Below are 144,179 nucleotides of genomic sequence, written 5' to 3' on the forward strand. Positions count from 1 at the left end.
TCTTCACCTCCCTGTTAGCTGGCCACGGTAAGTCCAACAAACCAGGAGGTAGGAGTTGCAACTCTGCTGAGGCTCAGGGCCCAGCTGGCTCATGGACAGCCCAGAGATTCAAGTCAGCAGTGCGCGTGGGCCAGCTGCACACGGGTCAAGGAGGCCCGGGGTTTGAACCTTGGACCTCCCGTGTGGTAGACGGACGCCCCAACCACTGGGCCAAGTCCCCTTCCCCCTCTCTTCTTCACCCTAAGGCCTGTTAGAGATGCACAGCGCGTGGTGAGCTCATCCGGATGGTTCACCCAGCACAGGAGCCCTCCAGGCCCGAGCAGGGGGCGCTGAGGTCTGAGGCTCCGGGGAAAGCAACGGGCGCAGCTGGTGGAGGCAGGAAGCCTCAGGCACCCAGCCCCCCTCTGGCACCCTGCAGGGAGGGGGCTGCTTTTCGGTCCTTCCAGGCACCTTGTGCCCCCTTGTTCTGGGCCAAGCAGCCTTCAGCTCCCGGAAGTGAGGAAACGCCACCCCCGGTTCACCGCAGTTCTGCCCGGCTGGATTTCTACAGAATCAAAAGCAAAGACCATGCGGCGGCTTCACCCGGGAGAGGACGCGCTGAGCTCTGGCTCCCCTGTCCTTGCGGGGAGCCTCGTCTCTCATTTGTCTGAGGTCCCGGGGCCGGGGACTGAACCCGGGACCCGGCGTGTGGGAGGCGGGCGCTCAACCACGGGCCACGTGGGCTGCCCTTTGCTCGCTCTGCGCAGCCACCGGGCGGACGTCCTCGGCCCCGGGGGAAGCCCGGAGGGGCAGCTGCGGATGCCGCCCCGTCTGCCGCCGTCTCGTCCCCAGGTCCGGCGAAGCCCTCGGCCTCGGTGCTTCGTGGACCCTCCGAGCCCTGACACCGGGAGCTTGTGGGACGGGCCCCGGGAAGAGGAGCCAGAGCTGGGGACGGGCTCGTTCCAGCCCCCCCACCCCATCGCCAGCCCCAAGTGGGCCCCGCCTCCCCCCCCCCATCTTTTAATGTGACTTTTAAACAGTGCAAAGGAAGAGATTTGTCCTTGCTCCTGCCGGGACCCATTTGAGCCACGGCCAAACAAACGAGCCCCGCGGGGTCCCCGTTTCCTCACCCATTTACGCCGGGGTCCCTGCAAACCCTCGGGGGTCCCGTGGGCCCAGGGGTGCTTGTGGGGGGCTCGCGGTCCTTTCTGGGCCCCCGGTGCCCTTCCCCTACAACTGAGCAGCCTGGGACCCGCCCCCCGCAAGGCCAGCTTCTCTCCCCCACCTCCCCCTGTGCCGCTCCCCAAGACGGCAAGGCCTCTAGGCCCCCCAAGTCTACCGGAAGTTGGGTATTGGGGTGAGAAGGCGACTCCACTGATGGCGGGGCCCCTCCCCCGGGCCCCAGGAAAATGGGGCGGGGAGGGGGGCCGTCTGCGGGACCCTTCTGCTGAGCGGCCCGAAACTGCCATCGTGCTGAGCTCATGTCCAGGCTCGATTTCCAAAGACAAAAGCAGAGAAAGTTCACGCTGAGCTGTACCTCGAAGAGGCCCCATCCAGCTACAGGTGCATTTCTGATCACATTTCACTTCGTTTTTGTAATAGGGACATTTTTTTAAAAACCAAAAAACACTTGTAACCTCCTACTGACACCGAAAAAAGAAAAATTCAGGGAGCAAAGGGGGCTTTAGCTGTCGAGCACCCGCCTCCCACACGGGAGGCCCTGGGTTCCGTTCCCGGTGCCTCCTGAAACCAAAACAAGCAAAACAAATGAAAAATCAACTCAGGGGAGCCGATGTGGCTCTGGTAGAGGGCTGCCTTCCCGTATACGAGGTCCCAGGTTCAATCCCTGGCCCCTGGTACCTAAAAAAAAAACAAGAAAAATTCATATACAATGTCAATTTGTAAATTTATGTTTCAGAGAAGTCAATACAGCAGGGGTTCTTAACAAGGGGTCTGTGAGCTTGAATTGAAATTCTAGAAGACCGGTATTCTTGTGGGGACATGCTGGTGCAGGTAATCTATTTATAAAATAATACACAGTGGAGTGGGGGCTTAGTAAGGGGCCCGTAGTTTTCACCTGACTGACAGCGGGGTCCGTGGAACAAAAAACGGTGAAGAGGGAAGTGGATGTGGCTCAACTAATAGGGCATCCGCCTACCACACGGGAGGTCCGCGGTTCAAACCCCGGGCCTCCTTGACCCATGTGGAGCTGGCCCATGCGCAGTGCTGATGCGCACAAGGAGTGCCCTGCCACGCAGGGGTGTCCCCCGCGTAGGGGAGCCCCACGCGCAAGGAGTGCACCCCGTAAGGAGAGCCGCCCAGCGCAAAAGAAAGTGCAGCCTGCCCAGGAATGGCGCCGCACACACGAGAGCTGACACAGCAAGGTGACGCAACAAAATGGAGACTCAGTTTCCCAGCGCCACCTGATAATACAAAGTGGATGCGGAAGAACACACAGCGAATGGACGGAGAGCAGACAAAGCGGGGAGAACTAAATAAAATAAATCTTTAAAAAAACCCACAATCCTGATGGGGAAGTAGGTTGGGGATACGGTTTCGAGGACAGACATTAATTTGCGTATTTTTTTTTTTAAACGGATGAATACGGTAACGGGATAGCCGCGACGTTTAGTCCATTGGACACATTTTAAAGAAGGAAGCAAAGGAAAGTCTGATGCCCTTTTGCAAATTTGAGAACATTTCGGGGGACACAGAAATGCACAGGGCCCCATGTCTCGAAGACCCCCGCCCTCTCCAGGGACCCCCGACCCTCTGCTGTGCCCGGAGAATCGGGGAGCTGCCCAAAGTGCAGATCCGACCCCGTGGGTCCGCGACGGGGCCGGCTCCAGGATTTCCCCCCAACTCCCCAGCGTGGGGGTGCCCCTGGCCGGGGGACCCCTTTAGCAAGCAGGAGCAGAGGACGGAGTGGGCTCTGCCTGCCCCAGCCTCCCCTTGGGCCCCAGACCCCTCCCTCCACCACCAGAGGGGCCCCCTCACGTGCACCGGCCCCCAGCGCTCCCCCCACTCTCCCAGCCCCTCTGGAGTCCAGGCAGCGCTTGGCACAGCCCAGCCCAGACCCCGTCCTCTCCGGGCCCCCTGCCTCGCTCCTTCTCACTCCCCTGTGCTCCCCGGGCAGTGACCTTGGAGGCGGTCAGGTTCGACCTTGGCCTACCAGCACGTGATCTCGACGGGATGCCGGGGCCCCTGGGCTGTCTCTACGAGGCCCCTTCCCCAGCTACCTCTCTCGGCCGAGACCCCTGGCCTGTAGCTCAGGTCCATCTGCCAAACGCCCGTCCAGTGCCTCCCGCCGGCCTCGCTCGCCTGTCAGCAGCCCCTGGCCTCCCTGACTTCCATCTCTCCTGCCCCCTGCTGCCCCAGCCTCACTTCTCAGCTGTTCTCTGAACCACACAGGTGTATCCCTGGCCCCAGGACCCTTGAACCTGCCCTCCCCACTGCCCAGGGCTCTTTCCTAGGGTCCCCGACTCCCTCCCTGCCTCAGGGGACACTTCCAGGAAGACGACTCTGTTCAAAATTGACACCCCCTCCTCAACTTCACCCCCTTCCTCCCCACACGATCTGATCCATCAGTTATCTCCACTCTGATGCAGTTTCCTTTCTCCTTGATAAGGATATAAAATCCAAGAGGCGAGGATTCTGTCTCTTCTGTCCCCCGATGTCCTGCTATTTGTGGCACTAAATAGGCCCCTGATATTTTTCAATGTAGCAGAAATTCTTTAAGTTTCCACCTTAGTAAACATTTATGTACCTGTCAAAAAAAGAATATACCAACCCCAGCGCCAACCACAGGTTCAGTAAAAGTGACAGAAGGGGCCTGTGTAGGAAGGTCACATCTGAGTCCAGCTCCATCACACTCAAACACAAATTCCAAAGTAGGGCCACTGACAAGGCACTGAACTCCAGAGCCATGTGCCATGACTGTAGAATCTGTGTGTCCCGTAGCCCTCAGGAGAACCAGTACCTGGAGTTGTATCTACATTGGCCGTCTCTGGGATCCTGCTGAGGCCTGCGTAAGCACAACCCCTCTGATGATCTCCCGACTCTTTTTTGATGTCTCTTCGCCATATAAACTCATTTGTCTTTGCCATTTCCCCCTTTTATTCAAGGTCACAAAGCAGTTTTTAACACATGATCCTACATGTAAGCTGTGATATTCTGCTGGTCTGAGTCCCTCGGTGCCAGGGAGGCTCATCCCCGGGAGTCATGTCCCATGCTGGGGGGAAGGTAATGCATTTACATGCTGAGTTTGGCTTAGAAAGTGGTCACATTTGAACAACAAGGAGCCTCTCAGGAGGTAACTCTTAGGCACCCTCCAGCTCCAGGCCTAGTTCATATTTCAGGCACACAGGCTCCTAAGCGTAGTCCTCAGTATCAAAGGCTCATCATTGGACCATCCTTTTTCATTCATCTTTGCCAGTGCACAATGATGAAAGAGGTTGTTGACGTGGGAGGAATGGGATGTGGGATGTGGGGGTGGGGAGTATATGGGAACCTCTTACGTATTTTAATGTAACATTTTTTGTGATCTATCTATGTCTGTTCAAAAAAAGCAATTAAAAAATGATGGGGCGGGGAGTGGGATATGGGAACCTCTTATGTTTTTTAACGTAACGTTTTGTGTGACCTATTAACTTAAAAAATGAAATAATTAAAAATAAAAATGAATAAATAACAAGTTGAACAAAATAATTTTGAACCACTCATCCACAAGGGTGGCCATAAAAAACAACAACAGACAATAACAAGTGTTGGCAGGCGGTGGAGAAATAGGAAGCCTCCTATCTCGTTGGAGGGAACAAAAAGTGGTGCAGCTGCTAAGGAAAGCAGTTTGGTGGTTTATCAAAAAGCTAAAGAGAATTTCCCTGTGACCCTGCCATCCCACTCCTGGGTGTATACCCCAAATTATTGAAAACAGGGGCTTGACGAGGTATTGGCACACCGATGTTTGTGGTGTGCTCGATTGCCAAAAGGCATCCCACTGATGCCGGGATAAACGGATTGCAGTCGAGACCCATGATGGGATATCATTCCTCCATAAACAGGAAGAAAGCCCTGGAATATTATTTCTCCCTAAAAAGCAAGGAAGCCCTGGTGAATGCCACAGCACAGAGGGTCCTTGAAAACATTATGGGTGGAAGAAGCCAGGCAGAAAAGGGCAAAATGTATGAAATGTCCAGAACAGGCAAATCTACCGAAACAGATCAGTGGATCCCAGGGGTTGGCGAGGGGAACTCGGGGTTACTGCTAATGGGTAGAGCTTTATTTTGGGGTGATGGAATGTTCTGGACTTAGTGGCGGTGACCGCCCAACATTGTATCACAAAGCCAGTGAATCACGCGCTTTGAAAGGGCTAAGATGGGGCCGTTTCTTTATGTGTGTTTTACCACACCTACAAAACTGTGTTTGGGCTTTTTCTTCACTTTGGACCGCTGGGTTCTCGGCGTCCCTTGGTCTGGTTTGGCATTTAATCAACCCTGAGCTGTGGACGGAGCCGAAGCCCCGCCTCCGCGCTCCATCCCTTCTCCTCTCCCAGGTAAGGGAGCGTCTCACCTGCCAGGTGGGGCTGTCCTCTCCTCCAGCCGGCCTCTCTGCCTACCGAATTACCGTATTTCCCTGTGGGGAGGCGGCCCTGTGAGTTTCCTGGGCTGCTGAAACAAAGCGCTGGGCTTTGTTTAAAACCTCGGGGGCTCATTCTCTGCCACGTCTGAAGGTCAGAAGGGTTAAATCCAGCTGAGGGCAGGACTGTGCTCCTTCCAGCTCTGGCATCCCATGCCTTGCGGCTCCCGCGCTTGGGTAGCTTCCTCCATTTTCACGCCGCCCTCCCCTTGCCTCTTTGTCCCTGTCTGAATTCCAGTCTTATAAGCGGCCACCTGGTCATCTTAACTGACCACATCGTCGAAGACCCCATTTCCAATCATTTGGGGTCTCTACTTAGAAGTGGGCTTGCAGGGTGGTACGGTAATTCTATATTTAATTCGCATAGACCGCCAAACCGTACTTCCTCTGGAATCAGATGAAATTAAACCCTGGGATGGGGGCGGGGACACTGTCTTTTGGGGAGACAGTCCACCCCACAACGTGCCCTTGAGCCATCTGAAAATTCACGCCAAAGCATCCGGGTTCAGTTTGTTACAACAGGAGCGGCGCACGTGTTCCGGCTGATGAACTGTTAGAGCTTACCCTCATCAAGTGGATTTCCTCCCGCTTCATGCAGGATTCTCAATCTTGAGGGTGTCGAGAGGCCCCTGGGAGCGCCTAAAAACTACGCAACTCAGGGACGGGCTAGAAACAGCCTGGTCCTGTAAGGTCCCTCTCCAAGAGAACCCAGCTTGCAGTCAAGGTGGACAACCTGGCCAGGCTGCGTTCTTCCCCGCCCCCAGCTCACCTTAGCCCTCGTGAGACCCAGAGTCCTTTCTTTCTCGTATTTCCAGGGTTTTGGGGGGTGGGGTGGGTCAGGATAGAAGCTCGAGCTCTTGCCTGCCTCTCAAGAGGCAAAGGCGTCTTCCTGCTTGGCAGGAGTTCCCTGCACCCCAGGGAGCACATTTGCCGGCAAGGAGCCAGCTCTTTTTTTTTAAAGATCTTTAAAAAAATTATCCCCCCCACCCTTGTTGTTTGCACTTGCTCTGTCTGTAAATCTTCTTTGTTTTTCTAGGAGGCACCAGGAACCGAACCTGGGACCTCTGATGTGGGAGGGAGGTGCCTAATCGCTTGAGCCACCTCCGCTCCCTGCTTTGTTGTGTCCCTCATTATGTTTTCCCTCTTGTGTCTCTTGTTGCATCAGACTGCCCATCACACCAGCTCGCTGTCCTTTTAGGAGGCACTGGGAACTGAACCCAGGACCTCCCGTGTGGTAGGCGGGAGCTCAATTGCTCGAGCCACGTCTGATTCTCAGCTCTTTATTCTTTCTAAAACTTCCTTGTCGTTAAGTGAACTAGACACTTTGATGACCAGCTGATCAAAGGCACACTCCAGAGTCCTCGAGTCTTCTCATGCAAAATGAAATATACATTTATAGGCCCGACATGCTCACCGAGTGGACGGTTGTCAATTGCAGTTTGACGTTTTCCAGGAGCTGAGACTTCTCTCTATGAAGTGAACTCTCTTTCGCGTTCTTTGCTCAGGGGTGGGATCGTCCTTCCTGGAGATTTCACACATTGACATTCGAGTTTATTTTCGAGCGTCATGTGACATTGATGGCTGAGTGTTAACTGTGCTATTATGAGCTAAATATAGCGTGTAATCTCAGAGTTAACTTGAATATGGGTCACCAGAAAATAGAAGGAGGTAAGAGAATGGAAAACTGAGGGCTAACCTGTGCAGAATTGGTAAAAAGGATGTGTGTTATTCTTTGGAAATGAATAGAAAAGGCAAAAGCACAACATAATGCAATATATTGTTTTACCTTTTCTATATAATGCTATTATATGGGTATAAAAGTGGTTTAAAGGGAAAGTCTAAGGTCATGTATATTACCAAGAGGAGAGCTAGAAAATGTAACTTGGGACTGTACAGCATAGTAAAACCTCATGTGAAATATGAATATGGGTAAAATAAAGTCTGTTTTTCTCTGAAACTGAACAAATGCATGTTTTTTAAAAAGATTTATTTTGTTTCTCCCCACCCCCTTGTTGTTTGCACTTGCTGTGTCTGTTCGTTGTCTGCTCATCTTCCTGTTTTTTTTATTAGGAGGCACCAGGAACCAAACCTGTGACCTCCCATATGGGATGGAGGCACCTAATCACTGGCTCCACCTCCGCTCCCTGCTTTGTTTTGTTTTCATTTTGTTTTCCTCCTTGTGTCTCTTTTTGTGTCATCTTGTTGTGTCAGCTTACCACACCTGCCATTGTGTCGGTTCGCTGTGTTGTTGGTCTTTAGGAGGAATCAGGATCCGAACCCAGGACCTCCCATGTGGTAGGTAAGAGCTCAATTGCTTGAGCCACATCCACTTCAGTTTTGGTGTGTTTTTCACTATGTTTTCCTCCTTGTGCCTCTTTTTTGTGTCATCTTGTTGCATCAGCTTACCGCACCTGCCATTGTGTCAGTTCGCTGTCTTGCTGGTCTTTAGGAGGCCCCAGGAACCAAACCCGGGACCTCCCATGTGGTAGGCAGGAGCTCAATTGCTGAGCCACATCCAGTTCACCAAATGTATGTTAATATTACCAGTTGTTACTATCAGGCAAAAACAAAAACACGTTACGCTAAGTGAAAGAAACCAGACACAGAGTACTACATATTGTATATAAAATGTACATGTAAATCCATGGATAAAATGGAATTCGATTTGGGGTTTTGTAGGGCTGGGATAGGCTAGAGGGGCTTGAGAGGTGACTCTGAGAGGTGTGGAATTTTTCTTTATGGAGTAAGGAAACTTTTAAAGTTTTTGGTAGTGATGAATGCACAACATTGTGATTATACTAAAAGCCATGGATTATACACTTTAGAGAGATTGTCTAGTATGTGAATCTATCGCGACAAAATTGCTTTAAAAATAAAGCCCCATAAGCTGCTGTCCCCAGCACCTGGCTCACAGATGTGGGGGAGATTGGGGTCCCGTGTGCTCCCACATGTGTGCTTAAGTCTACGATGAATGTGGGGACCCCGGAAAACAAAAGCAGTGGCTTCAGCTGCAAGGAGCCCCAGGTGGGACCGATTAAGCTGTGGGCACCGTGATTTTGAGGTTTTTGTCATTTCGTTGTTCACAGAATTGGGCAATCATCAACCATAATCCGATTTTAGACCTTTTCACATTTTTGCCACCCCAAAGAGAAACTCCCCTGTCATGAGTTAGGTTCATTTTTTTTTATTGTGGGTTTTTTTTTAAAAAGCAAATAATTTTATCGATACCTATTGATAAAGCGTAAAACCATCCTAAGTGTATGTTCAGTGATATTCAGTATAATCACATCGTTGTGCATTCATCACTTCAATCATTTTTAGAGCATTTTCATTATTCCAATAATAATGATTTTAAAAACCAAACGAACAAATAAACAAAATATCCTCGTGACCTCTTAATCTCTCTCTGCTTCCCCTGCCCTACATAACTGCTATTCTGTTTCCTTCTCTCTAGGTTAGTTGTATTTAGATTTTGTAAAGACAGTCTTCTATATGCAATTTCACCCCTATTTGTATTATCCATGAGGTTTCACTAGGTTTTACAGTTTCATGTTACATTTTTTAGCTTTCCTTCTAGTTATATGCACATCCTTAGACTTTCCCTTTCAACTGTTGTCCTACCCATATATGACCACTGCTAGTTACAAACACTATGATGTGCTCTCACCATTTCCATTCATTTCCAAAGATTTACAAACAACCTTTTTACAAATTCTGCACAGATCAACCCTCAGCTCTCCGTTTTTTACCCTCGTTCTACTTTCTGGTGACCTGTATTCTATTAACTCATTTGTTATGGTTTTAAATGGTAAAATTTTCCATTTTAACCATTTTTAATGTGCACACTCCAGTGGAATTAATTATATTCACAATGTTATGCTCCCATCCTCACCATCCATTACCAAGACTTTTCCATCATCCCAAACAGAAATTTTGAACCCATTAAGCGATCTCCATTTCCCAATCCCTAGTCCCTGGATCTTCTTTCTGTTTCTATGAATTTGCCCCTTCTAGATATTTCATAAAAGTGGAATCACAATATTTGACTGGTTTCTTTTCCTCAGCATCGTTTTTTTTTTAAATTTATTTATTTTTTAAATTTCTCTCCCCCCCCCCCCCCAGTTGTCTGCTTTCTGTGTCCATTCGCTGTGTTCTTCTGTATTTGCTTCTATCCTTATCAGAGGCACCAGGAATCTGTGTCTCTTTTGGTCGCGTCATCTTGCTGTGTCCGCTCTCCATGTGCGCGGCACCATTCCTGGGCAGGCTGCACTTTTTTTGCCCTAGGTGGCTCTCCTTACGGGGCGCACTCCTTGCATATGGGGCTCCCGTACATGGGGGACACCCCTGCGTGGCAGGGCACTCCTTGTGTGCATGAGCACTGGGCATCGGCCAGCTCACCACACAGGTCAGGAGGCCCTGAGTTTGAACCCTGGACCTTCCATGTGGTAAGTGGACGGTGTATCAGTTGAGCCAAACCCACTTCCCTCAGCATCGATTTTTAAATTTCATGCCTGTTGAGGGATGGTTCAGAGCTTCGTTCCTTTTCATGGCTGAATAATATTCCATTATATGGATTTTTAAAGAACTTTTGTCCACATAAATTACGTTCCGTTCTAACCCCACCGGATGGAAATTTTCTCAGTCCATATGGCACCTTACTTTGGTGTGGCAGGAAATGAGAATCGTTCAGGGGTGGACGTCGTTGACACTTTCGCCATTCCACTGACCAGCTCTGTGTGGCCGGATGGACCCGTGTCTCCCCCAAAGTTTAAATTCTGTGGACTCGTCCTCAAGACTGTGCTTCTGAGGGGCTGAATCCCAGCGTTGACCTTGAGTTTCCTACTTTTGGATATTCCCAGCCCTTCTCGACACTCGATCTCTTTGCTGAAATGATTTAACCGGGGACCCCAGAGCAGCTGGGGATTTGGGTGGCTTGAGGATGATGGCTCTGGACTTTAACCAAGCTAGTGTGTTCAAAGTTCCAGCCCCTTCTGTGTCCTCTTAAACTGCCCCCAAAAACCTCTGTTTTAGTCAGCTGAAGGGGTGCTGATGCAAAGGACCAGAACTCTGTTGGCTTGTATAAAGGGTATTTATTTGGGGTAGAAGCTTACAGTCACAAGTCCATAAGGAGTCCGACTCAAAGTACCATAAGAGGTACTTGCTCACCAAAGTCATCGGCCACGTGTTGGAGCAAGACGGCGGGCGACGTCTGCGAGGGCCCAGCCTTCCTCCTTCCTCTTAAGGCTCCGTGGTCCAGCTTCTTCTGGTCTCAGCTGTAGGCTGGAGGGTTCATTTCTTTCTGGGCTCAGCTGCCCCGCTCCCTTCCCAAGGTCAGCTGTAGACTATCAGCTCATCTCCCTGGGGCCCATCTCCCAGTGTGATGTTCAGATTAGTTCTTCAGATGATGATGCAAGAGCATGTAGCTCTTTTAAAGCTCTGTTCAAAGTACACTGATGCCTTCGTGGTCTTCCAAGGAAGGATGGCCATGGCATACAGACATCCCCATCCCCGGAGCTGACTCCCTCATCTGTCTGTTTGTTGTTTCCACTCATTGTCTGCTTGTTGTGCCCGCTCGTTGCCTGCTTATTGTCTTTCAGAGGCACTGGGAACTGAACCTGGGGCCTCCCTTATGGGAGGCGTGTGCCCAACCACTTGAACCATATCCGCTCCCTGCTCATTGCGTCTGCTCATTGCATCTGTTTTTTGCATCTGCTCATTGTGTCTGCTTGTCTTCTTTAGGAGGCACTGCAAACTGACCCCAGGACCTCCCGTGTGGGAGGTGGGTACCCAACTGCTTGAACCACTTCTGCTCCCTGCTCATTGTGTCTGCCTGCTGTGCCTGCTCATTGCGTCAGCTTGTTGCATCAGTTTGTCTTCTTTAGGAGGCACTGGGAACCAAACTTGGGACCTCCCGTGTGGGAGGCAGGCACCCAACTGCTTGAGCCACACCCACTCTGTAGGTACTGGCTTTTTAATGCACAAAATAACAAGAAAATGCATTTAAAATCAGTACAACTTTTCAGGGTCCAACCACGTTGAATCATGTATCGTACTTCATTCCTTTTTCACTCTATTTTTTTTTAAATGTTACATTAAAAAAATATGAGGTCCCCATATACCTCCTCATTCCCCCTTCATTCCTTTTTATGCCTGGATATAGCTGAGTGAAAGAAGCCAGACACATTTATATGAAATATCTAGACTAGGTAAATCCATAGAGACACGAAGCAGCCTGGCGATGGTCAGAGGCTACGTGGAGGGGGAATGGGGCAGGACTGGGTGAGGGGGGGTCTCCTTTGGGGCGAGGAAAATAAGTGGGTGGTGCCATTCCTGGGCAGGCTGCACTTTCTTTCGCGCTGGGCGGCTCTCCTTGTGGGGTGCACTCCTTGCGCGTGGGGCTCCCCTACATGGGGGACACCCCTGCGTGGCAGGGCACTCCTTGTGCGCATCAGCACTGCGCATGGGCCAGCTCCACACAGGTCAGGGAGGCCCGGGGTTTGAACTGCGGACCTCCCATGTGGTAGGCGGACGCCCGAACCACTGGGCCATGTCCACCACACTGTTTTTGTTTTTTTTAAGGATTTATTTACTTCCTGCCCCTGCCCCCACCCCCACCCTGCTGTTTTTGCTGTCTGTATCCATTCTCTGTATGATGTTCTGTGTCTATTTCTCTTTTTTTGTCTTCTCATCTTTCTCCTCTAGAATTCATGGGAATTCGATGCTGGGGATCTCCAATGGGGAGAGAGGTTCCCTGTCAATTGCCCCACCTCCGTTCCTGGTCTCTGCTGTGCTTCACGTTGACTCTCCCTTCGTTTCTCTTTTGTTGTGTCATCGTCTTGCTGCCTGACTCACTTGCGTGGGTCCTTGCTCACTGCATGGGCACTCAGCTCACCACTCAGGCACGCTTTCTCTTCTTCTTCTTCACCAGGAGATCCCAGGGATCGAACCCGGGTCCTCCCCTATGGTAGGCGGAAGCTCTACCCCTTGAGCCACATCCGCTCTCTTTCCAATGGGTTTTGGTTTCCATTCCTATCAGGTCCGAGTGTTGAACTTCTCCGTTTGCAAAGACGTGTGGATGTGAACGGAGTCGGAGCATCCCCAGTTGGCTTCGCAAGGGGGGGGGGCGTCCCCTGGAAGAGCAGAATTTCCTGAGGCTTTTCGGAAAGAAACGCCGATTTGGGGAAGAGACAACGTCAGGCTTTGGAGGCTGAGCCCCTCGTTGGCAAAGAGTTGCTGCAAGGTGGGGGTGTCCAAGGTGGGAGATGGTGTCGACGGGGAGCTGGCGCTGTCTTGAACTGCCAGCGTTTTGGGCTGGCACCGTGTGTCCGTGGTATTTGGAGGTATCTGGGCAGTTGTCAGGAGCCCTGGAAACAGAGGTGATTTCTCTTTTTTTTTTTTTTAAGATTTTTTATTTATTTACTTCTCTCCCATCCTCTCCCCACACCATTGTCTGCTCTCTCTGACCATTTGTTATGTGTTCTTCTTCTTTTTTTTTTTTTTTGAAATAAGCAATTCATTTTATTTTATTTTTTTTAGGAGATACTGGAGATCGAACCCAGGACCTCGTACATGGGAGGCAGGTGCTCAAACCACGGAGCTACACCCACTCCCCTGTTGTGTGTTCTTCTGTGTCCACTTGCATTCTTGTCAGCAGCACTGGGAATCTGTGTTTCTTTTTGTTGCGCCATCTTGCTGTGTCAGCTCCCCGTGTGTGTGGCGCCATTCCTGGGCAGGCCGCACTTTCTTTCGCGCTGGGCGGCTCTCCTTATGGGGCGCACTCCTTGCACGTGGGGCTCCCCTACTCGGGGGATACCCCTGCGTGACAGGGCACTCCTTGCATGCATCAGCACTGCGCATGGGCCAGCTCCACACGGGTCAAGGAGGCCTGGGGTTTGAACCGTGGACCTCCTATGTGGTAGGCGGATGCCCTATCCATTGGGCCAAGTCCGCTTTCCAGAGATGATTTCTGTTATCCGTGGGCTGTGATTTGTGTCCAGGTGCAGAGGTTAGTGGAAATTCAAGTCGGTTCCTTTCTCATCCAAGCTCCTGGGCCCTCTGAATGCTACCCACGCGTCCCTAAGGGGGTGCAGCAGCTGTTTGAGAGGTGGACGAGGCCCCTTCCTCTCCAGAAAAGAGACAAGCTTCCCTCCCCGTTTTTGAAAAGGCGACTTCACCCTTCTTGGATAATTTATGCAGTCTGCAGGGACAGCTTTCTCCGTGTCCAGTTCACAAAGATGTTCAGAGTGGCGGGGAGTGGTTCAAAGTCACAAGCTAACAGAACAAGGGGCTAACAGATTAACCTTAAGAGAACAGGAGCGAACACAACTGTAACAGGACAAGTATTAATTCAACGTTCGTAACAGCTAAGCTGAGGGTTAGCCTGTGCAGAATTGGTAAAAAAAGGGTGTGTGTAAATCTATGGACATGAATGGAAAAGGTGAAAGCACGATATAATGTTTGCAACTAGCAGTGCTATTGTGTGCGTATGAGAGTGGTTTAAAGGTCATGCATGTTGCTAAAAGGAAAGCTAAAAAACGTAACATGGGACTAAAACAAGAATATGGGTAAAATAATAGTTAATACAGCCTGAATAAAGTAAGAGTTAAGACAACTCCACCAGAGAAAGAGCAAACACCACTATAATAGAGCAAGAGTTCATTCAACCTTAGCAATCGTTAATAAGCCGGAAGAAGAGTTTAGACACCTTCAGAAGGGAAAGAGCAAATACAAACAGAACAAGAATGAATACCATAGGGAAGTCGATGTGGCTCAACTTATAGAAGGTCCATCTACCATATGGAGGGTCCATGGTTCAAACCGAGGGCCTCCTGGCCCGTGTGGAGCTGGCCCATACGCAGTGCTGATGCGCGCAAGGAGTGCTGAGCCATGCAGGGGTGTCCACTGTGTGGGGGAGCCCCACGTGCAAGGAGTGCACCCCATAAGGAGAGCCACCCCATGTGAAAAAAGCACAGCCTGCCCAGGAGTGGCGCCGCACCCACAGAGAGCTGACGCAGCAAGATGTAACACAACAAAAAGAGACACAGATTCCTGGTGCTACTGGCAAGAATGCAAGCGGACACAGAAGAACACACAGCCAATGGACAGAGAGCAGATGACAGGGGGGATGGGGAGAGAAATAAATAAAATAAATCTTAAAAAAAAAAAAGAATCAATACCATAGCTTAATAGTGTAAGGATTACTAGAGCTTAAATGCAGGTACTCTCACTAGGAGTGCTTCCACTCCCAGGGGACACGTGGCGATACCTGGAGTCATTACTGGTTGTCCTAGCTGGGAAGGGGATGCCCTGGCATGGAGCGGGTGGAGGCCAGAGATGCTGGAGGCCACCTGCAGTGCCCAGGATGACACCCCGTCTCCGAGATTCAATAGTGCCGCAGTGAGGAATCTAGCAGAGCCTCGCTGGAGTACGAGGGAATGCATCGTCACTACCTGCCTCCCTCGCTATCAAAGAGACAGCTCGTAAGTGCCTTTATCTCGACATGCTGTTGAAATGTAGACAAGGGGTCCTGGGGATTGGGGGTGGTCTCTGATAGCTACAGAGACAGACAGATGGATAGATAGATGTTAGATAGATGATATAGATAAATAGAGGATAGAGAGATGATAGCTAGATAGAGAGACAGATGGGTAGATAGATGATAGGTAAATAGATGATAGATCAATAGATGAGTAGATAGAGAGATGATGGATAGATAGATGGATACATAGTAGATAATAGATGAATAGATGGATAGATGATAGATATAGATGATAGATGATGGATGGGTAGATGGGTGGATACGTAGACAGCTAGATGATAGACACATAGATAGATGATAGATAATAAATAGATCTATGGTATATGATGGACGGGGGGATAGATGATGGATGGCTAAATGCATGGGTGCATAGAGAGCTACATGATAGATCCATAGATAGATGATCAATAATAGATATATATGATGGTTGGATGGATGGATGGATAGATAGAGCTAGATGGATGATAGATATAGATAGATATAATTAGATAGATAAATGGATGGATGGTAGATGATGGCTGGATGGATGGGTAGATGGGTGGATACGTAGACAGCTAGATGATAGACACGTAGATAGATGATAGATAATAAATAGATCTATGGTATATGATGGACGGGGGGATAGATGATGGATGGCTAAATGCATGGGTGCATAGAGAGCTACATGATAGATGCATGGATAGAAGATAGATAATAAATAGATCTATGGTGGCTGGCTGGATAGCTGGATGGTCAGACAGAGTCTCGCATGCCAAGTTGGGGTTCCCCACCTCAGCACTGCTGGCATTTGGGGCTGGAGGGTCCTCTGGGGCAGGGTCCCTTCTGGGCACTGTAGTGTGTGGAGCACCATCCCTGGTCTCCACCCACTTGGTGCCAGGAGCAGCCCCACAAAATACTTTCAGACATGGCCAAAGATCCCCTGGTGATAAAGTCTACCCCGGGTGCAAACCACTGCCGTAGACAGACATGTAGACAGACAAATAGATGATAGTTTAGAAAGAGAGATAGACAGAGAAATAGAGAGATAGATGATAGATAAATAGATGAAAGCTACATAGACAGATAGATGGATAGCTAGATGATAGATGATATAGCTAGATAGATGATAGATAAATAGATGATAGACAAATAGATGGATAGATAGATACATAGATGATAGATATAGATAGATGGATAGAATAGGTAGATACTAGATGAATAGTTGCATAGATAGATGATAGACATAGATATGGATAGATACATGATGGATGATGGATGATGGGTGGATGGATGGATAGATACATAGATAGCTATATGATAGATCCATAGATGATAGATAATGATATACGATATATGATGGTTGGATGGATGGATAGATAGATGGCTAGAGCTAGAGAGATGATAGATGATAATATAATAGATAGATATAGATTAGATAGGTAAATGGATGGATGGTAGATGATGGTTCATGGGTGGATAGATAGCTACATAGATAGCTACATGATAGATCCATAGATAGATGATCGATAATACATATATGATATATGATGGTTGGATGGATGGATGGATAGATAGAGCTAGATGGATGATAGATATAGATAGATATAGTTTAGATAGAAAAATGGATGGATGGTAGACGATGGTTGGATGGATGGGTAGATGGGTGGATATGTAGACAGCTAGATGATAGACACGTAGATAGATGATAGATAATAAATAGATCTATGGTATATGATGGATGGGGGGATAGATGATGGATGGCTAAATTCATGGGTGCGTAGAGAGCTACATGATAGATGCATAGATAGAAGATAGATAGTAAATAATCTATGCTGGCTGGCTGGATCGATAGGCAGAGTCTCGCATGCTAAGTTGGGGTTCCCCACCTCAGCACTGCCGGCATTTGGGGCTGGGGGATCCTCTGGGGCAGGGTCCCTTCTGGGTACTGTAGTGTGTGAAGCACCATTCCTGGCCTCCACCCACCAGATGCAACGAGCACCCCACAGCCGTCACAACCCAAATGTCTCCAGACATGGCCAACTTAGCATGCGAGACTCTGTCTGCCTAGCCATCCATCATCTATCCCCCCGCCCATGGACCACCCTTCCTTATTGGGTCCGCTTCTGGACTCCTTATTGGACTTAACGTGTGTATTCCCAGATTGCATACAGGTGAGATTCACCTGAAACGTAGCACCGGAAGGCTGTTTCGAGTGCCCACAGGTAGCCAGGGGTGAAGGGATGAGAAGGGGTGATGGAACATTCCCCAGATGGGATGCTAAGGATGGAGCCACGGGCTTTGGAGATCTCCTGTGACCACCTTAGACATTTTCCTGCTAAAAAACCCCTCTTTCCTTCCCTTGGATTCTGTAGTGTTCCCTTTCTCTTCCCCCTTCTGGCCCATCCACACATCTCACTGAGTCTTCACCCCCGGCATTGCATGTGCTGCGGGCTAAAACACCAGCGGGGATGCCTTGGTAAACCAGGGCTGCATGGCAGAGCAGTAGGGAGCAGTGGGGACTGTGGCAAACCAGGGGGTGTGCCTGTCAGAAGAGGCAGGCTCCTCCGTCAGCTCGGGCTGGCGTGTTCGTGTGGTGACCAAGCTGCTGTGGCTGCAGCATCACTTAATTCTGATTTTTGGTTTTTTACAATAAGCAGTTCATCCCAGTTTTAGTGCCAATGCTCCTGATTCCGGGACGTTGGAATTCGTTCTGTTAAAAAGGGGTCACGCTTACGCATGCCTCAGCAGGATCCTAGAGACAGCCAAAGTAGATACAACCCCAGGTAGTGGTGCTCCTGAGGGCTACAGAGACACCCAGGTCCTGTGGTCATGGCAGGTGGCTCTGGAGTTCAGTGCCTTGCCAGTGGGTCCTACTTTGGAATTTGTGTCCTGAGTGTGATGGAGCTGGACTCAGATGTGACCTTTCTACACAGGCCTCTTCTGTCACTTTTACTGAACCTGTGGTTGGCACTGGGGTTGGTGTATAGTCAGGAGACCTGAATCTCTGAACTGTCCATGTGAGAGCCAAGCCCGGAGCCTGAGCAGACTTGCAACTCCTGCCCTCTGGTTTGTTGGACTTCACCTGGCCAGCTAACAGGGAGGTGAAGAAGGTCAACCACCACACCAGGGAGCCAAGAGTGCCTACAACTGCAAGCAGGAGAATGGCATCCATCATCCAGGTGGAATCTAAACCCCCTCTTGATGTAGAGGGGGAGTGGACATCACCATCCCAGGGTCCACAGGATGGAGGAATAGAGTATGGATTAGAGTGGACTTACTGATATTCTACTATGGAACTATTGTGATTAGCAATGAAGAAATTGTAGCATTGCTGTGGAGAAAGTGGCCATGGTAGCTGCTGGGGGCAGGGAGAGGGAAGAAGAGATGTGATGTGGGGGCATTTCCAGGACTTGGAGTTGTCCCCGGTGTTACTGCAGAAACAGATGCTGGATGTTGTGTGTCCTGCCGTGGCCCCCTGGGTGGACTGGGGGAGAGAGTAAACTACAATGTAAACTATAATCCATGTGGTGCAGCAGTGCTCCAAGATGTATTCACCAAATGCAATGAATGTGCCACAGTGATGAAAGAGGTGGTTGATGTGGAAGGAGTGGGGTGGGCAGGGTGGGAGGTACATGGGGACCTCATGTTTTTTTAATGTAGCATTTTAAAAAAATAAAGAAAAAAAACACACATACAAAAGGAAAATAAAATATAATCTAAAATAAAATAAATGGAGAGGACTGATGCAAGCATATCCACGGGCTGGACCCAGCCTTGGGGGTGCCCGTTTGCTCTCTTCCCCAAATCTTCCCCAGGGTGCATACAACGGGTGAGCCCTTAGCCTGAAATCCTGCTGGACCCCCAATGTCCACCCCCGTCACTTGACCCCTCACAATGCCTCACATGGTTTGGCTGCACCTGCTGAGTTCAGGTGCCACAGGTGGCTGCAGATCCTCCCTTCCTGATGCTTCATGCCATGGCTGCTTGGTGTCCAGAGGGTTAGGGAATGAGAATCTCGGACTGCGAATGGTGGAAGGGGGAGCTGTAGGAAGGACGTTAGCCTCCTTGCGTCTGGGAGCTTGGGGGGCCAAGACAGAGGTGAATAGACAAGGTGGGCGTGGATTAATTATCGTAATTCAAACTGGATGGTGAGCCTTCAGTAGCTTAGCTGTCCAAAAACCTGGGCCTGAGTTTTGACATTTAGTCTGGAAGGTGTACTCCCCTTCCTTGTCATGTTTCACTTCTAGACTCCTTTGGGGAAAAAGGAAGGAGAGGGCAGTGCAGTGGCAGCTACCTTGCACCCACGAGGCACCGTCTGTGCCCAGATGGTGAATGTGCGCCATTTCTACACTAGATTGTCTTTGAACTTCCTTCCTTCCTGGCCTGGGTCAGAGAAGGGGCAGCGGCCGAGAGGCCCGCAGTTTGGTGACTTAATTACATCCCCATGTGTTCGTTGAGGACACAATGCAGGGCGAGTGCCTGCGGCTGCCCATATATGCTCACTGATGTTCAACAAATACATGCAGAAATGAGCGAAACACGTTTTCCGTTTCCAGAGACGAGAAGAACCAGTATGAAAGGCATTTAGCGTTGTCAGCTGTGTACAGGGGGGCACTCTCAGAATGTGCTGAATCCTATGGGGTCGGGGTCGTGTATTTTTTTTTTAAATTGAGGTGAGACTCACACAACCTAAAATTACTCTTTTCAAGTCAACAATCCAGCGACATGTAGTACACTCCCAAAGCTGTGCAACCACCACCTCGACGTCCAGAATGTTTTCATCAGCCCCCAAGGGCTTAATTCAACAGTAAGCGAAAGAAGTTAGACCCAAAAGGTCATATATTAGAGGACTCCATTTGTGTTTATTTAAATAGAGCATGGGAAAAATAAATAAAGAGAACCACGGGGAGGGAAGTAGATGTTTAGGTTTTAAAATGACCAGATTGGGCTCTTGGAATGCTTTGCCTTGCTCTGTTTCCTGGGTGGACACACTTCTCTTCAAGTGGTCGCATGTAATCCCATCGTTTCAGTGGACAACGGAGGCGCTTTTGTTTTTCTAAATCCAGTATCCAATTAGAAAGCGGAGGCACAGCTGCTGCCGGTTTGGCTGCAGGGAGCTGAGGAAGGGGCTGAGTGCTTTGCGCTCCTTGGTGTGGGTAAAAGCACAGCCTTGCAGTCTGCCTGAAGCTCTGCTACCAAATTCTGGGATGCCGATGGCTTGATGGCGGTTTCGAGTGTCTCCACGAGGTAGCCACGGGTGGAGGAGGTAGAGAGGAAAGGGTGGGGTGGGTGGTAAGAAGTTCCTGAACTGGGGGTCTGTGCCCCCCAAGCCTCCCTCCCCTGCCACCCTCCCCCATCCCTCCTCCCGCCCATCCCCTCCCCTCCTCTCTCTTTCTTTTCCTGCTCTGAGAGCAAACCCAGTGAGCAGGCTCTGGACTGGGGACAAGATGAAGAGGTCTGCAGGAGGAGGGGAGAGAAAGCTCCTCCCGTTCTATCCTGCTCCTCCCCTGCGTTGGTCTCCTCGTCCCTGCTCAGAGCTCTTTTCCCACAGCCTCGTACCTGCACCCTGAATTCCCGCCTTTTGGGGCTCACCACGGGGGCGTCTTGCCCTCTTGAGTGCGGGTAAGGGAATGCATTTTTTTTGGAACATAATCTTACTTTTATCTCCATGACAAAATTTGAAACTCTCCAGGAAAGGCACCCATTTTTTGGGGGAAAATATTTGTGTCCAAAGTCAATTTGGGGTGGAGAATAACAGATAAATCACTAAGGAAAGAATTCAGTAAATGACAACTTGAATGGTCAAAATACCACTGAGTTGCAAATTTCATAAAGGCTACTGAACTTTACAGCTCTGCTGGATATCAGCTAAGGTCCTATAATCTTACTAAAAATAGGGGATGCAGAGGAGCGGACTTGGCCCAGTGGTTAGGGCGTCCGTCTGCCACATGGGAGGTCCGTGGTTCAAACCCCGGGCCTCCTTGACCCGTGTGGAGCTGGCCCACGTGCAGTGCTGATGCGCGCAAGGAGTGCCCTGCCACGCAGGGGTGTCCCCCGCGTAGGGGAGCCCCACGTGCAAGGAGTGCGCCCTGTAAGGAGAGCCGCCCAGTGCGAAAGAGAGTGCAGCCTGCCCAGGAATGGTGCCACACACATGGAGAGCTGACACAGCAAGATGATGCAACAAAAAGAAACGCAGATTCCCATGCCACTGACAATAACAGAAGCGGACAAAAAGAACACACAGCAAAATGAACACAGAGAACAGACAACAGGGGATTGGGGGTGAAGGGGAGAGAAATAAAAAACAAAAAAGAACAAAAAAAAATAAGGGATGTATATCATTCGTTTCTGGCTCTCTGAGGCAGCTTGGTTTACTTATTTCATATCATTGAGGTCATGTAGTATCTGTCCTTCAATGTCTGGGTTGCTTCACTCAACATAAGGTTCTCAAGACTCATCCATGTTATCATGTGCGATTGTAGTGTATTTGTTCTTACAGCTGAGTAGTATTCCATTGTGTGTAAATACCACATTTTATTGATCCACTCATCTGTTGATGGGCATTTGGGTTGATTCCAACGTTTGGCAATAGTGAACAATGCTGCTATGAACATTGGTGTCCATATGTCAGTTTGTGTCCTTGTTTTCAGTTCTACTGGGTATATTCCCAGCAGTGGAATTGTTGGGTCATAAGGCAAATCTACAGCTAGTTTTTTGAGAAGCTGTCAAACTGTCCTCCAGAATGGCTGGATCCTTCTGCATTCCCACCAGCAGTGGAGGACTGATATTCTAGTATGGAACTATTGTGATTAGTAATAAACCAGAGGGTAGGAATTGCAAGTCTGCTGAGGCCCAGGGCCTAGCCATCACTTGGACAGTCCAGAGATTCAGGTCTCCTGAGTATACACCAACCCCAGCACCAACCACAGGTCCAGTAAAAGTGACAGAAGGGGCATGTGTAGAAAGGTCATATCTGAGTTCAACTCCATCACACTCAGGAACACAAACTCCAAAGTAGGGCCAACTGACATGGCCCTGAACTCCAGAGCCATCTGCCATGACCACAGCAGGGAGCCAAGAGACCCTGCAACTGCAAGCAGGAGAATCGCATCCATCATCCATGTGGGATCTAAGCCCCCTCTCGATATAGAGGTGGAGTGGGCATCACCATCCCAGGGTCCACAGGATGGAGGAATAGAGTATGGACTAGAGTGAACTTACTGATATTCTACTATGGAACTATTGTGATAAGTAATGGAAGAAACTGTAGCACTGATGTGGAGAAAGTGGTCACAGTAGCTGCTGAGGGTGGGGAGAGAGAAGAAGAGATATGATGTGGGGGCATTTTCAGGACTTGGAGTTGTCCTGGGTGGTGCTGCAGGGACAGATGCTGGACATCCTGCCATGGCCCACTGGGTGGACTGGGGGAGAGTGTAAACTACAGGGTAAACTATAATCCATGTGGTGCAGCAGTGCTCCAAGATGTATTCACCAAATGCAATGAACGTGCCACGATGATGAAGGAGGTTGTTGATGCGGGAGGAGTGGGGTGAGGGGGGTGGGGGGTATATGGGGTCCTCATATTTTTTGAATGTAACATTTAAAAGAAAATAAAGAAGGAAAAAATAATAAAGTCCATTACAAAAAAAAAATGATTGAAGTGATGAAGGCAAAAGTGTGTGATTATAGCAAATACCATTGATTGTACACCTTGGAGGAAATGTGTGCTTTATTAATATGTATCAATAAAATTGATTTTAAAAAGAAAAAAAAAAAAGGAGGTCCCGGGAGTTTATGAGAGTGGGTCCATGCCAGGCGGGAGGCAGAGGGGCCGCAGGTCTTGCGTGGCCGCAGGAGGTGTGGGGGGGTCAGCGGGAGAGCCGTGAGCCTGCCGTTGGCCCGTTTGTTTTTCATTTATTATTATTATTGGAATAACAAAGGTGCTCTAGGAATGATTGAAGGGATGAGTGCATGAATGCGAGAGTACCCCGCATGCCATCGGTGGCACACTTTGCACGGATCTGCGCTTTGTTAATATGTATCGATAAAGTGGATCTGTTGACAGAATTAAAGAGTGAAAACATGGCGACCTCGGTGGTGAGCCTTCACCCCAGATTTGGGGGGACGCCTTCAGAAATTTCACATGGGGAGCCGTGCACGTTCGTAGGAGAAAGCCAAGAGGATCTGGAGAGCGGGTTGGCTCGTTAGCAGCCTGGGGGATGGTCCTGGCACAAACTCTCCCGCCTACGTGGTCGGCGAGATTTGAGGGACTTCGCCGTGGGGCTGAGCCGTTTCCCAGGTGTTTTGGGTGGACAGGGGTCCCCTGAAATAGACAGGTTGGAGAACTCACTGGTGGCAGCTCAGAATACGACCTTATTCGGAAATAGGAGGCACAGAGGGAAATTTGCAAGTAGCATTAAGATGTACTTACGTTGGGAAGCAGATGTGGCTCAACTGACAGAGCATCTGCCTACCATATGGAGGGTCCAGGGTTCAAACCCAGGGCCTCCTGGCCCCTGTCATGAGCTGGTCCACACGCAGTGCCGATGTGCATAGGGAGTGTCGTGCCTCGCAGGGGAGTACCCCACATATGGGAACCTCATGTGCAAGGAGTGCGCCCCACAAGGAGAGCCGCCCTGTGTGAGAAACATGCAGCCTGCCCAGGAGTGGTGCCACACACACGGAGAGCTGATGCAGCAAGATGATGCAACAAAAAGAGACACAGGGAAGCGGACTTGGCCCAGCGGTTACGGCGTCTGTCTCCCACATGGGAGGTCCGTGGTTCAAATTCCGGCCCTCCTTGACCTGTGAGGAGCTGGCCCATGTGCAGTCCTGATGCACGCAAGGAGTGCTGTGCCATGCCAGGGTGTCTTCGTGTAGAGGAGCCCCACACACAAGGAGTGCGCCCCATAAGGAGAGTCACCCAGCATGAAAGAAAGTGCAGCCTGCCCAGGAGTGGTGCCTCACACACGGAGAGCTGACACAGCAAGATGACGCAACAAAAAGAGACACAGATTCCAGTGCCGCTGACAACAGAAGTGGACAAAGAAGAACACACAGCAAATGGACACAGAGAACAGATAACTGGGATGGGAGAGGGTGAAGGAGAGAGAAATAAAAAAAAAAAGAGAGACACAGATTCCTGGTGCCACTCACAAGAATGCAAGCGGACCCAGAAGAACACACGGCAAATGGACACAGAGATCAGGCAATGGGGAGGGAGGAGGGGAGAGAGATAAATAAAGCAAATCTTTAAAAAATAAAAAAGAAATAATTAAGTTAAAGAGTTTGAGATCATCCTGGATTCAGGCTGACCCCAAATCAAATGATTGGAGGCCTTAAAAGAAGAGAGGAAAGAGACAGAGAGAAGAGGTGTGTATTAGTCAGCCAAAGGGGTGCTGATGCAAAATACCAGAAATCTGCTGGGCATTATAAAGGGTATTTATTTGGGGTAGGAGCTCACAGATCCCAGGCCATAAAGCATAAGTTCCTTCCCTCACCAAAGTCTATTTGGAGCAAGATGGCTGCCGACGTCTGCGCGGGTTCAGGCTTCCTGGGTTCCTACGTTTCTGGGGCTTTTCTCTGGCTTCAAGGTTCCTTCCTTCCTGGGACTGGCTTCTCTTTCCCCTGCGTGCTGACTTCCCAGGGCTCCAGCTTAAGTCTTCAGAATTAAACTCCAACATCAAAACTCCAGCATCAGAAACCCTCCACTCTGTCCTTTGCCATGCCTTTAATCATAATTCAATCATGCCCAGGTACAGATCAAATTCAAGCATAATCCAGTGATTCTTGATGGAATTTATCAATAATATTAAAGTGCTACAAGGGGATTCGCCTGAAGGTGGAGGCAGAGCTTGAGCCACAGCCGCGAGCCACGGGATGCCGGAGCTGAAGAGGCAGGAAGATTTCTCTGGAGCCTTGGGGAGCGCAGCTGTGTCCACACCTTGATTTTGGACTTTGGGTCCCCAGAGCGGTGGGAGAATGAACTTGGGTGGTCTCAAGCCTCCTGATTTCTGGAAATTTGTCCCATCAGCCCCAACCAGCTCATGCACAATGTGGAGCCACCGAGCACCTGCTCGTAAACCCCTTGGGGACCTCTGGGTTTGTGATTTCCTGCACGCCACCGGAGGAAGAAAATGGAAATCCCAGTTAGAACGATGGAGAGAATTTTCTGTTCCCACCCCAAAGACTGGCTGCAGTTGCCCCGGCTGTTAGCTGTTGCCGAAGAGTGATGGCTAAAAGGAGGAGGGGGCCGGCGGTTCGGTGGTCCTGAAACCCCCTCCCCGCTTCATTTCCAGCAAGGACCAGGAGCCCCGCTTTGAAAAAGCACGGCTGTCGACGGTGACAATCCTCAGCCCACAAGTCGACGTTTCCGTCAACCTGCGTCCCCTGGGAACCAAACAGTGGAAGCTTCCAGCTGAAAATCGCTGCTTTTCGCACTGCTTTCCAAAACGCAAGCCTGAAGGTGCAGGTGCATTTCCTGGGGCTCTAGGGAACAGATGTCCCCTTCACTTTAAGAACCTCCTACCCGGATGGTGTTTGAGCAGGAGACCTGGACATCTTCTTGGAGTTGGGTGCTGGACATGGCAGGCTCCAGCGAGGTGCATTGCCACGGGAGCGGGTGTTGATTAGCCTTGCCTTAGAGTTAGGCATGTGGCCATCAGGGGAGGTAGAAATGGCCGGACTGGGGTCTGTCTGTGTTAGGCACGTCGTGTCCCTCCCTATATCCCCCCATGCTGCCTTATCGACGGGGCAGCCGCAAAAAGCACGAGGCTTTTGTGCATCTGAAAATGCCATCTCTTGCTGATTTCTCTCTTCCAAGCCAGAGGTGGGTGGGTGGATGGATGGATGGAGGGATGGCTGGCTGGCTGGCTGGCTGGATGGATGGATGGATGGTTGGATGGGTGGGTGGATAGGTGGATGGCTGGCTGGCTGGATAGCTGGATGGATGGCTGGATAGCTGGATGGCTGGAGAGCTGCCTGAATGGATGGATGGATGGGTGGATGGATTGATGGCTGGCTGGATGGGTGGATGGATGGGTGGATGGATGGATGGGTGGATGGATGGCTGTCTGGATGGCTGTCTGGATGGATGGCTGGATGGATAGCTGGCTGGCTGGCTGGCTGGCTGGATGACTGGATGGATGGCTGCCCAAATGGATGGATGGCTGGATGGCTGGATGGCTGGGTGGATGGATGGGTGGATGGATAGATGGGTGGATGGATGGCTGGATGGCTGGATAGCTGGATGGCTGGAGAGCTGCCTGAATGGCTGGATGGATGGGTGGATGGCTGGATGGCTGGCTGGATGGGTGGATGGATGGGTGGATGGCTGGATGGCTGGATGGATGGGTGGATGGCTGGATGGCTGGATGGATGGGTGGATGGATGGATGGGTGGGTGGATGGCTGTCTGGATGGCTGTCTGGATGGCTGTCTGGATGGATGGCTGTCTGGATGGATGGCTGGATGGATAGCTGGATGGATGGGTGGATGGATGGATGGGTGGGTGGATGGCTGTCTGGATGGCTGTCTGGATGGCTGTCTGGATGGATGGCTGGATGGATAGCTGGATGGCTGGATGGCTGACTGGATGGATGGATGGATGGATGGATGGATGACTGGATGGATGGCTGCCCAAATGGATGGATGGCTGGATGGCTGGATGGCTGGATGGCTGGGTGGATGGATGGGTGGATGGATGGATGGGTGGATGGATGGCTGGATGGCTGGATAGCTGGATGGCTGGAGAGCTGCCTGAATGGCTGGATGGATGGGTGGATGGGTGGATGGCTGGATGGATGGGTGGATGGATGGGTGGATGGCTGGATGGATGGGTGGATGGATAGCTGGCTGGCTGGCTGGCTGGCTGGATGACTGGATGGATGGCTGCCCAAATGGATGGATGGCTGGATGGCTGGATGGCTGGATGGCTGGGTGGATGGCTGGGTGGATGGATGGATGGGTGGATGGATGGCTGGATGGCTGGATAGCTGGATGGCTGGAGAGCTGCCTGAATGGCTGGATGGATGGGTGGATGGGTGGATGGCTGGATGGATGGGTGGATGGATGGGTGGATGGCTGGATGGATGGGTGGATGGATGGATGGGTGGATGGATGGCTGTCTGGATGGCTGGATGAATGGATGGCTGTCTGGATGGCTGTCTGGATGGATGGCTGGATGGATAGCTGGATGGCTGGCTGGCTGGATGGATGGATGGCTGGCTGACTGGATGGCTGGATGAATGGATGGATGGCTGCCCAAAGAGATGGATGGGTGGCTGGCTGGCTGGCTGGGTGGCTGGGTGGCTGGCTGGCTGGCTGGCTGGCTGGCTGGATGGGGCAGCCACAGAAAGCACGAGCCTTTGATGACCCAGGGATTGCACCTCAAAATGCCATCTCTTGCTGATTTCCCTCTTCCAAGCTGGAAGAGGAAAAAGCCTTCACATACAGGAGGAAAAAGCCTTCGAACGAAGCTGTGGCTTGGGGACTTTGGCTGGGCAGCTCTGAATGAAATCGGGGAGCACGGTCAATCTCTTCTGGATCCAAGGTCTGCGGGACAGCTTCGGGGAACGGTTGGCAAGAGTTTCCTTGAGTGAGAGCCTCTGGAATCCACGCCAGAGCAGCCTAAAAACGTCTGAGTTTCTGTCACCCGGGAGCAGGGAAGGTGCCGCTTCTGGAGAGCCGAGTCCAGACGAGAAGCTGCCTGCGTTTAAAGCACCCGCCCGTGCATCTCCCTGAGCCTCGGTTTCTCCCGATGTAAGATGAGGACGACGGGGCTGATGGAGTCGCTCAGAGCAGCACCTGGTTCGTGGAGCTTACCCTGCACTCATGGAGGTTCTCCACGTTGGGTGACGCCATCGGTTACAGCCAGGGGTCTCTGCCTGCAGCTTCCTGGGATGAAAACTGGGCACAGGGACCACCGGGGCCCCCAGGGCCCGGGATGTGCCCGTGTAAGGAATCTGGAAGGGTCTTCCCTGGAAATGTGCTTCACAAGCGACGCAGCTGCCTCTTGTCTACAGAGTCGACCTGGGACTGCCCGGCTCCTCTTCGGCTGATGTCTTCCCTCCCTGGGCAGAAGAGGTCAAGTCCAGGCTTTGGGGAGGGGTCACCTGGGCCAGGAAGAGGACCTGGGACTCGTAAACAATGGTGCGGTCCAAAAGGCTGAGCAGGGGGAGCCCCCAGCCCGGCATGCCGAGGGCAGGGGCAGCTCCCAGGGTCCACGTTGCAGCCACCTCCAGGCGGCTCAGGACAACTGGCCGCGGAGAACGTCCCGCTGTGCCCGGGCTCAGGGTCACCACTATCGCTCTGTCGGGAGAGATGCGGGCAGCTGTGCAACAAGTGGGATTGGGTTCAAAGGCGAGGTGAGAAGGTGTCCCCTCATCACCTTAATTCGGAAGATTAAGGAGCATTTCGGTCTTTCCAGGGTCAGGAAACCACAGAACGGGGCTGAGTGCTGCAGTGATGACCTGCTACTCGTTGGTTGTGCCTCCCAGAAATCTCTTGGGAATCCCAGCCCTCTTTTTGAGGAAGGAATCGACCTTCCAACGACTTTTTCTCTTTCCTCCATCCGAATGGAAACGCCGGGGAAGAGAGCAGCCACGTGTCTTCCTAGTTGTACTGTGAATTGTATGTTGCTGTTTTTTGTCTGTTTGAACCATCTCCATTTTTAAACTTCCTGTGGGACACGGGCCACCACAATTGAATCTTGGGGCCCGGGAAAGCACTGGATACGGAGTAGGTATTCCTTAAATGTGTATTTACCGAGCCAGTGATTCATCTCCTTTTGAATGAGTATGACTCCAGCAGGCTAGGATTTAGGGTGAGGCGAGCACAGCCACACATACATTTTCAAAGTTGATTACTGTCTCTAAAGTTCTGATGTTTGGTCTGTCAAGCATTTTTCTGGCGTTAATTTTTTTTTTAATGTATTGCATTAATATGTAATTTACCTATTGACCAAGTCTTTTCGGCCCCCTAAATCTTGAGCGCAACATGAGTGCCTCACTTGCCTCACCCTAATTCTGGCGCCATGACTCTTTGTCCCACTTCTTGGAGAGAAATGCTCAGTGTTGATGTCTGTTCGTTCGTCTGAAAAGCAGAGTCATGAAACTTTCCTCGCAGGGTCATGAAATTAAGTGAAATGATAAATTAGAGCAACAAGCCACAGCCTGTCCGGTTGAGGTGGGCCTTTTGAGCCTTGGGGGTTAGTGAAGAAGAGATAACTATAAATGGTGGCATATTATTCAACCATAAAGAGAAACAAAGCTGTGATGTGGATGGACCTTGGAAACCTCATGCTGAGTGAAAGAAGAGAGACACAAAGGGCCAATATTGTAGGATTCGATTTAAGATGAAATAGCCACAGAGACACGTCAGTGAGAGGCTACCAGGACTGGGGAAGGGCAAATGGGCAGTGATGGATTTTGACTGGTCATGGGTACAGGGTTTTCTTTAGGGGAGATGAGAATGTTCTGGAACTCGATAGAAGTGGGCATTGCACAATATCGCAAATGTACAAAATGCAACCAAATTGTTTGCTTTAAGGTGGTTAATTTTATGTTATATGAAATTTCACCTCAATTTAAATAATAAAAAAAAAACCACAAGAAAATTAAAGGAAAACTAGTGGAAGCTGCAGGCTCAAGCAGGAATTCTCTCTGGACTCTGCTCTGTACCCCACCTGGTCCCAGACTGCTAAATGGAATTCTCCATTGTCCAGGCAGGTTCTTAAAGGAGCCATGCCTGTTCTTTTCCTGCTGGATATTTTAAAACTGTCCAACGATCTGTCTAATGAAATGACAGACAAATAGTTGGGACCTCATGCCCCTAAATCACAAAGAGCCAGCTACTTAGATTCCCAGAAGAAATATCATCCTTTCTCTCTGGGGTTTGCCAACCTTTTCTGTAAAGGGTAAATATTTTAAGCTGAAGATCTTAAAGAGGGGCTTTGAGAACACAGAGAAAACACATTTCCACACATGTTGTAAGTTGATAAATGCTGGCATAGGAATTTCACGTCATTGTCATGGGTCACGAAATTATATTCTTTTGTTTTTTTCCAAACTTTTTTTTCATTTTTTCATTGTATTTTTTTGAAAATATATAGATCACAAAAAAATGTTACATTAAAGAATATAAGAGGTTCCCACATACCCCACACCCCCCCCCCCCCACTCCTCCCACATCAACAACCTCTTTCATCGTTGTGGCACATTCATTGCATTTGGTGAATACATTCTGGAGCACTGCTGCACCACATGGATTATAGTTTACATTGTAGATTACACTCTTCACCAGTCCATTCAGTGGGTTAAGGCAGGATATATAATGTCCAGCATTTGTCCCTGCAATATCATTGAGGACAACTCCAAGTCCCAAAAATGCCCCCTCATCACATCTCTTCTTCCCTCTCCTTGCCCTCAGCAGCTACCGTGGCCACTGTTTCCACATCAATGAGACAATTTCTTCCATTGCTATAGTCACAATAGTTCTATTGTAGAATACCAGTAAGTCCACTCTAATCCATATTTTATTCCTCCACCCTGTGGACCCTGGGATGGTTGTGTCCACTCCACCTCTAAATCAAGAGGGTACTTAGATCCCACATGGTTGATGGATGCATTTCTCCTGCTTGCCATTCTAGGCACTCTTGGTTCCCTGTTGTAGTGGTTGACCTTCTTCACCTCCTTGTTAGCTGACCTGGGTAAGTTCAAAGAACCGAAGAGTAGGAATTGAAACTCTGCTGAGGCTCAGGGCCCAGCTGGCATGTGGCCAGTCCAGAGATTCAAGTCTCCTGAGCATACACCAACCCCAGCACCAACCACAGGTTCAGTAAAAGTGACAGAAGAGGCATGTGTGGAGAGGTCACATCTGAGTTTATCTCCATCACATTTAGGAGCACAAATTCCAAAGTGGGACCCACTGATAAGACACTGAACTCTAGAGCCAACTACCCTGACTGTGGAACCTGTGGGTCTCCATAGCCCTCAGGAACACCAGTACCTGGAATTGTATCTACTTTAGCTGTCTCTGGGATCCTGCTGAGGTGCCCATAAGTGTGACACCTCTGATGACCTCTTAGCCATATAAACTCATTTGTATTTACCATTTCCCCCTTTTATTTAAGGTCTTTTTCTAGTTGCATCACCAGTTAGTGATTGGTAGTAATCCCTCAGTGCCAGGGAGGCTCATTCCTGGGAGTCATGTCCCATGCTGGGGGGAAGGTAATGCATTTACATGTTGAATTTGGCTTAGAAAGTGGTCGCATTTGAGCAACATGGAGGCTCTCAGTAGGTAATTCTTAGGCACTCTGCAGCTCTAGGCCAAGCTGAAATTACAAGTACACAGGGTCATAAGCATAATCATCAGTATCAAAGGTCCATCATTGGACCATCTGTCTTCACTGGTCTTTGCCCTTGCACTTGGGGGATGGTTGCTATTCCACTGAGGAATGTGACAGAGCTGCCCTGGCTAGGAACTCAGCACTTGCTCAGTTGTCATTTGTAAGTGTAACTACTATGAAAATACCCAATAAGTATCTGAACATTTTTATATACCCTATATACACGCCATGGAGAACTCCCTCCCAACCCTGTCCAAATGTTTTAAGTGGCAAAAGCCATGCTTTGCTGGGCAGGTGACAGTTGGCTGAATTCGATTCTTGGCTGTCGTTTGCCAAGTCCTGCCTTTCCTCACTGGATGGATGACCGTCTGCTTGGAAGGTTCTGTCTCTTTCCCTGTCCTTCCACTGGAAGAATGTTTATAGACCGTGATTTGCCAGGAGACTTGGCACAGCGGGGAGATGTCTGCGATCCTTCCCCAGTTCCTCTGTGAATTTAGACATTCATTGAACTGATGTCTTTCTGGAAAGGAAGACAATGAATCAGCTACAGAGTAGAAGGCATGAGAAGTATCTAACAGAGAAGAGAAAGGATAAGGATGGGTGTCTGTCTCTCCTTAAATCTCAGGAACACGCTGAGGGTGAGCAAGCCACACTTGGCCATTGTGTGCCCACAGTATGGGATCCCTGCAGAATCTCCTTGGATTCCAGTAGCTTCATCCCATGCACCAAACGGTGGGATGGGAGCTGGACTGGGAATTTACATTACGGAAGGGGAGATGACAAAGCAAGAGCAAATGAAGAGTATTGTAGGGAAATAATGAAGGACTGAGATGGGAAAACAGGGCAATACCTAATTTAAAAGCTTGTTCAGAGAAGGCTTCTCCGAGGAGAGGGTGTGTGAGCCGAGAATGGAAAGACGAGTAGAAACCTGTTGCAGGCAGGAGAGGGCTTGCAGAAGGAGCTGATGGCACATGCAAAGGTCCTGGGGTGGAGAAGGCTGCAAGGTTTTGCTGTTATGTACCATCCCAGGAGGATGCTGATTTCTTTGAAGACTAAGAGCTTGCAGGGAGGTTTGCTCCTTCAGAAGGATATCAACAGACTGCTTCTACTAGCTGACTTAGTGACGGGACACCCCGTGCTGTAGGGATGTGTCCAGGTCGAGGGTCCAGCTACGTGCTGGTGAGCCTTGGCTCTGCACTCACCGAGAGATCCCAGGTCAAATGCATCGCTTGTGTGAGAGACGTGCCAGTGGGGACTGGGTGGGCTCTCCAAGACCTCCTTCATCTCAATGGTAAAGCCATTTGTCTGGTGAACATTCCAGGGGCCTAGAGGTGGCCTCCCAGGAGTCAGGCAAAGGCTGCAATTAGCCTTTGGAATGTGCAGCCTCTGGATAAAGCAGGGCTGGCAAGCTAACCCTTTACTGCCCAAGGTTTTGCCTGATCGCTTCCAAAACGGGTGCCCTTTTTTTTTTGCTTTAGAAGAAAGAATACGAGGTCAGGTGCTTGACCTCGTGCATGCACAAACGGTCTGTCTCGGGGATTTTTTTTCTCTCTTTGTTTTTTTTTTAATGTTACATTAAAAAATATAAGAGGTCCCTATATAACCCCCACCCCCCTCGTCCCATTCCTCTCACATCAACAACTGCTTTCCTCATTGTGGCACGTTCTTTGTATTTGGTGAACACATTCTGGAGCACTGCTGTACCCCATGGATAGTGGTTTACACTGTAGTCTACACTCTCCCCCAGGCCACCCAGTGGGCCATGGCAGGACATACGATGTCCAGCATCTGTCCCTGCAGCACCACCCAGGACAACTCCAAGTCCTGGAAATGCCCCCACATCACATCTCTTCTTCCCTCTCCCTGCCCTCAGCAACTACTGTGCCCACTGTCTCCACATCTGTGTTACAGTTTCTTCCATTACTAGTCCCAATAGTTCCATAGTAGAATACCAGTAAGTCCACTCTAATCCATACTCTATTCCTCCATCCTGTGGACCCTGGGATGGTGATGTCCACTCCACCTCTAGATCAAGAGGGGGCTTAGATTCCACATGGATGCTGGATGCAATTCCCCTGCTTGCAGTTGTAGGCACTCTTGGCTCCCTGGTGTGGTGGTTGACTTTCTTCACCTCCCTGTTAGCTGGCAGAGGTAAGTCCAATAAATCAGAGGGTAGGAGTTGAAAGTCTGCTGAGACTCAGGGCGCAGCTGGCACATGGACAGTCCAGAGATTCAGGTCTCCTGAGTATACACAGAAAATATGAAATGACAATTGGGCCGGCTGAGTGCACACACAATGCACTGCCCCGGGCACCTGGAATCTGCAGTTTCAGGCTATGTTAGGGTTGCAGGTTTGCAGAGGACGTTAGGAAATGAAAATGCTTTCAAGAGCACAGAGAGGACAAGTCGTTCCACTCCTCTTCAGGATTTTCTGTCTTTATGCTGTGCCACGACATTGTTCAGCAAAAAGCTGGCACAGCTTTAGGGAGAGAACGCAGTTTACAGCTGGCCCGTGCACCTGCCCTGCCTTTCAGGAGATTTCCTTAAAGACCCCCTTCTGGAGGCGTGTCTGTATGTCCTGGTGAAGGTCCTGCGAGACTGGATGGCTAAGAGGTGCTCACACCTGCTGGCGAGGATCCACTATACCTGAAAGCCAGGTAGGGTGGAGGTTTGTTTGTGGGCTGAGCTTGTGAGCCACTTAGGGAAGAATTCCTGGGGTTTCCTTTCAATGTCAAGTCATCGATGAGGGAACAAGTAAGGAATTCCTGGGGCCTCCAGTGGTATGAACTTGGTGTTTTCTTAACTGACCAGTGGAGTTAGAAAACCACCCCATATCGACATAAAGAGGTTGCTCACCTTTTTCACTGCTGCATAGTATTCCACTGGTGTGTGTCCCAGCATTTATTCTACCAGTCTCCTATTCGTGGGCCCTAAATCAATTCTAAATCATTACAAATTCCTAGAAATTATGTACGCATGTTGTTTTGATCTCCAGAGTAGAGTCCTGTAAATATTATTTATTGGGTCAAAGGATAAATGAAATGATAATTGTTCAACAAAGCAATTTCTATATGTCATTTTATCACGGTTTGTTTGAGGGTTGAGTACATAACAAAAATGGTTGAAAGGCATAAGGAACACTTGTTTTCATAACTTATCGGAATTCTTTCCTTTTGAACTTTTGGAAGAAACAAGAATTTTTAATAACATTGTCCTTAAAATAATGCAATCAGAAATAAGAGAGAAAATACCACCCTGCTATTTTCCTGCTCTGTTCTTTGATAATACATTATGCGTAGAGTTGATTCTTCTTTTTTGAGTTTTAAAAAGGACACTTTATCAAGTTTATTTACATAGATGTAATTAACTTATGCTCTAAAATTCCTATTAAGATATTTAAAATTATTTTTTTTTAATTTTTTTTATTTTTTATTGACTTTGTAATAATATTACATTAAAAATATATATGTGAGGTCCCATTCAACCCCACCCCCCCCACCCCCCCTCTCTCCCCCTCCAACAACACTCGTTCCCATCATCATGACACATCCATTGGATTTGGTAAGTACATCTTTGGGCACCTCTGCACCTCATATACATTGGTTCACATCATGGCCCATACTCTCCTCTATTCCATCAAGTGGGCCCTGTGAGGATTTACAATGTCCGGTGATTACCTCTGAAGCACCATCCAGGGCAGCTCCATGTCCCGAAGACGCCTCCACCTCTCATCTCTTCCTTCCTTTCCCCATACCCTTTGTCCATTATGTCCACTTTTCCCAATCCAATGCCACCTCTTCTATGTGGACATTGGATTGGTTGTGTCCATTGCACCTCTATGTCAAGAGGAGGCTCAGATTCCACCTGGATGCTGGATGCAATCCTCCCATTTTCAGTTGTAATTACTCTAGGCTCCATGGTGTGGTGGTTGTCCTTCTTCAACTCCATCTTAGCTGAGTGTGGTAAGTCCAATAAATCAGATTGTAGGTGCTGGAGTCTGTTGAGGCTCAGGATCTGGCTATCACATTGTCAGTCCAGAGATTCAAATCCCCTAACTATATCTTAAACCCCAACATTAACTGCACCTCCAGCACATTAGCATGAAAGTCTTATGAAGGGAGATCCCATCTGAGTCCAGATTCATCACACATAAACACCATTTCCAAAGAGGGGCCTTCTGCCCTGGTAGTTAACCCCATCGGCCATGACCATAACTCCCATGGGTCTCTTTAGCCCTCAAAGGAACCAATATCTGGGGGTTGTATCTGCTTTATCTGTCTCTCTGACTCTGCTCAGTTGTGCATGAGGGCAAACCTTCTGCCAGCCTCCAGACTCTTTTTTAGAAACTCGTAGCCATATAAACTCATTTCTCCTTTCCATTTCCCCCTTACTTTAGGTCAAACAGCATTTTAAAGTCATGGTATTTTATGTAGACATGGATATTCTGCTGATCCGCATTGAACCTTCCGTATAAGGTCATTTTCCAGTTGCATCATCAGTTGGTAGTTGATAGTGGTCCCTCGTTGCCAGGGAGGCTCATCCCCGGGTGTCATGTCCCACGCTGGGGGGAAGGCATTGCATTTACATGCTGAGTTTGGCTTCGAGACTGGCCACATTTGAGTAACATGAAGGCTGACAGAAGGAAATTCCCAGGCACAAAGTTGCTCTAGGCCTTGTTCTTATTTTGGGTTTATCAGCTCACAAGCATAGTCATTAGCATCAGGGGCTCACTGTTGAACCCTCACTCCCTCCCGGTCCCCACCACTGTACCTGGGAGACTGTCGCTGCTCCCCTAGGGACCACGACAGAGCACCACTGGCCAGGAACCCAGTACCCCCCCTACTGTGGTTTTTAATTGTTGCCACTATGAGTATATCCAAACATTACCATGCACCCTGGACATATGTTCTGTACAGCTCCCTGTCAGTCATATATCACCTGTCATTGGTATCCCATACCAGTATCCCTCCATTGTCATTGTTGAAACACTCTGTGATCCAGAACTCCCCGAAATTTGAAGCCCAATATAATGTCATGGTCCCTTACTAGGGAATGGCATATAGCGATGAGTTTAAAGGATAGATAAAGAACTTGGATAAAATTAGATAAAGAACTTAGATAAAGAATGTTGACTTGAAAAAATTCCACATCCTATTTTTTTCTTTTTCCCCCCCCCCCCCCCCTAATATTCAGCTTTTCTTCACAGGAGTCCTAGACCACAGCAATGTATATATATAATATACAGCGCTCCCACACATCCACCAGAAAACCTTTTCCCTTCCACAGTGATACTCTTACGCCCTATTCATATCATATTTACTTAAAGTGATGTACAGAGTCTGAGACATTAGCTTTCTAACAAGGTGACATCTGTGCTTACATTATGGTGCATACTTTAGGATACACAGTTCTTTACATTTTTAGTTATCCTATGTTTTACATTATGGTTTACATTATCAGTCTGTCATCTCCTATATGTTATGGTGTAATATTACATGTTTTATATCCATCCTTGTGTACTCTCAAGAAACTCCTCTCTTACCCTCCATTTACTTTGGTTCCACACATTTAACGTCCATTTTCCCTTCCACCTTGGTGCCCTCAGTGATAGCCAACCTCCTTTTCCTGAGGAGCCACTTCCAGAGATAGATGGAATAGTGTTCAAGGCCTAACTTGCTCAACTGCCCCAATGCCCTGGGAGCCACCCTTTCTCTCGAGGGATACAGTTCCCTCTATTGGATGGCATTATAAAATTATTTTTAATTTCCGTCCCCCATCCTGCAGTTGTCTGCTCTCTGTGTCTTCTTCTTTGTCTGCTTTGTCCGCCTCTGTTGTCAGCGGCACAGGAATCTGTGTTTCTTTTGGTTGCGTCATCTTGTTGTGTCAGCTCTCCGTGTGTGTGGCGCCATTCCTGGGCAGGCTGCACTTTCTTTCGCGCTGGGTGACTCTCCTTATGGGGCTCACTCCTTGTGCGTGGGGCTCCCCTACTCAGGGGACACCCCTGCGTGGCAGGACACTCCTTGTGCGCATCAGCACTGTGCATGGGCCAGTTCCACACCGGTCAAGGAGGCCCAGGGTTTGAACTGCGGTTCTCCCATGTTGTAGATGGATGCCCTATCCATTGGGCCAAGTCCGCTTCCCCCATATGTTTTTTTAAAGATTTATTTTGATTTACTAATCCCCCCTGTTGTTTGCACTCGGTGTCAGCTCTCTGTGTCTGTTGCATGCTCATTTTCTCTTTTTTAGGAGGCACAGGAAACTGAACCCAGGACCTCCCCTGCCCAAAGACTTGAGCCAACTCCACTCCCTGCTTGTTGTGTCTCTCATTGTGTGTCTGTCTTGTGTCTCTTTGTTGCATCTGCTTGTCATGTCAACTCGCTGCCTTGCTCGCCTTCTTTAGGAGGCATGAGAAACTGAACCTGGGACCTCCCATGTGGTAGGTGGGTGCTCAGCTACTTCAGTCACATCCTCTTCCTTCCCCTATATATTTAAAAATTTTTAATTTAATTGCCTTTTTGTGAAGATACATAGATCACAAAAAATATTTCACTAAAAAAAAAATAGATTCCTGTATACTATCCCCCACTCCTCCCACATCAACAACCTCTTTCATCATCATGACACATTCATTGCATTTGGTGAATATATCTTGGAGCACTGCTGTACCACATGGATTATAGTTTACATTGTAGTTTACACTCTCCCCCAGTCCATTCAGCGGGTTACGGCAGGATATAGAATGTCCAGCATCTGTCCCTGCAGTACCACCCAGGACAACTCCAAGTCCTGAAAATGCCCCCACATCACATCTCTTCTTCCCTCTCCCTGCCCTCAGCAGCTACCATGGCCACTTTCTCCACATCAATGCTACAGTTTCTTCCATTACTAGTTACAATAGTTCTATAGTAGAATAGCAGTTAAGTCTACACTAAGCCATATTTTATCCCTCCATCCTGAGGACCCTGGAATGGTGATGTCCACTCCACCTCTATATTGAGAGGGGGCTTAGATCCCACATGGCTGATGGATGTGATTCTCCTGCTTGTAGGAACTCTTGGTTCCCTGGTGTGGTGATTGACCATCCTCACCTCCCTGTTAGCTGACCTGGGTAAGTCCAATGAACTGGAGAGTAGGAGTTGCAACTCTGCTGAGGCTCAGGGCCCAGCTGGCATGTGGCCAGTCCAGATATTCAAGTTTCCTGGGTATACACCAACCCCAGCACCCAGCATAGGTTCAATAAAAGTGACAGAAGAGACATGTGTAGAAAGATCACATCTGAGTCCAACTCCGTCACACTCAGGAACACAAATTCCAAAGTGGGACCCACTGACAAGGCCCTGAACTCCAGAGCCATCTCCCATGACCATAGAACCTGTGGGTCTCCATAGCCCTCAGAAGCACCAGTACCTGGTGTTGTATCCACTTTGGTTGTCTCTGGGATTCTGCTGAGGTGTGCGTAAGTGTGACCCCTCTGATGACTTCTCTTTTTTAAGACTCTTAGCCATATAAACTCCTTTGTTTTTACCATTTCCCCCTTTTATTCAAGGTCTTTTTCTAGACGCATCACCAGCTGGTAAGTGGTAGTAATCCCTTGGTGCCAGGGAGGCTCATCCCCAGGAGTCATGTCCCATGCTGGGGGGAAGGTAATGCATTTACATGCTGAGTTTGGCTTAGAGAGTGGCCACATTTGAGCAACATGGAATCTCTCAGGAGGTAACTCTTAGGCACCCTGCAGCTCTCGGTCTTTGTTCAAATTTCAGGCACACAGGCTCATAAGTATAGTCATCAGTATCAAGGGCTCATCTTTGGACCATCCTTCTTCACTGGTCTTGCACTTGGGGGATTTTTGCTGTTCCATTGGGGAATGTGACAGAGCTCCCCTGGTTAGGAACTCAGCACTCCCTCAGCTGTCGTTTGTAACTGTACCTACCATGACAATACCCAACTAATATCCAAACATTTTTACATCCCCTATATACACGCCCTGGAGATCTCCCTCCCAACCATGTGCCCCCATCAATAACACCCCACACCAGTGTTCCTGCCCTGCCATAGCTGTACTCCTCTGTGGTCCAAAACGCCTTCAAAAGTGAAACCTAATATATTGCCAAATCCAATTGATACAAAAATGAAATAGTAATGGATAGGTTTAAAGAGTAGAAATAGAATATATACTAATTAAGAAAAACTAAAATAAATTAAAAATAAATTGGGGTATTAAAAATGAAAAGTGCCATTAAATTTTGTTTTTAACGATTTGCCTTTTGCAACGGCTTGCTCGGTCAGTAGAGGTGAGGTCTGGCTGCGGATGAGGGTTTGGTCCAGCTCAGGACGAGGGGTCGGTCCCGCTTGGGACGAGGGTTTGGTCCGGCAGCAGACGAGGGGTCGGTCTCACAGGGGTTGCACGGTTCGGCTGACGGGGTCGCCCGGCGAAGCCGGCGACAAAGGGGTCGCCCGGAGAAGCAGGAGACAAACTGGGGACAAGGGAGGCCAGGCCCTTGTCAGGGGCTCTCAGGACTGGAGGGCACATGGCAGAAGAACTACCGCGGAGACGAGGTAAACACGCAAGTCCACTTTATTGAGGGAGAGGCAACAGTTTTATAGGGGCTGGGGGAGGCTGATTGGTCGAAGCCAAACCCTGTTCTGATTGGTTGCCGGTGAAAGGTCAGTGGGTGGTACTGGACGGGGGAGGGGTGGTGATTAGGGATTGGCTGTCACTGTTGCTGGGGGAAGGGGCAGGGTTTAGGGATTGGTGGCTGCTGTTGCTGGGGTGGAGGGCAGACTTGAGTTTCCCGCCCACGCCTGGCTGTTGCTGCTGTCGGGGGGAGGGAAAAGGGCAGACTGGATTTTTCCGCCCACGCCTGGCTGTTGCTGCTGTCGGGGGAGGGGAAAAGGGCAGATTGGAATTTTCCACCCTGCGCCTGCGCAGGGAGAAAGAAGAAGAAGGGTGCTGCCCCCCGAGACATCATGTGGCACCATCCAGGAGGAGGGGCGGCCACGGAAGCATGGCTGCCGAGAAGGGGAGACCCGAGGGCACTCTGCGCCCATGCTGAGCTCCCTTCAGGGGTGGCGGTGAGTCCGACCAGCCACCCTATTATGGGGGCAGCGGCTTGGCCTGCCGCGGCTGCTCCCCCGCCAGGCCAGCAAACCACACTTCAGCCCGAGGGGTGACCGCATTTCCCCCTTCTTTTCAAATAAGGGGCAGGATGGCAGCAGCAACAAGTAGCCAAGTCCCAAGAGGCAGTAAGCAATGAGGGAAGCGGGGCTGAAGAGGGAGGTGAGTATGACGGGGATATAAATGTACAATTTAGGGGGTGGTATCTTGCCGTTGCAAGCAAGGGTGACCAATGTCCAATTCTTGTTGATCTCGGTGGCTATAAGATCCATCTGTTGTTAAAAGTCCAGGATGGCAGCGCGTTACAGGTAGTTGATCTCTTCTTGGTGGCGAAGAGCGGCAGAGGCAGACTGTGTGATGGTCTGGAGGATCGCAGCTGTGAGGACAAGTCACGTCAGGGCACCAGCGACGGTGGTGGCGGCAGTGTCGAGAGTGGTGGAGACGTAGGCGAGGACAACAGGAAGGCCAAAGTCTCCACGGGCGCAAGGGAGGCCGATGTTAACGGGGCGGGCCGACATGGGGCGGCCCAATCTGCAACGCAATGGGGGTTCAAGCAAAAAAAAGGAGGGGGGCGGGGGACGAGAAAGGACGCTTTGGATGGCTGAGAAGAGGAGTGAGGTCGAGACAGGAGGAAGCTCTGCAGAAGTATGGGGAGGCAAAAGCAGAAACGTGATTAGATGCTAGAAAGCAGGCCGCGGGCCGGGGAAAGCGGGTTGCGGGCCGTTTAGTGGGGCTGGAGCTGCTTGAGAGTGATGGCGGCATGGGGGGCCACGGTTACAGAAGACTTGGGGCTGTTTCAAAGAGATCTTACACCGGTGAGTGTCTAGGAGACCGGCGAGGGCCCGAACTTGCGGGGCCTGCTTAGCAGATAGGATGTTACCCATTGCTAATGGCCTTTTGGAGCCGATAAGAAAAGGGGCCCTTACCTTGAGAGTGCGGCGATGGGAGCCGAGGTGCGCGGTGAGACGAGGGGTCGGAGCTGGTGGGGTTCCGATGGTGGTCGCGGGCCAAGAGAAGGCCCCGACAAGGGGAGGGCGGAACGACGAGCAGTGGAGCAAGACAAAGGGGAGCAAGCGCGGAGGGGAGGAGGCAGAGGTGAAGGCAGGGGTGGAGGTGCTCAGGCACGCGCTCCTGAGAGTTTTATTGGCGCCTCTTAATCATAGCGGGTCGGTATAAGCCCCCGACATGGAAGGAGAAAGCCATCCAGCGATTCTCCCAGACCGCCGTGGATCGTATGAGGTCACCAAGGTTCAGGAGCAGCAATGCAGAGCGAAAAGATAGGGGTGAGAAGAGAGGAGGGCGTAGGGCTATGGTAGGGTTACTTCAGACGTGCAAGCGCGCGCTCCCGAGAAATCCAAGGCTCCTGTTAATCAAAGCGGGTCGGTATAAGTCCCCGACATGGAAGGAGAAAACCATCCAGCGATTCTCCCAGACCGCCGTGGATCGTATGAGGTAGCCAAGGCTCAGGTAGCAGCAATGTTGCACTAGAGAAGTCCCAAGGTGAGAAGAGAGGAGGGGGGGGCCCGCCAGGTTATGGAGTGAGGCTGTGGTGGGGTTTCCTTGCCCCACGTTGGGCGCCAACTGTGACGGCTTGCTCGGTCGGTAGAGGTGGGGTCTGGCTGCGGACGAGGGGTTGGTCCAGCTCAGGACGAGGGGTTGGTCCCGCTTGGGACGAGGGATCGGTCCCGCTTGGGACGAGGGGTCGGTCCGGCAGCAGACGAGGGGTCGGTCTCACAGGGGTTGCGCGGTTTGGCTGACGGGGTCGCCTGGCGAAGCCGGCGACGAAGGGGTCGCCCAGAGAAGCAGGCGACAAACTGGGGACAAGGGAGGCCAGGCCCTTGTCGGGGGCTCTCAGGACTGGAGGGCGCATGGCAGAAGAACTACCGCGGAGACGAGGTAAACACGCAAGTCCACTTTATTGAGGGAGAGGCAACAGTTTTATAGGGGCTGGGGAAGGCTGATTGGTCGAAGCCACGCCCTGTTCTGATTGGTTGCCGGTGAAAGGTCAGTGGGCGGTACTGGACGGGGGAGGGGTGGTGATTAGGGATTGGCTGTTGCTGTTGCTGGGGGAAGTGGCAGGGTTTAGTGATTGGTGGCTGGCTGCTATTGCTGGGGTAGAGGGCAGACTGGAGTTTCCCGCCCACGCCTGGCTGTTGCTGCTGTCGGGGGGAGGGAAAAGGGCAGACTGGATTTTTCCGCCCACGCCTGGCTGTTGCTGCTGTCGGGTGGAGGGAAAAGAGCAGACTGGATTTTTCCGCCCTGCGCCTGCGCAGGGAGAAAGAAGAAGAAGGGTGCCGCCCCCCAAGGCATCGTGTGGCGCCATCCGGGAGGAGGGGCGGCCGTGGAAGCATGGCTGCCGAGAAGGGGAGACCTGAGGGCACTCTGCGCCCATGCTGAGCTCCCTTCAGGGGTGGCGGTGAGTCCGACCAGCCACCCTACTATGGGGGCAGCGGCTTGGAATAGGCCTACCGCGGCCACCGCCCCTCGCCAGGCCAGCAAACCACACTTCAGCCCCAGGGGTGACCGCAGTCTTTCATCATTGTAATAGGTGTTGCCCGGTATGTACAGTGGCAAGGCAATTTCTTTCATTTCTTCCTCAGTGTCTATATCTCTTTTTTCATTCTCGTTTTTAATTTTGTCTTCAAAAAAATTTTAGATCACAGTGAAGTCACATATACAATATAAGGGACTTCCATACATCCAACATCAAACCCTTTTCCCTTTTCCCCAGCAATGATCTTTTTATATGTTCATGTTATGTTGGCTGCAGCTGATGTATAGATATTGAAACAAAGCTACCATACATGGTTCCATTTTGGTTTACATTATGGTTTATATTTTAGGCTGTACAATTTTCTAAATTTTTAGTTACATTATGGTTTGCATTATAGTTTACATTTTAGCCTATAGTCTTTTATGAATTTTTGGTGAAATTGAACATGTCCTCCATCCATCATTGCATGATCTTGTGGAGCACTTCCATTGCCCCCCAGTTACCCTGATTCCATTTATTCTATTCCTCTCTCCCCCTCCTCTCAGGACCCACAGTGACAACCAAGCTTCACTGCTTGAAGGACCAGATTCATAGACACTTGAAACAATGCTGAGGGCTTGGCATGCTAGACTGTCCTCCCCAATTGGGAGCCACCCATGCTCTCAAGAGACACTCCCTCCTCTGAGACCATCAGGTGGCCCCAGGATGTGGGTACACCTTCTCTCTCATTCCACCCACTGATATACCCACTATGACAAGATGAGCACTCACATACTCCCTAGAAGCCTGCCCCTGTGCCAGATGCCCCCCACTGAGCATCTTAAATAAGTAACCCTTCCTTATTATATTTTCTGAAGTGTTTTCTCAACATTATTGTTTCAGCCACATACCCAACAGTCTCCTATGTTCACCTGCTCCCCCCAACCCTCCTCCCAATTCCTTGGACCATTTGACCCATCCTGCCAACTCTAGCCCTCTCAAGCCTGCAAAGCCCCACCCAATAGTATCCCTGTGCCCCCCTCTTCTCCCTTCCCTGTATGACTACTTACCTCCACTTTATCATAGATTTCACCCATGTAGGCATCAGATCACAACCTTCCTCTCCCTCCCTCCCCGATTTCCTGTAAGCCTATCGTGCAGCCTCTAGCTCTCTGAGACAGCTTGGTTTGCTTAGTTCATATCAGAGAGGCCATGTAGTATTTGTCCTTCAATGCCTGGCTTGCTTCACTCAACACAAAATCCTCAAGATTGTTGATCTTCTTTAGGAGGCACCAGGAACTGAGCCGGGGACCTCCTGTGTGGGAGGCAGGTGCTCAACTGCTTTAGCCACATCCATTCCCCTAATACATATTTTAATTCATAAATTATATCAGCAATTGCAGTGGGATGTTTATTTCTCTCTCTCTCTCTCTCATTTTTGACACACTTGAATAGCCTTATTGTAACATTCAGGATTACATTGCCCTTTTTTTAGGAGGTACCAAGCACTGAACCTGGGACCTCATCCATGGACCTCAACCATTTGAGCTATGGCGGCTCCCAAATTGCCATATTTCAATCATGGTTCTTTTGTGTGTGCGTGTGTATATATATATATATTTATCTGTACATGTATATATTTTTTATATCCTTATTTATATGCATTTCCCTGAATCATATGATCTCTACAGTCATCCCTAATGGTGGCTCCAGCTGAGAGATGTAGCTTCCCTGAACTCAAGAAGTCTTTTTTAAAAATTTAAATTAAATTTAATTTGATTTTTCCTCTATTTAAAAAAAAGTTACATTCAAAATATATAAGAGGTCCTCATATACCCCCCACCCCTCCTCACCCACTGCTCCCACATCAACACCCTCTTTCATCATTGTGGCACATTCACTGCACCTGGTGAATACATTTTGGAGCACTGCTGCACCCCATGGACAGTGGTCTACATTGTAGATTACACTCTCCCCCAGTCCATTCAGTGGGTTATGGCAGGATATATAATGTCCAGCATCTGTCCCTGCAATATCACTGAGCACAACTCCAAGTCCTGAAAATACCCGCACATCTCATCTCTTCTTCCCTCTCCCTGCCCTCAGCAGCTACCGTGGCCATTGTCTCCACATCAATGCTACAATCTTTTCCATTACTAATCAAAATAGTTCCATAGTAGAATATCATTAAGAAGCCCTTTTGAGCATCTGACGGCAGGAATTTCCACCCTGACTCTAAGCCCTGGGTGGCCCAGAAAAGAGCACGCAGAGGAGGTTTGAACCTGGGGGTCCCGCGTTGCGTCTAGGAATTCCAGCTCGGGAGCTCCGTGCATGGTGGAAGGAGACCCTGGTGGTCCACGAAGCCACTAAGTCCCCTGTGCCTTGGGGAATCAGCCCTGACACCCCCGACCTTACGGGGGCCCTTTAGAGAGCATCCCACGTGGAGGGGGGACAGCCTGCTGTAAGCTCACATCGCCCCTGGGTGCAGCTGCCCTGGAGAAGGGAGTACAGAAGAGCCGGGGGCTGGGGTACCGGTTCCAGTGGCTGCAGGCTCCCCTAATAGCTGAGGGCTTCTCTCCTGGATCCCTGCCTGGATGTTCTCTTTCCAGATGAGCTTGGAGATGATGCTGCGCCCACAGGCAGCCTTTGGAAGCAAGAGAGCAAGATGCTGGGAGTTGGCCACCATGCCTCCTAGTTAGAATGTCTACCAAATGGGCATGTCTAGTTAGAATGTCTACTAATCGGGCAGGTCCTTCAACTTCCCTGGTCTTGTAATTAAGGGGAGGGACTGGATAAAGCATTCTCTTGATTTCTGTCCATCCTGTACCCTCTAGGACAGGATTCCGTGGAGGCGTCTCAACCAGGGGGTCTCACCGATGACAACTTTGACCTCTGGGGACACTGGTCATGTATGGAGAAGGTTTTGGTTTTCACAGCTGAGGTGAGGGGGTCTCCTGATGTGGAGTGGATGGAGACAGGGACGCTACTCAGCACCCTGCAGTGCACAGGGCGGACCCCACCAAGATTCATGCGGCCCCAGTGCCAGCGGGGCTGGGGTGAGAGACAGCTGTAGAGGGAGCTCCAGCTCCTTCTCCATCTTTCAGTTATCATCTGTCTACATATCTATCTATCTATCTATCTATCTATCTATCTATCTATCTTCATCATCATCATCTATTAGTCTATCCATCCATCTATATGTCACCTATCCATCTATATCCATCTACCTATCATCTATTTATCTATCATCTATCTATATCTATCAATCTATATCTATCTCTATCATCTATGTCTCTATCATCATCATCATCTATCAATCCATCAATCTATCCATCCATCACCTATCTATCATCTCTCTCTCATCTATCATCATCGATCTATCATCTAGCTATATCACCTATATCTATCTATCCATCTATCATTTATCTATGTATCCATCATCATCATCTATCAATCAGTCTATCCATCCATCTATATGCCATCTATCCATCTATATGCCATCTATCCATCTATCTCTATCTATCTATCTATCTATCATCTATCTATCTATCTATCATCTATCTATCTATCTAAGTCAGACAAAGGGATGCTGATATAAAATACCAGAAACTGGTTGATTTTATAAAGGGTATTTATTTGGGGTAGGAGCTTACAGTTACCAGGCCATAAGGCATAAGTTACTTCCCTCACCAAAGTCTATTTCCACGTGTTGGAGCAAGATGGTGGCCGACGTCTGTGAGGGTTCAGGCTTCCTGGGTTCCTCTGGGCTCAGCTCCTCTGTTTTCCCCACAAGGTCAGCTGTAGACTATGAGGCTCTCTAGGCTTTGCCTCTCTCCACAGGGTCAGCTGGAGACTATCAGGGGAACAGCTCTGTCTCTCTCCCTGAGGCTCCAGCTTAAGACTTCAGCATTAAACTCCAACATCAGAAACCCTCAACTCTGTTCTTTGCCATGTCTTTTATCTGTGAGTCCCCACTCACTAAGGGGTGTGGACTCAACACACTACTGGCACACTCTGAATCCAATATAATCTCATATGCCCAGTTTACAAACATAATCCAATATTTCTTTTTGGAATTCATTAATAATATCAAACTGCTACCCTATCTATCTATCTATATCTATCTATCTATCTATCTATCTATCTATCTATCTATCTATAATTATCTATCCATCAAGCTATCCATCCATCATCTATCATCTATCATCTACAATTGATCCATCATCTATCATCTCTCTCTCATCTATCATCTATCTATATCATCTTTATCCATCTATTTATCTATCTCATCTATCATTCATCAATCAGTCTATCCAACCATCTATATGCCACCCATCCATCATCTATCTATCTATCTATCTATCTATCTATCTATCTATCTATCTATCTATCTATCCATCTATATGTCATCTATCCATCTATATCCATCTATCCATCCATCCATCTATCTATGTATCTATCTATGTATCTATGTATCTATGTATCTATCTATGTATCTATGTATCTATCTATCTATCTATCTATCAATCATCTATCTATCCTTCAAGCTATCCATCCATCATCTATCATCTGTCTATTATCTATCAATCCATCCATCAACTGTCTATCCTCTCTCTCATCTATGTATCATGTATCTATATCATCTATATCCATCTATTTATCTATCCCATCTATCATCTATCAATCAGTCTATCCATCCATCTACATGTCATCTATCTGTCTGTCTATCTATGTATCTATCTGTCTATCATCTATCAGCCTATCTGTCCATCTATATATCATCTATCTGTCCATCTATAGTCAACTATCTATCTATCTATCTATCTATCTATCTATCTATCTATCTATCTATCTATCTATCTATCTATCTATCTATGTATCTATCATCTATTTATCCATCAAGCTATCCATCCATCATCTATCATCTGTCTATTATCTATCAATCCATCCATTAACTATCTATCCTTTCTCTTTCATCTATGTATCATCTATCTATATCATCTATATCCATCTATCTCATCTATCATCCATCAGTCTATCCATCCACGTGTCATCTATCTATCTATCTATCTATCTATCTATCTATCTATCTATCTATCATCTGTCTATCCATCCATCTCTATGTCATCTATCCATCTATATCCATCTATCTATCTGTCATTTCTGTCTCTCTCTCTCTCTATCTCTCTGTCACCTGTTTGTCCAGAGCAGTGGTTCTCAGCTCAGGTGATTTTGTCCTTGGGGACATCTGGCCATGCCTGGAGATGCTTTTGGTTTTCCTGCGTGGGGAGGGGCTGCTCCGGCCACCTGGAGGGTGGAGCCCAGGGAGGCTGCTCAAGACGCTTCCATCCACGGGGCAGCCCCACCCCCAGAATTGCCCCTCCCCAAGTGTCAACAGCTGGCGGGGGCTCGGCTGCCTCGGCACTTCATCGATCTTGGGATAGAGACAGACACCTGGGAAGGTGTTGCCTGGTACCGCTGGGCTGTGTGGGTGGGGATCAGGTCAACGGGTAGCAGGAGAGCTGGGACATTGGCCCCCGAAGGGGCTGGTCCTCTCCCAAGGGGAGGGGGACGCAAAGGCCTCCTTTAGAGGGCTCCGGGGAAGGAGGTGTTGGGAGCCCAGCTGCTGGACGTGATGATGACCTCTGTCCTTTCTTCCCAAGAGCTTGGGGACCTCGAGTTGCCACGGCGACCTCTGGAGCACCTGAGGAAGGTGTGGACGCACGTTTGCCCGTAGATGGGATCAGCTCCTCCTGCTTCTTCAACAGTTGAGTCACCCCCGGGAAGCCAGCAAAGGCTGAGGCGAACCTGACCGACAAATCCCCGTTCTGTCACTTTACCCCTTTGCACGTTAGGTCTGATGGGAAGATGTCGACGTCCAAAAAATACCGCTTCCACCTTTTCCCCGAGCCCGCGTGGTGGGGGCGGTTTACCTCTCTGCAACCATCAGGGTCTTAGGGTTTTTTGCGTTTAATTTTAATTTTTTTTAAAGATTTATTTTTATTTATTTCTCTCCCCTTCCCGCCCCCCCCCTGCCAGTTGTCTGTTCTCTGTGTCCACTTGCTGTGTGTTCTTCTGTGTCTGCTTCTATTCTTATCAGCAGCACCTGGAATCTGTGTTTCTTTTTGTTGCATCATCTTGCTGCGTCAGCTCTCTGTGTGTGCAGCGCCATTCCTGGGCAGGCTGCACTTTCTTTTGCACTGGGCGGCTCTCCTTATGGGGTGCACTCTTGAGCATGGGGCTCCCTGATGTGAGGGACACCCCTGTGTGGCAGGGCACTCCTTGCGTGCATCAGCACTGCGCATGGGCCAGCTCCACACGGGTCAAAGAGGCCTGGGGTTTGAACCGCAGACCTCCCATGTGGTAGATGGACGCCCTAACCACTGGGCCAAGTCTGCTTCCCTACTGTGTGTTCTTCTGTGTCCACTTGCATTCTCAGCGGCACCGGGAATCTGTGTCTCTTTTTGTTGCGTCATCTTGCTGCGTCAGCTCTCCATGTGTGCAGTGCCACTCCTGGGCAGGCTGTGCTTTTTTTGCATGGGGCGGCTCCCCTTGCAGGGTGCACTCCTTGCGCGTGGGGCTCCCCTATGCGGGGGACACCCCTGCGTGGCATGGCACTCCTTGCGCGCATCAGCACTGTGCATGGGCCAGCTCCACATGGGTCAGGAGGCCCTGGGTTTGAACCCTGGACCTCCCATGTGGTAGGCGGACGCTCTATCCGTTGAGCCAAATCCACTTCCCAGAGTCTTAGGCTTTTGACTGAAGTGACCAACAATTACCCCAGAGAGGCTCTGCAGCCTCCGTGTGAGTTCATTCCACCGTTTAGCCGTGAAGTTTAAAATCGGAAGTCTCCAGTCCTAGTTCAGCATGGGGTCTAGACCCTGCCGGCTACCATCGTGAAGACATTTCCTGCGAACGCGAGCGATGATCTCCATTGCCACTCGAGGTGGCTGGCACGATTTTCTCTCCTCATGGGGCCGCTGGATATCAGGGTACATAATGCACCCCATGAACTTCACTGGGCCAGGACTCAGAAAGACGGAGTGGCGGAGCCTGCGCTTCCCAAGTCCACGGAGAGCAGACGTTTCCCGCTGGCTGGCTGGAGGCTCTGAGCTGGCCTCAGATGTGAGGCGTGAACTGGCCCCTGGGAACGGGCTCCAGACCCCTGAGCTTTCCATTTGCCCCGGACTTCGTGCAGCCCCTGGAATAAGTCCGGCAGCTCAACGAGCAGGTGGACAGTCTCCCCGGGGTGTTTTCAGAGCGAGCTTCGCACGTTGACCACCCCGGCCAGGGCGCCTGCCCCTTGTGCCAGAGGTGCAGGGGAAGACGGTGGGGTACGGGGTGCAGCTGGGGTTTCCACGTCCTGGCTCCCACTCGGCTGGAGGGGCTACTCCGTCCCATGCAGCAGACTGGCCTGTCCACCTGCTCCTGCGCCCCTCGTGCGCATCACTCCTGGGAGGCCACCCCACGGGCCTCTGCTTCCGGGCATCTGGTGCCCTAAGGCGGTGGGTTCCCTCTCTCAGGGGCATGTCCTGGGGGATGACCGTCTCCTCTCCCAGTGGGGTGGGGCTGCAGGATTGGGGAGAGAGACGGAAGCACGTGCCCCTGCGGCTCAACAGTCGCCCCTCTGCAGCCCGGCACCCTCCCAGCTCTGGGGGTGCCCCAGCAAGGGGGAACCTGCTCCAGGCTCCAACACCGCCAGGCACGGAGGGTCCCTCACGCCCCTGCCACGCTCCCTGCCCCAGGTGAGAAGCTGCACGTCTCTGGCACACACGGTGGGAGCCCAGGCTGCGTGCCTGGGCCAGAAGCTTCCGGGGGGGCGGTGCACCACAGCGCTCGCCCGTCAGGCTGTGATTCCCGTGGGGAGGGGCTCGGGGTCACTGCAGAGAGCACTGTTCTCTGAGCAGCGGCCTTCAAGACCACCACCTCTCCCCAGTCGAGGACGAGTGAAAAACCAGAGGTCCTTGGCCACAGCCCCTGAGGTCTATCTTTTCACAGAAAGAAATCAAGGGAGAATGTGTTTAATATTCTTAGAGAAAAGGAGGTCCTTTGATCTCAAAACCCGTAAACAATGGACAAATAACCACATAATACATGCTTGTCAAAACTATTCATAAAATATTAGAGATAAGCAAAATTTAAAAAATATACACTTGCAACTCCCACTACAAAGTTTTATATTCCTAATAAAAAGACTTATAAATCCATAAGCAAACAAGCTATCAGAAAAAAACAGAAAGAATAGTAACAGAAAATGCACAGTTAAGAAAGATTGTTTTAAGTATTAAAATATGTTTAATCTCATTCACAGTAAAAGAAACAAAGTAAAACTACACCAAGATACAATTTTTAAAAATCTTTTGAAGGGGCAAAGATCAAATGGATTGATATATACAGTGTAGATGTGGCTATGGGGGAAGTAAGTACTTTTTTTTGTTTGTTTGAAAGGTGATTTTTAATAGTTGGTTAATATTTCATTGTACAGATGCAGCAAAATATATTCAATCATTTCTATAAAGCATTCTTTTCTGTGTTAATCCTTTAAATACTGTTGCAAATACTCTTATACATAGGTAAACAGATTAATTTCCTGCATAGGTATTCAGATTTACTTCCTAGAAATTTATACTTTGGAACAAACTCTTTTTATTTTCACTTCATTTTTAAATTTTTTTGTCTTTGTTTTTTTAATGTTAAATAAAAAAATATGAGGTCCCCATACACCCCCCACCCTCCTCCCCCCACTCCTCCCCCCATAACCACAACCTCCTCCGTCATCATGAGACATTCATTGCACTTGGTGAGTACATCTCTGAGCACCGCTGCACCTTGTGGTCCATGGTCCACACCATAGCCCACACTCTCCCATAATCCACCCAGTTGGAGCCCTAATCTTAATATAAGTTAAGCAAAGATATCTCAGTGGAATCTAATACACTCAAAGGATATCACATCCAGAGGAACAGACCAGTTTACAAACAATATCTCTATGGGAATTCATCAATAATATCAAACTGCCACAGCAAGCCAGACCCCTGCGGGGTAGGTGGAAGCTTCCAGACCTAGCTGTCCCACTGTATCGGTCTCTTGTTGCAGCTATAACACGCTACTCCACATTTATTGGCTTAAAACAACCCAAATGTACTTGGGGAGAGTGAAAAGTGCAATGTAAACCACTATCCATGCAGTGCAGCAGTGCTCCAAGATGTATTCACCAAATGCAATGAATGTGCCACGACGATGACAGAGGTGGTTGATGTGGGAGGAGTGGGGTGGGATGGGGTGTGGGGTATGTGGGAACCTCCTATATTTTTTAATGTAGCATCTTTTGTGGTTTATGTATCTTTAAAAAGATACATGTATATCTTTATGATACTTTATGTATCTTTAAAAAAGACAATTTAATAAAAAATTAAAATAAATAGATAAATAAAAGAAGTGCTAATGAGGTGTGAAAATCAGGCCCCCCCCCAAAAAACAAAACAAAACAAAACAAAGCACACACACAAATGCATTCCCTTATTGTTCTAGAGGTCAAAAGCCCAAATGCATTTCCCTGGCTAAAGTCAAATTGTGGGATGGATGGTCCCTTCTAGAAGCTGCAGGGGAGAATCCGTTTTCTGGCCTTTGCCAACATCTAGAGTCACCTGCATTCCTTGGTTTGTGGACCCTGCCTCCAAACCCTTTCTCCCATTGTCACAGGTTCTCATCCATCTGACCTCTTGCCTCCCTCTTGCCCATTTAAGGACATTTGTGATAACATCGGGTCCACACAATTAATCAGGAATAATCTCCCATCTCAAGACTCTTTTTTTTTTTTTTGAGGTACTGGGAGTAGGGATTGAACCCTGGACCTTGTACATGGAAAGCTGTCACTCAACTGCTGAGCTACGTCAACTCTCCTGAGCTGGTTTTTTGGTTTGTTTTCTCCTTTTTCTTTTTAAGGAGGCACCGAGCACTGATGTTTAGCACCTGCTTCCCACATGGGAGGTCCCTGGTTCTGTTGTTTTAAAATTTACTTGACAGTTACTGGGCATTGTATGTCCTCCCATGGCCCACTGGGTGGACTGGGGGAGAGTGCGAACTATAATGTGGACCATTTGACCATGAGGTGCAGCAGTGCTCAGAGATGCATTCACCAAGTGCAAGGAATGTCTCATGATGATGGAGGAGGCTGTTGTTATGGGGGGAGGAGTGGGGCGAGGGGGGTGGGGGGTGTATGGGGACCTCATATTTTTAAAATGTAACATTAAAAAAATAAAGACAAAAAATTTCCTTGATTTATTAATTTCTTCCCCCCAGTTGTTTGTGTTCACTGTCTGCTCTTTCTGTTTATTGTGTGTTTTCTATGCTTGCTTGTCTTCTCTTTCTGGAGGCACCAAGAAGCAAACCCAGGACCTCCCATGTTGAAGGGAGGTGCCCAGTCGCTTGAACCACATCTGTTCCCTGCTTGATGTGTCTTTCATTGTGGTTTCTCATTGTGTCACCTTGTTGCTTCAGCTCACTGTGCCAGCTCATTTTGTCTGCTTGTTGTCTTGCTCGTCTTCTTTAGGAGGCACTGGGAACCAAACCCGGGACCTCCCATGTGGTAGGCAGGTGCCCAACTGCTTGAGCCACATCTACTTCCCAAGATTCTTAACTTAATCCTACCGGTGAAGTCCTCTTGCCATGGAAGGCAGCATATTCACAGATTCTTCAGGCAACTTTGGGAGGTTTTCTGTCCTCAAAACTCACTCTGAGAGAAGCGGACTTGGCCCAGTGGTTAGGGCGTCCGTCTACCACATGGGAGGTCCACGGTTCAAACCCCGGGCCTCCTTGACCCATGTGGAGCTGTCCCATGAGCAGTGCTGATGCGCGCAAGGAGTGCCGTGCCACGCAGGGGTGTCCCCCGCATAGGGGAGCCCCACACACAAGGAGTGCACCCATAAGGAGAGCCACCCAGCGTGAAAGAAAGTGCAGCCTGCCCAGGAATGGCGCCGCACACACGGAGAGCTGACACAGCAAGATGACGCAACAAAAAGAAACACAGATTCCCATGCTGCTGACAACAACAGAAGCGGACAAAGAAGACGCAGCAAATAGACACAGAGAACAGACAACCTGGGGTGGGGGTGGGGAGAGAAATAAATAAATCTTTAAAAAAAAAAAGAAGACTCACTCTGAGAAAAATGTTCTGGAGCAGGATACGATTCTATGGATCTACCAGCTCGGTTCGCATGTGAATTCCTGAACTTCATGGGAGCAAGACCTGTGTTGACTTCTTGACGAACTCTGCAAAGAGGAGAGCTTGGAGAGGGGCGCCTGAAGGTGGAGAAGAAAGTGCGATTTTACCTTCAAAGTTGTCCCCTGTGGGGCTGCCAGTTCTCAGCCGCCTGCTGTTCAAGGCAACTTTGCCTCAGTCCGTGGCTGGAGTACAACGAGCAGGAGATGTGGTCCCACGACAGCTCCACCATGCCCACCATTGGAGCATCCGGTATGGGCTGGGTTTGGGGCTGTTTCCTTACCTTTTCCCATGGAATCCCCTGCACGATCCTATAAGGCCAGGGAAGGTCCCTCTTATACCTCTTGGAAATGGGAGCTGGGGGAAAGGAGCTGTGGTGGAGCAAATGTCAGGGCTCAGTTCCACACTCCGTCTAGTGTTACCTTGCGTTCATATCTCTGACATGGGGGGAGGAGTCGGTTGGTGTGCCCATATCTTCCACTGGCTTTGGCCAACAGGATGTGGTGCTATGGAATCGACTTGGGTGCTGGATTTCCCATCATGGTGAGAAGAGCTTTCCCCAAGTAAGCAGCTGGTCCAAAGTGCAGGGCGAGGCTGTGTAAAGCAGACCAGGCTCACCGTAGAGCTTGGAGGCAAAGCCAGCTGAAGCCCCCACAAAGCACAGATACAAGGGTAAAACACCAGTGCTCCTGGTGGGCCAGCCCCTGCATTGGGGCTGTTTGTTACGCAGCGCTCTTGTGGCAAAAGCTGACTGATGCAGCAAGTAACTTGTCTGAGCTCACTGACTTGCCAGAGCTGGAGAAGGCTCAGGTCCATCTGGTTCCAAAACTTGCACCCGTAGCTGCCACACACAATACCTTCTTATCTTCTAATGAGTCCCATGGTCTTTGGCAAGCAAAAGGCCCTGGATTAATTCATGAATGGTCAAAAAATGGATTTTCTTATAAGGTCAAGAGAGGGAGTGGTTTAAAATTTTAGGACCTCACAATTTCACGTAAGTCAGAAGGGTTTTTCAGGAATGCCCTTTTCTGTTCTTTATAAATGGTTTCCAAGAGGTTTGAAGAGCCTTATAGGTGGGGTCCAGCTCCCTGGAAAGGTGTCTTTTTCTTCTTTCTCTTCTTGGGTCCCCAAAATGCTGGACAATGGGACATCCAGCATGAGGGCTGAATTCCATGCTTCAGAAGTGTAGACCTTTCTTTAGATAGATATTTGTGGGGAAAAAAGTCTCTCTATAAAGAACCGCAGGAGTTCAACTGTTTAAGCAGTGTATTTTTTTGCATTGAAGTACAGAAATAAACTCTTTTTTTCTCTCTATTTTTTTAAAAAAATTACGTTCAAAAATATGAATGTAACCTCACCCCCTCACCCCACTCCTCCCACATCAACAACCTCTTTCATCATCGTGGCACATTCACTGCATTTGGTGAATACTTTTTGGAGCACTGCTGCACCACATGGACAGTGGTCTACATTGTAGTTCACACTCTCCCCCAGTCCACCCAGTGGGCCATGGCAACATACAACGTACAGCATCTGTCCCTGCAGCACCACCCAGGACAACTCCAAGTCCTGAAAACGCCCCATATCTCATCTCTTCTTCCCTCTCCCTGCCCTCATCAACTACCGTGGCCACTGTCTCCACATCCATGCTACAGTTTCTTCCATTACTAATCTCAGTAGTTCCATAGTAGAATACCAGTAAGTCCACTCTAATCCATACTCTATTCCTCCATCCTGTGGACCTGGGATGGTGATGTCCACTCCACCTCTATATCAAGAGAGGGTTTAGATTCCACATGGAGGATGGATGCAGTTCTCCTGCATACTCTAAAGCTTCTTTTAAAACAATACATTTTTTTAAAAAACTCCAAAGAGTTCTTTATGGGGCAGAAAGCCTCTTGAGAGAGATGGAGATGCTCCAGTTCTGAAGTCAGAGCCCTGCAGTTAAAAGCCAGAAACGGTCTTTCCGTTTTTAGGAACCAAGTCCTTGGGAGACGCCCCAGCAGGTCTCCGGAGGCCACCGGTTATCTGCTAACAGTATGTCACTCTTGGGGTGGACAGTAAGCCTTCTTAATCTAAAGAGGGGTCGTGGCTTGAGAAGGGACAAATGGCAGCCTGTAGCAGATAGCGAGCTCTCATGCGACCAAAATACTGAACGACCAGGGAGCTCTGGTTTAAAACGGAGACACACTCTCTTGGGGTTTCCCGGCAGGTGTCTGCAGGGTGCTGACAACTTGTCCCTGCCTCCCACTTGGTCCTGAAAAACATTGCAAATGCACCTCCTGCCCATCAAAGCAGACTTTTTTTTCTTTAAAATTTTAATTACCTTTTTTTTTGAAGATACATTGATCACACAAAGTGTTACATTAAAAAATGTAAGAGGTTCCCACATATCCCACCCCCCACCCCACTCCTCCCACATCAACAACCTCTTTCATCATTGTGGCACATTCAGTGCATTTGGTGAATATATTTTGGAGCACTGCTGCGCCACATGGATGATAGTGTACATTGTGATTTACACTCTCCCCCAGTCCATTCAGCGGGTTATGGCAGGAAATATAATGTCCATCATCTGTCCCTGCAATATCATTCAGGACAACTCCAAGTCCTGAAAATGCCCCCACATCACACCTCTTCTTCCCTCTCCCTGCCCTCAGCAAGTCCCGTGGCCACTGTCTCCACATCCCTGCTACAGTCTTTTCCATCACAGCAGGCTTTAAATGCATGGAAGGAGCTTAGCATGTGGAACAATCCTAGATCAAAGGGATTGATGGGGAAAGCTGTCTGCTTGTGAGTTAGGTTCCCCGAAGAGCCATCCCCTGCCTGTCCAGCTGGACGGGCCCCGACATTTCTAGGCTGGACTTTTCCAGAAGCCCCTGCAGCCCTAGTGGCTGCGTGATAATTTTCTTCATGGTTTGCAAATGGTAAGACCGTCTGTCTGCTTGCAAACTGCTGGCAAGATGGAGAGAGGAAAGAGGGGGGAGATGGATGGAGGAAAGCAGAGGGGCACCCCAGTTTCCCCACTGAGCCGGAGACAACCACCCATCCGCTCTCTGCTTTTATGGGTGTGCCTGTTTCCCAGCATTTCCTATCAATGGGATTAAACACTGTGTGACTCTTTGTGTCAGTTTCTTTCACCGAACATGGTATTTCTGAGATTCGTTCACATTTTCGCATGTATCAGTGCTTCCTTCTTTTGTGTGTGTGATCATAAACTTTATTTTTAGAGGAGTTTTAAATTTGCAGAAAAATTACAGGGAAAGTATAGAGAATTCCCATACCCCGCCCCCACACACCCATATACATAGTATCCTCTATTATTAACATCTTACCCTAGTGTGATACATTTGTTATAATTGATGGACCAATTTTGAATCTAGCTCTAAAGTCTATAGTTTGCATTATAGCTTGCACTTTGTGCTGTCCAGTTTTATATAGGCTTTGGCAAATGCATAATATCCTATGTCTATTGTTGCAGCATCATATGGAAAAATTTCACTGTCCAAAAAATGCCCCGTGTTTCACCTTTTCATCCCTTCCCTTCCCCTTTGAACCCCTGGTGACCTCTCTCTTTATATCAACATTACAAGTTGTTCTGTTAACACAAGAAGATAATAACTACAATAATAATAAATGTACTTTGGCTCTCTCCAGGCAAAAATTAAATCAGATGATTGATACGTACGTTGATTTCACAGTCTTGCTAGATTTCAAGTGGTATGTCTTTGAAATTAAACCAGAAGATTGTCAGGTAGGAGCTTTGTTTTTTCTTTTTTTAAGGAGGTACCAGGGATTGAACCCAGGATCTCGTACATGGGAAGCAGGCACTCAACCACGGAGCTACAGCCACTTGCCAGGAGTTGTTTTTTTTAAAAAATGATTTATGTTTAAAGACATTATGTGATTAGCTTCATGAACGCATACTAAAAATTTTAAGGCTTTTATATTTATAGGTGTATTAATAAATATAGGAGTTGATTTTAGGTGTCACAGAGGACACAAGAAAGCTTTTATTTTGTTGCTATTTGCTAAAGCAAAATATCAGAAAATTTTGTATATGCGAAACTGTTGAGAGGCCGTGAAGAAATCTATAGTGATGAGTGTACAGAACTCAAGGTATTGCTTGATTTGACACTCCTGAACGTTTGCCAATAAAGTCTTTTATTTTACAAATTACCTAGGGAAAAATAAAATGGCTTTTCATTAAAAAAAATAAATCTACTTTGGCCCGTGGTTACACTCCCCCTTTATGTTTGTTCCTTCCTCAGTGCTGAGGAATTTGGAATGATGTCTGCTCTGATGGTTGGAGCTGAGAAGGGACGTACATATTGTGGGGGCAGCGGGAAGTGACCGCTCTGCTTGCAGTTGTAGCTACTCCTTGTTTTTGGGATGGCGCTGGCCGGTCATCACTGTTTTGTTGGTTTCCTGGGCAAGCCCGAAGAACTGGGAAGTGGGAGCTGGCCCCTGCTGGGATTCAGGGGTCAACCAGCAAGTGGACAAAATGAAGATTTAAGTCTCTGAGGCATATATGGAAGGGGTATATCTGTTTTGTTTTAATTTTTTTTTTACACTTTTTAAATTAAAGTTAATAGATCACAAAGAACGTGACATTAAGAAACATAAAAAACACATTAAAAACAAGAGGTTCCCATATACCCCACCCATCTTTTTTTTTTTTTTTTGGGAATTTAATATTCTTTGGTTTATTATGTGGCTCTCCACCCACCAGCATAATGAGCCATAACCACTTGAACATATTCATATGCCATAGAGGTATGTACCAGGTGCACCTCTCCCTAAACATTTCCCATCACCGAACCCCACACCAGTGATCCTCCCCAGTCACAGTAGTAACACATCAGCAATCCAAGTCACCCAAAAACAAAGCAAAAAATAAACAAGTAAAAATAAGAAAAGAAAATAATAAAAATAAATAAAATACAAAAGTAAAACACTTTAAAAAATATATTAAAAATAAAATAAAGGAAAAAATTAGTGTCTTTCATCACTGTAAGATCTGTTATCCTTTCTGTACAGTGACAATTTCTTCTGTATGTTCCCCTAGTGTCTTATTTTTTTTTCCCTTATCTTCAAAGAAGTCTTAGGTTACAGAAAAGTAGCACAGGAAATGTAGGTGATTGTACATTGTATTTTTTTTTGAAGATACATACATCACAAAAAAATTACATTAAAAAATATGAGGTTCCCATATACTCACCACCCCCCACCCCACTCCTCCCACATCAACAACCCCTCTGACCCTTGTGGCACATTCCTTGCATTTGGTGAATACATTTTGTTTTTTTTTAATTTTAATTTAATTTTTTTTTTTACTTTTTTCTCCAATATATTCTTTTTTTTTAAATTCATTTTTTAAAAAGTATTACATTAAAAAAATATGAGGTCCCCATTCGTTTTGGAGCACTGCTGCCCCACGTGAATAACAGTTTACCCTGTAGTTCACACTCTCCCCCAGTCCATTCGGTGGGTTATGGCAGGACATACAAAGCCCATCGTTTCCCACAAATGGGGAAACTTGGAGTACGCAGGTGAGAGAGTCAGGGGCTGCTTAGCAGGCCAGCCCCCTCCCCACCGGATGCGGTTTGTCTTGGTGGGTGCTGGAGGCTCACTCGGCTGCACCCAGCCCCCACCCCGTACTGAACGCTGGGCCGCCCAGCTCCCACCCACCCCGACTCCACCTCTGGCGGACCCCGTGGCCTTGGGAATTCGGGCAGGGCCAGACCAAAGCGGTGGAGAGTCAGGGGCACACAGCAGCGGGGCCAAAACGGGAACAAGCTGTCCAGGTGTGGCACGCACAGCGCCTGGATGACGGGAAAGGTGGGGAGGGGGCATCTTGGGTTTTGGAAACGAGGGGCCTGGGTTGTCAGGCGGCTGGCGGTGCTTTCCGAGACCCGGGTCTGTGCGGGCGACAGGCGCCCACAGGTGAGCACCCAGGTAGCTGGGCGGGGAGGGGGCTCCCAGGTTGGGACTGTAACTGAAGAAACGTGATATTGATGCTTTTTAAATTAGCCCGAAGCATCAATATCTGAAAGGACGGAAACTGGCCAGGCTGATCCCCCTTCGGATGCGGCCGTCTCCAGCTAAACACCTGCCATGGACATGATGAGTGCAGGTGGATCTCCCGTTTGGACGCGGGCATTTCTATGGAAAGGAGACCCCTCTGCCTTCCTCTCTCTGATAGCCTGTGAAAAACCTTGCAGCTGCCCTGGTTCTCCCTCTCCCCGTCTCCTGGATGCCTGATCTCTGGACACCCCAACCTGTTTCAGCCCCTTCAAGGTTATCAACGAAAGCCCCACGCAACCTTCGCCCCAATCACTCGTTAGCATCCTGACCTTATAAAATACTGTGTTTCTGCAGCTTCAGGAGGGGGTTTTGAGCCCTGAGGCCTCTGTGCTCCGTTGCTTGTGCAGCAAAATAAACTCTCACTCTGAAACCCCGGTGACTCGGGAATTGGCCTTAACCGTGCATTGAGAGAAACGGACCCGCTTTTGCTTGGTATCAGGGCTTGGACAGTGACCCAGCTCGGAGATGCTGGAAGTGCTTTGTCAAGGCCCGTTGGAGACGAGGCATCCACGGGACATTCTGGGCAAAGCAAGGCGGCTGTCACCTCTCCCCTGCCTGACCAGAGCCCCTTCCTCTAACTCCCTCCTTGTATCCCAGCCACGCACTCGCCCACTCTGATAGAGGAGCTACTTTTTTGCAAACATACGGGTTTGCACAATGTCCAGATGTGTAGTAATTTACAGAGGGACTTTATGTTTTTAACTTAATATTTCATTAATGAATCTTTAGTATACTGTCATAATTTCTTTTTTTAAAACATTTTTATCTTTTTTTTTAAAGATCTACAGATCACACGCAGGGCTTTTAGAAGCCAAAATATATTGAGTCAACAAAGGAAGGGAGCCCTCATTCTATCCTTTGGAGGACAAGAAGCCGTAATTGTTATCAGTTGCTTGAATAGTAAGTGGTGGCATCAGGTTTGTTATTTTTTTTTAATAGTGTGTTAACATGATGTCTTTTTTTTTAAGATTTATATTTTATTTATTTCTGTCCCCTTACCCCTTTTGTCTGCTCTTTGTGTCCATTCACTCTGTGTTCTTCTGCATCTGCTTGCATTATCCAGCAACACCGGGAATCTGTCTCTCTTTGTTGCGTCATCTCGCTGCATCAGCTCTCCGTGTGTGCGTCGCCACTCCTGGCAGGCTGCGCTTTTTTCACATGGGGCGGCTCTCTTTGCGGGGGCGCACTCCTTGTGCGTGGGGATCCCCTATGCGGGGACACCCCTGCGTGGCACGGCACTCCTTGCACACGGGCAGCACTGCAGGTGGGCCAGCTCACCACATGGGTCAGGAGGCCCTGAATTTGAACCCTGGACCCTCCATATGGTAGGCAGATGCTCTATCAGTTGAGCCACAGCTGCTTCCCAGTGGCATCAGTTTTAAAGACTCAAAGGACCATGTCTCTAAATCAGGGGTCTGCAAACTTATATCTGTAAAGGCCCAGATGCTAAATAATATTCTAGGTTTGTGGCTCATTCGGCATCGGTCCGGAATCAGTAGTTTTAGTGAAAAAATACACAGTGACTGCATAAGGCTGTGTTCTAATAAAGCTTTATTTACAAAAACCATTAGGCTGGATTTGGTCATGGGCTGAGGTTTTCCAACATCTGTGTTAATCCAGCACAAATACTGTTCAGCCCTCTTTGTACCATCCCTACGAAATACATTTATTAATCCGAATTACAGGTAGGGAAACTGAGGCAGGCCCTGGGGAAGGAGCTAAGCAGGCTGACCCAGCTGGGAGGCTCTGAGACACCTTTTCCCTGGCTCGGCAGTATCCCTCTCTCTCCCTCTGCTTTTCCTCTGACCCACGGGAGCCCCCTGCCACACCTTGATGCAGGTGTGTGCAGGTGTAGGAGGGGCCAGCTGGGAGTGACAGCAGGAGGCAGCAGGCTGGGGTCAAGACCCCAGATGAGTGACACAGGGAGGAGATGGGATGCGAGCACCTGGCTAAGGTGATGCTTGGCCTTCAGCACCTGGAAGCACAGGTGTGTCCAGCCTCAGGTGGAAATCTAAGGTGGGCTTAGCGGAAGGCACGTGTCAGGGCGTGGAGAAGCCTCTGCCACCAGGTACCACCAGGATGGAAAGGAGGTCCTCCCGATTGCAGATGCCGCCCAGGTACCGTCCTGCCCCAGTGCCAGGTACTGGGCCCATCCCCGTGCAATCACGAGGCTCCAGCTCAGAGAATTCCTGCGATCAGCACAGCTGCTTCGGTTTGCCAGGGCTGCTCCGGCAAAGATCATGCTCCATCTTAGACAACGGCAATTTATCCTCTCGTGGTCTGGGAGGCTGGAGTTCCACCTCAAGGCACTCCCCAGCCGTGCTTTCTCCTCGGGCCTCGGCTTGCACCTCTGCCTCGGCTGCGGGGCCCTCCACGTCGTTCTCTGGCATCTTCTGGCTCCAGCAGGCAACTTCTGCGCCCCAATTTCCTGTGGAAAAGATCATTCTCATGCAACGTGGCCTCAGCCAAAGAGACTCTCCCAAGAGGCGCCTCGCAACTGAGTCCACCCCAAAACGAATGGAAACCTTGTCAAAACTCCTATTCACAAATGTGTTCCGAGCCACAGACTTGAGCATGTCTTTATGGGGCGGGTGCCTCAGCCCCCCAAAACTCAACTGGAGATGGCTCCTGCCTCACCTGACCTTCATTCTATCCAGGTGCCCCAGAGGCTCCTGTGTCTTCTCCAACTCCCTCTTTATATAAAAAAAGATTAAATTGTCTTTTTTAAAATTGCTTTTCTGAAGATATACAGATCACAAAAAATATTACATAAAAAGAAAGAGGTTCCCATATACCCCACACCCCACCCGTCCCCACTCCTCCCACATCAACAACCTCTTTCATTATTGTGGCACATTCATTGCATTTGGTGAATACATTTTGGAGCACTGCTGCACTGCATGGATTAGAGTTTACATTGTAGTTTCCACTCTCCCCCAGTCCATTCAGTGGGTTATGGCGGGGCATACAATGTCCAGCATCCGTCCCTGCAGCACCACCCAGGACAACTCCAAGTCCTGAAAATGCCCCCACATCACATCTCTTCTTCCCTCTCCTGACCATCAGCAGCTACCGTGGCCATTTTCTCCACCTCAGTGCTACAGTTTCTTCCATTACTAAACACAATAGTTCCATAGTAGAATATGAGTAAATCCACTCTTATCCATACTCTATTCCTCCATCCTGTGGACCCTGGGATGCTGATGTCCACTCCACCTCTATATCAAGAGGGGGCTTAGATCCCACATGGATGATGATGCGATTCTCCTGCTTGCAGTTGTAGGCACTCTTGGCACCTTTTGATCTTGACCCCACCCCAAGTCCATTTCCAGATGGGAAATGAAGCCTGGACAGGGGACCTGGTGCCATAGCCTGGTAACCCAGAGTGAATCCCAAGGCTGACCGTGCACTTGAGCAGTGTGGCTCCACAGGTGCCAGCATCTTTAGGACTTTGCAATCCACTGACAGTTCAGAAACGTGCATGTTCTTTTCTTTGACATCCACAATCTTTAGGAGCACAAACTCGGTGTCAACCGAGGGCCCTCCCTGAGATGGCTCCCTTGTCTGTCTGCTCATTGTCTGCCCATTGTCTGCTCGTTGTGTCTGCTCATTGTGTCTGCTCATTGTCTGCTCATCTTCTTTAGGAGGGAGGCACCAGGAACCAGACGTGGAACCTCCCACATGGAATGTGAATGCCCAGCCACTTGAACCACATCTGTTCCCTGCTTGTTGCATCAGCTCATTGCATCTGCTCATTGCATCAGCTCCTTATGTCTGTCTGCTCATCTTCTTTAGGAGGCACCAGGAACTGAACCTGGGACCTCTCATGTGGGAGGCAGGCGCCCAATTGCTTGAGCCACATCTGCTCCCCGAAGCACATTTTTTTCTTGTGCTTAATGATAATAATGAATAAAATTATCAATAACCAATGCATCAGTATAAACAAAGCAGGCTAATGCAGGCAGAAGAGGCAGCCAGGCTGAAGCGTTCTCCACCTTCAGCCCCTGAGCCCATTGGAACCCCCCTGGGGCTTGTGGATTTCCAGGGTACAGAGCAAGTCAGAACCTCTGGGTGGAGCTGGACACCTGTATTCTGGAAAGTTCCTCTGAGGAAAATTAGAGAGGGCTCAGCTGTTTTTGCATTGTGAGGACCAACTCCCCAGATCTTTCTTCTGTTGTTTTAATCTTTTTAAAGGAGGTACTGGGGACTGAACCGGGGACCTCGTACACGCAAAGCAGGTGCTCAGCCACCGAGCTCCACCTGCTCTGCGTGTTTTAATTTTTACACACACTTCTGTAAAGGCCGAACGAGGTCAACGATATTGTATATTTACAAGAGGAGCTGCTGGCAAGCCAACTGGATCTTGCTCTTTCCTTTCCCGTCGTCACTGTTAACTCACATAGCAAAATAAGAAAGGGGAAAAAAAAGGCTTTTTCTTCGTTTCTGTTGAGCAGAAGAGCAGGACTTTGTGTCTTTGAGACGTCAGCTCTCCTGGCCCCAGGGCACCAAGAATAGGGCTGTGACTGATAAGACCCACTTTGCACTGGTTGGAAATGCATATTTTTTTTCCTGTTTTTTTTTTTTGTCTTTATTCATTTTTAAAAAAATATTACATTAAAAAAATATGAGATCCCCATATACCCCCAACCTCCTCCCCCCACTCCTCCCCCCATAGCAACGACCTCCTCAATCATCACAAGACATTCATTGCACTTGGTGAATACATCTCTGAGCACCGCTGCACCTCATAGTCAATGGTCCACACCATAGCCCACACTCTCCCCCAGTCCACCCAGTGAGCCATGGGAGGACATACAATGTCCGGTAACTGTCCCTGCAGCACCACCCAGGACAACTCCAAGTCCCAAAAACACCCCCACATCTCATCTCTTCCTCCCACTCCCTACCCCCAGCAGCCACCATGGCCACTTTCTCCACACCAAGGCCACATTTTCTTCAATTACTAATCACAATAGTTCATGAATAGAATATCAGTAAGTCCACTCTAATCCATACTCTATTCCTCCATCCTGTGGACCTTGGATTGGTTGTGTCCACTCCACATCTCTATCAAGAGGGGGCTTAGATTCCACATGGATGCTGGATGCAATCCTCCTGCTTACAGTTGTAGGCACTCTTGGCTCCCTGGTGTGGTGGTTGACCTTCTTCACCTCCATGTTAGCTGAGTGGGGTAAGTCCAATAAACCAGAGGGTAGGAGTTGCAAGTCTGTTGAGGCGCAGGGCCTGGCTATCACATGGTCAGTCCAGAGATTCAGGTCCCCTGAGTATATCTTAAACCCTAGCACCAATTACAATTCCAGTAGAGTAACAGGAAAGGCTTGTGAAAAGAGATCCCATCTGAGTCCAGCTTCATCACGCAGAAACACCAGCTCCAAAGAAGGGCCAACTGAGATGGCAGTGAACTCCATCTGCCATGACCAGAGAACCTGTGGGTCTCTGTAGCCCTCAGAAGAACAATACCTGGGGTTGTATCTACTTTATCTGTCTCTGGGACTCTGCTCAGGTGTGCATAAGGGCAACCCCTCTGACGACCTCCCGGCTCTTTTTTAGAGACTCAGAGCCATATAAACTCATTCGTCCTTTCCATTTCCCCCTTGATTCAGGTCAAAAAGCAGGAAATGCATATTATCAGCCTCACCCGGGACCTGATGAAATCCGAAACTTGAGGCTGGGCCGCGCACACAGCATGTTTTGGCTTGTTCTCCAGGTGGTTGGGATGATGCAGTTTCAGGCTCGAGAACTGCTGTGCCTGGGGGCAGGGGGTGGGACTGATGGGGGACATCTCCAGGTCTCCGTCTCAGGGGCGGGTTCCCTGTGGCTGGAACGGGGAGGTGGTCCTTTAAGGGAAGCTGCGGGCACCTGCCCTCCAAGGTGAGGGGACAGAAGGGGCAGCCCTGGGGCTGTGTCAGGTATTTGGGGCAGAGGCTGCCTCCATGGTGTGATAGAGAAGAGAAGGGTGGAGGGCAGACCCCCGCCCCTCCCCTAGTTTCCTGGGCCCACTCTGGGCCTGCGGTTCTGGAAGCATCCATCCTGGCACTTGGGGAGACGCTCATCGCCAGTTGGAGAAAGGCTCCTGGCTGGGGCACTAGAGACGTTGGGGGCTGGTGGGGGGTACAGGTGGGGTGTGGAGAAGCATCCGGGGCCCCACCCCCTCGATGCCAGGAGCAGCCCCTCCCAGGGGGTGGCAACCTGAAGTGTCTCCAGACACGGCCCGGTGTTCCCTCGGCAGGACACTGCTCCTGTCCCAAGCACCAGAACTGATACAGGATAAACAGAGATAGAGAGAAAGGAGAGATGATAATGGACAGAGAGACAGAGCTAGACAGATGGTGGATACATAAAGAGGATAGAAGATGGGAAGCGGACTTGGCCCAGTGGTTAGGGCGTCCATCTACCACATGGGAGGTCCACGGTTCAAACCCCGGGCCTCCTTGACCCGTGTGGAGCTGGCCCATGTGCAGTGCTGATGCGCGCAAGGAGTGCCGTGCCACGCAGGGGTGTCCCCCATGTAGGGGAGCCCCACACGCAAGGAGTGCACCCTGTAAGGAGAGCCGCCCAGCGTGAAAGAAAGTGCAGCCTGCCCAGGAAAGGCACCACACACACGGAGAGCTGATGCAGCAAGATGACGCAACAAAAAGAAACACAGATTCCCAGGCCACTGACAACAACAGAAGCAGACAAAGAAGATGCAGCAAATAGACACAGAGAACAGACAACGGGGGGAGTGGGGGAGAAATAAAATAAAATAAATCTTTAAAAAAAAGAGGCTAGAAGATGGATGGTTCTATAGATGGACACACAGGTAAGTAGACAGACAGATACATAGGTCTATAGCTAGAGAGAAGATAGATATATGATAGATAGAAGATGATAATGATAGCTATAGATATTTGATAGAAATGATACCTGATAGATGATAGAGAGGTAGAAATGATAAATGATAGGTGATATATAGATGATAGAAGATGATGATAGCTATAGATAGATGATAGATAATTGATTAGATAGAGGTAGATTGATACACAGGTAGACAGACAGAAGTGATAGTTGACAAAGAGAGAGATAGATGACAGATACGATAGTGAGATTATGAGATCAATAGGTGATAGATAAAGATAGATGAAAGAATAAATAGATATAGATAATGATGATAGATGATAGACGGTAGATAATAGATAAATGATTTATGAAATATAAATACTTGGTAGTGATAGATAAGTGATAAGTGAAATATAGGTAGATGATAGAAGATAAATAGATGGTGGAGAGATAAATGATATATGAAATATAAATGGATAGATGATGATAGATATAGATAGATGAAAGAATAGATAAATAGATATAGATGATGATAGATGATAGATAGCAGATGATAGATGATGGATAGATAAATGTTTTATGAAATATAGATAGATGGTAGTGAAAGATAAATGATTAATGAAATAGAGGTAGATGATGATGATAAGTAGACGATGGAGAGATAAATGATATATGAAATACAGATGGATAGATAGATGATGATACATAGATGATAGATAGTGGAAGATGATAGATAAATGATATGTGAAATATAGATAAATGATAGATGAATAGACATAGATGATGATAGATGATAGCTAGAAGATAGATGATAAACGAATATGTGGAATATAGATGAATAGAGAGCTGACAAATGATCGATCAACTGATAAATGGACAGACATACATATAGAAGGGCCCCGGGTCTCTCCTCCCGAGGCAGGGTTTCTCCTCCTGGCACAGCTGGTGCCTGGGGCTGAGTAGTTCTCAGGGGCGGGGCTGCCCGGGCAGTGCAGGGCGTCTCTCAGCCTCCCTGCCCCTCACCCCCTCGTCGCCTGGAGCAGTGCCCCCCCCCCCAGCTGTGACAACCGAAATGTCTCCAGACGTCTCCCAGTGATCCCTGGGGGACAAAGTCGCCCTCAGCTGAGAATTAGAAAAATAACGATGTGCCAAAACCCTCGTGCAGGAGACAAGAGCAGCCCCTGCCTGCCTCAGGCACTCGTTGGCCTCCACCGCCCATCGTCCAAGGACGTACACGCACGTGGCCCCCAGACCCACCCGTGAAAACCACAGGTGTCAAACCTGACCACCAAGCTCGACGCAAACGCGTCCCACTTCGTGCTGGACACCGTGAACTTGGCTGATGCACTCTCGTTGTCGGCTGAAGACCCCGGCTTCCACCGAATTACATCACACCAGATTCGTCTCGCCTGCTCTTTCTACACATGCCTCTTCTGTGACTCTTACTGGACCTGTGGTTGGCGCTGGGGTTGGTGTACACTCAGGAGATCTGAATCTCTGGACTGTCCATGTGACAGCCAGGCCCTGAGCCTCAGCAGACTTGCAACTCCTACCCTCTGGTTTATTGGACTTACCCCGGACCAGCTAACAGGGAGGTGAAGAAGATCAACCACCACACCAGAGAGCCAAGAGTGCCTACAACTGCAAGCAGGAGGATTGCATCCAGCATCCATGTGGAATCTAAGCCCCCTCTTGATCTAGAGGTGGAGTGGATATCACCATCCTAGGGTCCACAGGATGGAGGAATAGAGTATGGACTAGAATGGACTTACTGATATTCTACTATGAAACTATTGTGATAAGTAATGGAAGAAACTGTAGCACTGATGTGGAGACAGTGGCCATGGTAGTTGCTGAGGGTAGGGAGAAGGAAGAAGAGATGTGATGTGGGGGCATTTTCAGGACTTGGAGTTGTTCTGAATGATACTGCAGGGGCACATGCTGGACATTCTATATCCTGCCATAACCCTCTGGATGGACTGGGGGAGAGTGTGGACTACAATGTAAACTACAATCCATGCGGTACAGCAGTGCTCCAAAATGTATTCACCAAATGCAATGAATGTGCCACAACGATGAAAGAGGTGGTTGATGTGGGAGGAGTGGGGTGAGGGGGGTGGGGGTATATGGGGACCTCTTATATTTTTTGCATGTAACATTTAAAAAGAAATAGAGAAAAAAAAATTCCAGGAGCGACTTCTGAAATGAAGAATCTGAGAAATTAGCCACAACTCGCTGTGGGGAACAGAACCCCTGGAGCTTGTGCCAATCTCCTGCTGTGACTGGGACGCTTGCTCGGTGCTGCAGACTTCTCCTGCTAGTTCCGATTGATGTCCTGGGTCCTTCCCGCCAGCTGGCTTCCTGAGGATTTGTTAAGGGAACACCGGAGGGGAGATGCTGGCACTGGTGTGAGTATAACGACGTGCCTTGGTTTCCCTGGGGCTGTGCCACAAAAATGGGACCTGACAGCAAGAGAGCGTTGTTCTTTTTTTTTTTTTTTTAAGAGATAAAAATGCCTTTTTATTTCTATCTTTTTCTGTTTGGGTGAACAGTTACTTTCAGCTCTCCTTCTTTATTTCAAATATGTCTCCAAAAGCATAATCGTTGGAAGAGGATTGCTTTTAGTAGTTCAAACTGCTTTGTTTTTTAAAGGAATGTATGTTGCATTTTATAATGATTGTCCACATAAGATGCATTGATTTGTAGCAAGATTTTATTAAGCTCGTGCTTTTTAACTAAGCAACAGGTGTCCCAGCTCTTATCCTCCTCGAAGACAAAAGGATGGAGAAAGAAGTAACACCATTCTAAGCACAGTCATGTAAAGATTCTGATTGGTTTTATTTCTTAGGATAAATTTCTAAGGGTGAATTGTATTGCTCAGAACAAATTCATTTATAAAGAAAATGCGCCCCAAACACAGCAAGACATGGCCCTTTTGGGTTTTAAAGAAAAACGCTCTTCTTTGAAAAGATTGTCACAGCAAACTAAAGCCTCAACATTATGTTGCTGTGACAGCATAAACTTCCATAAGGGGACTACAAAGGGAGCCAAACAGAAAGTTATAAATTTCGAGAGGAAATCCTTCAGCTGCCTGGGCCATTTAAATTCCTGGTACAGGGTTCCCTTGGCGCTTGTGTTTCTGCAAAGCAGAACCTGCTTGTGTTCATGGGATAAATACATAAATGCCCCACCTCTGATGATTAAAAACGTTTTGACGGTCCTGACTGTGATAAAATGCATTTCTCTCTCTCTCTCTTTTCTCCTCAATAACTCTGCTCTCTATAGGAAAACAGTGTGGAAATTGCGGCGGCTTGCTCGGTCGGTAGAGTTGGGGTCTGGCTGCGGACGAGGGGTCGGTCCGGCAGCAGACGAGGGGTCGGTCTCACAGGGGTTGCCCGGCGAAGCCGGTGACGAGGGGGTCACCCGGAGAAGCCAGCGACGAACTGGGGACAAGGGAGGCCAGGCCCTTGTCGGGGGCTCTCAGGACTGGAGGGCGCACGGCAGAAGAACTACCGCGGAGACAAGGTAAACACGCAAGTCCACTTTATTGAGGGAGAGGCAACAGTTTTATAGGGGCTGGGGAAGGCTGATTGGTCGAAGCCACGCCCTGTTCTGATTGGTTGCCGGAGAAAGGTCAGTGGGCGGTACTGGACGGGGGAGGGGTGGTGGTTAGGGATTGGCTGTCGCTGTTGCTGGGGGAAGGGGCAGGGTTTAGGGATTGGTGGCTGCTGTTGCTGGGGTGGAGGGCAGACTTGAGTTTCCCGCCCACGCCTGGCTGTTGCTGCTGCCGGGGGAGGGGAAAAGGGCAGACTGGATTTCTCCGCCCACGCCTGGCTGTTGCTGCTGTCGGGGGAGGGAAAAGGGCAGACTGGAATTTTCCGCCCTGCGCCTGCGCAGGGAGAAAGAAGAAGAAGGGTGCCGCCCCACAGGCATCGTGTGGCGCCATCCGGGAGGAGGGGCGGCCGCGGAAGCATGGCTGCCGAGAAGGGGAGACCCGAGGGCACTCTGCGCCCATGCCGAGCTCCCTTCAGGGGTGGCGGTGAGTCCGACCAGCCACCCTGTTATGGGGGCAGCGGCTTGGCCTGCCGCGGCTGCTCCCCCGCCAGGCCAGCAAACCACACTTCAGCCCGAGGGGTGACCGCAGAAATATATATTTTTTGAAGAGAACAGCAGTATATCTCACTGAAGGCGCTCTATTGTTTTTGCAAAGCTTTGGAGGTGGGGGTGCAAAAGTGGACTTGGGGTGTCCGTGCAAAATGCACACGGAGATGAGCCCGTGGGGGAGCCTGGACTTGTTCGGGTGCTTCCTCCTTCAGCACTGCTGCGGTTTTGTGTTACGGGTGAACTGTGCCCCCCAAAATACAGTTTGGAGCTAGGGTCTTTGAAGATGGGATTTTGTCAAGATGTGGCCAAGCAGGATTGGAGCGGTGCTGGGAAAGGCGGGGAAGAATCTTCCCCTAGAGCCTCCAGAGGAGCAGAGCTCTGCAGATACCTTGACTTTCTGGCCTCTACAACTGGGAGAGAATAGATTTCTACTGTTTTAAGCCACCCTGTTTGTGATACTCTGTTACACAGCAGGGAGCTGAGACACTTTGTAGCAACGTGCCAGGGCAGACCTGGGAGCTCCGCGCAGATACTTTGTTGCAACTGCACTGGAGATGATTTGTGGGGTCTTCTCCAATCTACCTGGCTCTGAAATCCTGTCTTCTCTGGGCCAGGCCGGTGAGAGGCAAGTGCAGGAACTAAGAGGGAGGGGAAGGCAGGGCGCAAGCTGCTTCCTCCCCCAGCTCTCTCCCCGCAGCTGGCCGCCGGGGGCTTGGCAGTGGCTCTTTTTTCCAAAAACCAAAGATCTCAAGACAGCTCCGTCCCCAGCCCCTGCAGCCCTGGAGGTGCATCCCCAACCTGGTGCTTCTCTTTAGCCAGGCCCGCCTCATCTTTGTACCGTCCCACCTGTCCTTTCCAGGACCTTGACTCACATGGAAAGGAATTAAGTGGTCTCCAAACACAAAGCTGCAAAGGTAGATATTTTAATTTTTTTGGCAGATACTATTTTGAATTTTTCAGAACTTCAAAGCGCTGTCATCAGCCGGACAGTTTCTTGGCAATTATTTTTTTAAATTTCTCGACCTGTTTCCTCTGTTCAACAAATAGAAAGCCATAGGGTGGTTTTTAAAAATAAGTCATGTTCCTGAGAAGTTAATAGAGGAAAATGGGCACAAACATGGCTAGCTCTGGCAAAGCAGAGACTACAAGTGCTTTTTTAAACATTGTCATTCAGAGTAAAACCATTCACTAGATTTCTGATCCCTCCCATGTGAAGCAGAAGTTGTAATTCCCGTTACTTGTATCCAAAGGAGCCGACAAATGGTGTTTTGCAGAAGGGGGGGAATGTCAGAGGATATGAATGTAGACTCCACAGTTTCCCGTCTTCTTACCAAGCATGAGAAAAGCGGATTTGGCTCAACGGATAGAGCGTCCAGCTACCACATGGGAAGTCCAGTGTTCAAACCCAAGACCTCCTGACCCGTGTGGAGCTGGCCCACGTGCACTGCTGATGTGCGCAAGGAGTGCCTTGCCACGCAGGGGTGTCCCCGCGTAGGGGAGCCCCACGTGCAAGGAGTGCACCCCGTAAGGAGAGCCGCCCAGCGCGAAAGAAAGTGCAGCCTGCCCAGGAAAGGCACCACACACACGGAGAGCTGACCCAACAAGATGACGCAACAAAGAGAAACACAGATTCCCGATGCTGCTGATAAGGATAGAAGCGGTTACAGAAGAACACACAGCACATGGACACAGAGAGCAGACAACTAGGGGGTGGGGGGGAAGGGGGGAGAAATAAATAAAAAATAAATCTTAAAAAAGAAGCTAAGGAGGAGCAGGGTGGGAAGCAGGGTGGGGGTGATTGCAGGCTCACATGGCGACCCCATCTCCCGGACATAGAGTGCCCTTGGGGCGAATGTGCACCTGGCACAAGGAGATGCCTCAAGGCTGCAGGAAGTTTTGGAAGTGGGGGTCAGTTTTGCATGCCCCTCGCGGCCTCTGTCCCCACCAAGGGCCCTGCGGCCTTCAGGTGATGAAATGACTTCCTGTGGGTCTAGAAGGCTCCGAGACCAGCAGTGATTATTCCCCAGCAGGGTAAGATGCGAGTTTCCCTCCAACCTGGCGGGCAAGGATTTCCTGGCAGAGGTATGCGTGCAGGCGGTGGACTATGGGCAGACTTGGGTGGCAAGCTCGACTTTGCCATTTTCAACTCAACTCTGTCCCCCACATCCTGCTGGTCCGCGGCTGGCTCCTGGGAAGGGACCCTTGAAGATTTGGAATGTCGTGCCTCAGAAGGGAATCTTTGGGCTAGAGAGCCTTTTCTCACTACGCAAAACCACCCGTTCTTGGTAATGCTATTTAATCTGTGTACAGAGCCAGTGTCTTCAGATATTGCCAGCTGCTCTTCGAAGCTGAGCTTCTGGAAATACGGAGTCCAGCTTTCTCTGTACCATGCGTGATCTTCATCAGAAAAGCCTGGCTTTCTAGAGGAGATGACCTTCCTGTTACTTATTGCTGCATAAAGCAGCCCCCAAGCTCAATGGCTTTGAAAGCAGTCATTTATTTTGCTCAAGACTCTGCAGTTTTTGGACTTACCCCACTCAGCTAACAGGGAGGTGAAGAAGGTCAACCACCACACCAGGGAGCCAAGAGTGCCTACAACTGAAAGCAGGAGGACTGCATCCAGCATCCATGTGGGATCTAAGCCCCCTCTTGATATAGATGTGGAGTGGACACAACCGTTCCAGGGTCCACAGGATGGAGGAATAGAGTATGGATTAGAGTGGACTTACTGATATTCTGTTCATGAACTATTGTGATTAGTAGTTGAAGAAAATGTGGCCTTGGTGTGGAGAAAGTGGCCATGGTGGCTGCTGGGGGTAGGGAGTAGGAGGAAGAGATGAGATGTGGAGGCATTTTCAGGACTTGGAGTTGTCCTGGGTGGTGCTTCAGGGACAGATGCTGGGCATTGTATGTCCTGCCATGGCCCACTGGGTGGACTGGGGGAGAGTGTGGGCTATGGTGTGGACCATTGACCATGAGGTGCAGCGGTGCTCAGAGATGTATTCACCAAGTGCAATGAATGCCTCATGATGATGGAGGAGGTTGTTGTGATGGGGGGAGGAGTGGGGTGAGGGGGGTGGGGGGATATATGGGAACCTCATATTTTTTAATGTAACATTAAAAAAATAAATAAAGACCAAAAAAAGAAGACTGCAGTTTGGGCAGGGCTTGGGTTTGTCCTTGTCCCCATGGTGATAGTTGAGGCAGATGCACAGGGGCTGAGGGGTCCAATGCCACGGGACCAGTCTGAGAAGCGGGGCCAGATGATTTGAGTTTCGGGGCAACATGGCAACTGGCTGCTGAGAGAGAGGAAAGCAAGAGAATAAGGCAGCAGCGGTATCACTTTGGGAGGCCTATTTCGATAGCTGGCTTGGGGGGTCAGATGATTTTCTGGGTGTGGAGAGCCCTAGGAGTGCTTTGGGAGGCTAGAGGATCGAATGCTCGAGGTAGGCATTTCAGGTTGCCGTAGTATGTGGTTTGCAATGTTCTGTGTTTGCACCGATATTTAGACCCAACACATTCAAAGTAGTTTCATATTTCATGTAAAATAAGCTTTTTGAAAGAGGTATGTTTATATATTTGAAGACTTGGGCATGAAATCCTCAAGGTTCAATTCAAGTCAGGGGTGGCAAACAGTTTTTTTGCACTCCGCTGCAATCAATGGGGAGAACCTTCCTGCGCTTGTGGTAAGAAGGATGCTGAGGAAGATTTCCTGGCTTAGAGCCCTCTTGCATGCTCATTACCGTACAGAATCATCATGAGATAATGACTCAATGGCAAAATCCTATTTTGACTGATCAGGGTGCCTCTAAATATAAGTTAGTGATGAAATTTGAAGTGCCCAAATGTCTTGTAATATGCAGGGAGAATTAATTGCTGTGTTTGAGCCACTCAGATCATTAAAGCAGGGGTCAGCAAACTTCAGCCCTCAGGGCAAATGCAGCCTCCAGCCTTTATGTTAGAATTTCATTGGAACACAGCCACACCCTTTCACCGTCCACATCAGGGAAGATTCCACAATACAACGGCCAGGATCTTGCCACAGAGACCCTACTTCCCACAAAGCCAAAAATATTTACTTTCTGACCCATTAAAGAAAAAGTGTGTCAACCCTGCATGAAATGCTAAATCTGCTCATTTCTACCATGAGGGACAAACTAATTTTAATATAATCCTTTTCCACACTTTAAAAATCAGCAAGAGTGTTTTGTATTTATAGGCAGCTTTTAACAATCCTGTCATATTTGTACTAACAAATGATTCACAGTGACAAAACATTTTAATAACTTGATCACAAAACTATCCGGACAAATATGAATTTTAATATTATAAATACTATTTTAAAAAATTAGAATCTTCTGCGCAAGGTGAAAAAATGAAATATTTCGTTCTCAACTTTGAATTATCAGTATGTTATTACCATTTTGTATATAGAATCTAAGTGTTACAGGTACAAAAAGAATATTATTCCTAGCCAAATGAACAAAGTTTAGCTGAATCTTTGTACCATGCAAATCAAATGAATTTAAAATCTTTTTTCTCTGTTATTGCTTTATCTGTATGGTATTAAATATTAAAAGCTCAGGACTGAACTAAATATTTAATCAGGTTATATTCTGAACATTTTTCTGTTCTAATTTGTCTTGTTTGTAAAAGTAAGCAAATACATCACAGATTAACTTTGGTTTCTGCACTTTCCATGTGTTTGTAGATGGAAAAAATTCAGTGGGTTTTTTTTTTTAAACAAAGATACATATTGCCTGAAAAAAAAGAAATGCTGACTACAAATGTGTTTTGCTTGCATTTTCAGGGGAAGATTCTTGAACCATTATTGTAAAGCTCTCCTCATCCAAGTGCAGCGACACCAAATTAATTGCTTTGAAGTGATTATGAGCCCAAGAAGTAACAGAACACATTTAAAATATTATTCTTAAAAAATCGTTATAATGAACTAAAGAAAACAAAACGGAACCTTGCATTTGGGGAGAAGTTTTGTTTGACTCGGCCATGAACAGCAGTCTGTGCAGGAGTTGGGAAGGGTGGCTAGACGTAGAGAATGGACATCGGAGTTGAGGGAGGTTCGCCAAGCAGGTGGGAATCGGGGTGGGGGCGAGGAGCCGGGATGGGGGTTATGAATGAGGGCGAGGTCTCCGGAAGCGGAGGAGAGAGCCATGTAAAGCTTCCTTCGTTGCACTGGGAAATGCAGAGGTTCTCTGAAAACATCCTGAAAGTCTCAGCCAGGTAAAAACAGTGAAAGGAAGCTGAGCCTGGTCCTGACACTCGAGATCCGTCCTGTCAAGCACACAGGATGCAGGGGTTGGAGACGGAACATCTCCTGTACACAGATGTCAAGTGCCCTAGAAATGGAGCCAGGTGAGATGGATGGAGACAGGTGGTATGGATGCAAGTGAGATGGATGGAGCCAGGTGAGATGGATGGAAACAGGTGGTATGGAGCCAGGTGAGCTAGATGGATCTAGGTGGGATGGAGTCAGGCTGGATGGAGCCAGGTGAGTTAGATGGATGCAGGTAGGATGGAGTCAGGTGAGATGGAGCCAGGTGAGATGGAGCCAGGTGAGCTAGATGGATCTAGGTGGGATGGAGTCAGGCTGGATGGAGCCAAGTGAGTTAGATGGATCCAGGTAGGATGGAGTCAGGTGAGATGGATGGAGACAGGTGGAATGGATACAGGTGAGATGGATGGAGCCAGGTGAGATGGAGCCAGGTGAGCTAGATGGATCTAGGTGGGATGGAGTCAGGTGAGATGGAGCCAGGTGGGGTGGAGTCAGGCTGGATGGAGCCAGGTGAGTTAGATGAATGCAGGTAGGATGGAGTCAGGTGAGATGATGGAGCCAGGTGAGATGGAGCCAGGTGAGCTAGATGGATCTAGGTGAGATGGAGCCAGGTGGGGTGGAGTCAGGCTGGATGGAGCCAGGTGAGTTAGATGAATGCAGGTAGGATGGAGTCAGGTGAGATGATGGAGCCAGGTGAGATGGAGCCAGGTGAGCTAGATGGATCTAGGTGAGATGGAGCCAGGTGGGATGGAGCCAGGTGGGCTAGATGGATCCAGGTAGGATGGAGTCAGGTGAGATGGAGCCAGGTGAGATGGAGCCAGGTGAGCTAGATGGATCTAGGTGAGATGGAGCCAGGTGGGATGGAGCCAGGTGGGCTAGATGGATCCAGGTAGGATGGAGTCAGGTGAGATGGAGCCAGGTGGGATGGAGTCAGGTGAGCTAGATGGATCTAGGTGGGATGGAGTCAGGTGAGATGGATCCAGGTGGGATGGAGTCAGGTGAGATGGATGGAGACAGGTGGTATGGATACAGGTGTGATGGATGGAGCCAGGTTGGATGGAGTCAGATGAGAGAGATATCCAGGTGGAATGGAGCCAGGTGAGATGGAGCCAGGTGGGACGGAGCCTTGTGGGATGGAGTCAGGCTGGATGGAGCCAGGTGAGCTAGATGGATCCAGGTGGGATGGAGTCAGGTAAGATAGATGGAGCCCAGTGGTATGGATCTGGTAGGATGGAGTCAGGCTGGATGGAGCCAGGTGAGATTTCTCTGGGCTTGTGAGCAGTTGTCACACATCCCAGCAGGGGGAGCTCGTGCCCTACCGTCTCTTCAACCTGCGCCCTGTGCGTCAAAGTTTCCTCTAAAAATGTATCATGCAACGAGGACTTCGACTGTGTGGCTTTTGCTTTTTATTTTTAAACAGACATTGCTTTAATGAGACCGTTTTATTAGTTCTTGACGCTCCCTTTTAAAAAGCCGATCCATTTACTGTGAAAAACTTACAACCCAGGGGAGTGGGTGTAGCTCAGTGGTTGAGCATCTCCTTCCCATGTACGAGGTCCTGGGTTCATTCCCTGCTACCTCCTAAAAAAAACTCCAAAAAACAAAAATCAAGCCAAGTCCCTTACAACTCAAATTAACAAAGAGGGCATTCCTACCCCCTGAATCTAGTTTCCTCATCACTGAGTTTTTGCTGTTTCCACTGATTTGTCATATGTGACAATTTCCAGAGAATTCAGGCTGAGTCTTGGCGATAGGAATTTGTATGAACGAATCTTTGCTCCAACAATTCTGAGCAACTCCAGGTTAAGCAGGAACCCCAGGCACACCCCACCTTTATCGTTTTCCAGATTCACTGGCCTTTTGCACAGAACACCTGGAAATGATTATTTTCCACGTGCTACTTTGGAAAGCATGACACATGCCAACGAAGAGGGTTAACTTAAGGTCACATATTCCTTATGTTCCATGGAAGAGTTCCTGCTCATGGAAATGGCTAAATTATTAGCGTTTCAGCATTTGAAGTGTTAAATTTCAGGTAATGGAAAAATTCAATGATGCCACAGGCCTGTGTTCTGATAAGGATGGATAAACGAGGACTTACTGAGCAACACATATTTGGGATTCCAGAGGGAAGTTTGCAGAGTGAAATGTAATAGTTTGGGTGTAAATCTAAGTTTTCCTTATCTGACTGGGAATAACATTCATTCCATAGTCATAGACTTCAGAGTTTCAACTCTTTTTTTTTTTTTAAAATATTTATTTATTTATTTCTCTCCCCTTCTGTCCCCACCCCAGTTGTCTATTCTCTGTGTCTATTTGCTGTGTCTTCTTCGTCCACTTCTGTTGTTTTCAGCGGCACGGGAATCTGTGTTTCTTTTTGTTGCGTCATCTTGCTGTTTCAGCTCTCCATGTGGGTGGCACCATTCCTGGGCAGGCTGCACTTTCTTTCGCGCTGGGCGGCTCTCCTTACGGGGTGCACTCCTTGCGCGTGGGGCTCCCCTACACAGGAGACATCCCTGCGTGGCACGGCACTCCTTGCGCACATCAGCACTGCGCATGGGCCAGCTCCACACCGGTCAGGAGGCCCGGGGTTTGAACCGTGGACCTCCCATGTGGTAGATGGATGCCCTAACCACAAGGCCAAGTCCGCCCCCGGGTTTCAACTCTTACCTGCCCCAAATACTGGCAGCTAACTGTATCCCCAAACAGCCAGGGTTAATTAACTACTTCTTCCACAATGGTGTGAAAAGTAATGGCTGTCCTTAAACCATTGTTTTTCTAAAAAGCAAGGATGGCTAACCACACACCATTATCCCAGACGGTGAAACAAGATAGAAGTGACTGGTGATGGACAGGACACAGAGGGTCTTTTGTATTCTATATTCTGTACAACCCAAGGATTGCCATTTTTAGCTTTATCTAATTCAATCACAATTTTACTTGACTGGTGTTTGTCCTGGGTATCGAAAAGTTCAGTTTATAGGGAGTGCTTTTTAAACCTGAAAAGGGAGGTAAACGAACCTACTTAATTTTTTAATCTTTTCATTGCAGTAACATATACACAACTCAAAATTTCCCATGTTAGTGAGTTTCAAGTGTACAATTCAGTGGTATTGATGACATTTGCTTTATTGTGCTCATATCGCAAATACCCGTTATCTAAAATTTTTCGACACCCCAAACAGTGGTTCTCACCTTGGATGTGAATTGGAATCACCTGGGTGGCTTTCCAATGTCCTACAGGCCAGACAACATCCCAGAACTTTAGAGACCCCCAAAATGTCCTCGCCTTAATTCCTGCAGCTGTTGAATGTGATGCCACACGGCCAAGGGGGCATTGCAGGAGGGATTAACTGGAGGACACTGAGGTGCCGATGGCGCTGGACTGAGCAGGTGGGTCCAGTGTAATCCAAAGGGGCCTAATTGTATCACAAGAGCTGGGGGGCGGAAGGTGGGCCCAGGGTAATCCTAAGGGGCCTAATTGTATCACAGGAGCTAGGGATGGGGACAAGGTAGACATGGTGTAATCCTAAGGGGCCTAATTGTATCACAAGAGCTAGGGGTGGGGACAAGGTAGACACAGTGTAATCATAAGGGGCCTAATTGTATCACAGGAGCTAGGGGTGGGGACAAGGTAGACATGGTGTAATCCTAAGGGGCCTAATTGTATCACAGGAGCTAGGGGTGGGGACAAGGTGGGCCCAGGGTAATCCTGAGGGGCCTAATTGTATCACAGGAGCTAGGGGTGGGGACAAGGTAGACAGTGTAGTCATAAGGGGCCTAATTGTATCACAGGAACTAGGGGTGGGGACAAGGTGGGCCCAGGGTAATCCTGAGGGGCCTAATTGTATCACAGGAGCTAGGGGTGGGGACAAGGTAGACAGTGTAGTCATAAGGGGCCTAATTGTATCACAGGAGCTAGGGGTGGGGACAAGGTGGGCCCAGGGCAATCCTAAGGGGCCTAATTATATCACAGACTCTATGTGTGGGATACAGGTATGCTCAGAGTGAGCATAAGGGGGGTAATAGTTTCACAGATTTTAGGGGTGGGGGTCCAGGTGGGCCCAGTGTAGTCATAGGCAGTCTAATTGTATCACACACTCCAGGAGGTGGGGTAGGTGGGCGCAGTATAAACATAAGAGGCCTAACTATATCAAGCAGGCTAGGAGTGGGGGCCAGGTGGGCCCTTTGTAAATACAAGGGGCCTAATTGTATCATACATGCTAGGGATGGGGACAGGTGGGCCCTTTGTGAAGGCATACTTGTATCACACTCACTAGGTGTAAGGTCCAGATGGGCCCTTATAAACATAAGGGGCCTAGTTGTATCATACGGGCTAGGGGTAAGGACAGGTGGGCCCTTTGTGAACACAAGGGGCATAATTGTATCGTACAGGCTAGGGATGGGAATACGTGGACCCTTTGTAAACATAAAGTGCCTAATTGTATCACCAATTTTGGGGTGTGGTCCAGGTAAGCCCTTTGTAAACACAAGGGGCCTAATTGTATCGCACACCCTAGGGTTGGGGACAGTTGGGCCCTTTGTAAACATAAGGGGCCTAATTGTATCACCAAGTTTGGGGTGGGGTCCAGGTGCACCCTTTGTGAACACAAGGGGCCTAATTATATCACACACACTAGGGATAAGGTCCAGATGAGCCCTTGTAAACATAAGGGGCCTAATTGTATCCCGCTCGCTAGGAGTGGGGGACAGGTGGGCCTGCTGAGTTCGACAGTACAGGGTCCCATTAATCTGGGCTTTCTTCTCCATGAAGACTCAGCAGGTGCATTTGGACTGGAAAGGATCCCTCCTGGGGGTAGAAATCATGATTTTGGTTCCAGCATCGTGATGGTCAGTATTATACACACAACTGGATGGACCTGACCCTCGTTTCTGCATTGCCAGGGGGAAACTGCACACTGTGTGGCCACTTCTATAGCCAGGTGGCTTTGAGTGACAGAGATGCCCCTCCACCCCATGGGGGTGCCTCTTTCCATCACAGCTAAACTGCAGTTTCCCCCCAAAAAGAAATATCTCTGTGGGCTGAAGATGAGCTCCTGTCTGGACATCTTTGTGTCCTCCCTGCTGTCCTGCCCTTGGATATCAAATGTGCCAGCCCCTCTAATCCCTTAACGATTCCTGGAAATAAACCTCTTTTAATACGTGCGTGTGTGTTTAATATATTCCTGGTTGTATTTTTCGGGTAGAGCCCAGACTCTGTGAGACACACAAAGACATCTTTGCGGTCACCCCTCAGGCTGAAGTGTGGTTTGCTGGCCTGGCGGGGGAGCAGCCGCGGCAGGCCAAGCCGCTGCCCCCATAATAGGGTGGCTGGTCGGACTCACCGCCACCCCTGAAGGAAGCTCAGCATGGGCGCAGAGTGCCCTCGGGTCTCCCCTTCTCGGCAGCCATGCTTCCGCGGCTGCCCCTCCTCCCAGATGGCGCCACCCGATGCCTTGTGGGGCGGCACCCTTCTTCTTCCTTCTCCCTGCGCAGGCGCAGGGCAGAAAATTCCAGTCTGCCCTTTTCCCCTCCCCCGGCAGCAGCAACAGCCAGGTGTGGGCGGAAAAATCCAGCCCGCCCTTTTCCCTTCCCCCGACAGCAGCAACAGCCAGGCGTGGGCGGGAAACTCAAGTCTGCCCTCCACCCCAGCAACAGCAGCCACCAATCCCTAAACCCTGCCCCTTCCCCCAGCAACAGCGACAGCCAATCCCTAATCACCACCCCTCCCCCGTCCAGTACCACCCACTGACCTTTCTCCGGCAACCAATCAGAACAGGGCGTGGCTTCGACCAATCAGCCTTCCCCAGCCCCTATAAAACTGTTGCCTCTCCCTCAATAAAGTTGGACTTGCGTGTTTACCTTGTCTCCGCGGTAGTTCTTCTGCCGTGTGCCCTCCAGTCCTGAGAGCCCCCGACAAGGGCCTGGCCTCCCTTGTCCCCAGTTCGTCGCCTGCTTCTCCGGGCGACCCCTTCGTCGCCGGCTTCGCCGGGCGACCCCGTCAGCCGAACCGCGCAACCCCTTGTGAGACCGATCCCTCGTCTGCTGCCGGACCGACCCCTCGTCCCAAGTGGGACCGACCCTTCGTCCCAAGCGGGACCGACCCCTCGTCCAGAGCTGGACCGACCCCTCGTCCGCAGCCAGACCCCACCTCTACCGACTGAGCAAGCCGCCGCACATCTTCCTTTAGGGGCCACTGTAGTGGGGGGAGAGACTAGAACTCAGCTTTTTGTGGACATGGGACAGCTGGCTTTTGGTGGCTGAAGAGGATGAAGTGGGAAAGGATGACAGGAGTTTGATTTATGGAAGATGCACTTAGGGTGGTTTGGTTTTGTGGAGATGGGCGAGGGATTTATGGAGGTTGTGATTTGGGCCACTTGGTTTTAAATGGTATTTTTTGCCATCGTTCAGTGGCCTGGAGCCTATAAGAGCTGGGAGAAGAGGGGGAGGTAAGAACCTACCTGATCAGCTGCCCCTGGGTAAAGGCCCAGGTGAGAGGAGGCTAGGGGTCAAGAGAAGCCGTCTCATGTTTGGTCCAGGAAAGGGGCAATTAGGACCATCAAAGTGGACAAATTCAGACATGATACAACCAGCTTGCGCCACAAGAGAAAACTTTAAAGCCACAGTTTTTTTTTTGTGTGTGTGTGTGTTGACAAATATTTGGGTATTGGTGAGACCCTATCTCAAAGGGTAGGATTATTTTCTGGGGATTAGCTCTTCTTTATTTTTTATTTAGAAAAGATAACCTTTTCTGTCTGCTCAGGGATTCTTGGACAGAGGGGATCCCAAGTGGGTAACTTACTGACCACATTCTCCTTAACATGTCCTGTAGGTTTTAAGCATCTAGTTCAAAAAGGCCAACAGATTCTGGTTAATGGGGTCATTTTCATTGAAAACCCAAAACTCTTTCAAGTGCTGGGATTTGGGTGGTCTGAAGTCTTCTCCAGAAAGATGGGTTGTTGAGTTTTTATCTCCTGGGAACCTAGTACCACCTCCTGCTTGGCTTGCCTGGGGGTGCTACACCACTGGGTCCAGGGAGGTGGGAGCCCAAGGTATCACCTGGCCTGAGTCCAGGACACCTGGACTGTCAGCAATTCCACATCTTGCTTGGGCCCTTCTCAGCTCCCCTTCTGATTCCCTTGTCCTGAGTCCTTCTCCCAACCTCCTTCTCACCTGCCCCAGAGAAGTCAGTGGTCTCCATTCTCTCCGCCTGAGAACCTGCTTCAACCTGGTTTCAGAGCTGGGCAAAAAGGGAGACCTTTCTGGAAGAAGGCTTGGAGCCCCTTGCACAGTGGAGGGCACTGTCTCCATTTGCTGGGGCTGCTATGACAAACGGCCCACAAGGAATCCACTGAAACAACAGGGACTTATCATCTCATGGCTTAGAAGCCAGAAGTCCCCTGGAGAGGTATCAGCAGGGCTGGCTTTCTCCCAGAGTCTGTAGCATTTGGGCAATTGTCCATCACACGGTCCTCTCTCTTCTTGTGTTTGTTCCTCTGGTCTCCACTGACTTCTTTTTTTATTTTTCAAAGATTTATTTTATTTATTTCTCCCCACCCCTTTGTTGTTTACATTTGCTGTGTCTGTTTGTTGTCTGCTCAACTTCTTCTTAGGAGGCACCGGGAGCTGAACAGGGGTCCTCCCACATGGGAGGAAGGCACCTAATTGCTTGAGTCACCTCTGCTTGCTGCTTTGTTGTGTCTCTCATTGCGGTCACCCCTCAGGCTGAAGTGTGGTTTGCTGGCCTGGCAGGGGAGCGGCCACGGTAGGCCTAATTCCAAGCCACTGCCCCCATAATAGGGTGGCTGGTCGGACTCACCGCCACCCCTGAAGGGAGCTCGGCATGGGCGCAGAGTGCCCTCGGGTCTCCCCTTCTCGGCAGCCATGCTTCCGCGGCCGCCCCTCCTCCCGGATGGCGCCACACGATGCCTGTGGGGCAGCACCCTTCTTCTTCTTTCTCCCTGTGCAGGCGCAGGGCGGAAAATTCCAGTCTGCCCTTTTCCCCTCCCCCGACAGCAGCAACAGCCAGGCGTGGGCGGGAAAATCCAGTCTGCCCTTTTCCCTCCCCCGACAGCAGCAACAGCCAAGCAAGGCAGGAAACTCCAGTCTGCCCTCTACCCCAGCAACAGCAGCCACCAATCACTAAACCCTGCCACTTCCCCCAGCAACAGCAACAGCCAATCCCTAACCACCACCCCTCCCCCTTCCAGTACCTCCCACCAACCTTTCTCCCCAGTAACTGCTTGTGGCAACCCATCAGAACATGGCATAACTTCGACCAATCAGCCTTCCCCAGCCCCTATAAAACTGTAGCCACTTCCTCAATAAAGTTGGACCTGCGTGTTTACCTCGTCTCCGCGGTAGTTCTTCTGCCGTGCGCTCTCCAGTCCTGAGAGCCCCCGACAAGGGCCTGGCCTCCCTTGTCCCCAGTTTGTCGCCTGCTTCTCCGGGTGACCCCTTCATCGCCGGCTTTGCCGGGCGACCCCGTCAGCCGAACCGCGCAACCCCTGTGAGACCGACCCCTCGTCTGCTGCCGGACCGACCCCTCGTCCCAAGCGGGACCGACCCCTCATCCCAAGCCGGACCGACCCCTCGTCTGCAGCCAGACCCCACCGCCACTGACCGAGCAAGCCACTGCATCTCATTATGTTTTCTTCTGTATCATCTTGTTGCATCAGTTGACCACTCCAGTCTGCTTTCTTGCTCATCTTCTTTAGGTAGCACCAGGAACTGAGCCACATCCACTTCCCTCCACAGATGTCTATGAACTTCTGGCTCCTTTTAAATGCACTGCGCCCAGTTTCCCTTAGTTTAAAAGCCCCCCAGTCCTATAGGTTAAGGGCCACCCTGATTCAAGGTGGCCTCCTCTAAATAGAATCTTTGAGGATCTTCTTCCCAAACGAGTCCACACCTTCCCTAATAATAGCGTCTTCAAATGTCCTATCTGCAAATGGGTTCACCCCAAAGGAACACAAGTTAACACTTGAATGTATCTTTGCAAGCAACACAATTCCATCCCAACAGAAGCCAAAGGGGCCCTTTTTCCCCTTGTAAGACTTGGAAACGCACCTCATTATTTGGTCATTGCATGTACTTGGCGCTTTGGTTTGCCAAGTGGCTGCTGATGTAAAGTACCAGGAATGGGTTGGCTTTTATAAAAGGGATTTATGTGGGGTAGAGGCTCTCTGTTCCAAGGCTGTGAAAAGGCACTATCAGAGGTGCTTTCTCACCAAAGCCAGCTGCTGTTGATCCTGCTGCCCAGCCGTGTGGCAAAGCAAGATGGTGGCCATCGATCCTGCTGTCCAGCCACGTGGCAAAGCAAGATGGCGGCCATTGATCCTGCTGCCCGGCCACGTGGCAAAGCAAGATGGCGGCTGGCCTCTGCCAAGGCTGTGAGTGCTAGGAGAGGAGGAGGTGGGGTAAGTGGGGAGAGGAGAACAGGGACTTAGATTCAGGGAGAAGCTTCAGAAGTTTGGTCAAGCGAAGGAGAAGGTCAAGCAGACTTGGTCAGTGAGGAGGAGGAATTTTGGACTGGATGGCTGAATCTGAGGTCAGAGGATCTGTGGGATGCTCAGATCTAGCCTTAGAATTACCAGTTGACTCTGCAATCCCACTTCTAGGTCTATACCCAAAGAGAGCGAAGCAACAGGGTCTCAAACAGATACTTGCCCCTCGACGTACACAGCAGCATTATTCACAACAACACAAAGCTGGAAAGAAGCCAAGTGTCTGTCAGCAAATGGATGGAGAAGCCAAATGAGGTCCACACGCACACGATAGAATATCGTTTGGCCATCAGGATATACAAAGTTCTGAGTCACTCTGTGACATGGAAGAACCTGAGAAACATTATGCCAAGTGAAATAAGCCAGACACCTAAGGACAAAAATTGTCTGAGGTCCAATAGATGGTCAGCAATGGCACATTCATAAAGATATAAAGTAGATTGCAGGTTACTGTGGTGGGGGGAAGGGGTGTTTGTATTTTAAATTTCAAGTAATAATAATTATAATATTAAAGTCTCACCTTGGATAGCAGTGTGCTTCCTGTTTGAGGGTGCAGATAATTGTTCCTTACTTTGAAGTTTTAGAAGTAAAAATGCTCCTCTAGCAAATGCTGTGCAAACGTCCTTCACTTATGCAATACGGTTTGGTTTAAAGGGTGGGTTGGGAGAAATCCCACAGTCTCAGCTCTGAGTCTTTTCAGCTTTGGTCACTGTCTCTGCTCTCCCTCGTTTTCTAAGCAAAGGAGCAAGGGCGGGGTTCCCTCAGCCTCCCCTTTCCCAGGCAGGGTGGAAACCACCTGCTAAACCATCATCTCCAAATCTGCCACCTAGCACTGAAGTCAATAAACGTATCTTTTTTATTGGAAGGGTAAACAAATCTTTCACATTGCAAATATATATGTAAGTATAACTTTGCATTCTTGGATCTTTGAATATTCAAGTTTCTTAAACCAATGTATTGGGGGACATTCTTCACAAAACTTAAGACTATCTGCAGTGGGGGCAGTAAAGGTTACTGCTATCAGTAGAACTTCAGTTTTTGAAAAGCCTGATGTTTTTTTAATGGAAAAAGGAAATGGAAATCAAAATTTAAAAAAACATATTTTCAAATGATACCAATACATCAAGTATTTTGGTCAGCCAAAGGGATGCTGATGCAAAATACCAGAAATTGGTTGTTTTTTATAAAGGGTATTTATTTGGGGTAGGAGCTTGCAGATAACAGGCCATAAAGCGTAAGTTACTTCCTTACCAAAGTCTATTTCCACGTGTTGGAGCAAGATGGCTGCCGACGTCTGCCGGAGTTCAGGCTTTCTGGGTTCCTCCCTTCCAGGGTCTTGCTTCTCTCTGGGTTCAGGGTTCCTCTCTTCCCAGGACTTGCTTCTTCCTGGGCTCAGGGTTTCTCTCTTCCTGGGGCTGGCTGCTCTTTCCTCTGTGAGCTTGCTTCCCAGGGCTCCAGCTTAAGGCTTCAGCATCAAACTCCAACATCAGAAACCCTCAACTCTGTCCTTTGCCGTGTCTCTTACCTGTGAGTCCCCACTCACCACGGGGCAGGGACTCAACGCCCTAATGACACAAGAGGTTTACCTGATTAAGTAATCAAGTAAACCTCTAAACCCAGTATAATCTCATGGGCCCAGAGGAAAAGACCAGTTTACAAGCATAATCCAGTATTTCTTTTTGGAATTCATCAATAATATAAAATTGCTACACCAAGTAATAGTAAAGCTACTAATTTCAGACAATTTATTGTTTTTCTTTGTGATATTGCTTTCAAAGCCTATTTTCCCTCTAAAGCTCTGTTTACACATCGGACATATATTAGAGTCAGTCAACAGAAAAAACAACAAAAATCAACTTGAAAACAGCAACTTCAAATGCAAGCAAGCTTTGTGGCACCCTCTGAGAGGGATGCACATGCCGGTGGGGGGGGGGGGGGGCTATCACTGCATGTTTTAAGTATCTCCAAACATCTCCCACTAAGAATCCTGGCAGTGACTGGTACATAGACATTCAAAAATCAGCAGGTGCTGATACTTGGCAATGTGGATGAATCTCAAGATAAATAAACTAATCGTAAGAAGCCAGAATAAAAAGTGCATACGGTTATGATTCCACTTATAGAAAATGTACGGTCCTATAAATTTTATTTATAGAGCATTCTAGAAAATCCAAACAATTCATTAGGGGCAGGAAGCAGCTCAGTGGCAGGGATTATACAGGCACATGAGGAAACTTTTGGGGGTAAAGCTTATGTCTGTTTCCTTGTTTGTGACAAATGCTTCATGGGTGTACAGGTATGTCAAAACTGATCAGATTGTAAACTTAAGGTGTGGTTTATTGTGCATCTGTTATACCTCAATGAAGCTGTTTTAGATCAAGAAAGCCAAAACCCAACAGGTGTAGCAACTCCTCCTGTTGGAAACATGAGGGACAATTGGGACAAGTGGACAACTGGAAACATTGGGGATAAGGAGGAAGCTTGGAGCTCAATACATCACGTGTGTTGGTCAGCCAAAGGGGTCTGATGCAAAATACCAGAAATTGGTTGGTTTTTATAAAGGGTATTTATTTGTGTATTCATTCCACCTGTTCGGGATCTCCGGTGTGAACATTCTCCCCAAGTCTCTGAAATTCAGTTCCTAACCATGGCGGAGTTCCATCGTCTACAAAACCACCACATCCATTATCTTAGGCAAGATTAAGAAAAAGTTATGTGCTGTGCCCAGCAGGTGTCTTGACTTGATGGTGATATCACTCTTGCTCTCAGACGCCGTGTTTCAGTGGCTCCTCGAAACAGCCTCGGAGGTCAAGCTAAAGATGAACACCACCGCAGAAGGAGGTAAGGACCAAGGGTTGCTGTTTTACGCCCGCCATGTTGGAACTGGAATCACAAACTGCACCAAGGGCACAGTTCTCGTCCCAGTCCCTGGCCCTGTGGGTGTGAACCCATTTGTAAAGAGGATGTTGGAAGATGCTGATAGTTCAGGTACCCGAAGTGTAAGAGAGAGGGATGTAGTCCAACGTGGCCAAGTCCTTAGAAGGAAAGGAGATTTGTCACAAGAAGGAAGCCACGAGAGGCAGCCAGACACTGGAAGCCAATGGAACCCAGAGGAGAAAGGAGAAGACGCCACCATGTGCAATGCCACGTGACGGAAAAGCCAAGGAACCCCAAAGATTGCCGGCCAGGAGATACCCACAGGAGGAGGAAGCAAGCTGTCTCGCCTCTGAAACTGTGAGCTGATAAATTCCTGTGGTTCAACCTACCCATTGTACAGTATTGGTTTCAGCAACCAGGAAACTAAAACAGCCCCTGAGTGCTTTTGGAAATTTATGTTGTGTGTGTGTTTCTTCGTTGATGAATTGGGGCCATGTGACTTGATATAAAATCCCTCCAAGGTCTAGAATTGAGTAAATTCTGTATTTTCAAGAGTGGGTGGCAATTGCATCATGATCCTTTATTCTGGCATCATTGTAATAACTCACTTTTTAAAATACCTGTTTTTTTTTCAGTTAGAAAAGTTGTAAGTTTGCAGAAAAGGTTTATGATATTCTATTCATGAACTACTCTAACTGTAATCAAAGAAAATGTGGCATTGGTGTGGAGAAAGTGGCCATGGTGGCTGCTGGGGGTAGGGAATGGGAGGAAAAGATGTGATGTGGGGGCATTTTCAGGGGTTGGAGTTGTCCTGGGTGGTGCTGCAGGGACAGTTACCGGACATTGTATGTCCTCCCATGGCCCACTGGGTGGACTGGGGGAGAGTGTGGGCTATGGTGTGGACCATTGACCATGAGGTGCAGCGGTGCTCAGAGATGTATTTACCAAATTCAATGAATGTCTCATGATGATGGAGGAGGTTGTTGTTATGGGGGGAGGAGTAGGGTGAGGGGGGTGGGGTATATGGGGACCTCATATTTTTTGAATGTAATATTAAAAAAAAAAAGACAAAAACTATGCATAAAATAGAGTTTCCCTATACCACCCTATTATTATATTATTAAAACCTTGCACAGTATGGTCTGCTTGTTACAATTGGTGAAAGAATATGATTTTTATTGCACTATTATCTATAGTCCATGGTTTACAATAGGGTTTTCTGTTTGTGTGATACACTCCTATGTTTTTTTCTTTTAATTTTTATTCTAGTAACATACATACAACCTAAAACTTCCCCTTTTAGCCACATTCCAATATGTAATTTAGTGTGAATTATATTCACAATGTTGTGCTACCATCACCACCTTCCATGACCCAAACTTTTCCATCACCCCAAAGAGAAACTGAGTAATTTAAGCATTAACTTCCCCTCTGTCCCCCAACCCCATCTCCTGGTAAGCAGATGTTACTCTGTGAATTATTCACTTATGCTCATTATTGCAATCACTGGGTTTTGGATTGGAGTGGGGGATAGGAATAATTACATCCCCCAAAAGATGCCCAAGTCCTGATTCTCAGACCCTGTGAATCTATGACTGGCCATGACAAAGGGGCATTAAAGATTTCAAAAGGGGAGATTATCCTGGATTATCTAGCTGAGCCCAATTCCATCAGAAGGGAATTTATAAAAGGGAGGGAGGAGAAAGGGATGGGGGCAGGGGTAGGTGGACAAGGGGCAGGAGCCAGGGACGCAGGCAGCTCTGGACGCTGGGATTCTCCATATGTGTGGTTTGGAGCTGCAGGTCCCAGAAAACATGTTCTTCTTTTTTTTTTTTTTTTTAAAGATATATTTTATTTAATTTCCCCCCCTCCCCTGGTTGTCTGTTCTTGGTGTCTATTTGCTGCGTCTTGTTTCTTTGTCCGCTTCTGTTGTCGTCAGCGGCACGGGAAGTGTGGGCGGCGCCATTCCTGGGCAGGCTGCTCTTTCCTTTCACGCTGGGCGGCTCTCCTCACGGGCGCACTCCTTGCGCGTGGGGCTCCCCTACGCGGGGGACACCCCTGCGTGGCACGGCACTCCTTGCGCGCATCAGCACTGCGCATGGCCAGTTCCACATGAGTCAAGGAGGCCCGGGGTTTGAACCGCGGACCTCCCATGTGGTAGACGGACGCCCTAACCACTGGGCCAAAGTCCGTTTCCCCAGAAAACATGTTCTTAAACCCAACCCATTCCTGTGGCTGGAAGCCCATTGTAAGGAAAACCTTTTTAAAAAAATATTACTATTTTTTGAAAATGATTTTTTAATTATCTTTTTTTGAAAAGATGCATAGATCACACAAAATGTTACATTAAAAAGTATAAGAGGTTCCCATATACCTCTCACCCCACTCCATCCCCCAACCTTCCCACTTCGACAACCTCTTTCATCATTGTGGTGCATTAATTGCATTTGGTGAATACGTTTTGGAGCACTGCTGCACCACACGGATTATAGTTTACATTGTCGTTTACACTCTCCCCCAGTCCACCCAGTGGGCCATGGCAGGACACACAACATCCAGCATCCGTCCCTGCAGCACCACCCAGGACAACTCCAAGTCCTGAAAATGCCCCCACATCACACCTCTTCTTCCCTCTCCCTGCCCACAGCAATTCCCATGGCTGCTGTCTCCACATCAATGATGTAGTTTCTTCCTTTGCTAGAGTCACAATAATTCCATAGTAGGACCTTTTGATGAAGCTGTTTCAGTTAAGGTATGGCCCGAACCAGTCAACGTGGGTCTTAATCCTATTACTTGAGTCCTTTGTAAGAGCATGAAACTCAGAGAGAGAGACAGAGAGACAGAGAGAGACAGAGAGAGACAGAGAGAGAGAGAGGAAGAGAGAGAGAGAGAGAGAGCGCACCACAGAGCAAGCAGCTAAAATCTCAACACCAACAGGCCCTAGAAGAGAAGGGGAGGCCAGGAGAGGCTACATGCAACTTGCCGTGTGACAAGCCAAGGACCACAAATCCATGTAGCCAGCCCCAGAATGCTGCAGTTTTCAGGAGAAAGCATTGCCTTGATGACGGCTTGATACGGATTTTCTTTTAACCTCCAAACTGTGAACAAATTCCCACTGTTTAACCCAACACTTCTCATGGTATTTGAGCAGTCAAAGGAAACTAAAGCACCTTAGGATCTCTAGAAGGAACATGGCTTGACAATCGGAGTTTAGACCTATTTCAGACTTCTGGTCCCCCAACTTGTAAGCGAATGCATTTGAATTCTTTTAAAGCCCTGCGTTTGTGGTAATTTATTGTAGAAGCAATTGGAAACTAAGGCAACATACCGCTCGGAACAAGGCATTCCACAATATTGGCATCTTAGCACCACGTCTTGGAGAAGGATGACCTTATATGTTGTAGCAGTTTGACGGAGTTATGAGTTCCAAAAATAGATACTGGGTTATGTTTGTGATCTGGTCTGGACCTGGGTGTGATTGAGCTATGATTAGGGCTTTGATTGGGCCACTTCACTAGGGCATTGAGTTCCCGCCTCTTGGTGGGTGAGGACTCACAGATAAAAGGCATGGCAGAGGACAGAGTGGAGGGTTTCTGATGTTGGAGTTTTGATGTTGGCGTTTGATGCTGAAGCTGGAGCCCCAGGGAGAGAGACAGAGCCATTCACCTGAGAGTCTACAGCAGACCTTGTGGAGAGAGGCAAAGACTAGAGAGCCTCATAGCCTACAGCTGACCTTGTGGAGAGAGGCAAAGCCTAGAGAGCCTCATAGTCTACAGCTGACCTTGTGGAGAAAACAGAGGAGCTGAGCCCAGAGGAACCCAGGAAGCCTGAGCCCTCGCAGACGTCGGCAGCCATCTTGCTCCAAATAGACTTTGGTGAGGGAAGTAACTTATGCTTTATGGCCTGGTAACTGTAAGCTCCTACCCCAGATAGACACCCTTTATAAAAACCCATTTCTGGTATTTTGCATCAGCACCCCTTTGGCTGACTAATACGTATGTTGTTTTTTTTTGTTTTTTTCAAATCCGCTCCATTGTGTGTCTACTGGGTGAACTTAGAAATTAGTTGCTTTCTCTTAGATTTAGCTCTGCCCTGTCTACTATGGGAACAATCCACATCAAAGGTGATTGTGAGTTTGATTTTCAGTGGAGTGTATAAACACAATTCTCCCAGAGCCTGGCATGCATAACTCACCAGAACTGGACAGACCTGTCATGGATGAGTGTTAGTTTTTTCAAGGAAAAACCATAATGTGTTTGCCTCCTTATTTTCGTGCAGCCCTTGAAATAATAGATGTAAACATGCTTCAGAAACTGAAAGGCACTATGATATTTTTGTTATTATTCAGTTATTTTTATTATCCACTATGAAATGAATGTGCAAATCGATTTTTTTCATAAATTGCATCACATTTTTCCCCTGACATTTGTTATAACTGAGGAGAGGCCTCACGATCGTTTCTCATTCAACCGTAAATCATCAGAGACTCCTAATGGCTTGGTCATAAGTTTCTCAGCGCTCTTTCCTTTCCTTGTTCTCCAAACAGATGCTAAGATGCAAAAGGAGAGTTCTCTGATTAAAGGAATAGTTTGTAGATGACAGAGTAAACCCCCCATGGGTATTTCATGAGTTTTGGTCTTCACATATACATTGTCCTGAATGCAGAGCACATTTTTAAAACCAGATTTTAATTTTCACTCAGGTATGCATCAGAATTGTCAACAACTACAGCGATGGTAGGGCACACACCCGTCCTTCTTGCCAAAATGTCATCTGGGGCATTTTTGATGCCCACAGCTGTCACACTCAAGTACCCATACTACCCAGCTCTTCTTTGAAATCACCCAATTAGCATCACTAGGCTCAATTAAGCAGGCCATTCAGAATCCATGCAGAGTAAGATAAGGGAATACAAATGTGGGCTGGTTACAAGTTAAAGATCACATAGTTATAAAAATAAAGCATAGTACTCAGAATAAAATAAAAACATTTGAGATATTTGTCTTAAGCTATTTTTAAAAGTGAATAATTCAGAGACCATGTTTTTCTTTGTTCCCATTCTGTTTGTAAATTTCCCAATCTTGCCAGGCTTAGACAAAGAAGAGGAAAACAGCAGCTTCTTCGGTACAGATATGGGAAAGGAAAATGGGAATTTACTTTGTGGCTCAAGCAGTGTCTTGGGAACAGATAACAAATGTATAACTACATTGCTATGTGTTACAAGAGTGAGATTACATAGTTAAAACTAGAATATCCCTAACTGGCCAGCTAACAGGGAGGTGAAGATGGTCAACCACCACACCAGGGAGCCAAGAGTGCCTACAACTGCAAGCAGGAGAATTGCATCCATCATCCATGTGGGATCTAAGCCCCCTCTTGATGTAAAGGTGGAGTGGACATCACCATCCCAGGGGCCACAGAATGGAGGAATAAAATATGGATTAGAGTGGGCTTACTGATAGTCTACTATGGAACTATTGTGATTAGTAATGGAAGAAATTATAGCATTGATATGGAGAAAGTGGCCACAGTAGCTTCTGAGGGTAGGGAGAGGGAAGAAGAGATGTGATGTGGTGGCATTTTGAGGACTTGGAGTTATCCTGGGTGGTACTGCAGGGACAGATGCTGGACATTGTATGTCCTGCCATGGCCCACTGGGTGGACTGGGGGAGAGTGTAAACTACAGTGTAAACCATTATCCATGTGGTGCAGCAGTGCTCCCAGATGTATCCACCAAATGCAATGAATGTGCCATGATGATGAAAGAGGTTGTTGATGTGGGAGGAGTAGGGAGAGGGGTGTGGGGGGTATATGGGGACCTTATATTTTTTGAATGTAACATTTTAAAAAATAAAAAGAGAGAGAGAGAAAAAAAAAACTAGAGTATTATTCCCTAGCTAAATCTAAAAATTAAGGCTGCAGGATAACATACATCCTATACTGCTTTGGTCTCTTTCAGGGCGACGCAAGGATGGTACAGGATGCTCCCCAAACAAGTTGTCCAGGGGAAGCTGGAGAAATGTCCTCATCAGCTCTCACCCCTGCCCCTTGGGGCCAAAGTTAACCCCATGGGGCCAAAGTCCCCGCTCACCCGAGTCATTCAGGAGTGGAAACCGAGGGGTTTCCTTTTTCTTTTCATTTCAGCATCAGCAGAGAAGCCTCAGGACAAGAAGAAGGCAGTATAGCAGAAGAGCATGAAGCAAGATGGAGCCTAGACTTCCATGCAAAATGAAGAGCAGTCACTTGAGAGGAACGGGCACTGGCTCTGGTGTACGCCAGCAATTCCACTTGCAATCATTTTGGCTGCAAGTCATGCCAAGTGGGCCCAGCTTAAATGATGAGGTAGCATCCAAGTTCCCACAAGCGGAGTCCAGGGACAGGGATGGCTTCCAGGCTGACTCCAGCAGCTCCACGAGGTTCAGAACCTGCTTCTTCCCTTTCAGCCAATTGGGCGTCTCTAACTCCAGCTTCCTCCCCCTCATGAAGGAAGGCTGCCGCCAAAGATGAAGCAGCTCTTGTGTTACGGTTCCTTCGATCGCACAGCGCAGGAGAGAGTCACTCTGGGGGATCTCCCCAAGGGAGTCAAGTTTTTCCAGAAACCACCCCAACAATCTCTTGTAGATTCTCGTTGGCTCGAATTGGACTGTGCAACTGTCAAGGAACGTTGTTGGTGAGAATAACAGGCCTGTTATTCAAACTTATTCTATAGCCAAGTATGCCTCGTTCCCTGGAAAGCCCATTGAGAGAGGTATGAACTCTGTAGGCTTTGGGTCATCAGGGAGGATGCAAACTAAGTGTGTTAATTAAAGCTCACCTGGAATGCGGGGGGTTCATGATAGGGAGGTGGAGAGGGTCAACCACCACGCCAGGGAGCCAAGAGTGCCTACAACTGCAAGCAGGAGAATCCCATCCATCAGCCACGTGGAATCTAAGCCCCCTCTCGATATAGAGGTGGAGTGGACTTCACCATCCCAGGGTCCATGGGCTGGAGGAATAAAATATGGATTAGAGTGGACTTATTGGTATTCTACTATGGAACTATTGTGACTAGCAATGGAAGAAACTGTAGCATTGATGTGGAAAAAGTGCCCATGGTGGCTGCAGGGAGAGGGAAGAAGAGATGTGCTGTGGGGGCATTTTCAGGACTTGGAGTTGTCCTGGGTGGTGCTGCAGGGACAGATGCTGGACATCGTGTGTCCTGCCATGGCCCACTGGGTGGACTGGGGGAGAGTGTAAACTACAATGTAAACCATTACCCATGCAGTGCAGCAGTGCTCCAAAATGTATTCAGCAGGTGCAGTGGATGTGCCACGATGATGGAAGAGGTTGTTGATGTGGGAGGAGTGGGGGGTATATGGGGACCTCATAGTTTTTTTAATGCAACATTTGAAAGAAAATAAAGAAGAAAAAAAATAAACACAGATTAAAACACACACACAAAGAAAGCTAAGGCAAACTATCTGTTGCCACATTTAAGCAGATTTGCTGGCCAGTGATTATCAAAATAAAAGGCACTCCATCACCTTCTTCAAAGACTTTCACTTATTTGGCATAACAAGAAATTTTAAACAAACAAACACAAAAGCTTACCTGGAATGTGGGAGATATGTGTTAATTCAAGCTTACCTGGAGGATATAGCCCATCTGATACTCAGATAAAACCCTGGGAGAAACTAACAAAAAGGTCCTTTTTCATATATGCACCATTTGACTCCCCACTCCTACATCCTCTGTATAAAAGGGACCCAAAAATCCTATTTGGGGCTGGGTTTTTATCAGGAGAGGAGTCCACCGAGTCTGACTGGTCGTAATAAATCTTCCTTCTCAGCTTCTTGCGTCCTGGCCTTCAATGCCGTGGACAACCGCCTTCTCTCTGCTACAACAAGAGAGGCAGGTTTATGCAGAGGCTAAAGTAGGATGTGGCAAACTGCAGTCTGTGCACCCAACCTGGCCCTTGGCTTGCTTTGCAAATAAAGTTTTATTGGAACGCAACCCCATTCATTTACTGATGGCTGTTCTTGGGCTGCAATGGCAGAGTTGAGCCGTTGTGATGACTGAAATATTTGCCATCTGACCCTTACAGAAGTAGATTGTCTACTCTGGGAACAAGCTGTCCGGCCCTGGAGCTGGACATGGGGTGTTCCTGGACATTGGGAAGTCACCATCAGTGTGGAGGTGTGTCCCGGTGCCTGTAGCAGAAGCTGCCTCACAGGCGTGTCCCCTCACACCTGTGCTCCTTCTCGTTGTACACCTGGTCCCTCTTTTGGCCAGAGGAGCCCACCTGGCCTGCAGGTGAGGAGAATCAGAAGACGTGGAAATTCATGCACCTTTGAGAGTAGCCCCTTGTCCGTGAATAAGATGAAAGGCACAGCTGCGTCCTCTCCCCAGTGGACACCTGGGTGGTGTGTCCTTCAAAAGTCTCCTGTGAGGCTGAGCCAAAGATCCTGATAAAATTATAGAGACAAAGCCCTCCGAGCTGAAAAAACCCAAGCCCTCTTTCCTCATTGAATTCCCTCTTGAGATTCTGGTGTATCTTTTGAAATTTGAAATCCCCACCAAGGCAGACAACCCGAGAAGCCAATCAAGCCCCTGGCTCAGGATGTTTCACTCAATACAAAATAAAGCCTACCTGCCCTCCAGCCGCCCCTACACGATGGACAGGTCCCCATCCAATCAATAGGAGTCAGGCTAACGTCCCTTTTATGTCTATATTTGCAAACAATGTGGTTTCCTAGTTGCAGCTAAATGATGGTTTCTGGAATTAAATGCCGTGGTCTGCAAACGTGACTCCAACTTGTCTTTCCACACAGTCTCTCCGGGACACAGCTGGATGCCATGCTCTTACCAGCTTCGCCTCATTTTGTCCTGGCAGAGAGAAGTCAGGTGTATGTGGTATTGAAGGACAGGACTCAAGAATTCTGAGAAGGAAGATGGTTTATTTTGACTGGCTGGACTCGGCAGACTCTTATCCTGATAAAAACCAAGGCCTGAATAGAATTTTTGGGTCCCTTTTTTATACAGAGGAACTAAGAGTGGGGAGTCAAACGGTGCTTGTATGCAAAAGGAGTTTTTGTTAGTTTCTTCAAGTGTTTTATCTGAGTATTAGTTAGGTTATTTCCTCCAGGTAAGCTTGATTTAACACATATCCGCCCCATTCCAGGTAGACTTGAGTTAACATATATCCCCTACATTCCAGGTAGACTTTTAGCACGAACTCCCCACATTCCTGTTGTAGCATTTGAGAGAGGTTCAATTATTTGGGTATAGAAAGGCCAGGGCTCAGGACTGATTTTGAGAAGGAAAAACGGTTTATTGACAGCCGGTGGGACTCAGGAGCTTTCTATTGCAAACCTTAGCCCCAACAAGATTTTCAAGTTCCTTTTATACAGGGTGGGCAGTCAAATGGTGTTTTTATCAAAGAGAACGACTTTCTTTGTTAGTTAAGTGTTTGCCTGAGTACCAGGTAGGTTTTGAGTTAACATATCGCCCACACCTCAGGTGAGCTTGAATTAGCATCTTGCTACATTCTGTCTGGATGCAACTTTGAATACACATTCAGTCTTACATCCTTTCTGAACATTCAAAGCCCATATCACTTAACTGGATTTCTAGAGACTAGGCACACTTGGATACAGAATTAGATGGTTTTGAATTTATGCACAGGCTATATCCTATTTCCCATTTGAGGCCAAGTCCAAGTTCCCTTAAGTTTCGGCATCACCACCGTCAGAGTTTCCCTGGACTGACTGGTATGTATATAGAGTTTGCATGGCTAAATTGCCTCGTGGGACTGGAGTCGTTGCCATGGTCACCAAGAGCAGGACTGCAGCCTCTTACCGTCCCACACCCACAAGTCAGGACAGACAGCTTAGGTTAAGGTTCTCTCTGAAGAGACAAAGAGCCTCCCACCCAGAGCCCACATCACTCCGGGTAAGCCTGATGCATTTAGCTTGCATCCTCCCTGAATATCCAAAGCCTATAGATCTTATACTTCTCAGATGGCTTTCTAGGGACATTTGGATATAAAATAAGTTTGAATTTATGGACAGGCTATATTAGTTTTCCTTCCCAGCTCTGTAGAGCTCCGCTGTTCTCCTGACCTGTGGACATGTTCTGATACATTTGATCCTCCTTAGTTATGGCCCCAGCAGTTGCAAAGAGATTGATAACCCCAAATCAGGACTCGCAATTTTGGTGGACTTGCCCTGAACACATGAATCAACAGCTTGTCTAATGAGCTCCAGCTACCTGATTAAACCGGCTGAAATTGATGTTCAGAGGCTTTGTTTAAATGCTGCTCTGAGTATTGGGAAGACAATGATACTGTTTCCAGATGGGGTTAAGTGAGGACAGACTTTTAAAGGAGGTAAAATAAAAAACTTTGTAGGAATCATTCTATGTAGATTTTAGAAGGAAGCAAAAGATACAAATAGTTACTTTGTTTTGTTTTCTCTCCCCTCCCCCCCTTCCCCGCCCCGTTGTCTGTTCTCTGTGTCTATTTGCTGCGTCTTCTTTGTCTGCTTCTGTTGTTGTCAGCGGCACAGGAATCTGTGTTTCTTTTTGTTGCGTCATCTTGTTGTGTCAGCTCTCCGTGTGCGGCGCCATTCTTGGGCATGCTGCACTTTCTTTCGCACTGGGCGGCTTTCCTTACGGAGTGCACTCCTTGCACGTGGGGCTCCCTTACGTGGGGGACACCCCTGCGTGGCAGGACACTCCTTGCATGCATCAGCGCTGCGCATAGGACAGCGCCACACGGGTCAAGGAGGCCCGGGGTTTGAACCATGGACCTCCCATGTGGTAGACAGATGCCCTAACCACTGGGCCACGCCTGCTGCCCCAAATAGTTACTTTGTATCACTCTAGAACTGAAACACACATGAACCTGGAATCCTCAGGATTAGGGAATGAATGACAGATTAGATCAGACTTAATTGATACTTTATCATAGACCTATTGTGATTCTAGCAATGGAAGAAATTATATCATTGATGTGGAGACAGTGGCCACTGAAGGTTCTGAGGGGAGGGAGAGGGAAAAAGAGGTGCAATTTAGGGACATTTTCAGGACTTGGGACTTGTCCTGAATGACATTGCAACGACAGATACAGGCCACTGTATATCTTGTAATTTACAAAATTGTGAGGGTGAGAGTGTAAACTACAATGTAAACTATAATCCATGCTTAGCGGTAATGCTCCAAAATGTGTTCATCAATTGTAACAAATGTACCCCACTTATGAAGGATGTTGTTGATGCGGGAAAACAAGGGAGGGGTTGGGAGCAGGGCATATGGGAATCCCTTACATTTTTTTTACACTTTTAAAATTAAAGTTGATAGATCACAAAGAACGTTACATTAAAAAACATTTAAAAATCATAAGAGGTTCCCATATACCGCACTCCCCACTCCTCCACCCCATCATTTTTGTAAATTGTATTTTTTTAAAGATATATACATCACAAAAAATGTTATATTAGAAAATATAAGAGGTTCCCGTATACCCCCCATCCCCTCACCCCACTCCTCCCACACCAACAACCTCCCCCATCATTGTGGCACACTCATTGCACTTGGTGAACACATTTTGGAGCACTGCTGCACCACACAGATAATAGTTTACCCTGTAGTTCACACTCTGCCCCAGTATACTCAGGAGACTTGAATCTCTGAACTGCCCATGTGCCAGATGGGCCCTGAGCCTCAGCAGACTTGCAACTCCTACCCTCTGGTTTGTTAGACTTACCCAGGCCAGCTAACAGGGAGGCGAAGAAGGTCAACCACCACACCAGGGAGCCAAGAGTGCCTACAACTGCAAGCAGGAGAACTGCATCCATCATCCATGTGGGATCTAAGCCCCCTCTCATATATAGAGTTGGAGTGGACATCACCATGCCAGCGTCCACAGGATGGAGGAATAAAATATGGATTTGAGTGGCCTTACTGGGATTCTACTATGGAACTATTGTGACTAGTAATAGAATAAATTGTAGCATGGAGGTGGAGAAAGTGGCTACAGTAGTTGCTGAGGGCAGGGAGAGGGAAGAAGAGATGTGATGTGGGGCATTTTTGGGACTTGGAGTTGTCCTAAATAATATTGCAGGGTCAGATGTTGGACTTTATATATCCCCTACATTTTTAATGTAACATTTATGTAATCTAAGTATCTTTTAAAAATAAAAAATGTATATATATTAAAAAAAAAGAAACAAAGTTACGTATCCTTTGGCTTAGGAAGTACTGCCAGAGGCTGGCTGGAATCTTCCAGGGACAATGGTTCAATACTGGCTAATTCCATGTTTTCTGGATACTATAGCACCAACAACTACGAGTAATGAGGCTCGCCTGTAAATTATTTTCACGTGCAGGCACATCTGGAGGTCAGCTTCTGGGATCCTTGATTGAGGAGGATCCTGGAATCATTTCGTTCTTGTTGTGATACTTGGATTCATTTATCTGGGATTTCCTGGGAGGTTTTCAGAGCTGCTTAAGTGAAGACATTTTAATAAGCACGTTTTCCAGCTGCCGCAAGCCATGGTCTGGGCTCTAAGGACAGGTGAACAGACAGGGCGCTGCGGCGCCTCCCTTCTCGGGGTTTATATTTTAGAGCAATCCGTCTTTTCCGGGCAGGGCTAATTGACAATCCTCAGCTGGTTCCTGTGATTGGAGGGGCCTATCTGGCTCTGGGGCCATTTTCTGGGGGGCACGGCCACATGTTCATTTGTAGCATCCGCAGGTCCTGGCTGTTTCCATGATTATTTTTTAATCAAAGACCATGACATTCGGGTACCTTTAGAAGGAAAGATGAAAGCACCGATGAAAGGTTGCATCTGTGTAATTGAGCCTTTGTGAGCCCCGGGGAGGCCAGGCGGCTACTGATCGTTGCAGGTCCTGGCCAAGCTCAACATTTGATTAACCGCAGCCCGTGGGGCCCGCTCTCGGCTGCCCTTTGCGTTAGCTCTGCCTGCCCTTTGTCTGGTCGTTACCCTTCGTGTTTATTTACAGCAAGTTAATGATGCCTTCTGGCTCCGCTCTCCTGGGGCCCGGGCAGGCACAGCTGCGTTCCACCTTGAGAGGGTCGCAGGTGAGCGCCCCGGTCACACCTGGGAGGACATCACCTGTTTGCCCATGTCCCTGGTTTTTGGCTTCGGCTTAATCCATGAACTCACAGGGGACGATTTCCATGCCGGCTTCTCCGCTAGGCTTTCTTGTTCATTGCCTTAGGAGAACTTGGCCGTCCCTGCCTGCATTTTAAAACAGTCTACATCCTCTTATGTTTGTTAATGTAATGTTTTGTGTGATCTATTTATCTTTAAAAAAAAAAAAAAAGACAATAATGAAAAAAAAAAGTCTTCCCTCTCTAACCTCACCCAAAGTCTTCCAACCTCACGTTCCCACTGAGGCATTTTCCCTGGAAAGTCTTTTCCTTCATTATAGCATATTTACAGGCTTTCTGGGGTTCGGGTGTGTTTATCAGGACTAAAGAGCCAACGTCGACGGTGCCGGAAATGGAAAAGAACGTCTTGCAAATTCGTGGTGATGGTCTCCTTTAGAGCAGTTTTGGCGTTTGGGGCTGGGTGATTTTCTGTAGAGAGGGACGTCCTGCATCCAGGGCACCAAAGGATATTGACCAGTGTCTCTGGCCTGCACCCACTCGATTCCAGGAGAAATCCTTCCCTAATGCGGCAAACAAAAATGTCTCTAGATGTGGCCAAGTGTCCACTGGAGGGCAGAATCCTCCCTGATTTGAACGATTGCAAGAGAAAGATGAGAGATGACAAGTGAGATGGATGACAGCGAGATGATACGTGGATATATGGTAGAAGGATACATAGAGAGAGAGAGATGGACAGAGGAGTTAGGAGAGCGTTCCAGATGATCTAGAGTGATGCATTGGTAAATGGTAGATACAGATGATAGATACATGTGTAGATACAGATAATAGATAAAGATATATAGATGATAGCTGATGGATAAATAAATACAGATAGGCAATAATAGTAGATAGAAGACAGATTAGAGAGATGGATGATAGCTATAAATATAGATGATAGATGTATGGTACGTGGATACATAGATATAGAGAGATGGACAGATGAGTTAGGTGAGCCTGCTAGATGAAAGATATAGAGTGATTCATTGATAAATGGTAGATATAGATGATAGATACATGTGTAGATATCGGTGACAGATAAAGATATATAGATGATAGATGATAGGTGATGGATAGAGAGATATAGACAGGCAGCCGATAGATGGGACACAGATGATAGATTAGATAGATAGATGATGGCTATAAATATAGATGATAGATGTACAGTAGATGATACATAGATATAGCTAGATAGAAAGATGAGTTGGATGAGCTTGCTAGATGATAGATATAGAGGGATACATTGATAGATAATAGATATAGATAGATGGATACATGTAGAGATGTACATGATAAAGATATATAGATGATTGTTGATGAATAAATGACAGATGGTACATGGTAGATAGATGGATGATAGTTATAAACATAGACGATAGATATATGGTAGATACACAGATATAGAGAGATGGACAGATGAGTTAGATGAGATTGCTAGATGATAGATATAGAATGATGCATTGATAAATGGTAGCTATTTGATAGATACATGTGTAGAAATAGACGATAAAAATATATAGATCATAGGCAATGGATAAATAGATAATAGACAAGCAGCTGGTAGATGGGACATAAATGATAGATTAGATAAAAGGATGATAAATATAAATATAGATGATAGATATACAGTACATGGATACATAGATATATATAGAGAGATAGGTGAGTTAGGTGAGCCTGCTAGATGATAGATATAGAGTATTGCATTGACAAATGGTAGATATAGATGACAGAATAAAGATATATAGATGATAGTTGATGAATAAATAGATAACAGACAAGCAGCTGATAGGTGGTGGAGAGATGGATGATAGCTAGAAATATAGATGATGTACGGTAGGTGGATACATAGATAAAGAGAGATGGACAGAGGAGTTAGGTGAGCTTGCTAGATGATAGATCTAGAGGGATACATCGATAAATGGTAGATACAGATAGATAATAGACACATGCATCAATATAGATGATAGATGATAAAAATATATAGACGATGGGTGATGGATGGATGACAGGCAGATGTAGATGAGAAATGGGCAGGCAGACAAGGTCTCTCACGCTAGTGCAAGGTTTTCCAGCATCATCGCTATCGACATTTGGGCTGGATGGTCTTGGGTGATGGGCATGTCCTGGGCACTGTAAGGTGATGAGAAGCATACTTGGCCTCCATCCACCAGATACCAGGAGAGACAACCAAAAAGGTCTCCAGACATCACCCAGTTTCTCGGGGCGGGGGGCGGAATTACTGGCCCGTGAGCCCGTGAAGGAGCTCAGATTTCAAGCCTTGTTCTGTGCTCCTCGGAATCCCAGCATCGGCTCTCCCAGGCACGCCCTAGATTTGCAGACCTCCTTTGTTTTCAGAGGCTTCCTGTGCAAGGGAAGTCCGCAGAGCGCCATGTGGAGCAGGGTTTGGGCTTCTACCCGGTCAGCTGGAGCCTCTCTCAGAGAAGGAAGGCAGAGCTAATTGACCCCAGATGTGGCCTGGGGCGGCGGCAATTCCAAAAGTCTCACCGAGGACTCTCGTTGCTGGCAGGGCTCAGAGCACCGGTTTAGAGTTTCTTGTGTCATCGGCAGGTATTTGTTTGGAGCAGGAGGAGGCTTTGCTGTGGATGCAGTTTCCAAGATGCTCCAGGCGCACATGAAAGTATCTTAAAATTTCCCTAAATCGTTCTTTCTTTCCTTTTTTAAAATTTTGTGTCTTTCTTTTTTATTATTATTTTTTTTGTCCCCGATTCTTTCTTTTCACACCGCTGGTCCAGCGTTACACAACTCCTTCCCAAACTGACATCCACGACCGAGACGAACCATTTTATGACACAAAATAAAAGGCCGAAGAGAGGAGTTTGGCGGTTATGTCATTTGGTCCAATGAGTACATTGCAGGCATTTTATGAACGTTGGGAAGTGAGTGAATAAATGGATGGAGATGCTAAACTCCTCACGAGTGATTATTTCTAATAAAAATATTATTCTTAGTAAAACCCTGCTTACTCCTGAGTCTTCAGGCATCAAAGGGAATTCTCTTCAACATTTGGATCAGGCTTAGATGAGATTTAGCTCCTCCGTAAAGTTGCAAATGCCTCTAAGAAGTTAAAAGACCACGGGGGGGGGGGGGTCCCTGGATATCGTCTATATCTTCTTGTCAGGGGACAAAAGGGGGTGGGAAGGGGTCTTCTGGGAGAATCTTTTTTTTTTTTAATTTTTAATTCATTTTTTAAAAATATTACATTCAAAAAATATGAGGTTCCATTCAACCCCACCGCCCCCACCCCACCACTCCCCCCATGCAACACTCTCTCCCACCATCATGACACATCCATTGCATTTGGTAAGTATATCTCTGGGCATCGCTGCACCTCATGGTCAATGGTCCACATCATAGCCCATACTCTTCTGGGAGAATCTTAAAGCATAAAGAAGCACCCCCAGGTAAAGCACGAAGACCTCCTCTTGGGTGAGCGGAGATGCAGGAGGAGCAGCAGGTCAAGCAGGGACAGGGGAGAGAGGATCTCAGAGGGTGAGGACAGAGCCCGAAAATCAGAGAGTCCTTCCAATGGGGGCTGGTGGGGGGTCCCTGGGACCCTTACCAGCACTGGGAGAGGAAACACAGTGGGCTCTGAGATGTTCTGCTTTGATGCGTTGGACTTCCTGGGCTCACCGGGGCATCCCTGTGGGTGAAAGTCCATCGACGGCCTGTACGAGCATTGCAGACATTGGGCTCTCACTGATGGGCCAGCTCAGTGGGTGGGTGGGGGCAGATGTTCTAGAACAAGGGTGCTCAGAGGGGGGCTGAGATGTGACAGTGCAGATTCCTAGGCCTGACTGGGGGCTCAGATTCAGGAGAGACATGAGGGCTATGCTAGGATGTCTCGAGGTACACCTGGTGCCCACGTGGGGCTGGAGCCTCTGGGGTGTGGCTTCTTTGCTGGGACCATTGTCTTCCCAACGTCCACAGCCCAAGGGCACACTCCATTCAGGCAGCCTGCAGGCACTTTTCTGTGGGTCCCCAAAAAGAAATGAGGGAGAGAGGGAGGGGTCCACCACCCCTGGAGAAGGGTAGTCCACTGTGAGCGGTGGATCGCCAAATCTGAAAAGCTGATTGGCCAGGCGGGGGATTGACTTTGAGTTGAGGACTGACATGTGGTAACACACGGGTGCATCTGAGCAGAGAAGGTAACCTTAGCTGCCCTGGAAAACACTCTGCCGCCTCCTCAATCAATTATAAATCCGCCCTTTTGAGCCAGCAATTCCATTCCTAGGTACATAGCCAAGGAAATGAAGACATGTGCCCACGTGAAACCTCATAAACACACGTAACAGCATTATGCACCTTTGCGGAAAGGTGAAACTAGCCCAAGGGCCGACCAGCTGCCAAGGGACTCCACAGAATGCTGTGTGTACGTACAGTGGTGGGGTATTGTTTAGTTGTGGAAAGGAATGGTGTTGGGATATATGCTGCAATGTGGGTGGACCTGCAAAATGTTATGCTGGGAAGCAGATGGGGCTCAAGTGGTGGGACCTCCGCCCACCATATGGGAGGACCCAGGTTTGATCCCTGGGGTCTCCTGGTGAAAAAGAAGAAGAGAAAGTGTGCCTGCGTGGCGAGCCAGTGTCCGCATGGCCAGCTGAGTGCCCACGCGGTGAGCCAAGTGTCTATGCAAGTGCCCACACGGTGAGCTGAGTGCCTGCTGGAGTGCCTCGTGGTGAACCAATGCAGTGAGCCAGTGCCCTCGGGGCAACCCTCCTCTTTTGCTCTCCAGGGACCACAGAATTTTGCCTCTTCTGCACTCTCTCCTCATGCCCCTCTCTTACTTCCCTAGCTGCCCTCTGCCCTCGTGCTCTGGCTGACTGTGGTGAAACCAAACAGCCTCTCAAAGCTCAACTCCAGGGAAGCACATGTGGCTTGAGTGATGGAGCTTCCACCCACCATATGGGAGGACCCGGGTTCCATCCCTCGGGCCCCCTGGTTAAAAAGAAGAAGAGAAAGGGTGCCTGTGTGGCGAGCCAGTGCCCACATGGCGTGCTGAGTGCCTGTGCGGTGGGCCAAGTGCCCACATGCCCATATGGAGAGCCAAGTGCCCACCTGTCCATATGGAGAGCCAAGTGCCCACATGCCCACATGGCGAGCTGAGTGCCCACATGCCCACATGGCGAGCTGAGTGCCCATGCAAGTGCCTGTGTGGTGAGCCAAGTGCCCACATGCCCACATGGCGAGCTGAGTGCCCATGCAAGTGCCTGTGTGGTGGGCCAAGTGCCCACATGCCCACATGGTGAGCTGAGTGCCCACATGCCCACATGGAGAGCCAAGTGCCCACATGCCCACATGGCGAGCCGAGTGCCCACATGCCCACATGGCGAGCTGAGTGCCCATGCAAGTGCCTGTGTGGTGAGCCAAGTGCCCACATGCCCACATGGAGAGCCAAGTGCCCACATGCCCACATGGCGAGCTGAGTGCCCATGCAAGTGCCTGTGTGGTGGGCCAAGTGCCCACATGCCCACATGGCGAGCTGAGTGCCCACATGCCCACATGGAGAGCCAAGTGCCCACATGCCCACATGGCGAGCCGAGTGCCCACATGCCCACATGGCGAGCTGAGTGCCCATGCAAGTGCCTGTGTGGTGAGCCGAGTGCCCACATGCCCACATGGCGAGCTGAGTGCCCATGCAAGTGCCTGTGTGGTGGGCCAAGTGCCCACATGCCCACATGGTGAGCTGAGTGCCCACATGCCCACATGGAGAGCCAAGTGCCCACATGCCCACATGGCGAGCCGAGTGCCCACATGCCCACATGGCGAGCTGAGTGCCCATGCAAGTGCCTGTGTGGTGAGCCAAGTGCCCACATGAGTGCCCATATGGAGAGCCAAGTGCCCACCTGCCCATATGGAGAGCCAAGTGCCCACATGCCCATATGGAGAGCCAAGTGCCCACATGCCCACATGGCGAGCTGAGTGCCCATGCAAGTGCCTGTGTGGTGAGCCAAGTGCCCACATGCCCACATGGCGAGCTGAGTGCCCATGCAAGTGCCTGTGTGGTGGGCCAAGTGCCCACATGCCCACATGGCGAGCCGAGTGCCCACCTGCCCATATGGAGAGCCAAGTGCCCACATGCCCACATGGCGAGCCGAGTGCCCACATGCCCACATGGCGAGCTGAGTGCCCATGCAAGTGCCTGTGTGGTGGGCCAAGTGCCCACATGCCCACATGGCGAGCTGAGTGCCCACATGCCCACATGGAGAGCCAAGTGCCCACATGCCCACATGGCGAGCCGAGTGCCCACATGCCCACATGGCGAGCTGAGTGCCCATGCAAGTGCCTGTGTGGTGAGCCAAGTGCCCACATGAGTGCCCATATGGAGAGCCAAGTGCCCACCTGCCCATATGGAGAGCCAAGTGCCCACATGCCCATATGGAGAGCCAAGTGCCCACATGCCCACATGGCGAGCTGAGTGCCCATGCAAGTGCCTGTGTGGTGAGCCAAGTGCCCACATGCCCACATGGCGAGCTGAGTGCCCATGCAAGTGCCTGTGTGGTGAGCCAAGTGCCCACATGAGTGCCCACGTGGTGAGCCGAGTGCCCACCTGCCCATATGGAGAGCCAAGTGCCCACATGCCCACATGGCGAGCTGAGTGCCCACATGCCCACATGGCGAGCTGAGTGCCCATGCAAGTGCCTGTGTGGTGAGCCAAGTGCCCACATGCCCACATGGCGAGCTGAGTGCCCATGCAAGTGCCTGTGTGGTGAGCCGAGTGCCCACATGCCCACATGGCGAGCTGAGTGCCCATGCAAGTGCCTGTGTGGTGAGCCAAGTGCCCACATGAGTGCCCATATGGAGAGCCAAGTGCCCACATGCCCATATGGAGAGCCAAGTGCCCACATGCCCACATGGCGAGCTGAGTGCCCACATGCCCACATGGCGAGCTGAGTGCCCATGCAAGTGCCTGTGTGGTGAGCCAAGTGCCCACATGCCCACATGGCGAGCTGAGTGCCCATGCAAGTGCCTGTGTGGTGAGCCAAGTGCCGACATGAGTGCCCATATGGAGAGCCAAGTGCCCACATGCCCATATGGAGAGCCAAGTGCCCACATGCCCACATGGCGAGCCGAGTGCCCACATGCCCACATGGCGAGCTGAGTGCCCATGCAAGTGCCTGTGCGGTGGGCCAAGTGCCCACATGCCCATATGGAGAGCCAAGTGCCCACCTGCCCATATGGAGAGCCAAGTGCCCACATGCCCACATGGCGAGCTGAGTGCCCATGCAAGTGCCTGTGTGGTGAGCCAAGTGCCCACATGCCCACATGGCGAGCTGAGTGCCCACATGCCCACATGGCGAGCTGAGTGCCCATGCAAGTGCCTGTGTGGTGGGCCAAGTGCCCACATGCCCACATGGCGAGCTGAGTGCCCATGCAAGTGCCTGTGTGGTGAGCCAAGTGCCCACATGAGTGCCCACGTGGTGAGCCAAGTGCCTGCACAAGTGCACATGTGGTGAGCCAAGTGCCCACATGAGTGCCCACGTGGTGAGCCGAGTGCCCACCTGCCCATATGGAGAGCCAAGTGCCCACATGCCCACATGGCGAGCTGAGTGCCCATGCAAGTGCCTGTGTGGTGAGCCAAGTGCCCACATGAGTGCCCACGTGGTGAGCCGAGTGCCCACCTGCCCATATGGAGAGCCAAGTGCCCACATGCCCACATGGCGAGCTGAGTGCCCATGCAAGTGCCTGTGTGGTGAGCCAAGTGCCCACATGAGTGCCCACGTGGTGAGCCAAGTGCCCACCTGCCCATATGGAGAGCCAAGTGCCCACATGCCCACATGGCGAGCTGAGTGCCCATGCAAGTGCCTGTGTGGTGAGCCAAGTGCCCACATGAGTGCCCATATGGAGAGCCAAGTGCCCACCTGCCCATATGGAGAGCCAAGTGCCCACATGCCCATATGGAGAGCCAAGTGCCCACATGCCCACATGGCGAGCTGAGTGCCCACATGCCCACATGGCGAGCTGAGTGCCCATGCAAGTGCCTGTGTGGTGAGCCAAGTGCCCACATGAGTGCCCATATGGAGAGCCAAGTGCCCACCTGCCCATATGGAGAGCCAAGTGCCCACATGCCCACATGGCGAGCTGAGTGCCCATGCAAGTGCCTGTGTGGTGAGCCAAGTGCCCACATGAGTGCCCACGTGGTGAGCCGAGTGCCCACATGCCCATATGGAGAGCCAAGTGCCCACATGCCCACATGGCGAGCTGAGTGCCCACATGCCCACATGGCGAGCTGAGTGCCCATGCAAGTGCCTGTGTGGTGAGCCAAGTGCCCACATGCCCACATGGCGAGCTGAGTGCCCATGCAAGTGCCTGTGTGGTGAGCCAAGTGCCCACATGAGTGCCCACGTGGTGAGCCGAGTGCCTACACAAGTGCACATGTGGTGAGCCGAGTGCCCATGCAATTGCCTGCAGAGTGAGCCAAGTGCACGCATGGTGAGCCGAGGGCCTGCACGGTGAGCTGAGTGCCCGTGTGGTGAGCCAGTGCCCACACAGCGAGCAGTGCCTGTGTGAAGAGCTCAGTGCCTGTGCAGTGAGCCAAGTGCCTGCATGGTGAGCTGATTGCCTGCATAGAAAGCTTGTGCCAAGCCAAGTGCCCGTGCACCAAGCCAAGTGCCCACGCGGTGAGCCAGTGCCTGTGCGAGTCTGGCAGCAAGATGATGATGCAGCAAAAGAGAGGCAAAGGACATTGTATGTCCTCCCATGGCCCACTGGATGGAACGTGGGAGAGTGTGGGCTGTGGTGTGGACCGCTGGCCATGGGGTGCAGCGATGCCCAGAGATGTACTCACCAGATGCGATGGATGTGTCATGAGGATGGGGGAGAGTGTTACTGTGGGGGGAGTGGTGGGGTGGGATGGTGGGGGTGAATGGGGACCTCATATTTTTTGAATGTAATATTTTTTTAAAAATGAATACATAAAATAAAATAAAATAAAAGAGAGAGGCAAAGGGGAGAATCAAGGTGAAGCACAGAAGAAACCAGGAACGGAGGTGGTGCAGGTGACCGGGAACCTCTCTCCACATCAGAGGTTCCCAGAATCAAATCCCAGTAAATCCTAGAGGAAAAAGATGAGAAGAGAAGACAAAAAGAGAAGTAGATACAGAAGATCACATGGTGAATGGACATGGACAGCAAAAAACAGCTGGGTGGGGGTGGGGGAGGGGAAAAGAAAAAAAAGTTATGCTGAGGGGAGCGGGTGTAGCTCAGTGGTTGAGCACCTGCTTCCCACGTACGAGGTCCTGAGTTCAATCCCTGGTTCCTCCTAAAGGGAAAAAAGTCTTGCTGAGTGAAAAAAGCCAGACATGAAAGGACTACGTATCACATGATTCCACATATATGAAATATCCAGAGTAAGGAAATATAAAGAGATAAGTAGATTACTGGTTGCTTAGGAGTGGGGGAGGGGGGAAAGGGGGTAACACCTAAAAAGTTTGGGGTTTCTTTTCGAAGTGATGAAATTGTTCTAAAATTGTGGTGATTTTTTTTTTTCATTTTTTATCTCTCTCCTTCCCTCACCCCCCACTTGTCTGCTCGCTGTGTCCATTCGCTGTGTGTTCTTCTGTGACCGCTTCTATCCTTATCAGCGGCACTGGAAATCTGTGTCTCTTTTGTTGCGCCATCTTGCTGTGTCAGCTCTCCGTGTATGCAGCACCATTCCTGGGCAGGCTGCACTTTCTTTCGTGCTGGGTGGGTCTCCTTACGGGGCACACTCCTTGAGCGTGGGGCTCCCCTAGGTGGGGGACACCCCTGCGTGGCACGGCACTCCTTGCGTGCATCAGCACTGCACATGGGCCAGCTAAATTGTGGTGATTTGATGCACAATCATGAGTATACCAAAAAACCGCTGAATTGTACACATTGTAGTGTATGTGAATTATATCTCCAAATACCGCTGCTTTAAAAAGGAATCAAGAAGAAAAAATAAATAATAAAATAAATAAATAAAAACAACTACATTCCTAAAATAGCACATATTCATCCAAACAAAAGAAAAGAAAAAAAGAAAAAACACACAAAAGCACAAAGAAAAATTTTCTAATCCTCCTACTTGGAAAAAACCATTTAGATATTTATCCACTCAATTTTTTCTCCTGCACATATGTATACTTACTTACTTTTAAAGAAGTTGGGATTGAATTTTCTAACTTGCTTTATTTCTTAAGGTTATGTTATGAAAAATGTTACATGTTATCGAATATTCTTCTAAAACAATTTTTTGTCTTTTTATTTTTTTAATGTTACATTAAAAAAATATGAGGTCCCCATATACCCCCACCTCCCTCTCCCCACTCCTCCCCCCATAGCAACAACCTCCTCCATCGTCATGAGACATTCATTGCACTCAGTGAATATATCTCTGAGCACCGCTGCACCTCATGGTCAATGGTCCACACCAAAGCCCACACTCTTTTGAGTGACTGCATATTTTTTTCCTATGGATATATAAAATATTTTGAAGACAGAGTTCTGTGAGATATTTAGGTTTCTTCCCATTTTTCCCTTTTATAAGTAACATGACTATACGCATATCCATAATAAATTTTTTTTCATGCTTAAAAAAAAGGAGTTAACATAGCAGGCTGAGAATGCTGTCTTCTTTTGAACATCCTACTTCCAAGGGGTTGTCCTTGGCTGGTGTCTGGAAACTGGGTTCAAGAGAGTCCCTGACTGCTAAGAAGGTTTTTTGTGTGCAAACACTGAAGTTTATCCTGAATGCCTGCTTTCCTTCTGGGAGCCTGGTATTTGAGTAGGTGCTAGGTAGAGGGTGCCTAGGTGACCAGCTCCCCAAAAAAACCATGGGAACTGAGCCCTGAGCTTCCCCGGTAGACGGCATTTCACGGTGTTGCCACAAATCGTTGCTGCATGGATTAAATGTGCCTTGCATGACTCCACTGGCAGAAGATTCCAGAAGCTCGTGCCTCATTCCTCTGCCCCCTCCCCATTCACCTTTTCCCTTTGCTGGTTTTATTCTGTATCCTCTCGCCACAATAAATCATTGACGTGAGGACAGCTAGATGCTGAGCCCTGTGAACTCTCCTTCTGGAGCCCCATATCGGCGGGAGATCTCGGGGACCCCTGATACAGCACCTGAGACCACATCCAGTTCCCAGGTGGGTCAGGTGAGACTTAGGAGAGATGACAGGTACTCGATCAGGGAGTCCGTGAGTGTGGGAGGCGCCCTGCTGCTTCCAAGGCTCCTTGAAGTCTGTCTACCCCATTCCTTTTGGGATTAGACTGTGCTATTTCTGCTTTCCTTTTTTCCAGTTTTTTTAACTTTGAAGTCTGCATATTTCATTTTCCTCTCCTTCGTGTTTTTTTTTTTTTCCTGTTGGAAGTACTCCATCTGTAGAGCTATATTTATTTACTCCTGAATAGGGAAGGTATTTACATACTGAAATGCCGAGCTGCATTATTTGGAAAAAGGAAATTTATTACCTCTGACACAGGTTTGGAGATTTACGAAAAAAGCAAAAATGAGTATCTACACATACCTGCTTAAAGGAAATGGAGGTTTCATGAAACTACAGGGCTATGAAAGCCAGGAAGAGATAAACCAGGTTGCAGAATTCATTCCTTAAATTAATTTCTGCTCTGGGAGGTTTGGAGGGTCGTCTCCTCTTCTTTGTCTGAATTGCTTTGCCGCTGCAGCCAATGGCAGTTAACCCTCAGATTCCTTGACTCATCCTCTGCTTAAAATATAGCACAAGAGGCACAGTGGGCTGAATTGTACTCCCCCCCCCCAAATTGTCCACTCACTGACCCCCAAAACTGTGAATGTGACCTTATTTGAACAAAGGGTATTTACAGGTATAATTGAGTTAAAAATCCCACCTTGAGGTCACACTTCTGGTCTCAAAACCATGAAAGAATAAATGTCTATTCTTTTAAGCCACTCTTTTTTTTTTTTAATTATTTATTTATTTTTAAAAATTACATTAAAAAAATATGAGGTCCCATTCAACCCCACCGCCCCCACCCCCCACTCCCCCCACAGCAACACTCTCTCCCATCTTCGTGACCCATCCATTGCACCTGGTAAGTACATCTCTGAGTATCACTGCACTCCTAGTCAATGGTCCACATCATAGCCCACACTCTCCCACGTTCCATCCAGTGGGCCCTGGGGGGATCTACAGTGTCCCGTAATTGTCCATGAAGCACCACCCAGGACATCTCCTCGTCCCAAAAACGCCTCCACATCCCATCTCTTCCTCCCATTCCCCACACCCAGCAGCCACCATGGCTACCCTTCCCACACCCATTCCACATTTTCTCTGTGGACCTTGGATTGGTTGTGTCCATTGTACATCTATGTCAAGTGGGGGCTTAGATTCCACATGGATACTGGATGCACTCCTCCTGCTTTCAGTTGTAGACACTCTAGGCTCCATGATGTGGTGGTTGACCTTCTTCAACTCGATGTTAGCTGAGTGGGATAAGTCCAATAAATCAAAGTGTAGGAGCTTTTGTTGCCATTTGTTACAGCAGCTACGGGAAGCTGATCCTTAGGGCGTGTTTCCATGTTAGCTTTTCTCCCCAACATTCTGGACAACCTCTTCCACTTCCCCTGTCCATGGAGGAGGCATGTGGGGTACCCAAGGGCTCCTCAATTTTAGGAAGAGTAACCATATATGTAAAATCGGCCACGTCTGTGGTGCAGACCAGAAAATATCTACAGAGTATCATCTAATCTGGCTAATTCAGAGCCCTACAATTTGGTGTTTCCCAAGAAGGTGACATAAAACCTACCAGAACCCATTCCCAAATGATGAAATCATCGTATCCCTGTGTTCCAGTTTGCTAAACCTGCCTCAAGCAAAGACCATAGAATGGGTCTACTTTATGGGAATTTATTGTCTTATGACCTTACGGTTTTGAGGCTGAGGAAAATGTCCAAAATCAAGGCACCACCAGGCAATGCTTTCTTCCTGCAGAGGCTGCAGTGATCCTGAGCTCCTCTGCCACATGGCCAGGCATATGACGGCATCTGCTGGTCTCCCACTTCTCTTCCAGCTTTGGTTGCTTCAGCTTCTTGCTTCTGTGGCTTTCTCTCTCTGTCTGAATTTCAGTCTCTTCTAAAGGACTCCAGAAGAGGATTAAGAGCCACCTTGAATGAGGTGTTTCACATCTTCCCTTAGTTATGATGCTGCTCACCACTTCCAGTATATCCACACCCACAGAAATGGGTGACCATAGTTCTCTGGTCCACATAGCTTCAAACCATCACACTCTATGTCTATGTCAAAGACAGGGAGTTTGATGAAAGGTGTCCATCTCTGGGGTTGATGGTCCAGCAGAGGAGTTGATGACTGATTGTGGAGGGCAGGCAGTCAATGGCTGGTCTAACCTCAGTGGAGGCTTGAATGCTAGCAGAAGGAGTGGTCGGGCATGCGTTTTTGAGCGCATCATGCTGTCTTTGAGTTTTATTTTCATGCCGTTGGCTTCTTTGCATCTCCTTTTAGTGCCTGAGCTTTTGGAATTTCTCCCAAGATAACAGCATGGCACAAGTGGGTTGTTAGAATGACTCTCGGGGATTGCTATCCCTCCAGAGATTTTCGGGTTTACCAACACCTTGAAGAGCCCGTGTTCCCGTGGGCATAACGCGGTTGAGAAGACAGAACGTGGTCCTCCCCGTAGCTGCATTTGTTTCTCCAAAGACAGTAAGTGCCCCCAGCCTGGAAGGGACAGGAGACTCATTGTTTCCCCTTCAGTCTTCCACAAAAATCTAGTCCAGGTTTCAGAACCCTCAGAGGAGAAACAAATCAAGAGGAAGGCGATTGCTTTTGTTGGATGAACTTTGTATAGGAGCAAGGAAGCCATCCATCCCCGAGTGAGCGCCAGTCGGGCAAAATATTCCTAATCCCCTTGCAAAGCCTTTGGCTGTTTAAGCCCCTGTGTACATTTTCCTTGACAACAAACACTTAGGTAATGCATCAAATCCTAAATATATGCTCCATGGGGCTGTGCCGTAGCCTCTGTATTCTCAAGGTAAGAGCCATAAAAGTGAAATGGGTAGGGAGTGAGCAGAAAGTTCTGGAGGTGGAAGCTGGGGTTTCTCCTGGGAGCTGTCTTGGGGTGCTGGGTCTGAATGAAAACGAGAAGAGGCGTCACCCCAGGGAGACAAGGATCCTGGCACTGGGAGGCACACTGCTGTGAGCCATCCAGGGTTCTCGAGGGACGCCTGCTGGGCTGCGACCAGACCCTTTCGGAAGGCTGTGAAGGGTTTGAGTCTCCATCACAATGTTGGGGGTTGGGATTTGGGGCATCCCCTCAGCACAAATCCCAACAGATGGCTGGGCTGGGCGCGGAGTCACCACCAGCTCGGTTCCTAGAGCTTCCTTCTCTTCTCAAGGATTTCCCCAAATACCACAGTTCACGCACCACATGTGGGCACGTGCACATTTACACCACTCAGTATGCAACCTACATGTGCTCACACAAGCACACACGTACACCACATGCATAACACGTTCACACTCTCACACATACTCATCCCACACTGACACCCATACACACCATACACTCATGCACACACTCTCACACTCACACCTACATACACTCATACAAATACGTGCATTCACACCTACACACTTATACACACACCTGCACACTCACACCTACATACACTCATACACACACCTGCACACTCGCACCTACATACACCATACACACACTCGCACATTCGCACCTACATACACTCATACAAATATGTCATGCTCACACCTACATACAGTCATACAAATACATGCACACTCACACCTACAGACACATATACAAAAACTTGCACACTCTTACCTATATACACTCATACAAATACTTGAACTCACACCTATACACACTCATACAAATCTTGCATACTCACACCTACATGCACTCATACAAACATTGCACACTCACACCTATATATACAAATTCTTGCACTCACACCTACATACACTCATACAAATGCTTGCACACTCACACCAATATACACACATACAAATCTTGCACTTTCACACCTACAGACACATATACAAATACTTGCACTCATACAAATACTTGCACACTCACACCTCCATACACTTATACAAATACTTGCACACTCACACCTACATACACACCACCTATATATTTACCACACCCCTACACCAGATGCCTCTCACATACACACTCACTCACGCTTAAACACAGTTGCTCATCTGTGAATGCACACCACACACACAACACACACATGCTGCACACACACACTTCCACCCCATATGCACACACTCAGGCACATATTCTCAGATGCACAGCACAGGCACCATGCGCATGCACACACGCGCACACACACCATGTACATACAAACTCTCCCGCACACCTGGGGTCACTAGAAGAGAGGAGCTTGCCCTTTCCGTCCATTCTCAGGCAAGTCAAGTGGCTTGGACCAGCTCCCTCTTCTAAAATGGGGTGGGGCAAACTCCTCCTTGGGCCGGTGACTCTATTGCAGGATTCCGCTCTCATAACTCCCGCCTTCCATTCACCTTCCCAGGTGTTGGAAGACAGAAGATGGCCAGGGTTTGGGCTCGACACGGCCAGACCCCTGTAACTCACGCCTGCAGGAAGCTTACCTCATATGTATTTTGTCCATGAGGTTCTCGTTACAGCCCTCCTGCATTTAGGAGAGCACTTCAGCATGGCACTGGGGGTCATTGGAAACAGCAAAATCACCAAGAGAAAGCTCAACAATGGGAAAAATATGGCACTAAGTGTCCTCTGAAAAGGACACTTGTTCTTAGCCTTAGAGCTGAAACAAGAAGGCAGAGCCTCGTCTTGTTGGACCTCATCTGGGGCATGGGCACTGGGAGAGTCAAATTTCCCACCACTCTGCACGAGTCCACCAGTGACTGCAAGAGTTGCACAAGTGCTCTTTTGGGGTTACAAACAAATGTGAGCCAGTAGCTGAGTTTGTGAATACGGAATCTGCAAATAATGAGGACCCACTGTGTCAAGCATCTATCAATGTGCTGACGGCTTTCCATGCGTTGTTCCATCTGAATCCAACTTTCCAAACTCATGTTACAGAGGTGCCAAGTGAGTGTCAGAAAGGTGAAGCAACTTACCCCAAGCCAGCAAGTGGCCAGGCAGTACATATAAAACCATAGTGCTCCCACCCTGTGTCAAGAACCTCTGTAGATCTACCAGCTGAGATGCCCTGGGGGAGTGAAGAAAGATGGCCCTGGTTTGAATGAGTCCATGGTGTGGCCTGGAGCATTTGGTCAGAGATGACCCCTGGTCTCCCTCCTTGGAGGGGTTGGGCTCCCCACAATCAGGTCCTTAGGTTTCCCACAATCTGGACTTTGGGTTTCCCAAAATCTGGACTTTGGTTCCCCACAATCTGGTCTTTGGTTTCCCATAATCTGGTCTTTGGGTTTCCTACAGCCTGGTCTTTGGTTTCACACAATGTGGTCTTTGGTTTCCCACAATCTGGTTTTTGATCTCCCACAATCTGGACTTTGGGTTTCCCACAATCAGGTCCTTGGGTTTCCCATATTCTGGTCTTTGGTTTTCCCACAATCTGGACTTTTGTTCCCCACAATCTGGTCTTTGGTTCCCCACAATCTGGTCTTTGGTTTCCCATAATCTGGCCCTTGGGTTTCCCATAATCTGGTCTTTGGGTTTCCCACAACCTGGTCTTTGGTTTCATACAATCTGGTCTTTGGTTTCCCACAATCTTGTCTTTGGTTTCCCATAATCTGTTTTTTGATTCCCCACAATCTGGCCTTTGGTGTCCCATAATCTAGACTTTGGTTTCCCACACCCTAGACTTTGGTTTCCCACAATCTGGTCTTCGGTTTCCTGCAAGCTGGCCTTTGGGTTTCCCACAACCTGGTCTTTGGGTTCCCCACAATCTGGTCTTTGGGTTTCCCATAATCTGGTCTCTGGGTTTCCCATAATCTGGTCTTTGGTTCCCCACAATCTGGACTTTGGTTTCCCACAACCTGGACTTTGGTTTCCCACAACCTGGTCTTTGGGTTTCCCACAATCTGGTCTTTGGGTTTCCCATAATCTGGTCTTTGGTTCCCCACAATCTGGACTTTGGTTTCCCACAATCTGGTCCTTCCTACCCATGACCTTGTTCCCTCAACAACAAGCTTGACTCCAGAAGAAGCTTCTAGGAGAGGCCCCCAAGCTTGGAGCATTTGCATGGTGGTCTTCATGCTAGAGACATGCAAAGATAGACATGCTACTAGGACACAGGGAGCACACACCTGTCCCAGGTAGATGGTCCTTGGTTATTCTGTGAAGGCAGAAAGATGTCAAAGGAAGAGCTCTTTCAAAAGGAGGGAAATTTGGGTGGATGGATTGTGTTGAGCAGGTACTATTTGCAAGGCACCGTGCTAGGTATTAAGAGGTGGTGAAGGTAACCAAGACTCAAATTTCTGCCCTGATTTTGTGCATAATTCCCAATGGCAGCCCCTCCCTCTTCAGTCTGCTATTCTCGGTGCATTTGTTCCAGGAACAAGCCAGAGGAGACTTTCTAAGCTGCCTTTCCCTACTGCAGCCTCTTTCCTGAAAGTGGATTTGGAGACCTTGGATCGTCTGGAGAGTTGTGTTCCTGTTCCCCTGTCCAGGAGATTTAATAAGAATTTAGGACTTTTCTTATTTTCACATCAGGAAATACAGTTATTCGATGTCCAGATACAGTGATGTGTTTATGACCCCCAATTTTCTTCTACATGAAAACAGCCAGGAAACAATCTGTTCCCCACACTTGGTCCTCTCCTTACCAGCTGGTAGTCCTTCTGCGATTGCATCAGAAGGAAAACTCCAGTTCCCATAGAAGCCAGTATATAAAGAACAAGTAGAGATTTGGATGAAAGATCAAAAGTAAATTAGTCTCCTTTTAGGTTTCAAGTGGGAGTCCCAACAGATAGGGTCCTTAATTTTTCTCCGCTGAGTAGAAACATAAATTAAAAATACCTAGTTGATGTGAAATGTACACAAATTGAAAGCCTCTTAAACAGTCGGGAAAGAGTGTTAGAGGATCATGCCAAAGGGTGATATGCAAAGTGCATTTATCACATGGAAATATTCTGTTTCTGAATTGCAGGCTTTGATGGGCTCCATTCCTGACCGATATGCCATCTGAAACATGTGCCAGAAGCATTTGGGTCTCTTTGGTTTTCCCTGTTCATTTAATGGGTTGATGAGTGAAAATAAAGATGATGGTGCCACAACCTAAAAATCGGATTTCGTATGTGGCATATTTAGTGAATGGAAAATTTAAAAGGCGGTGTTGTATTATAAACCTCCCAGAGACATTTCAACACTATAGGCAGGGCAGACAATCTCAGTAATTTGTCACCCTCTCAGGGAGCCTTACCTTGGAATGTGTGCTCCCCAATGTACAGAGTTAGACTCATTCGTAATTTCCCTACACACGGCTCTTTTGCCCCTTTTATTTGAACGAATAACTTGCACTATACCAATTAAATCGATGTCCCAGAGACTTAAATCTTTGGCCTGTTCATATGCCAGGTGAGCCCTGAATCTCAGCAGAGTTGCAGCACTTACTCTCCAGTTCATCATACTCACCCAGGAAAACTAACAAAAACACCCATCCCAAAAAACAGAGTATCTGTAACTGCAAGCAAGACAGTTCCATCTATCTACCCCATGGGATCCAAACCCCTTTCAATCAGAAACAGAGGAGTGGGCATCACCATCCCCAAATCCTCAAGACGGAGGAGTGGACAAACCTGAGGGGAGAATCCAGCTATGGACTAAAGTAGACTTACGATTATTCTAGCAATGGAAGAATGTGTATCATTGATATAAAAACAGTGGCCACCAGAGGTTCTGAGGGGAGGGAGAGGGCAGAACAGGTGGAACACGGGGCATTTGGGGACATTGGAATTGTCCTCGTAACCTTGCAATGATGGATACGGGCCATTACACGTTTTGCCAAAACCTATAAAATTGTGCAAAGTGGAAACTATAATGTAAACTAGAGTCCATGGTTAGCAGTAATGCTTCAATATATGTTCATCACTTGTAAAACATGCATTGCACTAATGAAAGATGTTGTTAATGGGGGAAAGCGTGGGGGGCGGGGTATATGGGAATCCCTGCGTATATATTTTTAGGAGGCCCCAGGGACTGAACCCAGGACCTGGACATGGGAAGCAGGTGCTCAACCACTGGGCTACATCCACTCCCCAGTGAAAGCTGGTTTTTGCATGTGTTTGTTTTCGTTTGCTTGTTTTGGTTTTAGGAGGCATTTGGATTGAACCCAGGACCTCATGCATGGGGAGAAGGTGCTTAACCACTTGAGCTCATCCACTCCTTCCATTTATACATATATATTTAGATACTGGGGCCAAGGATTGAACCCGGAACCTCATATGTAGGAAGCTGGTGCTCAACCACTGAGCCACGTTGGCTACCCTAAGTTGGTTTTTTCATTTGTTTACTGGTTCCTTGTTTTTAGGAGATCCTGGGAACCAAACCCAGTAGCTCCCATGGACAAAGCAGGCACTCAACTGCTTGAGCCACATCTGCTCACCCCTATATTATAATTATTATTTTTTTAAATTATTTATTTATTTTTAAAAAATTACATTAAAAAAATATGAGGTCCCATTCAACCCCACTGCCTTATGAGATACCCCGTGCTGGGGATTGAACCTGGGACCTCGTACGTGGGTGGCCGGCACTCAACCACTGAGCCACATTGACTTCCCTGAGGTGGTTTTATCATTTGTTTGGCTTGTTGTTTGCTTTTGTTTTCTCAGAGGCATGGGGAACCTGAATCTGGGACCTCTCTTGTGGTAGGCAGGCGCTCAGCTGCTTGAGCCACATTCACACACCCCCCCCCCCATATTTTTGAAGTAACATTTATGTAATCTAAAGCTTCTTTAAAAATAAAAAATTAACTCAAAAGAAGACTCTATGAAAAGTCATTTAAAAATACATCTTTCAGTCTAAATGTCTGTATCAGAGTGAAATTTTAAAACTATCTTTGATCTCCGGCAAGTCTTTCTAATATCATTGTAATTGCCTTGCCTATATTCTGTACAAGATTACTTCCTTTCTTGTATTTTCATATTTGCATAATTCATTTCATTCCTAGATAGACTTGGTTTTCTAATAATGGAGCTTCTAAATACCCAGCAGTGATAGTCACGGTTTGGATGAAAATAATAGCTTCTATGAAGGGAAATCAAGACAGATTTTTTTTTTCTTTTCCTGGGTACAATGCTCATTATTCAATAAGTGGAATATAAACGTGAAAACGGCAGCTTTTGTTAAGTGAGTAATAATCATCTTGTATTTGTATTTTTAAATGGATAATCTTTTAAAATTTTTATTTAGGTATAATTTTAGACGTATACAAGAGTTACCAAAATAGTGCAGAGTTCATTCCACTTCCCCTAACATTAACATCTGGTATTACTGTGATACATTTCTCGAAACTAAGAAACTAACATTGGTACCTTACCATTGATTAATCTAGACTTTAGTTGGGTGTTGCCAGTTTTTCCAGTCATGCTGTTTCTGTTAATCCCAGGATACCATGTTACAGTGAGACACTACCCCTCCTAACTGTTTCCAACCTCTAGTAGCTTCTCAGTCCTTCCTGGTTGTTTGACCTTGATACTTTTGAAGGTCACTGGTCAGGTGTGTTGTAGCCTTCCCTTGTGTTTTCTCAGGGTTTGCCTGGGGTGATGGACTTTTGGGAAGAATAACGGGGGGTGAAGTGCCCTTCACAGCATATTGTACTGGGGAATCAGCTTGACATCACTGATGAAGCTTCCCTGAGAACTTGCTTAACATGGTACCTGCCATTTTTCTGCAGGTCAAATTACTATTTTCCCTCTCTATTGTCTATTGATTAGAAGTGAGTACCAACCCAGCTACCCACAGGAGGAATTAAGGTTAGCCTGCTGGAAGGAAAGGATCTACACATTAATTGGAATTCTTCTCTAAGGAAGGTTTGGCTCTTTTCCCCCATTTTATATATTATTTCAATCATTTATTTATATCAGTATGGGTTCATGGGTAGTTATTTTATTTTTATTTTTTGGTTTATAATCCAATGTCATCATTATTTATTTTGTTGCTGAAATTGTTCCAGCTTTGGACATTGGGTTGGGGACTTACTTCCAGGTGTTTCTTGTGCTCTTTTGATTATGCCTTACCTTTTTTTTTTTTTGTCATTGTCCCAGGTATGACCAGGAACTGTATAAAAACAACAGCTTCCCTCCGAACTGAGAATGAATACAATATGAATGAACTCCATCCGTCAGACCAAAGAAAGACTAGGAGAAGTCCAGCTTGGACATGAGCATATATATTCAGGGGCCTTACATGGCAGGAGGAGAGGCAGGTTTTCCAAGCTCCACCGACGGTGCGAGACGAGAGGGTCTGTTAAAATGCATGTCCAAGTGCAGCTGGGGAAGGCACGTGAGGGCACAGGACTTCTAAAGAATGCGGTGTTACAAGATTTACCCATTGCTCACCATTTCACAACCAGTTCTCCAGGCTTGCCTTTTATCTGTTTAGCAATGGAATGTCACTGTGTGGGAAGGTGAAAGAACTTGAAGAGTTGGGAGAGAAAGTGCAAAGTCATATATGCCACAGTAGTACATCGCTCGTTTGGGGTTTGTCTGACGACGTTTTCTGATGATGTGATGGAGGTTTTGTACTTTTTCTGGAAATGTGTTATTCTCACAATATCAGAGTAACATGCTATTTTCCCAATATGCACATACGTTAGCACTTCGTGAAGGTGGTTTCAGGTGGGTTTGTCCTTTGAGAAATAATATATCTTTGTGTGGGGGGCGGATATAATTTGAAAGAATATGCAGTTGTCCTGTGTCTTCTTAAACCTCTTTGCAGGAGTAATTTAGCTGGAAGCTTACATTCAGAGAAAGATCAAAATGATCCTTGGAGGTCTGCAAACTGAGTTTTTTTTTTTGAGTGATGAATTTCTTTACAAATTTTCTTATTTAGTTATTTATTATTTTATTTTTATTAAATTGTCTTTTTTTAAAGATACATAGATCGCAAAAAAGTTACAGTAAAAAATATAAAAGGTTCCCACATACCCCCCCCCCAATTCCTCCCACATCAACAACCTCTTTCATCATTGTGGCACATTCATTGCATTTGGTGAATACATTTTGGAGCACTGCTGCACCACATGGATTATAGTTTACATTGTAGTTGACACTCTCCCCCAGTCCACTGGGTCATGGCAGGATATAGAATGTCCTCCTCTGTCCCTACAGTACCATTTAGGACAACTCCAAGTCCCAAAAATGCCCCACATCACACCTCTTCTCCCTTCTCCCTGCCCTCAGCAACTCCTGTGGCCACTGTCTCCAGATCAATGCTACCGTTTCTTCCATTACTAATTACAATAGTTCTATAGTAGAATACCAGTAAGTCCACTCTAATCCATATTTTATTCCTCCATCCTGAGGACCCAGGGATGGTGATGTCCTCTCCACCTCTATATCAAGAGGGGGCTTAGATGCCACCTGGGTGATGGATATGATTCTCCTTAAGCCTGGTCACAAAGGGTGAAGAAATAGAGGGCTGGCTGCTTCACAGCTGGATGTTAATGACAGGAAAGGAGCAAGGCTTTATAAAGTTTATGCATCTTGCTGCCCTTACCCTTGTGGAGTTTATTATTTGTGGTTCTGGGACCCCATACATTTTGTTTCCTCCACCGTGGAGAGCCTACATTCAGATCCCCACTAGTTTAGTCTGGGGGAATGTGGAATGAAACCCTGCTATAATGAACCCTGATGACATATTGTTAGATACTTAGCTGGTAAACCAGGAATCTTCGTCCATCATAAGATTGATTCCCATGAATAATAGCGTTTTTGCACAACTGAGCTTGGCTGGAGAGTCGGTCTTGCCCCTCAGGTAAATCCCACAGATGTAAACTGTTCTGCTTATTTATTTCAAATGACCTTGGGCAGGACGCTTGTAATAGGGGGTTGACCTTCGCTCAGGCCTTGGTGAGGCAAATTAGCAGAAGGTCAAGGAATACTGGATGCTATGATATTGGGCTTCTCTAACCCAAAGGGCAAATCCTATTCCTTGCAGACCCCTCCTCTGTCAGTGTGACCTTCACACTCACTTTCAAGGTAAGCCCACGCAGTCTGAGGATTTTACCTCTCCAACCAGACGCGTGTGTCCATCTGTCTGCTTGCCATCGACCCTTGGGCATCGAATGCACCTCTCAGATATCACATAGGGTCGTTTCAGATGGAATTAGTTAGGTAAAAAGTACAGTCATTCCAAATGTATGTTAGTATTGCAAAATGTTAATATAGACAAAAATACAACCAAAGCAAACTACACACAGTAGTGTATAGCAGTATCTTAAAAATATGCAATGTAGAGAGATAAAAGGAAATATACTAAGTGAAAAAACTAGACAAAATGTACTATACATTGCTTGACTCCATCTATACAAAATATAAATACAAATAAGTTAGAAAGATGGAAACAGAAGAGCAGCTGTGTAGGGCAGGGGAAGCAAAGAGAGATTTAGAGGTGATTATTAAGGGATAGAGCTTTTTTATTTGCCTGCTTTTTGTTTATTAGCATTATTTTTGGAATATGGAAATGCTTCAGTCATGATTGAAGTGATGAAAGCATAACCATGTGATTATACCAAATACCATTGATGGCATACTATGGATGGATTGTATGCTTTATTAATATGTATCAATAAAATTGATTTAAGAAAAGAACATGTTTTTTTTCTGGAGTAATAAAAGTATATAGTGTTTCCTTACCCTTCTTCTTGTGTGATTACAAGAAGAAGAGAAGAGTCAAGGAGACACAGGGGGAGAAGATGGCCACGTGAAGACAGAGGTTGAGATTGACGTGATGCATCTGCAATCCAAGGAATGCCAAAGATTGTTGGCAAACACCAGAAGACAGGAGAGGGGCAAGGAAGAGATTTTCTCTACAGGTTTCAGAGGGAGGCTCCACCAGCCCCTTGATTTCTGTCACCAGAACTGTGACTAAAAAACTTCTGTTGTGTTAAGCCACTTAGTTTGTGTTACGTCCACATGGCAGTGCCAGGAAACCAAGATGGCACCCTCCCTTCCCCGGGATGTTAACGAGGGATATCAGTTGTGTCATCAAATCAGGGAGCTTGCAGCTTCTGTTCTTTAGGATATAATTACATCTTCAAACGACAGGATCTTCAAGTGCTACGTTCGATGTATCTCCTCTTCTTACCTGTGGGTCAACATTTACCTTATCTGTCCTCATCCAGGGGAAGATTTAGGGTTTCGTTTCCTATGTCAGAATTCTCAGCGCAACTGGTATAAAATCAATACTCACCGAGAAGCCTGTGAGTAAAAGGGATGATTTATAAGCTCAGAATGATCTGCTCAGTCTCCAGGAACAAATCTTGGATTTTCTGTTGGAAACAGCTAAGCAAAGCCTTCCACTTTGCCCAGGAAGAGAGCGATGGGAGAAACCAAGCTGCTAATATGTTCAGAAAAGTGTTTGAATGTTGATGGGAAAACAAATGCTCATTCAAAAGATGATTTTCTTGAAATATTTCCTGGTCAATCATTAAATCAATGGTATATCTCTATCTGCTTTTTCCTAAAATTATTAAAAAAATAAAAGACACGGAAAGGTTGTGATTAATGTTAATTATATATATTTTGAACCTCTACCATCAAGCAATTCTGAGAGCTTTCCCACAGTTTAAAAAAAATAACGAGTCAGTCCATACAAATATATGATCATTGTTACTCTTTAAAAAATGTCTTATGTTCTTATGCATGAGGTTTTGAGCAGGTTGAATAACTATTACATCATTTTTCTTTTTTTTTATGTAATAAATTTTATTTTTAAAGATGTTTTAGATTACAGAAAAGTTACATGTTTAATTGGAGACCCTCCACCTGTGCGCATTTGTTGAGCATCCTCTTGTCCCATCCATGTTTAGGGCTTGTGGAAAAGTTCCTTGTTTAATTTGAGATCCTCCACCTGTGAGCATTTATTGAGCATTCTCTTGCCCAGTCAATGTTTAGGACTAAAAAGTGTAGAACTCCAAAGCAGGAGTTTGCTCCTAGCCTCAGGAGCTGATAATTCGGCTGAGAAATCCAGTCTCTGAATAGTAAATGAGTACACAAAACAAGGCAGCCCTACGTGATCCTTTACAGCCTATGAACATTCCAGAAAGACTTGCGACATCGACGGAAGGCACGGCCCGAGAGGAAGTGGACCCTGCAAGACACGAAGGCACCACGTTTGACGTGTCAGCCTGCCTGAAGATAGCATAAATGGATCCACACGCCAGGGCCATGGGTGGAGTCTGTAGGTGTCATACGCAGACCTTACACCAAGACAGTGCAAAGTCAAAGACGCCCCATTCTTCCTATTTCTTTAGGATGGCTTGCATGCTTAGGGGATACGCCAATTTTATACCAATTCTTACAAAGTGACAATTATTTCTTAAAATTTAAAAATTGGCAAGAAGCTTGAAATAGTGTGATACTTACACACCTAGCAGTAATGTGGGAAAGCATGTGGGCACTCACACACACATATCAAGAAGCTTGAAATAGTAGCATGTGATACACAACAAGCAGTAATGTGGGAAAGCACATGGCACTCACACACAGACACACAGGTGATGTATTTTGAAATAGTAGCATGTGATACACACCAAGCAGTAAAGTGGGAAAGCACATGGCACTCACACACAGACACACACAGATGAAGTATTTTGAAATAGTAGCATGTGATACTTACATCCCAAGCAGGAATGTGGGGAAACATGTGGACCCTCACTCATAGACACACAAACACATGCACAGAGAGACACATGTAGAAACACACACACTCTAAAGTGAGGGATAAAGGAGAAATTAGGCATGCTGGGGGTACTAAACTTGTGTTTAGTCAATTTGGAGCAGCTGGCAGAAGAGTGATCGGGGGCAATCACTCTTGTATGGAGACAAAAGGTGATCCAAGCCCACAACTTCCACATACACCTGCTGATGTATACGCCAACCTCCAGACTGACTCGTGATCCGTGCATGTTCCATCTAAACCCTCACAAGTGTGGAGAAGGAATCGAGAAGAGAGTAAAAGATCCACCGATGTTTGCAAAGGAGAGGACTTTCTTCACAGCACGTCGAGTTTCTAGGCTGTTCACAAGCATTATCTCTTTGGATTCTTGGACCAGCTCTGCCAGGCAAGCCCTGTGATCCCAAGTTTGGAAACGGGGGCTCTCAGATGAGGTCACAGGTGTACCGTCCTGTGATGGGCAGACTCATATGTGTTCAAATTGGCCAGGTCATGGTGCCCAGTTGTGTGGCCAAGCAAGATCTGGGCTAATTGCAATACAAGGACATTTCTTGGACTTTAATCATTGCATAGATGACTGCTTACATTTACAATCAACTGGGGGAGATTTTCAGCAATAAGTGATGTCCTATCTAATCAGCTGAAGAACTTAAAAGGGGATTTCAGCATCCAGAGAGAGAATTCCCATCTCTACTTCTGACAGCCAGTGTCGCCTGAGAATTTATCAAGGACCTTTATTGGAGCCTTTGGTTTTCAGCCTGCCCTATGGAATTTGAACTTGTGCATCTCCATGGTCATGTGAGAAAATTTTATAAAATCTCCTGCTATTTACAGATATCCCCTATTGGTTCTGTTTCCCTAGATGACCCTGACTAATACACCTCCCCAGTGGGAAAGAGGTAGAGCTGGTGGAGACCTCAGGTCCAAAGCTGGCTTCTTTGGTCTGAGTGCCTTGCTTGACCTTTGCTTTCTCCAGCCTCCTACTCATGCAGACCAAACAAACAACCAATAAACTAACGGGACCCTGGGATGACAGGACTAGACAAAATGCAGCTCGTGGGTTCTTGGGATGCTTGGCCTCAGAAGCAGACCAGTGTGTCCTCTCTGAAACTTGAAGGAATAGGGCTGAGAAAGGGAGCTGGGGAGGGGAGGTGGGTGGAGCTGCTGGTTTTTGGGGCCAGGAGATGAAGAGAAGGGATAGAAGGCACCTGGGAAGAAGAATGGAAGGAACACCAGGGCTTCAAGGAAGGGGCAGGACTGTCCACGGAGGGGGAGAGGAGGGAGAACTGGTGGCAGAGGAGGTGGAAAAGGAATGAGTAGAAACATCTGTCCTTCCATGAGCGGCTCAACAGAGCAGTCTCAGGATGTTCATTTTCACACCTGGCTTTGCCACCTTTGGATTGACCATAGAGTCTTGGAAACTATTTCCCTTTTGTCTTTGGCACCATTAAAAAGTGTTCCTTTAAGGAAATGGCAATTTCTTTTCAATTTTTGAACCCTCTGCCATACCATGGTGAAACCCAATAGATGTCATTAAAAATTACGCACCAGTGATTTGAAACAAATTGTTTTTTGTTCTCCTTTCGATGGTGATTTTGCTCACGATATGTTCATTATAAAGTTGTTTTGTATCCACAGTAAAAGGGTTAGTTTCAGCTTTGAGAAAACAAATCTCGCATTCTTCATGGGATAGAAACTACAAGGGTGAGGTGTTTCCATAACTTTTTAAAAGGCGGGTATATAAATAAAGACAAAAAAAAAGAACTATGAAAAATAGTAAAAGGCAGGTAGAGAATTTAAAAGATGGAGTTGGCAGTGTTAGATGCAGCTGCTTAATTTAAAAAAAAACTTTTTTTTTTTTTTTTTAAAGATTTATTTATTTATTTAATTTCCCCCCCTCCCCTGGTTGTCTGTTCTCGGTGTCTATTTGCTGCGTCTTGTTTCTTTGTCCGCTTCTGTGGTCGTCAGCGGCACAGGAAGTGTGGGCGGCGCCATTCCTGGGCAGGCTGCACTTTCTTTTCACGCTGGGCGGCTTTCCTCACGGGCGCACTCCTTGCGCGTGGGGCTCCCCCACGCGGGGGACACCCTTGCGTGGCAGGGCACTCCTTGCGCGCATCAGCACTGCGCGTGGCCAGCTCCACACGGGTCGAGGAGGCCCGGGGTTTGAACCGCGGACCTCCCATATGGTAGACGGACGCCCTAACCACTGGGCCGAAGTCCGTTTCCCTAAAAAAAAAAACTTTTGAAGTTTAAATGAAATTGCATTTGTAATTTAGCAATTCTTTTACAAGACAAACATCTTTTTAAAAAAATAATCTTTTTTATTCTCTTTTTTAAAAAAGATACATAGATCACACAATATGTTACATTAAAAATATAAGAGGTTCCCGTATACCCCACTCCCCACTCCCCCCTCCCCTTCCCACATCAACAACATCTTTCATAGTTTGGCACATTCATTGCATTTGATGAATACATTTTGGAGCACAGCTACACTACATGGATGATAGTTTACATTGTAGTTTACTCTCTCCCCAGTCCACCCAGTGGGTTATGGCAGGATGTATACTGTCCTGCATCTGTCCCTGCAATATCATTCAGGACAACTCCAAGTCCGAAAAATGCCCCCTCATCACATCTCTTCTTCCCTCTCCCTGACATTATCTTTATAAACAATAGGATATATATTACATTTGTATGCCATCCTAACACATTTAAAAAATAAGTCTAGGAAATAAACGAGAATATTCTTTTTTTTTTTTATCCTTAATGCAATTGTACAAGATTACAAAAAGGCAGGATACAATAAACATTGATGATGATGATGACTTCTTTTGGTTGGAAGCCAGCATCATTCTCAGTCCACGGGCAAGACGATTTGTTTGTATCAATTGTCTCTAAACGTCCGATGCTTCACAGTCACAATCCAGGCTGGTTTTGCCTGAGAAAACATTGTCACTCTTACGTGCTCATTTTCCTTAATGTCTCCCCACAAGAGGGGAATAAACCAATTTTGAGGTAATATTTTGCCTCATTTCATGAGTGTCAGAGCTGCAATCCCAAGACGCTTGTCCAAGAACAAGTTTCAAGCTTGATCTATTCATAAAGGGCTTTGTCCATTTGGGAAAGGAAGTGGGGTACCCAATGCGGATGAGAATAGAGAAATGGAAGACAAGGGAGTTGGGAAAACCTGTTCCGGGTGATGAGTGAGAAGGAAGAGGTAGGCTCTTCTGTAGGGCGTGGGGGGTGAGAAGGGGCTGTGAGCCACAGTCTCTCAGCTGGGAAGGGGTTGAAGCCACACAGGCAATGGCTGGGGGTTTAAGTGGTTGGCTTTTCAATAGAATGAACGGAACCACAGGAGTTGAATCGACAAGAGCTCTATTTAGGAGAAAGAACAGCCGACGGGCAAATGGAAACCTTTCCTCTCCTTTCAATTTTTAAATCTCAGAAATGCCTTGGGCCATTGCTGCCTCCCGCACTGGACCCAAGAAAAAACAAAACACCCTGACACCGACATTCTCCCATTCTTTACATTTGTCACCCATCGCCGGCAAGCTACCTCCAGATGGTTGAAACAAATGTACCCGGCATACGATGTTTACTGAAATGGTTTTTCATTTCCGGGCTGATTTATTATTCATTGTAAATATTTTTGAAGTTATTTAGTGGCTTGCCTTAGAGCCGACAGCATAAACAGCGTTCTCTTAGCATTTAGGGATAAAACGGAGAAGAAGGGGGTTTCTCGTCTCTAAGAGAAAACCCTTTTAAAAGCCTGGAGTGAGTTCCAATTAAATTGTTTTCCAGCTATAACCCTATTTTGATTGATTTATTTTTACTATTTGATTTTTAAGAAAACAGCCTTCAGAAGTTCTGATGTTTTTAGACATCAGACTGGCTCGCTTTCCATCGTTTTAGTCAAAATAACTTCATTTGCTTTGTACAGCTTGTGAGTATGTGACATTTGCGTTGAAAGACTTCCAATAACGTGGCTCTGCGACCCTGTATTTTGTGCCAACTCGGTGCCTCCTATCGGCCCTATTTGTCGAGAGTAGAAAACAAGTTATGTGAGATTATCCCAGCTCTCAAAGAATTAATTGGGGCAGAAAGTCTCTTTTCTTACTGAAGCTTGCTTGTTCTCAGAGCTTACTGAAATCCATTGAAAAACCCCTTTTGATTTCAGTTCCTGGCGTTACAAAAAGCAAAGCTCTCCTTAGAAAATCATCAGGGTGAAAAATCTCCACTAAAATACCCCAGTCATCTCCCAGACCCCCCCAAAAAAACCAAACTTCTTCACCCCAAAACTCTGCTCAAAAGCGTCATGCCTGAAAACACCGTCTTCTTGGGAATATTGGGGGGCTGGGGTATGGGGACTCTGCCCAGATTGGGGTGAAGCTATCGGAACGGTGTGAGGGTCCCGAATGAGAATTGGACAAAAGGTCTCCTCGTGTCTGTCTTGGGTGGTCAGGGTTGCTAGAACAACTCCCACAAGCATTTATTGTCTTATGGTTTCGACGCCAGAAGTCCAAAATCAAGTTGTCAGCAAGGCTCTGCTTTCCCCGGGGGTTGGTAACTGGGTAGATGACAGTTCTCCTGCCTGCTCCTCTCTGCAGCACCCCACCTTTGGGGTGTGCAGCCCCGACCTGGGCTGGGAGCCTGGCTCACGCCCCACCTGCCACCTGCAGCTCGCGCTGGGAATGCATGAGCCTCTGAGATTCCCGGGGCTTAAAACAATGAAAATGTGTTGCCTCCCAGTTCTGGAGTCCAGAACTCTGAAATCCAGGGGTCAGCAAGGGCCAGCTGTCCCTGACACTGCAGGGGAAACCCTTTCCTGGCTCCAGCAGTGGCCAGCAATTCTTCCTTGGCCGTGGCTGCCGGGAAATGCACGCGGCTTTCTCTTTGTCTGTGTGTCCCTCTGTCCAAAATATCCCTGTTCTTATGAGGACATAGTTCATAGGGGATCAAGGTCCATCCTAGTCCGGAAGACTGCATCTTAGCCACGTTGTAGCAGTTTGATGTTATTGAGGAAATCAAAAAAGAAATATTGGATTATGTTTGTAATCTGATCTGTACCTGGGCATGAATGAATTATGATTAGGGTTTTGAGTCCCTGCCCCTTGGTGGGTGGGGACTCACAGATAAAAGGCATGGCAAAGGAAAGAGTTGTAGGTTTCTTCCTTTTTTTTTTTAAGATTTATTTATTTATTTCTCTCTCCTTCCCCCCCACCCCAGTTATCTGTTCTCTTTTCTATTTGCTGCATCTTCTTTGTCCGCTTCTGTTGTTGTCAGTGGCACGGGAATCTGTGTTTCTTTTTGTTGCATCATCTTGTTGTGTCAGCTCTCCGTGTGGTTGGCACCATTCCTGGGCAGGCTGCACTTCCTTTTGTGCTGGATGGCTCTCCTTATGGGGTGCACTCCTTGCACGTGGGGCTCCCTTACGCGGGAGGACACCCCTGTGTGGCGCGGCACTCCTTGCATGCATCAGCACTGCACACGGGCCAGCTCCACACGGATCAAGGAGGCCCGGGGTTTGAACCATGGACCTCCTGTGTGGTAGACGGACGCCCTAACCCCTGGGCCAATTCTGCTTCCCTGTTGTAGGTTTCTGATGTTGGAGTTTGATGCTGAAGTCTTAAGTTGGGGCCCCGAGAAGTCAGTATACAGAAGAAAGAGAAGCCAGCCTCAGGAAGGAAGGAACCTTGAACCCAGAGAAAAGCAAGTCCCAGGAACATAGGAACCCAGGAAGCCTGAACCCTCGCAGACGTCGGCAGCCGTCTTGCTCCAAATAGACTTTGGTGAGGGAAGTAACTTTTGCTTTATGACCTGGTGTTTGTAAGCTCCTACCCCAAATAAATACCCTTTATAAAAACCAACCAATTTCTGGTATTTTGCACCCCTTTGACTGACTAATATACACGTCCACTGGCTAAGACCTTGCCATGCTGAGGTTTGGGGTGGATGTGAAATTTGAGGGGTACGATTGAATCCCTTGCAGGGTGCCAGGCCATCTGTCCAAGCCCTGCTGCTGCTGCTTCTTCCTTCGGCTGCTGCCCGGCCCTGAGAATGGGCAGGGGCTGGACTGAGGGCTGAGGATGTCCCATGCCATGCCTTGGGCAGCCTGGACACACATCATCTCTGGGGCTTTCTCAACCCCCTATCTTTAGGATCCCCCCTTGAGAGAATACTCAGGTGAATTTATCCTCTCTTTGTCCCTTACTCCCTGGCCAAGAGGCTCATGGGTCCTTCTCCTCTGACAGGTCCACTGCCACCTCTTGGCTCTGTCTTTCCCGTCGTGCCTTGGGTAGCAAAAAGCTATGCTCAAGTCGCTAAGCTTCACTCTGGGAATTTTGGAATTTAGGGTCCAGCCCCTTTTCTCTTTCTTGTCTTACTCTAGGCTAAAGAAAATCAAGTTTGATGCTAAAAAAGCAATGGCATCTTTGATTTAAGTAATAGCTGTCCCTCATTTCCACCAATGTTCTTTGGCTGGATATTGGGCTCATTTCCTAGGTTTGCTGCGATGAGGCTGTCAGGGAAAGTCTTGGTCTACAGACATTTGTCTGAAACTGTAAGTATCCACCTCACATTGGCTCTGGAATTCTATTTCTAAAAATGGAACTGGATATATTCAATTTACTTCATGTCTTTTCATAAAAGTTGTCTGTATTCCCACCAAAAGTATTTGGAAGCTTCTATTTAAGAGATGAATCGTTGTGTCTACATTTTAACATTTTGTGATTTTTTTCTTGGATTAATTCCAAGAATCTACTGTGATTTTTTTCCTACTTGCGGTCCATGCTATTTTTCTTTCTTGATCTTTGCTTCTTTTCTGTAGGGCTGTTTGTTTTCTTTGATTGGTGAACAGGATTTCTGAGTATATTAAGCAGACAGTATTTACTGCAAATGCTTTGTGGTTTTTTCCTCATACTTTGTTTCTTGACTTTAGCCCTATTTGTGGTATTTTTGACCTATGAAAGTTAATCGGTTTGATGTAAAAGAGTCTCTCAGGATTTTAAAAAAAATTTCATCTAATGCAAGTAGATATCAAAATATTTTCACTCTAGAATCAATTAAATTGTCTATTAATAGCATTTTACTTGTCTCCTCATGGTTTTATTTTGTCCACTTAACTTTTTTTTAAAGATTTATTTATTTTATTTATTCCTCTCCCCCCCTTCCCTGACCCAGTTGTCTGTTCTCTGTTTGCTGCGTGTTCTTCTTTGTCCACTTCTGTTGCTGTCAGCGGCACGGGAAATTGTGTTTCTTTTTGTTGTGTCATCTTGCTGCGTCAGCTCTCCGTGTGTGTGGCACCATTCTTGGGCAGGCTGAACTTTCTTTCGTGCTGGGTGGCTCTCCTTATGGGGTGCACTCCTTGTGCGTGGGACTCCCATATGCGGGGACACCCCTACGTGGCACGGCACTCCTTGGGTGCATCAGCACTGCGCATGGGCCAGCTCCACATGGGTCCAGGAGGCCCGGGGCTTGAACCACAGACCTCCCATGTGGTAGACAGATACCCTAATCACTGGGCCAAGTCCACTTCCCATGTCCACTTAACTTTTTGATTCAAGCGGAAATTAATTTGTTATTATAAAGGCTAACCAATATCTTCAACATATTTGTTGAAAATTCCTTTATTTTGGTCACTAAGATATACTGCTCCCTTTTTCTTTTTTCTACAGCCTACGGGGACATTTTGCTGGGTACATTTTGGAGAAAAGGTCTTCTCCTAGCAAAAACCATTAGTCTAGTCTTAGTCAGGTCTGCTATGAAAATATTGCCCACTAGCTGGCTTAGACCACAAGGATTGTTTGTTTCACGGCTGTGGAGGCTAAAGGTTCAGCATGGAGATACTGGCAGGTTACGCTTTCCTGCTGAGTCTGTAGCATTTCAGAACCAGCTTTCATTGTAGTAGTTCTTGGCTTGTATCTCTGTCTCCAACTCCTGGAGGTCTGCCTCATCCTCTGTCCTCTTCTAGTTTCTGGTTTCCACTTCTTTGTCCTGTTTCCTTTCCTCATGAAGACATCCGCCATATTGGATTAGGGCTTGGCCTCATTCTCTTTGGGCTCCTTCTCTCTAATAATATATTCACAGGTCCTATTTAAAAATAGAATCACTCCCATGGTGCTGTGGAACATATGGTAGGGAACATGATTCAGTCCCCAAAAAGCCGCTCTCATGAGGGTCTCTAATTGAACAATGGGTGGTCAACTGGATTGTATCTGGGCTAACGTAGGAAGACAAGTGGACGATGGATATTTCCCCCTCTTCCCCAAGGTTAAAAAGATGTGGACATGAGGGAATAAGAAACCTCAGATGGAAACATAGGTTAGATCCTCCCACTTGTGCAGTGGGTCATATGTGCATTAAGCAACAAAACTTTAAAAAGGATGTGTGTCTCTTCTACCCTCTTCTCTGTATTCAAAGCTGGTCCACAGCCAAGGACAGCCCCTCTCATTGCCAACCAGGGTCCCAGGAGAGGAGCCAGAGGGTGGGACTTGGCCACTCCAGGCATGGTCGTCCCAAGACACTCCATTGTCATCCACAGCCTCTGAAGGTTGAAGAACAAGAGAGAGGGCTCTTGTGTTGCACTGATGGAAAATGCCACACATGTGTAAATTCATGGCTTTGTTCCATCAGCCCTTGGCCACAGAGGCAGGGACAGACTCCAGCTGCCCCTTCCTTGCTCACCTGAAGTTTCCTGTGAATTCTACTCCCACCCCAAACACACAGCTGTGTTCCCTGGGATTGTTGTCTTTCTAGGATCAGAGAGGTCTATGCAATGAAACTCCACTTAGCAGCGACTAGGTATTAAATTCGGGTCTGTCACTTACGTTCTCCATCCTTTAGGATCTTTGTATTTAAAGGAGTATACTAACGCATGTCACTTAGGTGAATGGCATATGGCAGAGATGAGTTAGAATGATGTGAGTAAAGTGGTCTAATCTCTGAAGAAAAAGGCATCTTAAACACAGAGCCTCTTAGTCAACTTGATGATACCTGGAAAAACGGTTCTCAGCCATGGAAGGTAAAAGGGCATTTCATTTTACTCCTCAAGGAGAATTTACCAGTATCATAAAGCCAGCTAAGGTCTCCAGCCTTTGCATATTCTTTTTATCAATTTATGAGTATCATTAAGTTGGTCAAGGTCCCAAAGCTTTGCAGAGATTTTTAATCATACTTCAGCTGTACTCTTTTCCCTAAAGAATTTATGCCTGTGATCAATGGCAAGACAGAAAAGTGTATAAAATGCTTATTGTGCCCATCTCAAAAAGTAGTTTTATTCTGTTGATTAATACACCCTAGTATGGCAAGAGGACTAAGATGCTAAATTACATATGAACAACCCACTTATATTTATTATGTGGTAAACTTGTTTATATTTTAAAGAAAATGATCAATGATTAAATTTGTCTTTTGCCTTTTATTGAAATAAAACCTGCAAAGCTGACTTCAAAAATAAAGAATTTAAGCATAGGAACTAAATAATCCAATCATCTGTCACTATGACCCATGGTTTTGGTTGATGAGAATTTCACTATTTGTGAAAATGAGTCACTTGGAAATTGTTTTATTCCCTTGCTTTTATTTCATTGTGGGTAATGATTAATTAATGATTGTAAAATCAACTATTAGCTGAAAACTGGCTGTTATTATAACCAGTACACTGAAGAATCTCTAAATCAGAATATTCATATTCTATAGCCCCAGATAATTCAATTAAAGAAGATATATTGAGAAGATATATTGTAAAATCTATTGGTTTATTTTTGACCAGAGAGGCTATTTTGATTTTTTTTTTTTTTTTTTTTTTGCCTCAAGGAAATGATTCAGTGGGTTCAAATACTTGGGAGAGGTCAGTAAATTCTTGTATGGCTTTCAATGTAGTAGGAAGAATAAGTTACTGCTTTAGTTTGCTAAAGACTACCAATGCAAAATATCAGAAATGGGTTGGTCTTTACAATGGGGATTTATTAGGGTAAAATCTTATAGTTCCAGGGCTGTGAAAATGTCCAAATCAGGGCATCGTCAGAGATGCTCTCTCACCCAAGCTTGGCTGCTGGTGATCCTGGACTCCTGCCACATGGCAAGGCAAGATGGTGGCTGGACACTGCCTTCCCCTCCAGGCTCATTTTACCCCAGAGCCCTGCTGTGGGTGATTAGGCATGTGATTCATCTCTCCCATCTAGCATCTGCACCTCATCTATTCAGCTTCAGCTGCTCCAGCTTTTACCCTCTCCTTCAGCCTCTCAGGGTTTCTCTTTCTGTGGTTGCAAGTGATCTTGGCGTCCTCTCTCACATGGCAGGGTAAAAATAGTGGCTCTTCCTCTCACTTCTCCTCCATTTATAAAGGACTCCAATAAAGGGTTAAAACCCATGTAATAAAAGTCCCTTAACTGAATCTAACCAAAAGATCCCACCTAAAATAGGTTTACATGCACAGGAATGGGTTAGCTGAAGAACATAATTTTCTAGGGTCTACAAAAGACTCAAACCAGCACAACTACTGCATGTGGTTGGCAGGATAATGGTTCCCAAAGGTGCCTTGTCCTAATCTCAGGAACCTGTGAATATGTTATGTTCCATGGCATAGGGGAATGAAAGCTGCTGGTGGAATTACAGTTGCTAATCAGCTGATCTTTAAAACTGTTATCCAGGGAGTTGCATGAAATCACAAGGGACCTAAATTGTGTAGGAGGGATGCAGATTGGTGAGAATCAGAAAGATGGCTATGTGAGAAGGACCTGGCCTGAAGTTGTAGGCTTTGATAGTGGAGAAAGTGGCCACCAGCCAAGGAATGCTCAAGCAAAGTTGGCCCCCAGAAGCTGGAAAAGGCAAGTAAACAGATTCTCCTCTGGATCCTCCAGAAGAAACCAGCTCCACACATCCACCTTGACTTTAGCTCATGGAGACCCGTTTCATACTTCTGCCCTCCAGAACCATAAGCCACTAAGTTTGTGGTCATTTGTTACAGCAGTCATAAGGAACTCATACATTGTAAATCTCCTTTTATACCCAAATGTCTTAATGAGCCTCACAAGAACAATTCTCCAAAGACTCTATTGGTGCAACCAGACTATATGGGAGCAACAGAGGTCAGGTACCATGATCCCTAAAGAATGAGCAATGAGGTGACTTAGGATGGAACAGAAACTTAATTCACTGTGTATTTGGCTAAGGAGGCATCAGGTAAAAATAGATGACTTGATCTTCATAATTTGAATGGGAGTTAGACAAGTAGCTCACCTTGGAATAGTAGGGAACTACACAAGTCTCATGTAGGATGTAGTGCTGGACCCCATCCTGATCCTTTATTCCAGACAAAAACGTTGATCCTCCAAGTGCTGGGGTGCAGCTAATGGGTCACAGCTGCCCTTTCTCCAGAGAATTACCCTCAACTGATGGGAGCTGGCTCACTTAGAAATACCAGGCGGGTTCAGCAACATCCCTCTTTGAAAGTAACACTTGACCAATGCAGTGCACCATTTGGCAGTGCAAGAGCCTGGCCTTTTAATAAAAAAATGGGACAACTCTGTGGTGCCATTCATACCCCAAAGCTCACCATAAGGTAAGAATGAGGTAATATTTCAGGTGACCCTCCATCTTTGCCTAGATCATATCTCTGGTCCCTCCTGCTCCATCTCCTGAGGGCCCCCCTCAATAAATCATTTGCACATCTTAAGAGTTATTTCTAGGGAATTTTACCTAAGACAGCTCACTTTGGTGTTCTAAGGGAACTTTCAAGTGTGTACCATCCTCCTCCGGAGTAGAGAAAGCTGAAGAATGAGTGGTCTCCCAGTGTGTTCGTTAGGTGCACATGTTGTGTGTGTTAAGAACCCAGGAACAACTCTTTCTAGAATGTTCTGAAGTCAGTTCTTACTTTTCCAGAAGTCCTGGAGGCTGGGTCATCATGGTGTCAAACCATGATGATGAAGATATGAGTATAATGAAGGTCTCTCTGCAGATGGGGGAGAATGAGTGCTATGTTGGGTCAGGGTAGCAGGGGTGGGAAGAGGTGGACTTACTAGCCAGGACCAGCACTTCCCACAACACTTACACATGATGTTTTCCAACGACATACCCTATGTCCACCTTGACCATGTGGTCACAGAGATGATGGGGTCTGCCCTGCTCCCTCCTCACCAACCTTTGAGGTGTCTACTCCAGGGATTTCAAAGTTGGTGTCTTTGGTCAACCTTGTACTTGATACCCATTGTTGGTAGACTTGGCCTGCATCAAAATGATGGATTAGAGTTCCATGTGTGGAGGCAAAACCATATTGGATCTTTGATGTATGTCCATGATCCATCATTGCTAGGTCTTATAATACAGGTAACAGGTAATGGTGCAGCCCCTCAGACCAGTCAACCTTACAGAACTACGATGTGCCTCCCAGTGTGTGATGGGCAGTGTGGCCAGTAGGAGATCTGGGAAGAAACTGAGGTCAGAACCAGCATGTTGGATCCAGGTGTGGTGGCTTGGGAAAGATAGACTTGAAAATTATGCCAGTTTTGTGTGGTGTAAATGGGGTATAAGGATCAAGGTAAGCCCCCTTGCAAGGCTGCAAAGGCCCTTACCTGGCTGATGACATCCTGGACAGATGGAAAACCATTAGGACCTTGTAGAAATCATGCTCATCACTTGTGCCTCACCTGATGTCTGCAGGTGTGCCTTGCAGGCAATATGTCAGGTGACTATTGTAGCAATCTCTTGCTTCTATAACATGCATGTCATGACTGGGGGCTTATTTTCACATACCTCACCCCTAGATCTCTTGGGATTCTCCTACCTCTTAAGACACAATGGATCTAGCTGCACTGAGTCCCTGCTTATTCCTTTCCATATAGCCTCTGCAATAACCAGTGAGGACATGTTGGAGAACCTAAAGACACCTGCCACAGGGGACCAGGTGCCTGTTGCTGGTTCCACAACCAGGTTTTTATTATTCCTTCTGGTTGGAGATCTTGGTAAGGGGTAGGTTTCTTTTGGAGAGCTCTGGTTCCTTTCAGGGCAGAAAGGAACTTGCTTTTGAGGGATCAGGAGTGGGCATGCTGAGTTCCAGTCAAACATCTTCACACTCCAGGGACATGTGGAGAGATTGATGGGGTTTTGGGGGTGTAGATTCAATGCTCTACTGGCCTTGTGCCTCCAGAATTTATGTGACCTTGTCTATGACCCCATACCGCAAGTCCTTTGCATGAATAAATGCTCCTTTGAGGATGTTATGAGGAAATGTCTCACACCCAGTGTGTACCTAGCATCATACTTGGGAAAAGTGAAGGGTAGCAAAACATTTTTCTCTGCACAGGGCAAAACCCATTTCATGACTGTGAACAAAGCCCCAAGTGCTAAAAGATTCGATACTCCAATCTTTTTAGTCCCAAAGGTGAAGAAAGCAAATACCTGGCACGCTGGGAAGATCTAAGGGTTCACCTTGTGTTTATCTCCCAAACACCATCCAGGGCCAACTCCTTTCATGGATATAACTAATGCCTATCTTCACACAGGATCATCTGTCCTTAGCCCTTATTTCTCCATTTTCTACACTACCAACCTCAAGGACTTGGCAGAGTCACTTGATGGATTTGGGAAATTTTTGGCTAAAGAAGCATGAATCAAGGCTGAGTGAAGAGCATGGGATTTGTCATCTGGAAGCTTACTATTTGGGAACCCAAGGAAGATCATTTGGAAAAGCTAATAACAGGGCTAAGGGGAGGCGTGATCTGCAAGGGAAGGCAGCAGCTGCAGGACCCGGAGATTGGGCAAAGAACAGACAGGAGCTGCTCCTCCTGCAGGAGGTCTGAAGCTTCCCTGCCTTTGTCATGCAGCTCAGTGGGCCACCACTCTGGAGCACTAAATGTAAATGCAGATGGAAGTATGCTGATGGAAGGAGAGCTTACAGCACTTGGCTGGGAAGACTGAGTGGAGGGTTGGGGATTTGTTTCTTTATGCCATTTGCTCATGGACTGATGGGGACTCCACAAGGTCCATGGAGGCTGGGGGAGCAGTGAGGGAGGTGGAGGATGTCAATGCTAGCGTGGGTGATATGTGCTCAAGCCACATGGTGCACTCTATTCTTCAGGGAGTGCTCACCACGCTTCATTCTCTGTCCCCCATCCAAAACACTGGCCTGAGGGTGGAGGTACACAGATGGTACTGTGGATTGCCTTTGTGTCCTGCTCCCCATGGCTGTGCCTCTTGGGTGTGGGAAGAGTTTCCCACATGCACCATCTGGTCAACCAGTCCTCGTGTTCCTGGCGTGTGGTAGCAGTGGCAATTGGTTCATTTGCTCTCATTACCATTTGCCCTGATGCTCGGATGTGGTGTTCTCTTCGGGCTGTAAGTTGATCTCTGGTGGGTGGCTTTGAGGAGCTGGCAAAGACATGACACCATAAAATCCTAATCACATGGTACCACTTACCAATCTTAGAATTTTCCTGAGTTTCATAAGGTAAAGGACACACAACCCCACAATCCCTTCCCCTTGGTAAGAGCGACACCTCTCCTACTTGAGACCAGGCATAAAGGGAGATAGATGAGGCAGTGCCTTTCAGAGTGAGGGGTAGATACAGTCTCCCTGCCTTTATTTAAAAGGTTGATAATTTGTTCATGTGGATTTTTTGCATTAGCTTTGATTATTAAAAATATTGCATTAAACATTATTTATCTTGCTTACTGAGTTTTTGGGGGCCCCCTTAAATTTTCCTCCTAATTCTCCTCCTTGCACTGGTCATCTGTAAAAATGGGATGCCAATATATCTCAGGGCTGTGATGAGGTTAAAGTATGACTCCATACACTGTGCTCGGCACAAAGTCTGGCCAGGAAAGAAATTTGATTATTTATGTTATTTTCAGGACCAGTAATATGGAGAAAGATGGAAGGTTAAGGTCTTTGTGTAGACTGGAAAACACTGGAAGGAGAGGTTGGACCATCAAGCACTCAGAGCCAAGGTGTAGATACAAAATACTTTATCTGTCTCCTCTCTGAGTTATTTGGGCATCAGCTGCAGACCACAGAACTTGTGCTGAATGACAAAGGGGAACCCGTTCTTTGTGTGAGTGGGTGACAGGTACAAGAGATGGGCTTAGGGATTAGCATGAGGTCTAGGAGTCGACTCTATTGGTGGCCAAGTATCATTGGAGATTGGGGAAAGTCCTCAAGCTTCCGTCCATGACGTGAACTGATTCACCCAGTCATGGAGACAGTGAGGGACACTGGACTGATTCTGGGTGTATTTTCTTGTGCATACTTTAGCTAAGCTGGGAGCAGACACCCTGCTCTGGAGGTGTGAGGGAAGCACCCACACAGAGGGTGCTGAGCCTCACCCATCTGATTAGCTCCTCTTCACCTGGAAGGCCCAGGGGCATGAGTCTCTCAGTCTGTCATAGCTACTAAACATAGCACAGGCTGATCAGCTTAAACCACAGGAATTTTGTGGTTCTCACAGTTTGGAGGACAGAAGTCCACATCAAGGTGGGATCAAGTTTTCCTCAAGTCTGTTAAGTTCGAGGGGTGGCTCATTAGTGTCCATAACTCAGTCCATCTCTCTCCTCCTGCCTCCTGTTGGGTCCAGATTTCCTCTGCTTCAATGGATGACAGTCATGTTGGATGAAGTTTGACCTCATCTTAACTCACATCATCGAAGATCCTATTTGCAAAGGAGTTGGGACTTGAACAACCCTTTTTGGGGAGCATGATTCAATCCATAGAGGAAAAATAGAGATGTGCCCCTAGGGTTCTCTCCCATGTCCCTTGAGCTGGAGAGGACACAGAAACCCCTGGACAGAGGCAGGGCATGTGTGCCCCACAATGTGAAAGCTAAAAGACAGAAATGACATGGTTTACAGGATGGGTTAAGGAGAACTTCTCAGGCTAAGACGGACTGACAGGGCTTGTACTGGAGAATTAGAGAACCTGAAATACTAATTCTTCTTCACCAAGATGGTTCTCAAATGTGCAAAGTTTGCATGGATTCCTTCTTGGTGATGTATTCTTTGCTTCTTTAAGGAACCACTGCTAAGTTTGTCATGTGTTCTGCCATCCATGGTATCACACATTTGCTGCATATACATGTTCCATAAAGCAGATATAATTGTATTTTGTCTTAAAAATTGACACCAGTGGCAACCTACTGTAGATATCTTTTGCAACCTTCCCCACTCATCATTATAAATTTGAGGTGTACCTCATTGAAAAAT

This window comes from Dasypus novemcinctus, chromosome X (genome assembly GCF_030445035.2).
Source record: "Dasypus novemcinctus isolate mDasNov1 chromosome X, mDasNov1.1.hap2, whole genome shotgun sequence".
NCBI classification, from domain to species: Eukaryota; Metazoa; Chordata; class Mammalia; order Cingulata; family Dasypodidae; genus Dasypus; species Dasypus novemcinctus.